Source organism: Neopsephotus bourkii, unplaced genomic scaffold (genome assembly GCF_033783945.1).
Source record: "Neopsephotus bourkii isolate Nb327-2 ecotype Australia unplaced genomic scaffold, CSIRO-AGI_Nbou_v1 NB_1707, whole genome shotgun sequence".
NCBI classification, from domain to species: Eukaryota; Metazoa; Chordata; class Aves; order Psittaciformes; family Psittacidae; genus Neopsephotus; species Neopsephotus bourkii.
In genome coordinates, this window is record NW_026902181.1 from 6,469,299 (window position 1) to 6,591,194 (window position 121,896).

The 121,896-nt window shown below is 40.7% G+C and overlaps 1 protein-coding gene across 15 annotated transcripts; it reads left to right on the plus strand.

The window, feature by feature from the left end:
• The first annotated feature begins 23,771 nt into the window (after positions 1-23,771).
• On the plus strand, positions 23,772-121,696 carry CDC42BPB (CDC42 binding protein kinase beta). Of its 15 annotated transcripts, none has more exons than XM_061376266.1 (39): positions 23,772-23,976; positions 52,360-52,451; positions 66,237-66,320; positions 70,806-70,901; positions 77,401-77,549; positions 81,391-81,484; positions 83,300-83,500; positions 85,094-85,342; positions 86,206-86,285; positions 87,026-87,192; positions 87,292-87,411; positions 89,260-89,393; positions 90,568-90,810; positions 92,437-92,547; positions 93,011-93,255; positions 93,429-93,534; positions 94,113-94,237; positions 95,027-95,132; positions 96,921-97,069; positions 97,745-97,839; positions 97,927-98,006; positions 99,403-99,453; positions 100,551-100,640; positions 101,067-101,156; positions 101,554-101,659; positions 104,064-104,200; positions 104,776-104,915; positions 106,496-106,577; positions 109,808-110,024; positions 110,424-110,486; positions 113,890-114,486; positions 117,115-117,212; positions 117,325-117,409; positions 117,546-117,666; positions 117,756-117,873; positions 118,786-118,824; positions 118,953-119,061; positions 119,155-119,225; positions 121,252-121,696. In XM_061376266.1, exons 1-39 carry the CDS (start codon positions 23,799-23,801, stop codon positions 121,381-121,383), a joined length of 5,250 nt encoding a protein of 1,749 aa, XP_061232250.1. In that variant the 5' UTR covers positions 23,772-23,798; the 3' UTR covers positions 121,384-121,696. The 15 variants fall into 15 exon arrangements, 14 of the variants coding, with proteins under 14 accessions (XP_061232250.1, XP_061232251.1, XP_061232252.1 ...); XM_061376267.1 differs by having other exon boundaries at positions 117,549-117,666; XM_061376268.1 differs by having other exon boundaries at positions 101,082-101,156.
• The last annotated feature ends 200 nt before the right edge of the window (positions 121,697-121,896 follow it).

Sequence of the window (121,896 nt, forward strand, 5' to 3'; positions counted from 1 at the left end):
TTCTTCCTCATTCCCAACCTGCCTGCCAGATCCTCTGCCCCTTCTTGACCCAGTTCACCCTGGCTCTCGCCCCTTTTTCATTAGCCATGGCCCTGTGCCTGCTTGGCAGCCTTTTCACCTCTCTTCCTTCTCTCTCGGCACCTTCTACACCGCTGTCTGCCAGGTCACTGTCAACACTGCCACCTGCCTCTGTTGCCTGACCCCTTCCTTTCATTCCTGTGACCCCAAGTCACCTGAAAGTGTGCTTATCCTCCTTCACTCCTTCCTTTCATTCTTCCCCTTCTTACATTTCCATGTTTCAGTCCCAGCTGTATTCTGTATTCCAGCCACAACTCATTCTAAGATGCAAACAAAGAGTGACAAGCCATGTCACCAAAAGCTGCACCAGAGCTGCCATGAGGCTCAGGATGAACCTGCAGCTGTGAGGATGTGCATTAGTGTCTGCTGCTTTACTGCATGAGCTCAGGTGGGTAACTGAACCTTCCCACATCTGCCTTTCCCTCCTTCATCTGATCTCTGTATTTCAAGCTTAAAGCTGCCAAATGCAGGACAATTTGTCAAGTTCAAAGAGGTCTTATTTTCTGCACAGATCTAAGGCCTGATAATAAGACAAATAATAACAACAGTGTACCCAGCTTGTAAAATAAACCTTTGGCAAATGGATATTTTGTAAGTGAAGGATGCTTGCTAGACTTTAACACATTAAAGATCCATGAGCCTGCATCTGCCTTCAGGACAATTTGTTTCAATTCCACCTCATTTTCCACTTGTGAGATACTCCATGAGATGTAGTGACAGTATGTGAAAAAAGAGCTAGAAAGTGTTTTGGTGTAGAACAGCCTCTGAGCCATCCAATATGCTTGATGCACTTTATTCAGAAACATAAATCACTGAGTACAGAAAATGTATGAAGAATAATACTGTTTGGTGATGTTTCTGCCTTGCCCTTCTCACTAATTAAGTTTCTTTGGGTTCTCTGATGTATTTAGCAAGGAAGAGCATGCCCAGCCATAGCTGGGTCTTCCATGCCCCAGGCTGATGATGGAGCTCCTTAGCCTTATGGTATAAAGGGTATAAGTGACATGGAAAACACAACTTCTTCCTTCTCCACAAGAATCAGTATTTACACATCACTTGCTCAAAGTTTAACAAGGATTGTGTGTTAGGACTTGTGTCTCAAGTCTTTGGAAAACAAAGCAAGGCTATTTCTGAATGGTGTCATTCAAACCTGTCAGTTTCCCCATCAAGATGGATCTTCACTATTAAAAAGCAAGGTAGTTCACAGCTGACAGAGGAAATAATTTTTGCTTTGACTGATTTGGTGTCTTTTCACTCAGGTTGCACATGGGTTGTCCTGGGCTAGAAACACATTTGTGTCTGGCATCCTGCAACCTACTTCCCCACAAATCTTTTATCCAAGGGACAAATGCTGGCCAGTGGCTTGGCCACTCAAACCATTTCAAGCTGGAAATATGCTGCTAAATGAAGCCTCATGTTATCTGTGTCTGCCTCTCCCAACCTCCTTCGTCTTCAGCTGGAATTATTTATTGCCCAGGAGCAGTAGTGAGGGGCTGGGTGCTGGTCTCCCTGTTGGAGAAAGTCCATGGCCGGAGCGCAGGCTCTGCTTTTTGATTCCTTTGCCATCAGATCCATTTTTATTTCAGAGGACCACATACTCTCTTGTGTATAATAGAAAAGAGTGAAGACATAGTACTTATCCCAGGATGAGCCTCTTTAAATCCTGATGTTTGATCAGCAGATAAAGTGGCAGAGAGCAGGAAAAGTAGGGGAGACCACAGGACCATAAGAATCCTGAGGAAGTTTTGTCATCTTTGTGCTGTTTCCATCAGTGCAGGAAGTCTGCAGATTTTGATCTTGCACACTGAAATCAAAGGTGAAGGCAAGCAAATGGACTTTATTCACTTCTCATTTGAGTGGTAAGAGTTTACCCATTCCTCACCAGGTGCCTAGAGCCTCAAGCAGGGATGACTACTATTCACCACTGTAACACTGATCCTGTTTCAAAGGCAGGTTATTGTTATTGTTTTGTGGGGTTTTTTCTATTTTTTTTTCAACTTACTGTTACACAAACTGGCCAAAGTCCTCTTCAGTCTGTGCCTGGGAGAGGCAACAAGCAGGTACTCATGGGAGACACAACACATGCTTCCCTTGCTCCACAGTCACTGGTTACACCCAGACCTCTGCATTGGACCCCCCTTGGTGGTCCTTCTGAACCTGCTGGGTGTGCATTTCCGTCCACCCTTGCTTCACCTTGGTGGGCTCCTAGGTGGGTCATGCAGGATGAGGTGCTGTGCTAACACCTCACCAGGGATGGTCCCCTCCTCCTTCAGGGTCTTCATGCTGAAGGATGGGACAGGGAACTTCAATATGGCCATAAAACAGAGGGCAGCAACAAAGCCAGCCCCTTCGTTACCTGTGGTTAAACTCCTCTCCATTTGTCCTGCTTCACCACAAAACCCCTGCTGGAAAATTTTGGAGGGGTCACTGTGGTTGGCAGGTGGCTTTATAGCAGCTGCTGAGTGGGGAAGCAGAAGCATAACCACAAATAGCAGAAGACCACAGATCAGACATCAATACTGCCTGCACAGGGAGAGCAAAGTGGCCAAGAGAGATACACATAGCGCATGATTTCAAGGTGGAGCCCAGGGTCTAGCTGCAGGATGGCTTCTTAACTAGAGGCAAAATAACATGGCTTTGGTATTATAGCAATGTGATGCAACACAAAAGTTACCTTTCCTTCTTTTTTATACTTATTTTTTATTAATAATTTACAAGGAGAAGGTGAGGAAAGTGAACAATTTCAGCCTACATCTTTGATGGCAAGCTGCAAAGCTGGACTGTTCAATCTATAAATTCAGGGCTCTTTAGAAGAGCCAGTGGCTGCAAGTTGGGTATCCTGGCTGTCCCCACGCCCAGGCTTGTGCTCACATGCTGGCTTGCACGAAACCAGGAGTGGCATTGCAGCTTCATCTGCAGCAATCCTGAGTGCTAGAAACTCTGACTAACTCCCCAGGGACTCATGGGCTGCTGACTTAGGAGAGCATTTGCAGTTAAGTCAGGCTGGAGAAGTCCAGTCACAGGCAGCAATGTGGCATCTTATTGCTCAATTCATTCATCTTACTCGTTAACTGTTACAGAGGAAGAAATATCTTGGAAATACATAACATCTGACAGGCAGAAAGTGGCCAGAAGCCTTGCTAGTGTGATTCCTGCTCCCACTGTGGTTACAACACTGGGCGGTGGGTATGATACCCATCACGGTTAGACGGCACAGTTATGGTTTCCTGCTGCAGTGAGCAGGGTCTGCAGCAGACAAGGGGAATCCTGTGCCACCCTGGCTTGTGCTCAGCAAGGCACTGTAAAGACCACTGAATTTGGATTTAAGAGTGGGTAAAATGGTCCTTTGGAAAGAGGGTTCTGTCTGGAAATGATGGATAAATACTATCACAAGCTTCTGCCTCCTCTCAGGGCTGCTGCTGGGGTGATTTATGAGCCGGTTTATGGACACAGACATGCAGTAGCGATTGCCTGTTCCTCTGCAGTGCAGCACAGGCTGCAGCTGGCAGTAGCTGAAGGGCAGAAAGCACTGCTATGCAGTCTCCTTGGCTGGGTAGACACAGGCCCGCTGCTACTGACCCCAGAGAGTCCCAACCTTGGGTCCTCCCTCAGGATAACACCTGGCCCACCAGTCACAACAGTCATATCCTGGCCTCTCGTGGGCAGTCAGGGCTTGAAAAATCCTAATCACAAGGCAGCTGCAATATTCAAGGGGTCAGAGTTGCAAGGATGCTCTTTCATAAATCAAGTGCATCTACTGGCTGCATCATCCCAATCAGAGTTCCTGAAGAAAAAAGGCTTTTTGTCGGGAAAGAATGTTTGGGGGTTTGCTTTATGGTTCCAAGTCAATACATTTAAATGCTTTGCAAAAGAGCAACAAAAAGGAAAAAAGCTCTGCAAACTGGCCATGAATATTAAAAGCTCCATCCTTCAACAGACTAAGGCCAAGTAATAACCCACTCAGTTCTTGCTTATTCTGAGCTCATTTTTTAAATAAAATATGGAAGGTCATCAGAACACTTGGAGTTCATTAGACAGCCCAGTATCTTTGACTGAACAGGTCGCAACTTGCAGCTTGCCTGAGGAACTGTGTGGCTAATCTGAATGTCCCCATTCTGCTACTGCACAGGGGACTGCAGCCTCCTTAGGCCAAGGGTAGTTTATAAGTCTGCTCAACCGCATTTCATTCTTGTCTTGCCTTGCCATAATAAATGCAATAATCACAATCAGCATTATCACCCTAGCTATTTATTGTTGCTACTTGACTTATAATGGTAATTTGCATTATCGTGTGAGAGCCTCTCTATTCTAGGCAACCACATTGGATTGAGAAGATATATTGGCAGTCAAGCTGCCCATTTTAATTTATTCCCTCATCTTTGCAATGGCAGTGCTGGTCCAGCCAGCACACAGAATGAAGGGCTGCCAGCTGAGGATGCCAGCAATTTGCTCAGCTGTTCATCTCCTCACTTGACTTATCCCAGTAAATGGATTTCCACCGGGAAGCCAAGGAACACGTAGGCTTCTACCCAAGCCTGCTGCAGTTGCAATAATGTAAATGGAGAGACACAGCAAAATCTATATAGAAACTGCGGAGCTGGCTAGGACAGGTAGAGTCCCCATGCAGGGAACAGCTGGAAGAGCAGAGATGTCTTCCCCTGGTTGTGTGCAGTCGCACAGAGGGAGGGGAGAGATGCCCGTGTTCAGGTCAGAGGGATTTGGCCCTGGGGGTGCAAGGGGAGCAGGCTAAGGTAAGGTACCACCAGCTGCCTCTCTTGTCTCATGGGTATGAAAGGGCAGCTCATGACAGAACTGCAAGGAACATCTGTCTGTGACTTTATCACTGGTTTCCATGGAAAACGTTGTGTCACGGGGGAGTATGAATTCAAGGCAGGAACAAGCTGAAGAATCAGAGAAGCTGGGTAACAGAGCTGCTGCTGCTGAGCCAGGACAGCTGGGAGAAGGCAGGGCAGGGACAGTAATGTTATCTTACCAGTGGGCTTTCTTGGTGGTCATCTAGCACTTACAGGCTGCACAGCTGCCGTAGGGTTTCCGGCAGCTTACAGCGGCAATGCCACAGGTTGCTTCTATAAATCATCACGCCTCCAAAGGCCTCTCCACCAAACCGCCCCATAAGACCTCCCTAGGCTCCCACTACTCCCCCTCAGCCAGACGCCGCACCCCGAGTCCACACACACACCCCACACACCCCCGCCCCAGCCCCGGAGCGGCTCGGATCCTGTGTCACTAGAGGGCTCTCGAGTTATTTTATCCACCGAACCTCCGGTATTAATATTCACATCAGGCGCTGCGCTGCTGGGGCGGGTTGGCAATATCCTCTTACGGGAGCAGAGAGATTTTTCCATCTGGTTTTCAGGGAGCAGAGCGACCCCAAAGGCTATTGGAGGGGATGCCACAGGGGCCGGCGGGAGCACCAGAAATGATGCGTGCACGTACACTGTGCAGGCTACTGCTGCGACCACCGTACACGGGACCCCTTCCTGCTGCATCACAAAGCAGTGCGGGAGAAAGAGAGGGGTCCTGGCCCCGCAGGGCTTTCAGTAAAGTGCTAACTGCAGCAAACTCCCAGCCTCCTAGGCTTCAAGTAAAATGAGAGTGCCAACACATCCGAAGCTTGACGCCTGGTGAAGTATGAACTAGCAGTATGGGCTTTTGTTTACTGCCTCTGATGCAGATGAGGAAATATTCTTCTATAGGACCTGGAAAAGATTATTTAGAAAGAGAAGATGTGAGCAATTAACTTCCTGGATTGAGAGGTTGCATTGCAGGCCTCATCTGGAGGGGATTTTTCCTCCTATTTTGATCTGATATTAAGGCTCCTAGTGTCCTGCCTGGCTCTGGTGTTCCCAGTAGAGCAGGGGGTCTAGCCACTGCCCATGCACTGTCCTGAGCCACAGCAGCACTGCTGCCCTTGGTGAAGACACCATGAGCCAGACTCCTTGGCTCAGCACTGCACTTGGTGCTTCCCCAGCTGCAGGATGCCCCGTGCCAGGTCCTCCCCACCATGTCCTGCCCACAGGCACATGCACACACATGCACATCAGCACACAAGGTACCATCAGCATATGCCCCAGGAAAAGCCAGCAGCTGGCACAGAGTACAGCTGTGAGGGATGGGCACTTAGGGTCACAGGTCCTGGGTTCCCCCAGCTGGCTGTGGCAAGCCCTGGCCCAGGGGGTAAGCAAGGTGTGGGAGATTCCCAGATGTCTCTTCCACTGGCACTGGAGGGGAAGCCTACACCCTTCCATGGCATGCCAGAGCTGGTACATTGCAGGTCACAGGAGGGTTGGATCTCACACAGACCCTCGAAGCCTTCGCCAGCAGCAAAGTGCATGTCTCTCTTTGAGTTCATTTCCCTCTCACGGACCACATCTCATTAGCAGTAATGCTTTCTAAGCTGTAACTGGTATTCAAATCAAAGAGAAGTAGAGTATTTTCCCTTATTTATTGCCACTTTATTTGCAGTGGAGTAGTAGCTAGAGGCTCTGATTGGGACCCCCTTGTGGAGGACATAATGAAAAGATGGTCCCTGTCCCAAAGAGCTTCCGGTTTAATTACAGAACAAGTGACAACAGATGGATGCCCCATACAGACAGGGAGGAGCACAAGGTAACAGGGAGACAATTATGATTAGCTTAATAAGCCATGGTCACAGTACAACAGCTGCCTGCCATTGTCAGTAATTGTCGCTCCAATCGCTATGAAAGAATTATTTCAGTTTGATTGTAGAATGTTCTCCATCACCCAGGAGGAGAAAACACAGATATTTTCCTGTGCCTTGCATCTCATTTCTCTATGAAAATGTCCTACCAAGCCTAGGGATGCAGGATGCATTGCTTCTGGCAACAGTGCTTCTGAAGGATCTCCCTGCTCCTGCTCATTTCCCACCTGAGACATTACATTGGTTTCTGCCCCCTCTGCTTCTGTCCCAGCCTGGTCTCACCGTGAAATGGATGGAGAAGCTACAAATAACCAAGCTGGCAGGAGTGCAGGGACAGAGCACCATGCACCCAGCCTCACACAGGAGTGAGCAGGAAGAGGTCTCGCTGCTGGAGCTCTGGTAGTATCCAACCACAACCTGAGCCCATCTTTCTCTTTTCTCTCTGTTTCCCACCACCATGACTCAGCTACACTGTATGTGTTCACTTGCAGCATTTCGCATGTGCTCCAACACTGTGACTGTTGCAGTCTAAGACCAAATTGCTGGCCTTTTCGTGGCTAACGTAATCATCACATTTTCAAGTGCTGCTTAGTTCAAAACTGTTCCCATCTGTAGCTTTCTTGACTAACTTTTTTCAATGCATTTCTATATTTTTTCTACGCATTTTTGTGTCTACTTCCAGACTTTGGCTGCTCCGATTAATGTTTCAGATGTCTTTGAGCATCAGTTGAGACTGGCTCACTGTGTCACACACATATGCATGCACACTTGGAGGAAACTGGATTCCTGCATGCCCATGGACAGGAGAAACACAGAGCACATCTGGCCATCCAAATTGGATTTCTGATCTGACTGAGCCCCAGAGGAGCCTGTTTCACCCCAGCAAACAGAGAGAATCTCAAGAGACTAAGGCTGCAGCTTGGGCTCAAGCCGAGGCTCCACCAGGCACAGCTGCCCTGCACTCCTCCATTTCTACAACCACTGCCTGTTGTCCCTTCCCATGCACAGGCATGAGCCCTTGAAGAGTGAGTTGGCCATGCAGTGACTCGGACCATCCCATATTACTTCTCCACAGGTGCCCATCTTACCTCAGACTGGAAAAAGAGGCTGACTGCCTGCTGAGTTACACCCTGGCTCTCAAGGATCTCCACTGGTGTGGAGCCATGAGCTCATTCGGCTGTATCAGTTGTTGACAGCATCTCCCTGAGGAAAGAGCAGAGCTGTGAGCTCTGCCGTTGCTGGCTGCAGCAGTCACTGTGTTACAGGGACCTTAGCCCACCTTCCTCACTTCCAGGGGCTTGTACTGCATTTGATTTTCTTTGCTGCTCTCCTCAAGCTGAAGTAGAAGTCATGGGGTAGGGAAGGAGGATGCACTTGTTTGCATGCATGAGGATATGGCTTCAAGCTCTCCGGGGCTCAGGTTGTTACCTGCAGCACCAAACCTGCTGTTGCAGCAGCATGTGACAGCCAGCAGTGAGTGCAGTGGCTGGGCTGGCATCTCCTGCTTATGCTTCTCTGGAGAGGGCCCAGAAGGTTCCTTCAGCCATTGCAGTCCCTGGGGAAGCAGGAGAGGCACTGGCGGTTGGGCTAGTCTGGCTCAGCTGGGTGGGCAGTGGGCTGCAGCCCCCTTCTGCTTACCAGCACAGAGTGCCAGCATCCTGGAGAGAAGGGAATTGCTGGCTTACTGGCTATAATGGAGCCTGGCCAGTTTTGAGTGAACTAAATGGCAGTGCTCACACCAAAGCAGAGGATAAGCCCATGTGTGCTGCATGCCTGCCAAGTGCCACGAGTGGCTGCTGAGCAGGCCTGGCTGTGTCCTGTGTGTAAAAGCCATTTCAGGGAACTTCATTTGCTTTGTAGTGTCCTAAAAGAAAGAATTAAGTTGCTGTTGCCTTGCAGCTCAAATCACTCTGTGTCCTTGGATACTCACATCAGGTCAAGTGTGAATTAATTGTACTTGCTGCTTTTCTAGATATATTGCTTTTGTTGCGAGAGTAAACTGCCAGGCTTATTAGCAAGCTGAAGAAAATCTCTGGGTTTTGGTTTGTTTGTTTGTGTCCTGAGCATTAATAAGTCCTTATTTATTCCACTATCATAAAAAAACAAACCCCAAACAATCAAAAATTTTATGGCAGCTGCTGCTGAATCATGCAAAGTGGAAAACTTTCTTCAGTAAAAATTAGCCCATCACATGTTTGTTTGCTGGGTTATCTGGGGTTGCATTTCATTCCTTTCCCTGGCTGGTAACTATTGACATGACAGGTATAAGCAAGACAGAAGATAAAGGGCAAATGTAATCTTAAATAAAACCTTCTGCATTGAGAAACGGTAACTATATTGCAATCAATCTGCTGCTACTGTTTTCCTTCTGCTCAAGTGGATGTAAGTCAGGGTAAAGGAGGATGCCACAGGATGTAGCAATGTGCTTGCCGCAGCCTAGGCTGCCAAATTAGGTATCTTGGGGCCTTAAAGACCATAACAGTTGGAAATGATTTGCCGGCACATATTTTGCACCATATGTCCTAGCAGTTGCAGTACCTTTAAAGTGAGTTTAAGCAATGACATGCTGCCAGGACAAAGGCTGGTGTTCCTCAGCCTTTCAGCAACTCTGCTGACGGGACTGATTACAGAAGCTGCAGAAATCTGTTGGGTTTTCTCTGCGTTGAGAATGCAGAGCTGGTCGAACTTGCCAGCCAGCACAGCAAAAAGGTGTAGGACATAGAAGCAATTAAAGGCGAGTCAGCGTAGAGTTTGCAGAGGTCAAATATACTTGAACTGATCCTGTGAGAGTGAGACCATATTCCCAAAAGAAAAATGCAGTAAAATGGAGAGGCAAGCCCAACATAAACATGTATTAGGAAGAAAATATTTCTGAAGGATGCAATAATCTATTTGCGACAGGTCTTGGTAAATCAGCGCTTCAGTGCCTTATTTACAATGATGAGACAGATGATGTGAAATAATGAGAAGTCTTGCATAACTAATTTGCTGCAATGTTTCAAAGCTGTTAGTGGGATGATAGTGACAGAAAATAGAGAGGTTATTTTGTGCCAAGATTTTTGAAAAGCACTTCATAAAGAAAAAAGTTAAAGATTAATTAACTATTGGCTGTGGTATGATAGTGCAGTAAAGCATCTAGTTAGATAGACAAGTGGCTTAAAAACAGCTTATGAGAGGAGGCTAAGACATGAGCGAACCAGCAAGCATTTGATTTGAAGACTTTAATTATCTCTGATGTCTTGTATTTTTAAATGACTAGGTTGGGATATGAATTATTAGTTACCAAAATTTGCAGGTTAAGGCAACAGTGAGATTTAATAAGCAGGAAGGGAGCTGGGCTGTGTGCAATACAGTTCTGCTCTGAAAGGTGACTGTGAAAATTACATGCTGGAAAATTTTTTTACAGTTATATTTCATGTGACAGTTTCATAACCATCTGCACTGCAAACTGAACTGGAGATTCTTGAACATCAGTGGGAATGTTTGTAGAGTTGGGTGCTCATCAAAGTGAATCAGGGCATCAGTCTCTGACCCGAAGCCAGTAAAGGAGAGATGGGCTTTAATGGTGGTGACTAATGTGAAACAATAAGGCAGGGAGAAGGGCCAAGCTGCAAATAGCACTGTCAGGCAAGACACTGCCAAGTATTTGGGAGTCCTATTCAGTAAAGTTTTGAGCTCATCAGCATTGTATGTAGCTGCATTAAAACTGGGAGAAATAACACCGTTGTTGATGGTATTGAATGCAGAATCTGCACCATATGCCCTGTGCATTTTGCTGTGAATACAGCACAAAACAAAAGCAGCAGTTCCATAAATGCTGTTTTAGGACTGGATTAAATCTCAGGAGCTATGGTAGGTTTCTCCTCTGCTCTTCCATTTAAGGGATCTTTAAGATGCAGTAAACATATGTTTCATATAGGGGAGCCTGCTCAGGAATTCAGATATTCTGGACAGCATGGGTTTGTCTGGGTAGTGTTTGAGGCTGAGTGACAAGGGCTGAAAGATGGAGAAGAAACTCACAGACCGTCCAGAAACAGACACAGGAATATATATTAAAAACACAGCCTCAGCAGCCATGGGGAGAATGCTGGGCTTGTGTGTCCCTGTGTCTGTCCAGCCTGAGCCCAGAGAGCTGTTCATTCGAATCAGGGCACTGGCTGAAAGGCCTCCAGGGCTGTCAGTACCAAAACCATCTCAGGCTGTCTTGAGTCCTGTGTTCAGTAAAGCCTAAGCAGCTCTCTGGCACACAGGGTCTGTCTCTCCCCAGTGTCACAGTGATATTTTACAGGCCTTGAAGAGCAGTTTCTGACATTCTCACTCTCTTGTTTTCCTCCTTTCTCCAAACTCAGCATGCAATTTAGGTCACGGTCAACCCTTCCATTATTGTTTCAAACCTCCAAGCCAATAAAAATAGCTTCTAAAGGCTTTCATCTTATCTCCACCACCCATTTTTTAGTAATTCAGCAAGCACATTCTGTGCCCTGCTGCCTTGTTGGTCCTGAGCTTCCCAAGCATCTCTTCCATCTTTTATTCCAAATTTCTGCTGCAAATAGCTCTGCTGCCTGGAAAACAGCCACTTACTCTTCACCTTTGCTCACTTCTCTGTTAAGGACCTCATTAAAGTGATCCTCTGCCTTTCTGCAATTGAATTCTTTAGACTAAAGCTCCCATTTTTGCTCTTTATAGGACTCACTCCCACTTGCTACCTTCCCTTCACTGCCACTATTGAAAAAAGCTCACATGCATTTCTACTTTGCTCCCTCGTGTCCAGCAAGCCACAAAAGAAATATCTTTTGCTTCATCCTATCAGCTTTGTACCCACTTTCAGCAACATCACATTCCTCTGCAAGAGATGGTGCTGGATTTTGAATGCAAACAATCCATCATGCTGCACATAAATCCTCAGCTGCTTCTGTATCATCTTCCCCATGTTGTGTATGTCTTGTAGATACCAACATCTGTTGTAACTCATCCAACACTCAGTCAAACCCTAAAACTCTTCTTAGCATTTCTGTGACATCCCTATGAAGATTTGGGTTCCTCAATGCCTCCAAGGTGTATCTATGGCTGTTCTTCATCTGCTTCTTTATCATGCAGGTATTTCTGCTATTGGCAGTCTTACAAGTCACAGTCAGAGCTCTTGAGATGCCTGGTGTTATGATTGTTTCTGATTTCCTTAGCAACCTCTCTTTTGGCTACATGTCTGGTGTTCCCCCTCATCAGTAACTAGAGAACCTGATTTCTACCAAATTTGGCAAAAGCACAGAAATAGCAAAGACATTGCCTTCCTGCAAGTTCTGTGCAAATGAGTGTTTTAATAGAGGAGAGAGATGCTGCATTTGTGCCCTCCCACAGAGAAAGGCAAGACTGCCTCCAGCCTCACCTACCAGGTCTGGCAACAAACACAGCCAGGATGGTCACGGCACTCTGTTGATAGCCTGTAAGAGGTAGGTGGGAAACAACAGAGGAATGGGAAATACTGTGATTAGCCATCCTTTGGCATACTGCAGGGCTTGGAGGAGAGAGGTAGGGGAAGCATGGATGGGAAAGGCAGGCATGGGACTGGAGTGCTGGATGCAGAGCAGATCTGAGGATGCTGCTGTGGAAATGATGTAGAGGACAAGTGGAGGAATGACTGTTAGTGCAAAGGGCACAGATCCACCAGGAAAAGGTTCCTTAGTACTGCTGCTGATGAACCTGAGCATGTTAATAATGATTGGCATGATTAAGAGTTCTCCAAATTAACAGATCTCCAGTTCTGCACAGTTATATCTTTAAGTGTGGCACAGTTAGCTGATCTCATTCCTTTGTAACTATTAATAGCCCAAGGACTCTTTTACCATGTGATTGGTTTCTTCCTCTATTTTAGCACTGTAGATCTCTTGCCCATTTCAAACTTGAGAAAACTAGTATGATTGGAATACTTCTTTATGGACTGTTCCTGTTATTTCATCATTCACTTCTGCAGTGACTACTGACAAAGCAGATACCATGCTCTCTTTTTATCCTGAAACAGCAAATTTATTCACCAAGGGCTTCCAAACCAGTGACTGCTAATAACCCAGGCTCATCATAATACATGCTCACACTGCATGTCTAGCTGGCTTGCTTCTGCTACAAAACACTGGGTTTTCTCATTTTCAAAAGACAGTCTTCCAGCTCTCTCAATATTCCCATGGCTGTGATACTCCTCTGGTTGCAATGTTCTATTCTGGGGGTGGCCTGAACTGCATAAGATCAAAACATTCCACATTCAAGTTTCTAGATCTTTTCTATCATAAGTCATTTGCACATATTATAGTTGGTGCTTTCCCAAGGTCTGTTTTGAGTTTCCTACAAACCAGGGCTTTTATAGGAGAGATGTTAAGCATATGCCCAGCCTGCAGTCTGAAGGACCAGGCTTCTTAACCTAGCCACTTTCCTTCGGCATGATGGGGAAAGGAGTCTGCAAGCAAAGTTACTGGAGGCTTGGTTGTATGCTTATGGGAATAAAAAAGCCCTTCTGCATGGTCATACACTAACTAGAAAGAGCCATTAAAATACCATTGGGGTTCTACTTTGTGATGAATGAGGCCCACAGCTCTGCCTCAAGGTAGTGAAAACTAAGCATACCTTCACTGGAGCCTCAGGAATTCTTCTCAAGGGTAAATGCAGTAGATAGGAGGAGGTGCAGGCAGAACAGGACAAACTGTTAACTTGCAAGACACCTGCAGACTGAGGACTACATGCCAAATGCATTGAAATCATTGAATCGTAGCGTCATAGAATGATCTAGATTGGAAAAGACTTTTAAGATCACTGAGTCCAGTTGTAAAGCTAACTGCCAGAATGACAGCCTGTCCCACACAGACAGGATAGCTACTCACAGAAACACCAATAAAGCTTGAGGGGAGAGGGCCAGTCTGATCGGGCTGCATCTTTGCAGGTCAAGGGCTGCATCTTGACAAGCCAGGGGTTGCTACAAGGCACCTTAGATACATGAGTCTGCCTACATGATGTTAGGGTCAAAATCCTGGGGTAGGTGTCCACCCAGGGCTCAGCATGGCTCAAACCTTGGGTTGTAGTCTCATGTTGTTGTGTGTGCCACCAGCCAATGCCATCCTCATGTTTCTCTAGAGGTCCAGCAGGATCCTGCAATAGGAACTGCACATCACCTTGCTCAGTGGTGTCTGCTTCTTACGAAGGCTTTCTCAGTAGTAACACATCAGATAGTTCTGGGGCAAGATAGATGGGTGGACAGGTCTAGTTAAGGATCTGATGAGAGATGGGTGGACAGGTCTAGTTAAGGACCTCAGAGACATCAGTCCTGCTGAACAGTGTCTAAGTATGCTCTCTAACTGTGAGGCTTGGTCCAAGAGTGACATCCTCCTGCACAAAGCCTGTTTCCCCCAGAAAATATGACAGTTACATGAGCCATCAGTGTGTCCTTGTGTCAAAGAAGGACAAAGGTATCCTGGGCTGCATTAGGAAGAATCATGCCAGCAGGCTGAGGGAGGTGATCCTTTCCCTCTATTCAGCACTGGTAAGGCCACAGCTGGAGCACTGCATCCAGTTCCGGCCTCCCCAGTACAAGGCAGACATGGAAATAGTCCAGTGAGTGGCCACTAAGATGATTAAGGGACTAGAGCATCTCTCTTATGAGGAAAAGCTGAGAGACCTGGGACTGTTCAGCCTGGAGAAGGCTCAGAGGGGATCTTATCAATGTATATAAATACCTGAAGGGAGGGTGTAAAGAGAATGGAGCTGGGCTCCTTTCAGTGGTGCCCAATGACAAGAAAAGAGGCAATGGGCACAAATGGAAACCTGGGAGCTTCCATCTGAACACCAATAAACACTTTTTCTCTGTGATGATGACTGAACTCTGGCACAGGGAGAACGCTGCCCAGGAAGATGGAGGAGTCTACATCCCTGGAGGTACTGCCCATGGTCCTGAGCAACTAGGCCTTGCTTGAGCAGGGGGGATAGACCAGATGACCTCCAGAGTTCCCTTCCAACCCCAACCATTCTGTGACCTGTGATTCTGTAATACAAGCAGTGAGGACCATGCCTAGCATGTGGATGCCCAGCACTTTTAAAAAGGTGACCTCAACTCTGATATGACAATGAGTGATTACCTTTGGAAGGTGCTCCTGAGATTCTGCTTCAGCTGAAGCCTGCTGTGCGTACTTTGCATTTACTCTCAGAAACTACGCCCAGGTGGATGGTTCAGAGTACAAATGTATTTAAATTAGGTATGTGGATTTGCATCTTAATCATGTTATCATGATTAAGTAGTACCTTGGTGTTACCTGAGGCAACCATAGGCTACACACCTAAACGAAACCTGAAATAGTCAAATCACTTATGCTTTACATATATTATGTCAGTGTAGATTTTCACATCTGCAGGGCAAATCATAGATTGGCAAGCAGCATTTTAATGATTGAAAGAGACAGCCTTGCCCAGGACAGGCACTGATTAATTGCAGTAATGATGGATGCTTTGAAATAATGTATCCTGTTCCTGGACCATCACAAAATTAAATTTAGGCCTTGTCCTAGACCCAGCACATTTGATATCAAAACCTCAGGGTCAGCGGGGCAACAGTGGATTTCAATGAAGCTGGATTCTATTAGCTGAAGATCAGCCCTGAAGAGTTTAATTACTGACATAGGAGTCTCTTCAATTTGCTGTTGACTCCAGTGAAGCCATAACAATTTACCCCATTCCTGCTTAACGTCAGGAACAGAAGCAGTATCCATTTAGGCTAGGCTAGGCTAGGCTATTTCCATTGGGAGGGAGCTACAAGGATCAACTAGTCCAACTGCCTGATCAGATCTGGGCTGAACAAGTTAAAGCATGTTGTTAAGGGTATTACCCAAATGCCTCTTAAACACTGACAGGCTTGACCATCTCTCTAGGAAACCTGTTCCAGTGTTTGAAGACCCTCTTGGTAAAGACTGATGTCCAGTCTGAACCTCCCCTCATGCAGCTTCCCACAATCCGAAACAATTCCCACATGTCCTGTCCCTGCATAACAAGAAGAGATCAGCACCTCCCTCTTCAATTCCCCTCCTCAGGAAGCTGTGGAGAGCAATGAGGTCACCCCTCAGCCTCCTTTTCTCAAAACTAGACAAGCTCAGAGTCCTTAGCTGCTCCTCCTAGGACATTCCTTCCAGCCCATTTACCTTCTTTGTTGCCCTCCCCTCGTCTTTGTCAAGGACCTTAATATCCTTCTTAAACTGTGGGGTCCAGGAATTCACATAGTATTTGAGGTGATGCTCTCAGAAAGAGCAATCACTTCATGCTCTTCTAGGTTGTCCAGGCTAAGCACTCAGCCTGTGGAGCAGAGTCTTCATTTTTGCACTCAGAAAAGTCACCAAGCTAATGGACTCAGAACTGATAAACACAGCAGCTGCCTCCTTTTACACTAAACATCTGCCTTTATATCTCATGATGGAGAAGCAGGTCTCTGAACCCAAGGTTATTGGGGAATCCCTCCTTACCACTGCTCCCATGGTGCTTGGTGGTTGGAGGACCTCCTTGCCTGGGACTACAGGCTCTTGTCAGCATGTGATAATCACTGCCTGATCTTTTGTTACTGAAAACAGGGCTTTGATAGGACACCTGTGGTGCCATAAAATGTATGTTTGACACTCTCACACACATTAGCAGGCGCATTCTCTACCCCCATGTCAGTGGGAAGTGCACCCACACCCGTAACACTGTTTTTGCTCTCATCTGAGAATTTGAAATCCGAACTGAGGCAGCTCATCACAGATTCAATTTTCATAACTTAAAGTTGCTCTAAAATGCATGGATCATTCAGGCATTATATGGAGAGAACTGTACAGAGCTAAAAAGAAAACAAGAAAAAAGAGTGGGGACTGTAGATAACTTTTTATTGCCTGGAGTGGTTGAAGGCTGGTAATTATAGAGCTAGAGACCTGTGCAGGACCACCAGTTGTCCTTTCCTTCTTCAATGAAGCTGAAGAGTGAAGCTTGCTGCCACTTCTTCTAAGAGGGGCTGAACACCCTCTCAGGAGCACCATCAGACACCATCCAGCCCCCAGTCCTAAATTATCAGGTGCATGTCCAGCTCTTCAGGGTCCTCCCTGGCTTTTTGTCTGTGCTTCCTATTGATTTCAGAAGACAGCATGATCTCCACAAACTTCTGAAAAGTACAGCTGAGTGCCACGACCCACTCCTGCAGTATCTGCTACCTGAGGACAAGTAGCTCATTATCACTAGTCCTGAAGAGAAGGAGGTTGACATGGAGGGTGACAGGGAGCCAGCCCCTATCAGGGAGGTGAGAAGAAGGGATCAAATATTTCCTGTGGGTGCGGGACTGGCAGTGGCTGGGAGAAGGGGATTCAGGGAGGGGCAGCAGTCACACTTGACTGCACTGCCCTAAACCTCAGGTCCCTTCCAAATGGCTGTCAATGTTGTTACAAATCTTGGTAATTGCTGGCATAATGTGTGAGACTGAGGGCTTCTGTGCAGCTCTGCTGAGAAGGGGTAAGGCACAAGACAAAGGCAGCATTTGTGTAAATCCAGACTGAGTGCCTCTCGGTGTGTAATGGTGCAGCCAAGAGCAGCCTGCAGCTCAGGTGAAATCTTTGTTCACAGCAAATGAATAAGAGCAAAATGCCTCTTTGCACATTGTCAGGAAAATCACTTTGGCTTTGGAAGAGATTTTATTGAACAGAAGAGTGAGAATTCTCAGGAGCAGCCTTTCAGGATATTTGATGATGAAGTTATTTTTTCACTGTCCCAGGATGCTGCGAATAAATTGAAGCCATTCTGGTCCCACCTCTGCTCAGAAGTGCTCAGAAATTTGTAATAAAGAACCATCAACTGAGAATGGTTTGCTAGGTCATCATAACTGAAGAAGAAAAAAAGCATTTTTTGCACAGCATCTCCTGATGCTTTTAGGGCAGTGTACAACTGTATTTTTCCTGAATGCTATTTCTGTACTGTCCCTATCTCAAAATTAGATTGGAGTATTTTCTGATTTTAACTTCTCATTACCACAAAATTATTATCTATAGATTGTCCATTGCGGGGAGGGAACTACAGGGAAGGGAATACAATAGAACTTCTTTTTATTTTGATGATACAGCTTCTGAAACTCAAAGAGCACTTTGTCATAGAAGAATGAAGTGTGTATTAGAGTTGCACTACTTAAAATTCAAAAATATTTAATTCAAAGCAGATTAGTTCTCTTCCTTTTAGGTAGACTTAGTTTTGCGTATCTCCATGGGAACACTCCTATTAAAGTCAGTGGCAGATTTTTGAAGGTTCAAGAGAGGAGACTGAAAAGTTTTATTTTTCATCTCCAGTCATTTCTCTCTCGACATAAAAAAAAGTATTAATTTAAAATGCGGTATGAATAACACTGCCACCCTCAGCAACCCAAGAGAACTAATCCTACAGATTAGCTAAGAAAAAGGAACACATTTTCTATCTATTTTTCACACATATTATCTAAAACTTGTTTTATTCTCCACAATGAACAGTACTACTGTCAGCTTGGCTGAACCAGAGTGCCAGAGTATCTGGCAAAAAATAAAAAAGCCCACAAAACAGAATTTAATAATCTTGGTCTAGCATCAATTTAGGCACAAAAAACTGCCTTTAGCAACGTGATGCTTTTCATGCTTTCTGTAAGGATTGATCTGACCGAGTCTGGCAAATGTGAAGTTGCAGTAACACAATACTATTAAATGAGAAAATGGCAGCTGCAGAGAGAGCAAGACACAGTACTGCTACTTGCAAGATGTCATAATTGCTGAACACTATTTGTTTTTTCAGTATCATCTCTGCACCATTGTTCACACCTCCTTTGAAGATGCCTGAAGTAGCCTGAGTCTAAGGGGGAGGGGGGGTTATGTTTTGTTTTGTCACTCTTTCAACACTGCCACGTGCCTAAGCAGACTGCTTCATTGAGCTACTGCTTTTCTTAGGATACTTGAAATCAGGACTGAAATAAAAATAAGCTGTTGTGTTGCCTAAATGTGGTGATGACATTCTGCTCCAGATGTCCACAACAATGGCCTCATCTAAACCCCTAGTTCCCTGCACTTCAGTCATCTTCAGACAAATTCTGGACAAAAAAAAAACAAAAAAAAAAAACACCACAAAAGCCAGAACAAGTGTCATCACAATGATTTTGATGGAAGCAGCTGCCCACTTCAGTTAATGCTACTCTCAAAGCATGAATGGAATGGGAAGCCCGTTAATTTGATGTGCTCCTTCTATTAAACTGTCTGTAATCTGGATACGTACTGATCAATAAGACTGACAGCTTCTTGAAGCAACAATAGGGAGGCAAGTTCCCTACTTTCAGGTGAACTTTAAATAGGCATATATTATTGAGTAAGAAAACTACAGTAGAAAGAAAAAATATTGAGGAAGAAAACCCCAAAAATGTATTTGGGAAACTGCTACATCTAGACTGGAAGAAGTGATTAGCATGGTTTGGAAAACTGCTGCATCTAGACTGGAAGAGGGATTAGCATGGTCTCTTTGCCTATGTTGGCACTCTGCTCCCTAAATACTCCAAAACAAACCAGTCAGAAGTGATAGTATCCCTAAGAGTCTCTACTAATGCACCTAATGATTTTTTGCTTCCTTAGGTTTGGTTTTAGTTTTGGGTGTGGTTCTTTTTTCTCTTTAGGAAAGCATACACCAAGTGCAAAATCTTTTCATATCCCAGTTTGCCTTACCTTCAGTCCAAAATGTTGGGTTATGACATCATTAAAAGCTAGATACAAGAGCAAAACAGCTCTGCTGACAAATGCACTTAATGTCCGAAAGCACTTAGCAGAAGGTAGCTTGCCAGATGGGTTTGCTGCCTTTTTTTCCTTTTAATTATTGTTATGAGAAAGCATTTTAGTAAAAATTGGAAATGACCAGACTCTCAGCCCTTCCCAGCACTTCTCTGTGAGCAACTGCCCTTTCTTTCCTACCACTTCACTCATCATTACATGCAAAGATGAGAGCATTTGTGAAACTCCCTTGCTCAGCTAGTGCTTTAACAGTAAGCTGAGGCAGACAGACCTCCATGGAAGCTGAGGAAGGGTTCTAACATTCATAACCAAAAGAGCAGAGACTTTGTCTTCTTTGAGAAATTTTCTATATACTTCCTGCCATTGTTAACATCACACCAATGGTGACTTAGCTGCTGTTGCTTTTAATATCAAGTACATTAGCTCAATGTTCAGGCTTACATGATGCAATGTCATCAAAGACAGCCCCCACTGATAGACTATTTTTGGCTCCCAATATGGATCACAGCTGTAGATTTAAACTGCTTTTGGCAAGAAGGAATTTTTTAGAATATTGCCAAATACAAACAGAGCTGGAAAGGTGACAGCTTCTTAAAAAATAATTCCAGGAAGGAAAGTCTAGGCTAACAACAAGATATAAACCAGTTGTGCTGCTTTGAGGTATGTTTAACTCTTTCTTGTATTCTACTTTTGGAACTCATTCCTATGAGCTTTCTCTGATTTAAACTTAATTATATTTTGATTTCTGAATCCTTAGAAAACTCCTCCCTTGCTGCACATTAGCCAACTTCTCTGTCAGTTAGAAATTTCATCTCATTTCCTTAATGAGAAGAATATATTTAGGATTTCTAGCTAAATTTTCTAGCTCTTCAAAGTCTCTCCTTTGCTTATTAATATAAAAACAATCAAAACAAAAAGCAAATAAAAGACTGCAGCTTGATGCTTTTTCTCCCTTTTTCTAGAATTATCTGTCTGAAAGTGACAATGCAGATACTTTTTGTTGTTTTGTTTTAGCATGGGGGGGGTGTCTTCATTGTTAATGAGCAATGTTTGCAACTTCTGCCTATATTCTTTATATTTCTTCGTTCTTCTCAATTCCAAAATGATCTGTGGGTGGATTTTCCTGAAGTCATAAAGTGGTGACACAGCTATTTCCTGTTGCCATCAAAATTCTGTAACAGAATTTCTCCCTCTACTAGTTACTAAGTTACTTGGAGTACGGCCAAAGCTAAAAAAAAAAAATAATAAAAAAATAAAAATCTTAACTGAAAAAACTTTTCAGTAGCCATACGGACTTAATGCCTTCAGTTCTATGGGTCTGCAATGATTCCAGAAAATACGTAATTGAGAAACCCTTCACTTATATTTCTTTTCACAAAAAAATAAAAAAGAGAATTTTTAAAATCACATCAGTCCCAGAAAAGGGGGCTGTATTTTTCCACTGAAATATACCACAGGAAAAAGGAACTGGTAAGATGGATCATTTCATTCATTTTAGCCAGATCACACTTATTTTTAGTATATGTAATTGGCACAGAGGAGTAACAGAAGCAGAATACATTCAGCTACATTTCCAAGCTTACATACACCTTTACCATGTATCCTGAATGTCAGTTTTCAGCTCAGCGGGTTTTTGTAACTGAAACCTTGCTGTGGAAACCCAGTATTATTTGCAAAACACAAGGCTTTTAAATCTTTGCAAGAGTTTTTGAAATCTTTCAACTAATTCTGGAATACTTGCAGTATCGCTCATAAATAATCCTGCACGTGCTGGTCTGATATACTAAGCCTTCCGTAGCTGTTAAAGCAGGCTTCAATATCATCTGTCACCCATCTGTCATTTTCCCAGCACAGGAGTCGATTCTTCCCTCTGACTGGTGTAAGCCAGGAATAGCACTTGAAATCCCTGAATTTTACTAATGAAAAACAGACTGAGACTGGAAACATTACAGCGATTGGTAGGCAGAAAACAGCTATTTCTTCCTTCAGCTGCAGTTTCCTTTCTAATCTCTTCCTTGCTAAAGGAGGTGGTGATAATCACCATCTGCAGGAACAGATAAGAAGGGGAAAGATCGGTATTGTAACAGGACCTTGAAAACTCTGCTCTCCCTAGTAAAATCAACTGATCAACTGCCCGAAAATGAGTCTCCAAAGTGGTAGTAAGTAGAAAATGTTAAACCCTCCTTTAAAAAAAACCAACAGCACCAGAAAAAAAACCCACCAAAACCCAACAAAACAAAAAAGGGATTGTTAAAATGTGAAGGATCCTGCAAATGAACGTATCTGTGATAGTAAACAGTTTGAGATCAGGTGATACAACTGTAATCAAGGAGGAACACAGAAAGAGAACAATGAAAACTTTGATATCTGCTGTGAAATATTTTTCTCAGTGGGTGTCTACAAAGATAAGTCATCTAGGAAAAACAAAATAAACTATTTTAGTCCACTGTATCTTTATTTTAAAATTATAGATTCAGGGTATAAAGTATGATTCACAGGATCTTCTATCGACTTGCATTTTTTTGAATTAACACATCCCAACATGCCTGTACCTTCTTGATCCAGGTAGTAGGTCCAAATGCACAACACGGTACTATTACAACTTGAATAACTCTCAGATCTAACAGGTATTTGGTGTCAAAGAGATATCTTATCAGACACACCTGAGGGCAAGGGCTTTCAGAAACTAGTATGTCTGTAATCATCTGCTGGACCTCTGTCACGTTGGGAGCAATACTTTCTGCTACACTAGTCCATCTAGCTCTGTCCAGTTATATGCCTGATCCTTTGAAAAGGGCAGCTCCACGTGTGCTGCACTGGTTGGATTTGGTCTAGCCAATGGCCCTGAAGGCAATGCTTGAAAACATACACTTCTTTCATCAACTGACATGTTATGTCTGACTGTGAAGGACCCCTGGCAACTGCAGCTACAACGGCGCAAACCCCTGTCTAGCTCCAGCTCCGGAGGCAGGGGGTTTCCCAGCCCTGACAGAACCAGCACTCAGCTGTCTCTCTTTCCAGTGTGGTGAGTTTCAGCGCACAGCACTCCAGCTACTTGCCAGGGGAGACAAGTAAGGAAAACGCATCCTTCCCGGTTCAGCTTTGCATCAGGACCTGACTGGCTGCATTCCTAGAGACATGAACTTCCATCTCAAGCTACTCAGCATCTTGCCTTCAGGTGCTGCAGCCTCCAGAGAGAACAGTTCTCAGAGTAAGTGGTAATGAAAAAAAAAAAAAACCAACCAACAAACCACTGCAGAAAGTTTGAGTGCCTTACACTCAGCTCCTTTCCTCCAGGGAGTGTGGACAGCTGCTGCTAACACACAGGGTTCTGTTTGCCCAGGCTAGCTGGTGCTTGGAAATAAAACTCTATCACCAGGTAGGTTCTGAAAGGTACAGATAGCTAGACCTTCCAGGCGCCATCTCCTGATATCGGGCCCTGCCAACCCTGGGCCCGTTGCCAGGGTCTCCCCAGGGGCAAGCTCAGCTGCACACCAGGGAATCGTGGCTGAAGCACTGGAAGGGAAGGCCCGGTTCCAGCCATGGCTAGAGAAGCCTCCCAAGCCCCACATCGGCGCCCTGGACGGGTAGTGCACTGCGAAGGCGTGTGGGGACGCAGGCCTCTGGGGTCACCCCTGTCTTCCGACAAAACCCATGGCCTGGCACAGCCCGCTGCTGCCCTGGGTCGCTCGGAGGGCGATCCCTGCCCTAATACCCGAACCTCTGCTGTGATGGCACAGGGAGACGAAAGTGCGGAAGTGAACAGCGCCACCCCTCTCCCAGCACCCTCCGTAGCGAATCTGCCAAAACGCGGCCATGACCGGACAAACCCAACTCTACCCCACCCCGCTACGGCGCGGCGCTCAGTCCAATCTTGCGCAGCCCTGCCTACGTCGAAGCGAGGAGACGCTGCGTGGTGGGCGTGGCCGAGTGCGGCCGGGGCTGCGCTGTGGGAAGTGCCGGGCCGCGCTCGCTGGGGTTGTCGCTGCCGGGGGAGGAGGAGTGGGAGTTGGAGCAGCTCTTCCCCGCCGCCGGGGAGAGGCCGGAGCGAGGCGGTGGCCGAGTTCGGTCCATGGACCGTCCGTGCCTGAGGCGGAGCTCGTGGAAGGAGCCGCTCGGCCCCGGCGTGGCCGTGAGGGGCGGGAGGCGGCGCGGGGCGCGGGCGGTGCGGCGCGGCTGAGCGCGGCGCACGGGCCTTTAAGCACCGTTTTCCGCCGGCTTCGCGGCCGCCCGGCCGTGCCGTGCCCTGCGCCCGCCGCCGCGGCACCATGTCGGCCAAGGTGCGGCTGAAGCGGCTGGAGCAGCTGGTGCTGGACGGGCCGCAGCGAAACGACAGCGTGCTAAGCGTGGAGACCCTGCTCGACCTCTTGGTCGGCGTCTACGCCGAGTGCAGCCGCGACTCGCCGTTGCGCCGCGACCGATACGTCTCCGACTTCCTCGAGTGGGGTGAGGACGGGGATGGGGGGAGGGGTCCCACTCTCTGGGGGCTGTGTGGGATCCCCGGGCGAGGGGCGGCGGCTGCCCCGGGAGTGCGCTCGTCGCCGCTCCCATCGGCGGCCGAACCGGGCAAGGAGTGGGGACGCCGCCCCTGGATGCGGAGCCTCCCTAGGGAACGGTCCCCCCGCCAGCCGGGGCTTGACCCCGGCAGGTCTCCTCCCTGTCCCGCTCTGCTCCAGGCGAACTGCTTGGCAGCCGCAGCAGGAACAGCACCAGAGTGTCCTTGGCCTGAAACCCTACTCGGCTTAACCCGAAATGTCAGGCTAATCCAGCGCTCCTCGGAGGCTTCCTACCTGCGGCAGGGAGGAGAGGGAGAGCAGCAGGCTCCGGCTTTGAGAGACTGCTCTTGGGCCGGATTGTTGCTGTTAGAGGGGGCATATGTGTGTGTGCATGTCTTGAAGAAACAGTTACCGCTCATCATGCAGTCTTGGGCATGCCCCCGAAGGACAGAGCAATTCTAAGCAGCCTTTATAATAGCTTTGTTTAATGGTTTCCTACTGTTAAGCAGCCTGATAATGAAAAACTTCCAGTAGTCAGGAGCGTGCTGACAGAAGAGAACGCGAATACTTGTAATAATGCTTGGGATAAAAGTTTTCTTTCCAGTGTTGTTTAGTTGAGACTATTGACTACACGTTTGGGGAGAGAGATTTTTCCCTGCTGCATGCCTAAGTGAATTTATGTTAAAATGGCCTTGATGGCTGACGGGTTTATTCGGCTGACTAAGTTATGAATAATCATGTATGACAAAGGTGACTTAACTTCTTCATGGAATGAGAATTGGAGGGGAGGGAGGAGAGATCACTGCTCATAAGTATATTGTCCCATTTATCAGCTGTTCCATGCATGTACAATTAATTAGGCTTTTAAAGAGCCCTCTTACAAAAAAAAAAAAAAAAAAAAAAAACCAAAAACAACAAACAAACCCAAGCCCCCCTCCCCAGAAGACCAGCGACCAAAACAAAGGATTTCCTAAGGGGGAAGGAGTGGCTGATTTGCTTCAGTAAATGCAAATGTATGTCTTTAGCATTACAGACCAGAGCACTAACATGTCCGGACAGCTGGTTCTCCTTAATTTCTGTGGGGACCACCACTCTTTGTCATACACTAACAGACTAAGAGGATTCACTTCCTGGACTCTCCTATTGACGTCAGTAATGCGATTGCCAACTGAATAATTAACCACTTTATCACATCTGCCCTGCAAAGCTGCAGCCTGCAGAACATGATTATTTGTTTTGTGGTGGGAGATCTGTATGTGTTCTGCAAAGTGCAATCTGGTTTTACACTCTTGTTCCCAAGCTGATGGCTTGAATGAGTGAGCACCTACAAACTTAGGACGATACTTCAAGCACTGAAGTTGAGGAAAGGATTTAAGGCAGGCCAAAGAATGATATGCTTTTTTGTATAGCACTGCTGCTGGTTGTGTCTTACTGATTGATCCCTGTGTTGTCACTTTCTGTGTGATGGAGAGACTGATTGTCCAACTGTTTATAAAATCGCTCCTTTTAATTCTGTTTATTGTGTTCCCTGAATGTGAAAAGATTACTGACTTGATGAAAAGTATAGCTTGCAGTAAAAACAGTGTGTAGTTCTTACTGCAGTGTGGGTTTATCCTAGTATAACAAAGTGCCTATTCAATAAATAATTGAAATGTATGTGAGCTACCATCTGGTGCTGCAGAGTAGGGATAAAAGTTTATAATCCAGGCCCTTGATGGTAAAGGGATGGACCTAATCTGAATTGCTATTTATTATTATATTTGTGTTCCATCAATAAGGAATACCTTTTAAAACCAATTATAGTTGGTGTTCTCTGTTCCTCTTTTTCCTTCAAGCTGTTAAAAACAAATAAATGCCAACAACGAGACACCTTTTATCTGTGTCCTAATGCCCTCACAGTATGTTTCCACTGACAAGGAACTTGTTTCTGCCTCCAGCTAATAAGGAAAATATCATGCCAAACACGCTTATTTCCTCATGTCAGGATGTGCAGTCTTAATTACAGCCTGATTCTCTGTTAGAAGATATTCTGGATTGATGTACACAAGTTTTCTGTGCTGTTATGTGTCTGTAGAAGCATGAGAGTGTAGTTAAATATTTGGGATATACTTTGAAGATCAGTGTTTCTTTATCAACTAGAGACGGAAGGAATTTCCTTTTGACAAAATGGAGACTTATCACTGACAATTGAAATAAGCTGCATAGGTATTAAGGTTAAATTAAGATGAGCTACATAACAAGCATTTCTTTAGTATTTTGGATTTAAAACTGGGTGTGAGGTATCGCACATATAAAATTCCCTTAAAATGATTCAGCATGGCTAATGGACTTGCATTCATAATTGCCAAAATAGAGCTCAGGCGTGGCAGTTGAGGCAGAGCTTCTTCCTGGCTGTGGGGTGCGGAGGAGATGCTGAGTTGTGTGGTGTAGCTCTCTGACAGCAGCAGTAATGCTGCTCATATTATGGAGCTGATGACTGTGGGAGAAGGGAAGTGGGGAGTCCAAAAATTAAGCCTCACGTTTATCTTGTGACACACCACCTTCTCCCTATTCAACATCTCTAAAAGCCTCACACCTCACCTGCAGAGTCTGGTGACCACCAAATGCTGGATCTCATTGCTTCTGCCCTATCAATCCCGCTGCTGCTTCCTTGCAGTCCTGCCACAGGCTTATTTCTTCAAAATCATCTTCCTATTTGCTAACCATAGAAGAGTGTAGGGTGTGGCCTTTCGCCTTGGGGCAGCTTGCGGCTTCCATTGCTTTAGAAATGTTGTAAGAATCTACCATTTTAACCTTGGCAGTCATAGCTTTCCCATGGTGAATGGAGCTTTCAAACAGGCTATATTTTTTCCATGTACTGGAATTGTAATACGCATACCTTTATGCCAGCTATCATTGGAGAAGAACTAGCTGAGCTGCAAGTGAGGAGGTCAAAAGACCTTTTCCTCTAATTATTTACGAATCCTGTTGAATAAGTTTTCACCCAATTGGTTATCACTGTATTGTTTATATAATAGCTATTGAAATGATGCCCAGTATTCTTACTGGGAATTGAGATCAAGTCTGTTAGTTAGCGGACCCATGTCTACATGTTCAGAAAGAATTTTCCAAGTCTGTGCTTAGTGCCTTTTAAACTGTTGCTACATCTGCTGCTCCCAGAGTGAGAAACAGTGAGGAGTCCTGTTTATTCTGGTTGTACTTGCTTATTCCTCTCAAAGTCATCAGTGAAACTGGGCTGCTACAACACTTGTGCTTCTGAGGCTGAATTGCTTGACCATCTTTGCTTGTCCTTCCAGTTGTCAGGGGAGCAACCTAGCTGGCATCTGGGGAAATGCTGGAACTGGACAGTCCTGGGTCCTAGAAGGCCTTTGCTACACTCTATGTGGGCCTGAAAGTCTGTGGAGGTACCTCCCTTGTTGAAGCTGATGTAGGCCACTAGTGAAGACAACCTAACATTATCATCAAGCGCAGAGGAGGCTGCGTGGCTTATCCAATGGACTATGGTGCACACCAGGGTTGGGTGTTGTGGGGTGGTATTGTCCATGCACTGCAGAGGGACCTCCTAAGAGACACTTCCTGCAAAAAAAGGTATGCTGTTACTGTTTCCTGTGACAAGGAGAGAAGTATGAAGTGCTGGAGCAGCATGGCTGCAGCTCAGATCCATGCATTGCTTGTCCTTCAGCTTTCAGGTGCAGGATGTTCCTCCCTGTGGAGCTCCTTGTCCTATCACACTGAGGAACCTGAATCTTTCATAATGCTGCACTAGGATGGCTGCTTGCAGGTCACCTTGCTGGCTGGCATCATGTTCATGTTTGTCTGGCATCACCTTGTTTTTCAGAAGTTATCTTAGCTGGCTGTGGCTGGTGCTCACTGCCCTCTGCTTCCAGTCAGCAGGGACTGGTGCAACTGGCTGCTCCATTTTTGAACAGCTACTTGGCGCAGTTTGCAGCCAGTAGGCAAGCATGTTCAGAGAAGAGCCTGACAGGAATGGGCCTTATTTATATTCAGAATGCTGTTGGTGCTGCATAGACTCTCCTTCTTGCTCCAGCCTTTGTTTTCTCTGACCCTGTTTTGTACTTTTGGTATGCTACAGAGGGCAGGATGGCACATGTCCCCACATAGTTCATTCAGTGTTGTCTCACTCCTGGACTACGTACTGGCTAGTGCTCTCTGTGAGAACACCTCAAAACCAGTGTCAGTAGTTTAGATCGATCTGAAATGTGGGGTTTTTTTACCTTTAGGCAGGTGAATGGTATACTTATGTGGACTGTTTTTCCTGATGTGTTATGAGCCATCTGTTTGAATGCAGACTTATCTTCTGCATTCTCAGTTTGTGCAAGGTCTGCTGCCTGGCTGGACTGGTGTTCTACTTTTGGATGGTGGCTGTTTATTTGTTGGCTGGTTTTGTTTAGTTTTTTTTTGGTTGGTTGTTTTTTTGTGGTTTTTGTTTGTTTTGTTTGTTTTATGTTTGGGTGTTTCTTTCTGAGAGGGGGAACTTTAAGGGGGCTGAAGCTGTGGGGAAAAGAAAGAAGATCGCAGGTGGTTAGCACAAGAAGGCTGACTGAGCACCTGCTGCCAAGCCCTCGAAGACAGTCTGGCATAGCAGGCCATAGATGGGAAAAATCATGCATGTAAAGTTCATCAGAAAGGGTTGCTGTTGTGCTGGTGCAGTGATTCACACTGTTGGGTTAGAACTGGGGCTCCAGGTTTGCATCTTGCTCTTGGAGGGAGGGGAGCTCTGTGAACTTTGCAAGTCTGTCCCCAGATGTGCTTTCTCCTTCTAGTTCTGCTTAAAGAGGCACCTTAACCTTTCAAATACAAAAAATATCTAGTGAGGGAATGGAGAACCTTACAGGTGGCCTTTCTGCAGAAGAGTGTGTAGGCTGTTCTTTCAGCCTGAAAGCAGTTGTACTTAGAAGTGTAGATGTGGACCTGAGAAAAGGTCTTCCCAGCCTGCATTAGAGCATCTTTAAAACTAGCTGCAGGGTAGACCTAGTCCTCTGCCACGGGCATTGATGTACTAGAGAAAGTACTAGCTAGGGATGAGGGCGCAATGTGTAGCTGAGTGTGCTGCTATAGGAGGCAGAAGCTATCCTTAAGTATTTTTGAGATGACCTTAGAATTATCAGACTTGGAGGGCTGGTTATGAGATCTTTGGCCTTTTTGGGTTGCACCAGGAAAAAGTGTCACATGATAACATGTTGTATATCTTCACTTGAGGGCTTAAATTCCTCTCATCCTTCCCTTTAGTGCTTCCCCCCTATCACCGCTCTTACAGAAATACACATAGAAAGCCAGGAAGAGATGTCAGGCTCTGCCAGCTTGTATAATGTCCTCCTCTGTGCAGTCAAAAGCTGTACAGTGAGTGATAAGCCTGTTTGGCACATGTGTGAAGTGAGTGTGGTTGGATAATGAAGACAGCTGATGAATTTCAGATTCTGACCTGAATTCTTCCTTTTTCTATCCGCTATCTGCCAAAGCCTATTACAATCCCTTATACTAGAGCTAGCAGCCAGGAGGGTGTGGATGTGGGCCCACTGAGGCAGGGTGTCTTGCTGAGGTTCTGGAAAGGCCAGTGGTGGTGGTGGCGGCGGCCATGGTTTCTTAGTGCACAGTGCAGTGTGGGTGCAGCTGGAGCCTTTTCCTGCTCCCTGAAGGCTTTCCTGTGGTCAGAGATGGGGCACTGTAGCTTGGATTACCTTTGCTTATAAAGTCTTTGATAGTCATCTGGCAGAGTAGTGTGAACATGGCCACTGAATCCCAGTTGCCTGCATTCTCTGTTTTGAGTAAACTGGTTTTTTTCTTCTGAAAAGTATATTAGGATTAATTCTTGTTGAAGTAGCCCAAACTGCTGTGTTAGCTTTGATGGCATTGTAGTTGGGGCATGAGGTTCAAAGCCTGCTGCCGTATGTATGATGGACCCTTTACAGTACATCTCTTCTAATCTGTTATTTTTAGAATGCAGCAATATCTTCTAATGACTTTTTCTGTAAAACTCTATGCTGTGAAACACTAACACTGAATGTCACAGTCATGTTTTGACAGTGGGAAAGTAAAATGGTCTGGAGGATGTGAGATACATTGGCATGGGCTGTTAAAATGACTCATGTCCTGGGTGAAGCTTTTCTTGTGTCCCATAGGAGGAAGTCATTGTCACTTTCCTTATCTGGATAAAGTTGCTGATGAATAGCAGTAGTGAGGGCTTGAGAAATTATATGGTATGTTAAAGGCTGTGACTTATATTTTTGATTTTAATTTTTATTTATGTATAAAAACTCAAAAAGAGGTAAATAAGTCATAAATTTTTATTGTGTAGAAAGAAAACGTGTGCTGCTAGTAGCTTCTCAGTCATGGTACATGATAAGGTGTGGAATGCAGAGATAAGGTTTCATCAGCATCCATAAATCTAGCATTTTTTTTCTGACTTGTTTCACTTAGAAATCAACATAATTTTCATATTGCTTTGTCATATTTTGCAAAAAAACCTCCTTAATTTACATCTTTAAAACTAATATTTTTACAGGGGTTGGCACAGTTACGTGTTAGCAGTGGAAATGACTTGGATGTTGGTTTAGTCAGCAGATTCAGCATAATGAACTTTTTTATCAAATGAAGCTGAACTTTTTTCTTTTTCTGCAAATAATTCATGTGTGAGTGAGTCAGTTTCTTCTACACCTACTAGAAACAAGTTATTTTAACTGTGAGTCAGAACTGAAAAGACTTGTCTCATTAGCTTTTTTTAGCAAGCTACTTTTACTTTATGGTTATATATTAATCTGATGTTTTAGAAATGTTGATCTGCAGCTGAGATTAGTTGGGAATGTTAAACTACGATAGATTCTTCAAATTTGTGAAACTTGTATTTTATCCCTTGCTTGTAATTTGAGGCAGTTTGTGCAAGCTGGTTTTAGATGGGTATTACAAAAAGGAAAAATTATAGTACTTACCTAAACAATCAAAAATTTATCTGAGCCATTAACAGAATATAGATTCATCTTTTTCATTACCTGTGTCTGAAAAGCTGAGTAGGATGGACTACAGGAAAATTTGTTTAGAAAAATAGAAGGGTCTTGTTAAAGCTTTTTATGTTTTTGTCTTTGATAATACTTTAAACAGAGTTGAGGTTCATTTTCTAAGTCTTCCATAAGGTACACTTGAGAATTTCAACATATTCTTGATGTAGTTACCAAAGAGCTTGTATTGTGCTTAGTAATATATCCTACTGAAGCTCTAGCATTTTTTTGTTTTTCTCAAAGGATTTAATTTTTAAAAGCTTTTTCTATTCTAGGTCTGTAATTTTGAGTACATTTCTGTGGTTCAGTGTGATCTGTTCATTTTAGCTGTGTCCTAGTACTAAAGTATTCCACTCTATGTTTTTCATCAGTGTATGCAGATTGCCAGAATGTGGGCTTTCATTTATAAAGATAATTGTTCACTGTAATGAATGTAGCTTTCTCCAATAGGAAACTACACACTGTTTTCTTAAGCCCTGATTTTGCATAGACCTCAGTAATCATGTCTGTAGATATACTTAGGATGCATTCAGATTAAACGTGTGCATCCATCATTGCCAGCTGAGGCCTTAGGCATCCTGAAGAGCCTGAGATCTTAATTTCTGTCATTCATGTCATCAGGGTCTTAACACTCTGAAACCTGTTGTTACTTAACCATTGCCTGAGGCTTGAAACGTGACTCAAGATACCCAACCTGAGACCTCTATAAAGGAGTCTGAGCTTTGGAAAAAGGAGGGGATGTCTTCACCAAATATTGAATCATTGAAAATGTGTGGAATTTATTAATCAGGGGTACAGTAATGAAAGCTGAGGTATAGTTCTTAGTTTGCTTGAAGGTGGTGCCATTGAGGGCAGAATATGTACAGCTGCCTTTCCCAAAAAGGCCAAGAAGAGAAAGGGTCAGAAACAACAAAATTATGTATATATCCCAGATTCTTTTCAACAATTATGATTGTTTTCCAACATAAAAATAAACATGGATAATTCCTTTGTGAAGTCCTACTTGAAACGTGTTTATGCCAGGTTAGTAAGGTGTGCATATTCAGGATTTCAAAGAATTCTATACAAAATTCTGTCTGGGCTTGTAATTAAACCTGTGTTACACTCTTCTGATTTTCATTAAAAATGTAGTGAAAGATGAAGTAATAAGTAAGATGAAATGAGTTTTTAATTCACTTAAAGTAGATATGTGGAAGTCAGTCTTAAAGGAGTGTTGCAGCTATTCTGACCATATTGTACTTTTACTGGGAACTGTGTAATCCACGGGATGTAGATTTACCCCAAATAGAGCAACTACTATTGAAGTATAGGAGGTTTTAATATATTATAATTTCCCTGCAAGGAATGGTCCCTTAGCCTGAGAGCTAAACTGTATGCCTTCCCTGGATAAATGAGACTTAAAGGAAAGCTTTGGGTCCAGTTCTCAAAAGGTACACAAAACCAGATAATTCTCTAAATTGGTTTAAACCTTCTAGTACTGGAGGTCAGAAAATACCCCCTTCTGGTAAAGAATCTGTGCTTTCTAATTGAAGGCATTTAAAACTTTTAGATCTAAAACTCCCTTTTATAACTGTGCTAAGTGGGGTGGGGGAAATCTCTGTCCTCAATTTTTGAGGAAGGATGAGGTTTTTAGTAAGTGTATGGTAATACTTCTGGGCATCTGAAACCTTTTTCCCCACTTTTGAGGAACTCCTCTGTCCCTGGTTCCTCTCCTCTTCCAGAAATCCATGTATACCTTGAGGGGAAACACAAGTCATCTCCATTGCCTTGCACACCTTCAGATTTCTGCTCTTGTTTCAGCTTGACTTCTGTGATGTTCATTTTGCACATCCTTCCTCAAAAGTTGGCTTCTTATGGAAGCTTTTCTGCGTGCTGCTGCCTTTACTGCTTCCCATGTGACTTGGATTATCAATACTGAAAGCCAGAGTGTTCTGAGTGTCTTTTATTTTACTGCAATTAAGGCAGAGGAGAAACAGCAGGAGGGTGACTTCAGGCATGAAGATCCTGTTAAAATTTTGAAATATGTTTCCAAAGGTTTTCTTTTCAAGAAGTACATCTAGTCTTTAAATTTATCTTTTTTTTTTCTGTTAAGATTAATTAGGTTGCCATTCCCTTCACCCCCATTTCTGTATATGATAGCTACCTGGCTATGGTCCTGTCTCTTGTTACTGCTGACTGATGGACACCTAGTGTGCATGTCTGCAGGCTTTGTTGTGCAGGCTTCTGACTGTTCTTGGACTGTAGACCCAAAGAAGTGTGTTTTTTCTACAGCTAGGTATATTTGAGTAAGAAGTTTGTATTGAAGATTTTAAATTAAAGGATTGGGATTTCCTTGTCTAGTCTCGATCATTTACACTGCATCTGAGTGAAATGGGAATATAACATCTCTTCACATTTTCTTTCCTTTTAGTTTAAGTGTTCTTTAGGGCAAGGAGGAGATCTCACTGCATGCTTGCTATCACGGGTTCCTTTTAGGATGCAACCCTCTCATGTTAGTCACCTGAAAAAAGGAAACTAAACTTTAGTGATTCAGAACCTCACTCTATATGACTTGTTACAGGAAGCTGGGAGAAGAAAATTTCTATGTGTACAAATGGCTAAAAGTGATCTAAAGGTCCTAATGGAACAACTGGTAGCTAGTAACCACTAGATCCTGGGTTATAAACAGAGTGAAGACTGGAGTCTGTGATATTTAATCTTTCTGCCTTTTATGGGTAATGTGGTATTTTTCCTAATCTCACAACAATTCAGATTCCAGAGCAGACTTTCTGAGAATTTGCAGATGAGTTAGCCTGTTGTGTCACAGGGAAGAAGCACAAATATTTTCCTTACAGACCCACTTTAGCTAGTTGTAGCAAAATGCCTTAAGTCATGTGGCATGGTATTGTGCAGAGGAGTTGAGTTTGACTATGTTAACTTACTCTATTATGTAACTGAAGAGTTCCATTACCCGTAAGTTCAGCCTTTGGTTTCCTGGACAGTTAATATTTAAGTTGGGAATAACGACAATATACAAACAGCTGTTTTGAAACTGTGGTTCTGCTGGCCGGGTACTCCAGATAATTTAATACAGGACAGCACACAGCAGGGATACTGAACTGAAGGCTGCATCAGGCCCACAGACTGTCTTTATCTTATCCTTAGAAGTATTTACTGGTTATTAAGGCAGCTGAAGTGTGGTTATCACTCTGTGTATGTTATTGCAGGCCAGCAGGATTTACTAGACTGCTGGGTGTAGTGCTGTGGCAACAGGGCTATTATCCTGGTCAGGCTTGACCCAGGCCGGCAAGACCCAGGCAGGTCTACATCCATGGTGTCCTGGTTTCAGCTGGTGTAGAGTTAATTTTTTTCCTAGAAATAGTAAGTCCTTGTGCATCCTGAAGTTGCCACTCTCCTGATTTGAATCGTAAAGACAAAAGACCTGACACTTTGAGAAAGAAGGGGGGATTTTTCATTAAAAAGAAAAAAAGTTATGAACAAGCATTTACTGCTCTTAGGAAAGGACTTTGCAGTAATTATCCTAAACGTTAAAGGCATGCAAGCATTTAAGTGGCTCAAACTAGAGCAGAAGTGCCCTGATTTTAACAGAATCAGAGTTACAGGTAGTCTAATCGTAAACTTCTTGTGGATACTATTGCACATTATAAATGTTTTGTTTAATATTTCAGGTGCTTTTTGAGGGCAGGGATAGCAGAAATTCCATGCTTTACCTTTTGCATACCAGTGTTATATTTCCTCCATTCTATAAAACCTCACGAAGTTCAGCATGACAAGTGTCAGGTTTTGCACTGTGGAGCAGTAAAAGTCAGGGAATGACCAACTAGAAAGTATCCTTACAGAAAAAGATTTGGGGATCCTGGTAAACAGTTAAAGTCAGTACTGCATTACTGCAGAAACAGGCTGCCTCTGTACTGTACTGTAAAAGTAAGACTGTGGCCAGTAGGCTGAGGGAAGTGGTTATCCTGCACTTGTGAGGACATTCTGGAGTATTTTGTCCAGTTCTGCAGTTCCCAGTACAGAAGAAACACTGCAAAACTGAAGTGATTTCAGCAGAGAACCACTGACTTGGTTGGAGGCCTGAAGCATGTGATGTGCAAGAAAAGCCTGGGATGCCTGGGATACCTGGGTCTGGTGAGCCTGGAGAAGGAGAATCTGATCATGATCTTCAACTGCCGGTTGGGTGAATAGGGAGAACACAGAGGCAGACTCTTCTCAAGTGTCGGAGAGGCAATGAACATACATTGTGACAAGGAGGATTCTGACTTTGTGTAAGGGGGGAAAAATATTCCTCCCGAGGGTAGTCAGTCACTGGAAAAGGCACCCAGAGAGGTGATAGTCTCTCCATCTTAGGTGATATACCTCAGCTGAACAACACCTTGAGTAACCTGATTGAACTTTGATGTTATCTCAGCTTGAGCTGGACTCTGAGGGATCTCCAGAGGTCCCTTCCAAACTAAAATTATTTACTGGTTCAGTATTATCTTCCCGCACTCCATTAGTAAATGTATTTAACATCATGGCTCCTTTAATAGGAACCAGTTCTTCTTCATACTTCTCAGAATGAAAAGAAATATGTAAAACACAATCTTGTCACTGTAGATAAAGTAGTTGACACAACTTGTGTAAATTACCTTTTTCGGTTTTTGGGTGGGTTTTTTTTTTTTTTTTTTTGTAACTTAGGTGTCTACCCTGATTGGTCGGCATTTTACCATTATTATGAACATAAGTATTGACAAGCTTTTAACATTAAGGCTTGTAAATGATGGAAAACTAAATTTTGTTCACGTTATTCTGCCATGTATGTAATAAATGCACCTGCTTCCTTGTTCCTGGAGGAGAATTGCCAGAACAGGTTTCAAGAACTTTGAACCTATGTTTTATGTTTAGTGCTTTTTCCCAGGTGTGATTTCTGTATATCTAGTTGTTACCCTTGATAGCAGTTGGGGTATTTTAAAGATTTGTTCTACAGAGCTTTCAGAAGAGCCTGCAATCTCTTCATGACTGTGAGCCTGAATCATCCTTTACAAAAAATACAGGTTTAGCTCTTCTGCTGGATACATCCTTATATCACAAAGGGATCTCATAGAATAGTTAGGGTTGGGAAGGACCTTAAGATCATCTAGATCCAGCCCCCCTGCCATGGGCAGGGACACCTCACACTAAACCATCACACCCAAGGCTTCGTCCAACCTGGTCTTGAACACTGCCAGGGATGGAGCATTCACAACTTTCTTGGGCAACCTATTTTAGTGCCTCACCACCCTAACAGGAAAGAACTTCCTCCTTATATCCAATTTAAACTTCCCCTGTTTAAGTTTTAACCTGTTACCCCTTGTCCTGTCACTATAGTCCCTAATGAAGAGTCCATCCCCAGCATCTGTCTAGGCCCCCTTCAGATACTGGAAGGCTGCTCTGAGGTCTCCATGCAGCCTTCTCTTCTCCAGGCTGAACAGTCCCAACTTTGTCAGCCTGTCTTCATACGGGAGGTGCTCCAGTCCCCTGATCATCCTCGTGACCCTCCTCTGGACTTGTTCCAACAGATCCATGTCCTTTTTATGTTGAGGACACCAGAACTGCACACAATACTCCCAAGTGAGGTCTCACGAGAGCAAAGTAGAGGGGCAGGATCACCTCCTTTGACCTGCTGGTCACACTCCTTTTGATGCAGCCCAGGATATGGTTGGCTTTCTGGGCTGCAAGCGCACACTGCTGGCTCATGTTCATTTTCTCATCAACCAGCACCCCCAAGTCCTTCTCCGCAGGGCTGCTCTGAATCTCTTCTCTGCCCAACCTGTAGCTGTGCCTGGGATTGCTCCAACCCAGGTGTAGGACCTTGCACTTGGCATGGTTAAACTTCATGAGGTTGGCATCAGCCCACCTCACAAGCATGTCAAGGTCCCTCTGGATGGCATTCCTTCCCTCCAGCATATCAACCGAACCACACAGCTTGGTGTCATCAGCAAACTTGCTGAGGGCGCATTCAATCCCACTGTCCATGTCAGCAACGAAGATGTTAAACAAGACCAGTCCCAACACCGATCCCTGAGGGGCACCACTCATTACTGGTCTCCAGCTGGACATTGAGCCATTGACCACAATTCTGTATGTGTGGCCATCCAGCCAGTTCTTTATCCACCGAGTGGTCCACCTATCAAACTGATGTCTCTCCAGTTTAGAGACAAGGATGTCGTGTGGGACAGTGTTGAACGCTTTGCACAAGTCCAGTTAGATGACATCAGCTGCTCTACCCCTGTCCACCAGTTCTGTAGCCCCACCATAGAAGGCCACCAAATTGGTCAGGCAGGATTTCCCCTTAGTGAAGCCATGCTGGCTGTCACCAAGCACCTTGTTGCTTTTCATGTGCCTTAGCATGCCTTCCAGGAGAATCTGCTCCAAGATTTTGCCAGGCACAGAGGTGAGACTGACTGATCTGTCTCATCTGTCTATCTGACATTGTAAGGAGTCTGCCTAAGCAGTTGCTAACAAAAGGGTGAAACAAATCTTCCTCATAGTCGTAAAGATCTAATGTGACATAGTTGCTGTTCTTTTGTTTCATCTGTAAAATAAGAGCTCGTATGACTTGCATGACGTTAGACTTGCAACATGGTTTTAGTGCTGATATTCTCTTGATGGTAGTGCGTTTAACAAACCAAAATACACAACATATTGTTTCAAAATCATATTGATATATGGAAAATAGCATGGGAAGTGCTATTAGTGATGAGGATAAGAATGCACAAATGGGGCAGTACTCAAGAACTGAATCCTTTATTAGTGGTTTGTTGTAGTTATGAATAGGGTTTGTGTATCTGGGGTTTTGAGTGTGTTGTTTGCATACTCCTGGGGCATAACAGGATTTTTTTCAAAATTCTTATGATTTCTAAATGCCTGGAAGTCTGGTAAACATCCTTGTCAAAGAACATGTGCCATCAGCTAAGTTGTGGAGACTTTCATTGATTCTCCTATATAATATAATGGTTCATTACCCATCTGGGGCAAGGACTGTGTATGTGAGCAGTTTATAAAGTATGTTAGTTTTTCAGAAGAAACTTTGTTCAAAATGGTGTATAGTTGTTTTGGATGCTGTGATTGTGAGCCCTCAGCTGTGTTTGTGATTGATGTGTGGGAGTTTTTCACAGCTGCAGTATATTGCTTCCCTCTTGGGAGCTACCTGCACACTGTGCACATACCTTGTGGGGAAAAAACAGGTAGTGAAGTAATGGCAATAACTTCTTTCTTTGAGTCTTGCTGCATAAAACTACAGAGAAATATCATCCCCCTCCTCTCATAATACAAGAAATGGCTCCCTCTCCTTAATTTCCTCTTTCATTTCATTGCTGAGAGGTTTTTTTACTTCTTATTTCCTATTTATATTTAGAAAAGGCGTTTTGCAGTAATGTTGTTAAAACAGCAATGCACACTTGTGCACTCATTGCTGCAGTGATCTTTTGCATTAGTGGCTGTAATATGTCATCATGCACATTGGTAATGGCTCTGTCTTCAAGTGTATACTTGATAGCTGTAGAATGAATAATACAGACACTTTACTGGAAAATGTGCTGTAGTAATTTACCTTCAGAGCTCTGTGGGTAGCTCTGAAATTAGTGACAGCTGGTGAAAGATAATGGATTATCTTTCTGCAAGAGAAGCATGGGCAAGACCTACTTCTTTACTTCAATCTCCTTGCCCTCATCTCTCCCTCCCCCCATCATGTCCCATGTAACACTTAAGAACCTGCACTCTCTGTTTTCTGAGGGGCTTAGATGAAGACTGTTAGTTATCACTTTTGTGTTTAAAAGAAAAAAAATTGGCAAGGAAATAAATTTAGCTGTGCATGACAATTCGTGGAAGAGGAAATCAACACTGTCAACTTGAAATCTTCAAACATTTGTCCAGAAATAGATTGTTGAGGAGCCATAGTATTTGAATTAAAATTTGCAGTATTGGAATAGAAAATAAGCAGGTACATGGATTCAAAAGGGTTGGGGAAAGCAAAAACATCACTTCAAGTCCTAACTATTGATCAATATACTAAAAATGGTGGTCAGGCCAGGTGTCTTTACCTGGTACTTCCAGAAGTGGTAACCTATCCTTTGAGTTTATGTATTAAAATGTCTGTTAAAAAATATTTTGAAGGAGAGAGATGGAAATTATTTACTTGAAGAAAAGTTTTTCTTATGTGATAACTCAAAGACTCCTACTAGATTTTGGGGGTTTTGATGTGTTATATTCATGTAACAAAAATAGGACTCCAGATTGATTTCTTGGTTCTTTGAAAATGCATTTCTTGTAGAGTGGTTCTTCAGAAAAGTGCAACTTCTTAAATTTTCATTTGTAATACAGTTGTAAGCACTCCTGGCTTCTTTATTTCCTTTAAAATATAGCTGAACAGTTCGTCAGGGGCAAACTTTGCCAGCAACTGCACAAACTACTCAGCTCTTGTAAAATTTCTTAAAATAATGTGGCACATTTTTGTTCCTGTGTAAGGATTAATTATTTTTGCTGCTTTAAAGGCCATGAAGCTATCAAGAGATTAAAAAATTTTTGATAATATTCATGTCCTTGCTGGATTCAGAGTGGCAACCTGAAGACGGAATGATGTGTTACTAAACAAGCCGTTATGATCACCTTTTTCATGTAGGTTAGAGAAGAAGATGGTGTAAAGTGGCATAAATATTGAGAATCTTGAGATGAAAAGTAAAGGGCAGAAAATAAACATTGTATCTCTTCCAGACTTATCTTTAAAAAATTCCAAAGAAGTGTATGGAACAGAACCTCAGCTCCACAATACTTGCAGCAAAAATGAAGCTATCATGTCTGATCTACAGTATCAAGGGTGAAAAGTTTGACAGTCTTTAAAAGATTGTGGTTTGAGACTGAATGTTTTTATTTTTTCAAGTGAGTCTGTGCAAGTGGAAAATATTACTTAAGAGCTAAATCAATCACTGAATGGGCAAAGTAACCAAGGTTTACTTAGATGACACAGGAGATAAATTAGTAAAGGAAAATATTGAGTTCTTTGTGGAAAAAGAGGAGGGAATAGGGTATAGCTAAAATTATGTGCAAGAAAGGCAACTGTTTGGCTTTTCTCTGTGTAAATAGTTGCCTCAATGTCTATACTGCAGTTGCATTGCAACAGCTTAAAGTATCTTGAAGATCTGCAGAACTTGCCTTGTCTTTCTGCTTGTGGTCTCCTCAGAGGCTATGTACCATTTCACAAGATTTCTGTAAGGAAGTGAATTCATCATACTCTGGAAATGAAAAGGTGCAAAGGCACATCTACACTGGTAGGTTTTTCCAACTGCATCTGTTTCGGCATGAAGGTGTTCACCCTGCTGTTGCATTGGAGCATCCAAATGTTTGGTTGCTATTTTTGAGTATGAGTAAAGAAAAAGATTGGAAGCCAGCAGAATAGAGCCTGAGGTACAGATGAAGATTTGAGATTGCCAGCCTACTACAAGCTTGTTCTGAATGTCCTGGTACTTGATTTTCTGTTTTCAGATCAACAACGCTTGTCTAGGTGGGCTGGAAATGAGGAAGGAAAAGGAATTCTCTACTTAAATGCATGAAAATAAATCCTAGGGCAAAAGTATTATGGATGTATACTTTATTTAATAAAGATGGCATGTGGATAATCTTACTCATAAATTCAGGCAAGGAAGAATGTAAGAAACTGAGCAGTTGTCTTAAAGCAACAAGCTTAAAAGCAGAATGTTCTGTCAGGTGCTGCATCTGATATAAAAACATGTTGGGATGAACTTCACTTGATGTATCTACCTTTAAAAGCTGAGGAGTGAGACATAAAGGTACAGTAGGTGGTATTTACAACTGTGACTGTAATGATTGAAATACTTTTCCTATGTTAATGGCAGTAATTTTGGTATTGGCTAGGTACAATGAACATATTTTTGTTTCCTACTGGCTTTAAGCGTATGCAAGAAAGAGGAAGAAGCTAGAGCCCGGGGAGCTTGGAATACTGCAAATCATGCTGGGGTGTGCATTATTGGGAGGCATGTGAGGATATAAGCTTCCAGAAGCCTGCAAGACGTTTGGGAATGTCTGGAATTGTGTGTCCTTTAAACAGTGTGTCATGTGGCCTGGCAGTCTGTTGAGAGCTTGTTGTCTAAAATCATGATCCAGAAACTAGATTTAAGGAATTCTGAAAGATATTGCAAAGATGTTAGGAAATGATAGGCTAAAAATACTTAACAAAGGCAAAAGTGTGTTCTTTGATACATAAAAAATTGAGATAAGGGGAAAGAGCTTTTTTGGTGTATTGTACATTAATTAGCAGAAAGCTGAATAAGAAAGGTTGAGAGGAAGAGAAGAACGGAGGACTCCATCCTAACTGTACTAGAGAAAGCTGAATTTATAATGCTTGGAGACCTGGAAACATCTCTAGGAAAAGGCACAGTAGTCTGTTTTTAGATTCTTGTTCCATATGCTTTGCATATGCATGTGATGTTACTCTTCAGTAGTGCTCTAAATCATTGGATTTTAAAAATTCACTCTTAACTGTTCCAGGATTTGACTGCCCTAAGGACAACTGTTCAATTTAAAGAACAGTTTAAAATTGGAACTTGTATAAACTGTCATTTGTCTAATCATAGAATCACAGAATAGTTAGGGTTGGAAAGGGTCTTAAGATCATCAAGTTCCAAACCCCCTGCAGGGACACCTCACACTAAACCATGTCACCCAAGGCTCTGTCCATCCTGGCCTTAATAGTCCAAATTACCATTTATCCAAAATGGTTTTTTTTTCAGTGTTATTTGATGTCTATTTAAACAAAAAAAGCAACAGCCAACCAAGCAAGCAACCAACCAAATCCCTTCTTACAAGCAAGCCTTAGATGGATTTTTATTCTTAATAGCAGGTGTTATGATCTTGGTCAGTTTGAAACTTCATAATGATTAGTTGATGCTGTTTAGCAAAACAATAACTTAAACGGCAATATTCTAAAACAGAATTCTGGAGGTTGTCTTGGTTTATTTCTTAGTAATGACAGTTTTTGGTTGGTTAGTGGTTTTTTTTTTTGAGCCATGAACACTCTAAAAAAACATCTGTTCTGCTAATGATCCATGTACCACACAGTTTGACTCCATTTCTGGAAGTCTACATCTAAAGCCAGGTTTAGGAACCTACTTCCAGTAGATTTATTCTCTCTTCTCCCCCCTGCAAAATCTATACTCTCCTTTTTCAATTTAAACTGTAATATAAGAAAAGTCTGGGGATAGATACAGACAAATTTTGAAATGTGCTTAGTCAGTAAGACATTATGGAGAAGTTGCATAGTGAACTGAGAACGTTGCTTTGCCTGGGTAAAGTTTTTGTCACACTTGGAAGGCTGAGAGATGTATTTCTCTTCCCTTTCTATGCTCTTTACATCTTTTCTGAGCAAGTGTCAGTAAGCATCCTGCCTTCTGGAGATGCGCTTGTCTTCTGAATACCCCTAATCCCAGGGATTTTTCTATTACAGGTGACTGACCATGCTCCTAATGCCCTGCTTGCCCTGTGTTATGTTAATAATGACTTAACACTGGGAATCTGTGAAAATAATGTTGCTATAAAGGTCTCCCTCTTTGTTTCTCTTAGCTAGGGGCATTGGAAGGAGCAGAGCAAGGCAGAATGGCTGTGGATCCAGAGTTCCTGGTGTAGAAAGGGAGCTGAAGATGTCGGAGTATTTATAATAGTAAAAAAAGCCACCCTGAGCTTTCCACTGTAATGTGTAACAAATCTTAGCGCAGGACTTGCTAGTACTCTCTGCAGATTTAAAGACAGTCAGTCGCCATCTTCTTTGTTTGAGTTGAGCTACTCTAAATATTCTCGTGCCTGGTTACAGTAATTGCTTGTTACATTTCTTCATGGCCTTTTCCTGTGGCAAAACTCTGACTTTTCATTCACCTTTTAATTAAATCTGGAGCTCCAGGGAAGTTCTGAAATAGGGGGAGTAATATCTGAGAAAATGTCCTGCTGTCCACTGCCATTTAAAAGGAAGTGGGGTGAAGAGAAAGCTGTGCCACACCTGTACTTAAAGTAGCTGTTGCTATCTGAACTCCTGAAATTGAAAACCAGCTTACGGTGTTTACTGCAATTCTGTAGCACTGTAAGCTGATGTAATGCTCGTCCCCTTAGTCTTATATTTCCTGGTTCATGGTGTTGATCTGGCTGAGAACTGAAGCGTCACAAAAAAATATAATTGTTGTTCACTCTGCTCCCTTACCCAAGTTTCTGTGCAGCTGCCTGGGTGTTAGCACCAAGACAAGCCACCTCTGCAGCAATTGGACTGCTGTGACGGCCATTGCATGGGCACTTCATCTCTCCTTGTCTGTGCTACTTAAGGTGGTGGCCTCTGAAAAAGAGCTGCACTCCATTACCCTTCTTGCTTGCACTGGTGTCAGAGCTTCTCCTGACCCTTCAGAGACGATGATTCAGGTTGTTGAAGTAAAGGATGATAGCGCCATTATTGGTCTTTGTAGGTTGGGTTTCTGCTGGTTTAGAACTGGAGATTCCAGTTGGGCACAAGAGGAAAATTTTTCACCATGAGAAGAATCTGCCACTAAAATAGTTTCCCCACGGAAGTGATGGACTCCCCAACACTGGACACTTGTAAGATTTGGCTGGGACATCTAGTATAGGTCATGCTTTGCTTGGAAAGGTTGGACACTGAGTTCTCTTCCAATCTGGGATTCTGTAATCTGTGATTCTGCATTTGTGTAGGATGCTTTGTCCAGAAGAACATATTAATAGAAGTCTAACTTTTAAAATAAAGGAGGTGGCATCACAGAACCAATGTAAAGTATGAATTGTTATGTTGCATAATGCATATATTAAGGTTTTAGTAACTTGAGAACATCTTGTGTATACCTGGTGAAAACAAAAGGTGTGTGTTTACTACAAGTAATTGATAAAACAGTTACATGGCTTGTCTTGCCAAGTTTTATTTTGATGGTAAAATAAAGCATGCAGTCAGAAAGCTAGAACTTTGCTCCTACATTAATGTAAGTGATGGTTTCATAATTAAGTAAGTGTATGTAAGTTTTTATCAGCACAGTGTGGCTACCAGATTGGGAGTGTTTTATTTCTTAGAAGGGTGGGCAAGAGGTGCTGGCTTGATGACATTTAAATTCATTTATATGTTATTGAAATTTGGGTGAGCTAAATTTTTTTCTTAATCTCTAGTTAGAAATTATCTGAAAAGTGAGTGACAAAGAGCTTTTCTGAGCAGTCATAATTCTCAAACTATTCTACAAAATACATTAACTATGCTTTTTAGATTTAGATTCATCCTGCAGTAAGATTTAGCAATATTTACATTTTTTTAAATGGAATTAAAGAAATTGAATCACTGACATTTTACTGTTTGGAGCTAGTGATTCATGTAGAAGCCTGAAAAAATTTTCCTGTTACTGATGCGCTTCAGTACATAGTCACCATTTGCTGTGGCTTAAAGGGCCTCTCCAACACCTGAAAATTCAAAAACAAGGCCATTTTGCCCTTCTCCAGCCTCGTCCTGCTGCCTGCCTTGAGCTGGGGCTCCAATGTCACTGCTCAGTGTGAGTCGCACTGGGTGGATGGTTCAGCATGAGAGGACAGGATAGACAAATTAGCTTTCTCCTGGAAATGTTCCCTAGTTTGACATGCCAGGTGAGCACTGATGATGATCCAGACAATAGAGTGAAGTGTGGTGGAAAGGAACAAGGAGGAACTGTTTCAGGAGCAAAATGGATTTCCTGGAATAAAGTGATCATGTAGCTCCACTATTCAGTTGTCTCAAATGTCTGGGATGTCACAGTCCCGGGGACAATCTCTAATTCGAAGAGCATTGATGTGCATGTGTCTTTTGTGCCGAATAGGATTCTCTTGAAGAAAGACTGAAGATGAAGTTTAAGAAGACATCAAGTATCAACAGTTACTGAAGAGTGGAAAGGATTCTTTATCTGGAAGAGTAAACTTTTCTTTGCATTTTTTTAACAAGCTTGAAGAGCAAGGGAAGGTCCACTTTTGAAAACCTTATGAAATTCAGGTAGAAGCAAGATCTAGTATTTCAGCCTCTTCAAAAAGACAATGCACAGATCTTACTGGGATTCTGCAGAACAGAAAGGTATTGAAGTTTGTAAGGCTGAAGAGGCTGATAGACCAGCAGGGAATCATGGTTGGTGTGTAGCCCATTGAAAGAGCTGGGAACCTCAGGAAAAGGTAAGAGAGGCATGGCAGCTTTCCCTCTCCCAAAAAGTGTGACAAGTTGGAAAGGGATATGAAAAACTGGACTATAGGCTGCAGTCAGGAACACAGTTTCTCTTGGAGCTTTCTTAATTCTCCTGAGGTTTGGGCTAGAATTTAATCTCAAGATGCTGAGTGTTTTTTGAAATGCCTTGGTTAGTGCTCATAAAGGTGCAGGGTTTCTTGTTCAGAATGTGTCATCGTGCTTTAAAAAGTCTTTCTGTGTCCTGGTAGCTGTGTGCTAAAATGTGTGTAATGAAGCTGCACCAAGCTAGCGTGGATGGTAAGTCACTTCTGTGTTTCCCAATGAAATACTATTTACAGTCACATTTTTGTTCAGACTTGGTACTAACAGCTCCATCTTCCCAGGTCAACTTCAGTATGAAAAACCAAAAACGACAAACCCCACCTGGCTTATTTTTCTGTAGCTACTGTCTTATATACGAGTGCAGCAAAAAGTCATCTGGTGTTTGTTCTTGGATCAGAGAGGCACAGTGGCTTTGACAAGAATTAAATTGGCAACACTTTTTGTCACTTGGACTACTCAGAACCATCTGCCTGTTCCTCCTTACTTGTCTGTACAAATCTTGAGTATTATCTTCAGTGTCCTTTCATTGTAAGCATGAAAAGCAGTGAATGGGCTAGTCAGGCAGATAGCCTGCTATTAAGTGTTTGTGGTAACATTTATCAAGGAGCTGGCAAATGGTAGCATACTGCTGCATACTGAGTCTTCTATGCGGTACTTGCTTTTGGGGCTTGCCACACAAGAAGAACAGGGCAGTGGCAGTGAACAGGGGTGATGCTTCAAGGTAAATGCTTGCTCTTCTGCTGGCCAATTTACTGATACTATTTGGATCAGTAGCAGAACTACTGACCAATATTTTTCTTTAAAACATTTCCTGATGCCATTACCCGTTAGCATGGTGATTTTTTTGTGCAGTTATCACAAACTGGTATACAAATTTTAAATGCCAAGATCAGTTCTGTAACTTATAAAGCTGCTTGTGGAGCAATGTGCAAAAGCTGTGAGTACTAAGTCTTGATTTGTGCCTGAAAGTAAATATGGTTTTATCCTTTTTAACCTTTGAGGATTTTGCATATAATTATCTAATCCAAATCTTGTCCAACCTCATGATTCTGTTGTTTGCCAGCAGGATATCTGATTGAAAGTGGATAGGTACTCTGTCTTACTATTGTCAGAAGGCTTTCATAAAACGAAGTCTGTAATAGTAGCAAATACTATTTGTAGTACTTGTATTTAGTAGTATTTGTAGTATTTGTAATAGTAGCAAATAAGTAGCAAATGTGCTACTTCAGGGAAGTTTGAGGGATTTTTTTTAACATTTGTGTATCAGATTAAGTATTTCAATGAAATTTTAATAATAGTTACCATTTATTCTCTTGAAACACACTGGCAGTCAGCCTCAGGAAGATTCAGTTTTTCTTAGTGTTTGTATTAGTGTATAGAAGTCTTTCTGCTGGCATCTCAGTTCAGATAAATACTGTTAGAATATCTTAAAATTATGAAGTACTGACTAGCCAGGCACTACAAAACTGGATGGTCTTGCTCAAAGGATAGAGGGGACTCTGACAGTGTGTGAAGTAGTGTCCCATATCAAGAGGCTGTTCTGCAAGGACTGGAAGCACTTTGCAAGATGTAACCAGGTTGTGCTTCTCAGGTTTTTAACACAGTGGAGCTTGTGTCATTATAATGATAACCAAAGTCTTGCACCACTGAGTTTGACTAATGGATGTTGATGAATGATGAAGAATCAGATCACTGAGCAAGAGGCAGACAGAGGAAGTGAGGTGTGTGTATGTATAAAACTGGGAGGGAAGGCATGGCAGAAGTCAAAGGCTCAGCAGAAAATGTGACAGAGAACACAGAATGTGTCACCTTTTGTTTGTAAACAGCAGAATTTAGGTGAAGTTGAATTGGGATCTACCTCCTTTACTAGGCTCAGTGGAATAACCCCTTGCCCTTCCTACCATACTACCTTCCCTTTTCTGCTGTAAGCTTCCTTTAATTCTCCTGTGTTGTGGTTTGGGTTGGAAGGGCCCTTCAAGATCAGCTAGTTCCAACACCCCTGCCGTGGGCAGGGACACCTTCCACCAGACCAGGCTGCTTAAAGCCCCTTCCAGCCTGGCCTTTCAACACTTACGCACTGTTCTCTGCTGGGTTGGGTTTGGTTTTTTTTGTTTGTTTTGTTGTTTTGGTGTGTGGGGGGGGCAATTTGTTTTCTTCTTCATAAAATTTGTGTCAACTTGTACAACTTCAGTTAAATTTGGCAAAGGGTTAGGGATATTAATGGTCTTCACTGGAATTGAAAGATGCCAGGCAGGAGGAATGGATTTGGACTGCCAAACAATCTGCTCACGCATACTTTATTTCCTTAGGAAACCAGACTGGAAAAAAGCATTCACAGGGCTGGACAGTAAAAGGAAACAGGCCAGCACAGGAAAAGGGAGGCAATGTTGTATAATTGGCAACATTAAGACTGGAGTCAACAAAGGGTGGAAGAATTAACAAAAATTGACATTTCCAAAATACATGGGAAATTCCACAATTAGGTAGCAGGAGGACTGTACTTCTCTAAAAGTTAAGTGTGGGTTGTAACAGGTATTTATCACCATAGTAAGCAGGTTGGGGCTACCTGGGTGTGGGTATCTCCCAAGATGTATACAAGCACTAACTTGTTAAACCTGCCAGTCTACTGTTTTAGTAGCAATATCACAGGAATGCTGTTTCTTTGAAAAGGGAGCACAAAGGGCAGACAAGTTACTTGATTCTGCAATGTAAGTTCAGAGAGTTGGTTGAGGGAAATGGTAAAACTTGCTGTTCTTTCATGTTCTTCTTCCAAAGAAAACATCTTAAATAAAATATTGGATCTGCCTGGTGGGAGTATGGCTCCACAGACAATTATCTGCGTCATTTTGTTGTTTCCCTGACATTAATATTTTGCAACTCACATAGTTTCCTACCACAAGGTTTTGTAAAGGGGATAAGTAGATAAAGGGAGAGTGGTTGCAGATGCATTTCTGTATGGCCAGGCAGTTTGGACATAGCTTCTGGGTAGGTCTACCTGAATGTTATCCTAATGTTATATAATGACTTAAACCCCAATCACTTATAAGATCACTTCAGAACTGCGAAACTCTTTGGTGCAGGTTCATTGAGTATATGGATAGGTTGTCCAGGGAGGCTGTAGAGTTACCATCCTTGCAAGTTACTGAGATCTGAACGGAGAAAACCCTGAGTAACCTGGTCTGAAACCAATACTGACTGTGATTTGAGCAGGAGATTAGTTACTAGAGACCTCCTGAGTTCCCTTTCAGCCTGAATTGTAACTCTGTGTATTATTTTCTTGCAGTTGTCACATTTATTTAAAACTTGAAGCTGCCAATGATACAAAACATCAGATGTTCTTGAACATTTGGCAACTTTGACTCAGTGGGTTTTGTGACTATGAATTTCTGGAAACTTGCACTGCCTAACAGCACAGGCAGGAGTCCTCAAATTAGAGCCATTGGGTAACTCCACCACTGAAGCAGTAGTTATCATAAACCCAGTGGGGTTTGGGGTTTTTTCCACTGTATTGTAAAGGTGCTAGGTTTTGTGATTCCAGATAGTAAATTACTGACATGTATTGAATGGTTCAATATCTGAACAGAAAGTAGAAATCCAAGGCATACCTCAACACTTCTTATTTTTAACCACAGTCTAGTTTGGGAAAAGTTGTCCTATTATTTTTTGAGGTTGGTCCTGACAATACTATGCTTCCCTGCTGTCAGAAATGAGAAGAAATTTGACATATGCTTCTGGCCTTGACAGAGGCTGGCATGCACCCATTCCCAGGGTAGCAGTGCAGAGTGTCTAGTCTGCTGTCTGAGATAGTCTCTGCTGGCAGTTGATGCAGCTTTTGATCATTCTGAAACAGTCTTCAAATATCTTTTATCAGGTGGCATAATACAAATTGCGTGCAGTGTAGCTGCACTAGCTAACGAACCTATTTACCTGTGACTGCACTTCAAATGATGTTTTCAGATTATTCAAGTAGATGTTTTCCTTTTGTGCAAACAAAATATCCTAGTCCCATTTATCAAAGGAAGAGGAGAATGTGATCAGGATAGAATTTGTTTGCAGGTAGAGCATTATGTCTTTCAAACAAACCATGGGTTTCAATGAAGAAATAAATGCAGGCATTTAATTTCCCAGTATGAATATTAACCAAGACATCGACTGTTCCTGTTTTGTATTATACTCTTGAGAGCATGCATTTCTTGGCTCCTTGAAACTAGTGGTTTTGTTGATTTGGGGTTTTTTTTGGTGGGTGTTGTGGTTGTTTTTTTGGGGGAGGTTTTTTTTTTTGTTTGTTTGTTTGTTTTGTTTACTTTGTTTTGTCTTTTTCTTATGTGTCCTTATGGAGAGCACCCTTTTTCCAAACAAGTGTGAGTACAATAATGTAGAATCAGCCTAAGGAAAAGGCAGTGACGCATGCAGATATATTGCACGTGGAACACCTATTCCAAATTCTCATTACAGCTTCACAGTCATGAATAAACAAAGTCTTGCAATTACCCTCAGCTAATGTTACCCTGACAACAGTATATATAACAAAATTCAATAATCACTGCCAACAACCCCCCCAATACAAGTAATGCTTCTGTTTCCCAGTATGAAATACTTCCATTAAGTATTAAATCAACTCCAAAGAGTAAGTCCTACTTTTAATACTGGGAGCAAAACCAATCAGTAAAGTGTAATTATTCATTCCAGTATATGGAGAGAAGTTGGCTTTGAGTTCCCTCTTCATAAAGTAGTGATTCATAAAAGGAGAAGCTGGAGCTTTTTACCAGCTTTATGGTGTATCACTGTGGGCATATCAATCCCTTGGCATCATTTGAGCAAGCACAGTGAACACAGCTCTCTGATACTTTATGTTGCAAGTTTCTGCTTACTCATTTTTGACAGTTCTGCGTATGTTACTGATCTGGATACTAGAGGGTTGAGGAAAGCAACCTTCTGGCACGGGAGCAGGAAAGCAAATGGGAAATATTTTTTTACTTAACTTACTAAGAGGTAAAAATTGTTCAATCCAGTACTTAAAAGCAGTAGGTCACATCCTGGTGTAAAGAGGGTCCTACTCCAAGATGCCAATAAAGTAAATATTAGTTTAAATGAAGTATTGGTGTGTTGCCTTCTTTGAGCTCTGATCTGCTGCATAACCTCTGTTGTTATGTCTGTGATTACAAGATTCTGTGGATATTGGGTTTTATTCCCAAATTTTACTTCCTTTTAAGGAATCTTGGATGCCTTGACAAAGACTTGAAGGGTTTGTTTCCATTTCAGAGAAAGCCCCAACCAATTCAAAATTTTTCTGTACATTTGAATATTCATGTTTGGTGTTCAGCCTGCCAAGAGAGATATCACTGAATGTGCAGTGTTTCTGAACACCTGCTAAACTCAAAAAGCCAGTATGAGTTAAGTGCACAATTAGCTTGTCAAAATCGTAACTTCCTTTTAGGGAGGGTATACTTTTTTTTCCCCATTTACATCTATTAAACTGTTTAATTTTAACATGTAGTACTTCAGTTGACCAATTGAAATGGGAAAACCAGGACCAACCTGGGACTCTGGCATTTTTTTGAAGGAAAATGGTAGCAGTTGTTCAGTATTTCTGCCCAGCTGAAATGAGTAATTTAGTAGAAAATCCAGTAGTCTTGTTCTCAAGTTTTGTACTTTGGATAGACAAGAAACATGCAGTGAAAGGGGTGTTACTTGTGGGGAAACCTTTTCAATAATACCTCTCCTAAGTAGTACAAAGAAGCGGTGTGCCTACTCTTCAGTACACCAATTTATTCTTTTTATTAGTTGTTATATGAATTTTGAAGTCTGTAATCTCCAGTTCAGACTTCCATATCTACTGTGTGTTTGTAAAATTTGGTTTCTTTTTGTTAATGTCTGAAATACATTGTCAAGGCAATGACCCCTTTTGTAGGAAGTCTGTTTGGCTTATAACTCATTAGCTTAACGATAATGTAAGGTGAGTAAAATGGGAGTCTGGGTTAAATTACAGGTTGTATTTCTATGATGTTTTATTCAGTTGCAAATGGGAAAAGATGTGTTTTTAAAAACTGAATCTTTTTAGTTTAATAATGTTTGTGAAGAAGAGCCATCTTTTTTTTTGTGCTAAATTAGATGCATAAGCAGCCCCTTTATAGGCACCACACTTGCTTTTGTGCAGTTTAGCTTGCACCACTGTTTTTTCTTACTGATTTGGTCTTCATAATTAGAGTAATGAATTGTAATAAATGTTGTGTATAAACAGTAATTCTCATCCTGTGATGTGATAGAAATAAATAAAATATTCTGAAAGGGAACTGGAGAGGACAAGATTGAGATCTATAGGTACAGTGGAATTCATCAACCACGTAGTTTGAGAAATATCCTGAATCCAGTGGGACCATTGAAACAAAGTATGTGTGGATTAGTTAATTGCTGGACATCCATTAGGTTGCAGCCCCTCAGTACTTACTGAGATCTAGTGATTGTTGCTTAACAGAAAAGATAGTTCAAAGTAAAAATCTTAAGTTAGCCACGTATTTTGTAGAAAATTGTTTTGTTGCTATCGAATAGAGACAGTTATCTCTTGAGAATGGGTTGTTAAAGCTTTAGAAGGTACTAGCTGAAATAATCAAAAGTAAAGCTGAATTCTGCTTAAGAGAAGAATTATTCCAGTGTCTGAAGGATAGGACAGATTTTGTCTAGGGTTTACCCATAATAAATCAACTCTCTCTCTTTCATATGGTCCTTCACTGAATCACAAAACCCTAAAGAAAGGGGAAGGGGGGAGAGAAATCCTTTTGAAAGACTACTTTGCTCTCTATTTGATGGCAGCAAGGCAGAACCAAATATAGGATTGAATTAAAAAAAAAAATAATAATAGTGTAGGGTTTTTTTCTTGTCATAGTTCTGCTAGTACTTGAAGAACTGCTGTTGTACTGTGTACGCAATGAATGCTTTTGACCTCTAGTTTATGCATTATTTTGGCTTAAATTATTTCTCTTTAATAATTGGTTTTTTTTCCCTTAAACAGCAAGACCATTTACAAAATTGGTAAAGGAAATGCAGCTCCATCGAGACGACTTTGAAATTATCAAAGTGATTGGAAGAGGTGCATTTGGTGAGGTAAGAGATTCTTACTCACTTGTAGTAATGTAACTGTAATTGTTTGTGCAAATGATTTCTTGCTACAGTTAACCTCTTCTTATACTAAAAACAAAAGATTCACACAGATGTGTCAGAATACTTCTAAATGTGGGATGTACGTAGGTACTAGTGAAAGATCCCCTTGAAGAAGGGTATTAGTGCCCAGATCTGCTATTTGTGTGACTGGATTATTCTTACTTCAGTGTAGCAAAACAAGTATCTCTTCAATGTCTGTATGGCCCGGGTGGTCCCACCTAGCAGCTGCACAGCTGAATTTGGGATCTCTTCTCCCACTTGCCATATGTACTCTTCTGTGCTGCTGTAGGTTAACACAGAACTGGGCTGCTTCTATGGTGGGAATGCAGAGGCTGCTCCACCCATCTGCCTGTCTTTGTAGCAATCTGGTAATGCAGAAAGACGCATTTGGCTGCCTCAAAGGCTGTTCCCTGTCATCTTTGAAGATCAAAGGCTGCTGGATCTGTTTTTGGGCAGCAAGTTGAATCATGCTGGGATGATAGGAACGCCTTGTGTTTTGACAACTCGCCAGTTGCAGGACCCTGGACTGAAGCTTTATTTCTTAATATGCTTGATGTAAGTCTCTTCAGACACAGAAGTCTGATAGGGCTTGCCGCTGGCAAAGGCATTTATGAACGTGTCCTCTCCACTAGGCATAGGATACCTGAGACTTCTGGAGAACCTTAAAGTCAACCCTTTCAGCATTTAAGTGCATGTAACTAAAGCCACAGATGTTAGCAAAAGAGGTTATTAACCAGAGAATTTCTAGAAGTAAAGAACACTCCTTAGATTTCTTTCAGGGAGCTTCTTTTAAGTAGTGCCACACCAAAGTCAAATGTAGTGACAGCCATTAGCTGCTCACTTCAGCCTGTTAGCACTTGGTTACAACTTCTGCTGCCAGTGGCTAAGGCTAGGTAGGCTTACTCGTCTTCCTCTGGTGGTGTCTGCAGAAAGAGCAGGACATGTGCAGTGCAGGGCTTTCCTTCCAAGCATGGTGTGCCCTGGACATTTCAGGGTATTTCACATAGGGTCTGATTATGAAACAAAGGTGTAGACAGAAAAATGTCAGGACTCTGCTCAACCTAGGTTCAGAAAGCAATGACATTTCTGTGTACATAAGCACTTGATAGTGGGTGAAGTAGCTGCATAATTCTAAGCTGTTTCAGAAAATGCTTTTGAGGAAAGCAGACACCTATGACAGAAATTAGTGTTTCAAGAACATTTCTTCATCTGAACCATCATCTAATTATATGATGCATAGTGAGCATAGCTGCTGAAGGAACTTGAGCATTTTAGGTAAAATGTCCAGATAAATACTAACATCTTGACATGTAAGACACAAATTTGCTTTCTTGTGGTTGTTGAACTTGGTGAGTTGCAACTTCCCCCTTCCCCACTCCACATACCCCTCCCCCCACCCCCCCCCAAAAAAAAAAAAGGAAAAAGGAAGTGTTATCTTAGGGTAGGGGAAATACTGCATGAAAATCAGCTAAAAACAAACACTTCAGTGGTGTTTTTTTTAGCTGTTGTGTATTATTTGAATACAGCTTTTAGAGCAAAAAAGTTACTGCAAAGAGTTTGGCAGGAAAAAGCAGAAATGGGAAAAAATAGTTAAGGAATGGCTGAAAGCTACAAATTAAGTCTAGAAAAGGGGTCTGAGCAGGGAGGTTTATGAGTAGGTAAAAGGCGTAGAGAACCAAGGCAGTAGTAGGTAACAGTCTACCTCTTCATTAGGGTTCTGATTCAAAGCAGTAGCACATTTTTTAAGACAGTGCCGCCACTTACTGCAGAATGATTTTGTGTGTATGAGCTCGATTTCCTTTGGAAGAAACTAAACCAGAATCTCCATTCCAGGTGTGCACCAAATGTGCTCCTGGCCCCAAGGAATACTTAAGGATCAGTCACTGGGTTTGGCTCTTCTGACAGCTTCAGAACATCTAGGTTAGGTCCAGGAGACCAGCCTAGGTACAGTCTGAAGCAACAGTCCTGAACACCACACGGTATAGTTGTGAAGGCTCAACACAGGCTACTTTCATCTGATGTTCTGGTCTTGCTGCACCAAATTACTTGCTGTAGTGGCTGTGACCACTGATATCTAAAGAATGATAGACTGGTGTTTTGGCAGTGTGTCTTTTGATGGGATTAGAAGTGGTTTCTGGATTTTTTTCAGAACTAGAATCATAGAATAGTTAGGGTTGGAAAGGACCTTAAGATCATCAAGTTCCAACCCCACTGCCATGGGCAGGGACACCTCACACTAAACCATATCACCCAAGGCCTCATCCAACCTGGCCTTGAACACTGCCAGGGATGGAGCATTCACAGCCTTCTTGGGCAACCCATTCCAGTGCCTCACCACTCTAACAGGAAAGAATTTCCTCCTTATATCCAATCTAAACTTTCCCTGTTTAAGTTTTAACCCATTACCCCTTGTCCTATCACTACAGTCCCTAATGAAGAGTCCCTCCCCAGCATCTGTCTAGGCCCCCTTCAGATACTGGAAGGCTGCTATGAGGTCTCCATGCAGCCTTCTCTTCTCCAGGCTGAACAGCCCCAACTTTCTCAGCCAATCCTCATATGGGAGGTGCTCCAGTCCCCTGATCATTCTTGTGTCCCTCCTCTGGACTTGTTCCAACAGATCCATGTCCTTTTTATGTTGAGGACACCAGAACTGTACAGCTATCAAAAATTGGGAACCCTTTATAGTGACTTTCAGATGCAGTCAGTGTTGGGAATGCCTTCACACACTATAACTTTAGGGAAGGGCCATTTTCCATAGTACTTGCTCTGCTCTTTTTCCAGTAGGTGTTTTCCACTTAAGGAATTGACCAACTGGAAATCTCAGTACAGCAGCAGATGAAGTATTTGTAAGAACTCTAAGAGGTTTCAGTTTATATGTGCTAAGGGGGAAAGATATGACCTTTCTTGGCTTTGGATCAAGAGTCTTAAGGGGTATAATAGATACAAATTCTGGGTGGAAACTCATATTGATAGTGTCTGGAGTGCCTGAATCAACAATGTGTTTCATATTCTTCCATTTGGAAGAGCATGGAGCTTAACTAAAGCAATTCATATATCACATCCACACCAGTGGAAATGAAATTTCACAGAAGTTGAATGAGAAAGTATCTGAATTTCATCCTTCTGTTAGAGCTGTGAGTGCTCGCAAAGTCAGTGGTGTTAGATATCTGTCAATATCATGTTATCCTGTTCATATTTCAATTTAAAAGTGTTAGTTTATAATTGCAGCAGCTTGAAACTTTTTTATCAGTTTAAAAATTATTTATCATTGATTTTTTTAAGTTCATTATCTTTTAATCCCACTTGCCAGAGAGTATTTTATGCTTTTTGCTTATGAATGAATCCTTTGACCCTTTGGTATCCTACATTGCTACAACTGCCAAATATTACAAGCATTTTAAAATAGCAATTATATAAAGGTTGACATTTCATATGAAACTAAAATCTAGTTTCTTGAGGGACTTGGGGCATCTGATTTGTTTAAAGCAACACTTTAGAAAACTGAATGGGGAAGCTGTAAATAATTTTTCCATACAATGTTCATACATACATAGGAACTATGTTAGAAGTTAGTTGACAGGATACTAGTAGTTATAAGGTTATTCATTAGCTCTTGTTAAAAACAAACAAAAAATCAAACAATAGAAAATATGACCGAAACACAAATATCTGCTAGAAAAAAACTTCAAAAATACCTATAGAATATCTGTGAGAATGCATAAATAAATTAATCAGAATTATATTAAACATATTGCTATTAGAATTAAGTAGTTCAAATTAAATGCGGAACAGCTGAACAAGCAAGTCTTCAAAAAGGGTGGAAACTGCATTCCGTTCTCAGTTTAGCTTCTTTGGACTTTTTGGAGGGTGCCAGAGGCTTTCATCTTACCGAAGAACTTTTGCATAAGTTGTATGTTTAATGGCAGACAGCTTAAACAAACTAGTGTTGTGATATTAGTTATTAGTTTGTATCGCTGGTTATTTTTTGCAGCATAACATGCAAGCCAAAGAAACAATGCTGTTTGACCAGAGAGAAAATTGAAAGCACGTGCAAGCTTATACCCATGAACACAACTGCAAAATCAGTGTCTAATTTAAGGCTGATTGATATAATCACCAGCGCATATCTGTACTGGCATGTTAGTGCCTTTTTCTTCCTTTCTCCTTTTCAAACCAGCAGAACTCAACCTGGTTCTTTACACTTTTTTTTCAGCAATAAGGGAAGAAAGCCCTACTGGTAATCCAAAACTACCTGAGTGAAAGTTCTTATAGTGCAGGAGATAGGAGAAAGCAAGAGAAAAAATGTTTCTTAACTTCTCATAATTATGCTAGGACAGAAATAGCCTAGCTCAGATCCTAGAGATTTCTTCTGTAGCCACCTGCCAAAAGATGCAGGTCTCCCTTTTCTTATGAACTAAGCCAGCCACTTTGCATGCAGGATAAACTGAATGTCTGAATATCCTTTACAGCAGTATTTAAAGCTCTGACTTCTGGAGTCACTGCCTTGAGAACATAATTTATTTTTTTCAGAAGTTTCATAGTTATGAAGTTCAAAATTTGAAATATTATTTCAATGCATGACAGAATAGCATGTAACCTGAAATGTTAGCTGTAAGAAGGATAAACTACTCTGTGGCTCTTCACCCTCTACTAGGATGTATTTGCCTGGCTGTCTACCCAGCTGGGTGGAACATTTTAATGAGTGCCCCAATGTTACTTTCAGGTTTTTGGGTTTTGGGTTTTGTTTTTTGGTTTTCTTACAGGTCATATAGGCAGATAGCTCATGTGCAAAGGGGCAATCTCCATGAGGAATAAAGCTACTAACGATTTAAAAGCACCCTGAAATAAAATCAGAACTAAATGGTTTTCTGTAATCTTCATTCTGGTTTCTGTTAATAAAATTAATGTAGAAGTCTCTTTGTAGACAAGAATGAGTATGTTGTATAGGGTGAACTAGTGAAAATGCACATTGTTTAGGAGAAGATTTAAACAATATGAGCACAGACTGGAAAATTTCAGCTTCTAAACCTTTAAAAAAACACGCCAAACCAAAAAAAAAAAAACAAAACCAAACTACCTGTGACTTGAAGTTCACATGTGCCCAGTTACTTCTTCTGTCTCAAAATATTGTGGACCATTATTTGAAATGAAGTAATGTCCTGAGAGCCTGTGCTTAGTGAGACTGTACTTACCTGAGAAACTTACGCCAGCCTAAGAAGTGCCTTCTGTGTGCTAAGTTTTTGCTTCTGCCTGCCAAGGGAACTGGAAGTACTTGTGCTGCAGTATAGTAAGAGAGATAGGAGAAGATCTTGTGTATGAGAACTGTCTGGCTCTAACTACTTGCACTTGCTCCTTTGCAAGCTTCATCTGACCCCTTAGTAATGCAAGTCTTTAAGATCACTCTTTTTTTGTGTAAAGGACCAGTTAGGCATGCTGCTGTAGATTATTTCAGTGAAGAGCAGTTGTTGGAAGAATTGTGTCAGAATGTGCCTAGGTTGAGAACTTGGATTGTATAATGTGGCTGACACCTCCTGGAAATTTGGCAGTATTAGACTGTGAAACAATTGTTTTCCTTCCCTTGTTTGTTAGCAAGGATCTCTTGAATGAGCAATGCTTACTGTGGTTGCAGCAAAAGGGTGGAACTGCTTGTTCTTGCTTAGCACAAAAATAACTGAAACTCTTAATGTGCCCCACCTAAGTATTACTGCTCTGGATGGATTAGAAATACCTTTTGATATAAATGCTGTTATGTACAGAGTTGATGTGTGTAGTATTTAGTAATAGGATGTCACCTCGACTCACGATGCTTAGTTAGAGTCTCACTTGGAATCAGAAGACTTAAAAATGTGTTTCCAGAAGAAAATAAATAATGGTTGAGAGAGCAAGACTGATCTTCTTGTTTCTCATACATGAAGTGGTTCCTAATGAGAGAGATTATCCAGGACATAAAGAGGACGCCAAGGTATTCAGTGACATTTTTTTGCCTTGGTCTTCACCAGCGAGAGCTCCAGTCACACCAACCAAGTCACAGAAGGCAAAGGCAGGGACTGGGAGAATGAAGAACCACCTGCTGTAGAAGATGAGGTTCAAGACCATCTAAGGAACCTGAAAGTGCACAAGTCCGTGGGACCTGATGAGAGGCACCCATGGGTCCTGACGGAGCTGGTGGATGAAGTGGCTACACCACTGTCCATCATAATTAAGAAGTGGTGGCAGTCCGGTGAAGTTCCCACTGACTGGAAAAGGGGAAACATAATCACCATTTTTAAAAGGTTAAAAAGGAAGATCCGGAGAACTGCAGGCTGGTCAGTCTCACCTCGGTGCCTGGCAAGATCATGGAGCAGTTCCTCTTGGAACCTATGCTAAGGCATGTGAAAAATGAGGAGGTGATTTGTGACAGTCAGCATGGCTTCACTAAGGGCAAATTGTGCCTGACAAATTTGGTGGCCTTTTACGGTGGGGCTGTGGCAGTGGTGGATAGGGGAAGAGTAACTGATGTCATCAGTCTGAACTTTTGCAAAGCATTTGACACTGTTCCACATGACATCCTTGTCAATAAACTGGAGATACATGGATTTGAGGGATGGACCACTGGCCGGCAAAAGAATTGGCTGGATGGTCACACTCAAAGAGTTGCGGTCAGACGACACCAGAGATGAGTATAATGTTATTCAGGGTTCAGTAATGGGTCCAGTGCTATTTAAGATCTTTGTTGGTGACATGGACATGGGATTGAGTGCACCCTTAGCAAGTCTGCTGATGACACCAAGCTGTGTGGTACAGTTGACATGCTGGAGGGAAAGGATGCCATCCAGAAGGACCTTGACATGCTTGAGAGGTGGGCCAGTGCTAACCTTGTGAAGTTTAACAGATCAAGTGCAAGGGCCTGCACCATCTGGTGTACTGCGTTCAGCTCTGAGGTCCCCAGCATAAGAATGTGGACCTGTTGAAGCAAGTCCAGAGGAGGCCATAAAAATGATCAGAGAGCTGAAGCACCTCTCCTATGAAGACAGGCTGAGAGAGTTGGAGTTGTTCATCCTGGGGAACAGAAAGCTCTGGAAAGTCCTTCTAGCAGCCTTCCAGTACATAATGGGGACTTTGAACTGGAATATGGTAGTTTTAGATTAGATGTTAAGAAGCTTTTTCCTCTGAGGGTGGTGAAGCACTTCCAGAGAAGCTGGATGCCACATCCCTGGAAGTGTTTAGGGCCAGGTTGGACAGGGCTTTGAGCAGCCTGGTCTAGAGGAAGGTGTCCCTGCCCATGGCAGGAGGGTTGGAACTAAGTGATCTTAAAGAGCCCTTCTAACCCAAACCATTCTATGATTCTATAATATACTGGCTAAGGGTGCAGTGAGGCTTGAAAGTGAATATGCAAAATCCAAGCTTCCTGTGGACAGGTGTCCTTAGCAGTAAGACACAGAGCTGTTTGTGTGTTTTCCAACTGGTAATCACAGCTGTAGAGTACTGAGTTTAATGTTTTTATGTTGTTCCAGAAATTAACCTGGGCCATAGTGAACCTACAGACTGCAATTAAGGCTCTCTCTATTCAGAAGCTTTGATGATTGGTATTAAGTACCCAGCAGGGACTGTGACTTCCTACATTGTAGATTAACAGAATTCATTGCACACAACATACGACACTCCTCATCCAGCTATTCAAAGAGTCAAAGTATTCAGAATATGAAGCAGAAGAAATATTTTATTAGCTTTGCTTTTCTATGGTATGCTCTTCCCCTACCCCCCCAAAAAAAAAAAAAACCAAAAAAAAACCAAACAAACAAGAAGCAGCAACTGTTTTCTGCTGTGGAAATGGATGAAGAAAGAAGCTGCTTTGTTTTAAAAAATGCTTCAAAAGAGCTGGTTGCTATCTTGGTTCTCCCCAGCTCCCTGTCTGTTTGTATGGCAGCACCAAGTTACTATGGTGACAAGCAGGTTGCAAGGAGCCGGGGAGGCATGGTTCATTGTAGTGCTGCTGTGAGGCCAGTCATTTGTCTCTGCAGCCCCCCCGACTGCTGAGGAAGAGCTTAGGTGTTATTCAGGGCCTTTATTCTTCTTTTACAGAACCTTTCTTGGCTGGCATTTGTGATTGCTTATTTGCAAATCATGAAGATCCATGCTGTGTGCTCATAAAATAGCTTTTGCTTAGGAAATGTGTACCATGGTGTATGAACCCTAGCAAAAGATGCTCTAGTTGCTTATTTTAAGTGTAGAACAGACACAGGAAAACTGAGAGCACTGTCCAGACCAGTTTTTCCTCAAAGATGCAGTATTAAATCTGTTAACTAATGAGAAGCATAACAAAGACTTTTTGTATCCAAGACTATTAGGAGCAGTTCTTGCAAGTTTTTTTCAGTAGCTAGTATGCAAGGTATCAATAGCATGACACAGAAATAGTAAAAGTGGCATAAACAAGGCTTAACTGAGGGAAATGACTGTTATATTCAATTATGAATCTGGTAATAAGACATTACGGATAAATTGTTTACAACTGAAATGACATTTTTGTCTCTTCTCCCAGTTGAAAGGCTTGTCTAATGCTTCTGCTCAAATGTCTAAAGCCATTCCAAGTTCCTGCCAAAGGTTAATTCATGGTAATTTTACACTATTTTATCCATGTAATTTTATTGTCCATTAGGCTAAGCAGATCTTATAACCAATGCTCTTCCTTCCAATTTTGTTTGTAGGTAACAATCATATCCACTTTTTTCTTTCAAACAAGTAAAGCTTTCCCTTTTCCTATGGTAGTATGAAAGGCTCTTCAGTTCCTTGATCATCTCAATAGTCTGCCTTCACACCTGCTCCGAATAGAGTATTTCTCTGAGGTGTGGCTCTGTGTGCAGTTTCCAGTGGGTCTGTATTTCTACAAAGCCCTAATGTTTGCCCATCCCTAGTGGTGTGTATGTGCCTATGAATTCTAGAGTCACGTTTGTCTTTTTAAAAACCATGCGAGCATGGTTCCCAAGTCTTTTTATTAACTATCTTACTTGGTTTCTGTATATCCAAGCTTGCATTTAGATTATTTTTGCACTTTCACATGCCATACTGATAACTGCCTAGTAATACTGATTATGTCACTCAAAGGGCAGAGCACAGTGGTGGGAAATTCTGTCATAGTTGTAGAGGCTGATTTGGTGCCTGAGTCTCACCATGTAGGTTTCGTCAGGGCATGAGGAAACGTGGAACATAGATTAGGATGGCTTTGCACACTGCAGCCCTAAATGTCAGTATCATGTGGCTTTTGAAGATCAAAATGCAACTAAATACTTCTATAAACCAATTCAAGAAGTAAAATGCTAGCTTTTGCCAAAGTCCAAAAATTGTATTTTAGCTCTTTTTTTTTTTTTTTTATTGCAGTACAAGTGAAACAGCTTTGAGGCAAAAAGTACAGGGAAAAAATGGATGGCAGGAATAATACAAATCTGATAGGGTGTTGTGGCTTGTTGTGGTTGTAGTTACCACAGCTGGCTCTCACTTATGCTTTAGCCCCAGTTATCATACATTTTTTGACATAAATATGTTTAAAGTTGATTGAGATGCAGGCATGAGCATTCATCAGGCTTTCTGAGGTTTGTGAGAAAACTACACTTGATCTTTATTGCAGTGTCCCTGTTGTAGTGAATCTTGAGCATGACAAGTCACAGTGACAGCAATCAAATCAGCTGGTAACAGCTTAAACCCATTAAGGGCTTGCCTAGAAAGGGCAGGCAGGCAGGGGGATGTAGTGGTGAGGAAACTCCTGCATCTGGCATTTTTCCTTGTCAGTGTTTTAAGACTTCGTAAAACAGAAGCACCTACATCTCTCTCTACCACACTGCTCTGTTATTGTTTAGTATTCGGATCTCTTGATTCTCCATACCAACAAAGCATAATGAGATACAAGTTGGGTAAGTTTAAATTCATAATTTGACACAGGTATCAGAGATAGTTATTCTGAGTCAGAGGTGTGTGGATTAGTTATCCTACATCCCATCACTTTGGCCAGGTAGAGAGGTGTAGGAAGAGAATCCAAGGACAGACCAGAGCTGAACCCTTCCTGGCTTCCAGCAGCGGAGGGTTCAGGGGCTCACTAACCACAGTGGTCAGTAATCACTGAGACTTCTGCTGTGTGTGTTACTCAGGTAATTAAGCACTTATTTACACACTGTCTGAATACTCCGCTGTCCACAGCAGCCTGTGGCTAAGTACCAGAACTGTTGTGTGGCAGTAATACTTCCTTAATTAAAATTTTATTTGGTGCTTTTTGATTTCTGTGTTTTGAGAAACAGCAAATAATTGTTCTGTTTTCATCTTCAAGACATTTATGGTTTTGTGTGCCTGTCATAGTTGTTACCTTGTCCAGGCCTGGAATATTTTAGGCTATTAAACCTTTTTCAGAAGCTATTTTATACCTCTGCTTGTGCTTTTTTTTTTTTTTTTTTTAATATATTTTTTCTTTTCATTATCCTTAACATACTTTTTTTTCCTGTTAAATTCTATTACAGTGTAGGTTATAAGAGGCATGGAAATAAAGAATGAACTAATCAAAATTAAATCCTTTTGCAGCCTGTGCATAATGTACGCACTTGTTTGGCCAGTTGGCTTTTAAACTTTGAAGATAGAAGCAATGCTTTTGTTCTTAAAGTAGTTATTTGCAGCAGTGTACAAACCTGTATTGTTTAGAATGCCTCTGGACACCGAGTATTTTTTTCTTATGTTAGTAGATGTGGTGGATTGGTATGTAGTATAGGACCAGTCATATTTACAACCTGACGTCTTGTATGGTTAGCACAACTTCAATATAAGAGATTTCTTTTTGATCTCGCAAAGCGGTCATGGTGGTTATTATAGTTGAATTTGAGCTATGCCAGAGAAGGTGGAATTAATACAGAAGTAAGAAAAAACAATACCGCAGCATGTTGGACGCAGCCAAAGCATTATGTGGCAATTGTAAACTTAGAAATACTGCCACCTGATGAACAAAGTAAAAGAAAGATAGCTTGAGGACACACTGAGGTGTTTTATGGAACTACGGCCATAGGATTTCTTGCAATATTACAACAGTATTCTTGCTTATATTACTACTGAATTTATCAAGGCATAAATTAGTTTGTGCTTTCACATGTTAGTTCAGACATCACTGAGATTTGGGTTTTGTGAGGCAACTTCTGCACCTTTCAGGTTTCTTTTCAGAGATAAAATTATTGGGCAATTCCTATTTTGCTGCATGGCTGTATGAATTTTTCTGTGGACACAAAAAGCTGTCCTGCTGTCACCCTTACAACTAAAGCAACAGTATGTTCACTGGTGCCATATAACCACTTAATGTGAAAATATGAGTCAACTTGCCTTTATTAATTCTTTTTCTACAGAAGGCAATTATCTTCCTCCTGAAGTTTTAAATTAAGCTTTTCTAAGCAGTTCCTTTCAGTTGAAAATAAATAGCAGTCGTATAGATAGCAACTGGGGAATTGCTAAATAGGTCCTACAGACTTGGCTTCCTTTTTAGTTTTTAATTTTTCCAGACCTGTTCTTATTTTCTGCTATTCTAAAGTTTGCTCAGCTCCTCAGCTGTGCATGTCCTCGATGCCAGGCTCACATCGTTCCCCAAGCAGTGGAGCATGCTTCAAACTTCATCCATCCTGCAGTGCTTTCAGGCAGTGATGGCCTTAGATAAAGTGCAGTAGATGAGTATCTGGGTTCTCACTTGTACACTATATTTGTATTTAAACAGTAGAGCTGTTCTAGTGTTGTGTTGTAATGGAACTTGAATAATGCTACTTCAGGGCTCACAGAGCTATACTTGCAAATTGCTTCTGCCCCAGAGCTTTTGTTTGCCTGCAGCAGGTAATTGCACTCAGTTCTGGACTGTCCCTTCTGTGGAGATGGGGATATTTTCTGAGTTGTCATGTTCTGTATCGAACAGCGTTTATAGTGGGTCATGTCAGCATCTTGCGGTTCCACAAAGCTCTTAAGGTACAGTTTGACTTACAGTGTGCTTTCAGCTGTATCAGGGTAATAATTCAATTAAGTGTACGGAGAGAGGTTGTTGCAATGGCTTTTAGCTGCAAGGCCATGGTAAGGCTAGGAGCAAGGCTGTGTGTTTTGGACCATTACTAAAGGTCAGTGTTAAACAGTTTCAAGGGCCAAAGAACCTCATGTGTTTGGTTGAGACCTCATCTCACTTACCCTGCCCCAACAGCATGAACAGTGTCTTGCAGGAGGGGTCTGTAGGCCAGGAGACACCGGAATGTAATGTATTGGTGGATATTCTACATCACTTAGAGAAGCTTCTTTTTAGTGCTGTGTCTTTCCCAGCTGCATTTAAGGCTAGGTTCACGTCTTTTCTGTGACGGGTACCTGCTTGTTCTTTTCTTAAGGCAGGTTTTCGTTACATGACTGTGTGCAGGTGTATGCTAGTTATCACTCGTCTCTTTATGTGACCTGCTGAGTGGAGCTTCATGCACTAAGTGGTGGAGGCTTAGGTATCCATCTGCTGAGAAGTGTCTGTCTAAATATGAATGTCCCATTCTTGTGTTACTGGAGGAGCAGTTTCCCCCTTACCTGGAATTTCTTTACTGGGAAGGTGCAGAGAGACCTTATATTTACCTTTTTCCTCCGGAAGACTTCTGACTTTGTATACTGTTGCTCTGCTTGATTCTACACTATTCCAGCCTTGGTTTATAGTCAACATCTTGGAGCTGCTGTAGCTCCTGAATCCCTTATAGATAAAGAGATTTTAAGCAACAGAAGGGGCAAGCTGATGTCATTCTGTTAGTTTTCCTGCTGCTATTCAGAGATCTGTTGGAAGCAATGCAAGCTGATTGGTCTTCTGCTTCTGAAATAGAGACTGTCTGAAAAGCAGCAGAAATACTCAAGCAGTCCATGTATAGTCCTGTGAAAATGTTGTTCTCTTAGTCATGATGCCTGCTTTTCTTTCGCCAGCTGGAAAAATTTTGTGGAAATGATGGCTTTACTACAAGAAGAATTAGTTTTGGTCTTGGAAAATTCAAATCCTGGTCAAAATAAAACCTTTACATTCCTAAGACTTGAAGTTTTTTTATTATTCTATTTTTTTCTTCTACTGTACAGCTCTGTGCACAGCTGCTGTTATAACAGACCTGTCTAAGCAAGTCTAATACACAGGGTGCATAGTAATGTGCTTCAAGCAAAATGATGAATAAGTAAATTGGATACTGTTTTTACTTCTTTTTAAGTAACTGCATACAATACATAAAAAAGCATATTCATTTACAAATATGTTTCAAGTTTCTGAAACCTGAAATGTGACAACAAATTAGTCAAACGTAGTGTATTTCTCCTGACAGCAGCCTCTCTTGTTTTCTTAGGCTGCCCTTTTAAATGTTGCCTCATTGGCTGAAGGCATGGCATACAAGCATCGCTTGTTCTTGGCAAACAATGCAGCTTTACTGCGCATCTTCATATGAAAAGCTTCATGCTCCTTCTCTATCATCACCCTGTACTTGATCATGAAGCACTTGACCACCCATAGTGTGCTGTGCATCAAGCACATGCTGATAATGTAGGAGGAATATAGAAGCAGCAAAGGCTCAAGCTACAGTTTGTGTGTGTTGACTGCTGATGACTCCTTGGTAACTTATTAATTTGTGAGCATCAAGCTGTTTGAAAACTGCATTTCTCTGACTGTGCTTTTGTGTGAATATTAAGCTGTTTAAATATTGCATTTCTCCAACCATGCTTTTGTTAAATAAAGATACCTTATTTTTTCAGGTTGCAGTTGTTAAAATGAAGTGTACAGAGCGTATTTATGCAATGAAAATTCTGAATAAGTGGGAGATGCTTAAAAGGGCAGAGGTAAGTAGTATGGTTCTTTAATGCAGAGAATTTTTTAAATGGCATTAGGAAAATTACATTGAAGCTCTTGAAGGTTAGGAAGAATTATTTTGTGAACATAGGAGCTGGATTTTTTTTTTCTTTTTTTTTTTTTCCTTAAGCTGTTTTAATGCAATCAAGTCTGACAGTCCCTTCAAGGCATCTGTTGTTCTCAGCACTACTGCGTATTCATTTACCAGACAGTCTGCCCTAGTTCTTAACCTGAATTTATTGGCCAGATTTTTGTTGTTTTATAATAAAGGCAAGTTAAAGGCTACATGAAAGCCGAAATTGGTGCTCCTGTGACATTTACAGCTGTATACAAAAACATCAGGAAAGGTCTTTTTTCTCCTGCATTCAGAAAGCATACATTAAGGAGCTTTGCATCCTACAGTTTGTAACAGGATTTATATAACTGGTGAAACTATAAGTAAATATTTTGGAATTACAGCTTCAGACTCTAAAACAAAATGTGTTAAGAAGGTAAATCTGTTTAAGGAGGGTATTTTTAATAAAAGGGGTTGTACAGTGTCACAACAAATTATGTAAATGTGAACAGGTACTTAACAGATTAGGAAAGGACCTACTAAGAATATGCCATGGGAAGTGGTATATTCCTAGGATACCTACTCTTGCATGAGGAAAACCTTATGGCAAGTCTAATGTTACAGTCACAGAATCACAGAATCCCAAGGGTTGGAAGGGACCTCAAAAGATCATCTAGTCCAACCCCCCTGCAAGAGCAGGGTAACCTAGAGTACATCACACAGGAACTTGTCCAGGCTGGCCTTGAATATCTCCAAAATAGGAGACTCCACAACCCCCCTGGGCAACCTGTTCCAGTGCTCCATCACTCTCACAGTAAAAATGCTTTTCCTGATGTTCACATGGAACCTCCTATGCTCCAGTTTACACCCATTGCCCCTTGTCCTATCACTGGACATCACTGAAAAAACCCTAGCTCCATCATCCTAACACTCACCCTTTGCATATTTGTAAACATTGATGAGGTCACCCCTCAGTCTCCTCCAAGCTAAAGAGACCCAGCTCCCTCAGCCTCTCCTTATAAGGGAGATGTTCCACTCCTTTAATCATCTTTGTGGCTCTGTGCTGGACTCTTTCAAGCAATTAATGTAAATGAGCAATAGATGAGGAGAAAATGCATGTAGTGCATCAATACTTGCAGCAGTTCTGTTAAGGGCAAAGGCTAGCTGTTTGCTGAGGTCTGCGCATGGTGACCCTTCCCTGTTCCATTCTTCTATCCCCTTCTGACACCACCTCCCCTCCCCCCCCCACCCCAGCCTACCCTTCCTAGTCCTTCCCTTCCTTTTAGTGAGTCATTGCCAGCTAGCTCTTTTCCTGTGAATAAATCTCCTCCCTCTTGTTAAGCCCCTCTTCACCATAGCCTTTGCCTAATTCAGTCACACTTTGTCCATCAGACCATGCTCTGCTTTATGGTGGCAGCCACTGCCATTCGGCATTTCTTTGAGCTGTCAGGAGAGTTCACACTCTTGGCTGTGCTGCATCAGCAGTTCTGCATTAAGCCTTCCCCTGTATGGGAGAAATTCAGTGCCCTTTCTACAGAGATTTCAGTTGGGTTAATTAATTGGTCAGTATAGAATTGTTTTAAACCCAAATGCTTGTAGGACTTCTCAAACTCTAATGAAATACAGCTATTGCTGGCTTGTTTCAGTCCTTTTAAAGTGATTTAATTAAATGGCCTATCTGAATACCTGAAACTTTTACGTGCAGAAATGTTCTGAGAAGACCGCTGCCTACACATTGTCTTCAAAGTGTACAGCTGACTCCTCTTACCCTGTCAGGCAGGCACAACAGGTAGAAGAGGGTAATCCACCAAGAAAAATGTGAAGTGAGCAACAGTTTTCCCAAGTAACAGTCCAGTTAAGTTCTCTTTCAGTTGATTTTTCCCCAGCTGCAAAGGATAATAAACTGTCTTCTCTGCTGTGCCCCATTGTCCTTTCCTGTTCAGTTAGCTGGCTTGATTTAGCTTTTCTGGATAAGCAAAGCTTTATAACCTGCATATCAAGTTCATAAAACATCTGGACATTAAAATTTCCCAAATGTGGTAAAACTTGTTAGTTTTTAAAATGAAGCCTGCAAGAATAGAGTAGCCTCTTGAGCAGGCAGTTCCACTGAAAAGCAGACTTTGTTTTCATATCCACTGTATAAGTGGTCTAAGAAGCATGTTGTTGTACTAGTTTGTTTTGTATGACTCATTGAATGTAGCAAAAAGTTACTTAAATACTGCTTATTTGTGTACTAGCTGCAAGAAAAACCCCATATGGTCAGAAACCACTAAAATACAGTAAAGATTAGTGAGTGTCAACTGACATCCGTAAATGGGTTGCAAAGTAGGTAGGCATGCCATTTATGTTGATAAGGTGGACCATTTGTATTCCTTGTTCTGACAGCAGAATACATAGTCATTAGTGTATTACTGTTGACAGTTGCAAATAAGTCCTGGCTGACTGATGAGGTAACCTGTCATACTTTTTCAAGGCACGTCTCATGGCCTTTTAAGCTTAGAGTAAGGGGAGAAGGAGAGTTTTATACTTTGAATTCATGATGTGAGGTGTTCAACCGCATTACTGGTTTTGAAGTGTTAATAACATTCCCTCGCTATTTGAGGTGGCATAGTGAACTGGATCAAGGAGCTGATGTCTTCAAAAATAAACAAACTAGTTTTCTGTGTTGGCAGCCTCTTTGCATCGTGGTGCCAGAACTGAGAAGTGCTGTGCTCTGGTGCTGTGGCCAGAGGATAAGATTACTTAGAGCTGCTGTTGCTGCCAAACTTTTGTAGAGTGATACTTTGGCCTTGCATTCATAAACCGTTAAACCACTCTCAGTTAACATTTAATTGCAGTTTACATCTGTCTGCACCAATAATTGCTAACTTTACAACATAGCCACAGTATGGTCATTTTCAGTAGAAATGTAAACTGACTTATGCTTCCTTAGGGGGAAAACTGTTTGAGATACCTTTACAAGATGCAATCAGCTTAGGCTTCCCAGGCACATTCCTTCTGTAGTACATTTTCAAAGACATCCGGACAAGTAACAATTGACAAACAAACAAACAAACAAAAAATTACTATCTAGAACTCAAAACGCTTGAGTCTGCAGCTGCTGAATATCTTCATAATGGCTGTCTGAATTGAGAGTAGTGGAAGAGTCCCACCGTCCTGCATCTTGATGATTCTGATCCAACAAAAGTGTTGGTGAGGCCGCATCTGGAATATTGTGTCCAGTTCTGGGCCCCTCAGTTCAAGAAGGACAGGGAATTGCTTGAAAGAGTCCAGCGCAGAGCCACAAAGATGATTAAGGGAGTGGAGCACCTCCCTTATGAGGAGAGGCTGAGGGAGCTGGGTCTCTTCAGCTTGGAGAAGAGGAGACTGAGGGGTGACCTCATCAGTGTTTACAAATATGTAACGGGTGGGTGTCAGGATGATGGAGATAGGCTTTTTTCAGTGATATCCAGTGATAGGACAAGGGGCAATGGGTGTAAACTGGAGCATAGAAGGTTCCACGTTAACATCAGGAGGAACTTCTTTACTGTGAGAGTGACAGAGCACTGGAACAGGTTGCCCAGGGGGGTTGTGGAGTCTCCCACATTGGAGATATTCAAGGCCAGCCTGGACAAGTTCCTGTGTGATGTACTCTAGGTTACCCTGCTCTTGCAGGGGGGTTGGACTAGATGATCTCTTGAGGTCCCTTCCAACCCTTGGGATTCTGTGATTCTGTTAATATATTTTTATAAAGGAGGACTTGCTTGAAGTTATGAAAGTTGGTTTTATGTAAAGATGTTAAGAAAACCTGTTACACAGAGCTTCCTTCTCTGAAGTTTTGCAGTGTACTATTTGAGGTAGAGGGAAGATTATTGAAAATTAAATGCACTATACTCGACAAAGGTAAGCTAATCATAGAATCTGCTTATTTCCTATAGTGTGTTGCCAGTGTCTGGAACTGTAATGTAAGAATTCATCTCTTTCTGCAAAGGTCTTTTTTAGAAGAACCAGTCTTAACCTTTGTAGAGTCATTATCTTTCTGATACAGATTGCAGTGACAAGTTACATTTTTCTGGCTCTTAAAAATACAGTGTAGAACAAAGATTCAGCGTTGACTTGAATTGGTTTGTGAGCTTTTTTGATGGTTTGCAGGGGTTGCGTGTTGGTTGTGGGGGTTTCTTTTGGCTTAGGGAGGGGGAGAAGGGAGGTGTTGTGTTGTCTTAGGGGTTTTTTATAAGGTTGCAGTCAGGATTAGAGTGACTGAATGCTTGACTGCCGGTCTCCAGAGATTCCCTGGCTTGTCACTTGTGCATACTAAATTCCAATGAATAGAGACCTCTGTTCAGTAATTTTAAATAATCCCATGAAACATCCATATATATTCATCCTGTGAAAACTACTTGTATGTTGACAATGGCTTCTCCCCGCTCTCTTCCTTTAGACAGCTTGCTTCCGAGAGGAGAGAAATGTCTTGGTGAATGGAGATTGTCAGTGGATTACTACGTTGCACTATGCCTTTCAAGATGAGAACTATTTGGTATGTTTGATACATCCATCGATGAAAGCTTTAGGTTATGAAAGAACTTTATTTTTGGTACATTTAAAGATATTATTGCAGTAAATCAGTCTGCCTCATGCCTCACAGCAGTGTTTCAACATTCTTGTTTTCTCCTTGAAGCAAGACTTCAAAGGGACTGACTGTAACTCCAGGAAAGTGAGAAATTCACATAGTACTATAGTATATAGAGGTTAAGTTAAGCACCTTTAACTAATCTACCCTTGTATAAAATATATCAGGCTTAAGTTTAGTGTTTTGGGTAATATTGCATTTAAATAATTAGAGAGGTGTTAACTCTAAAAGTAAGAAATATTTTTATTTTTATTCAAAACTATCAGAATGTCTTTTGAAGGAAGACTTTCTCAAAAAATGACAAAAGTATTTTACATTTTGATTTTAAAAATTGTTATACTGGTATTTTGAAAGTCTCAGAAGAAAAAGTAGCCTATTTCTTAAAGTATTTAAATACACTTTTAAATGAGCAGATTGGTCATCTCAGTACCTACAACTACAACAACTCCCATTACATTTTTTAATGATGGCTTACTAGAACTGTAACAAGTTATGTTTATCATAGTCACAGAAGTCCTGGTCAGGAGCAAAGTCAGTAAAGCCCCAATGTACTGCAGTATACTGAACCATACAGGTTCCATGTGGCTATGTGAGGTGGGGTTTGCAAGCCATCTATTTCTGTAACAGCTGGCCTACTTGAAATGTGAAAGTTTTCACCTTCTCAACACTTTTTAGATAGGACACAGTAGCAAGTCATGATTATAAATAAGAAAATACTATGATAAAAGGCTGCTAATGAGTTCAGGAACTAAGCATAGAAAAGAGAAAATACTCAAAACATTTTCACAGATGCTGAAACAAAACAAATTATTTTGACTGTCATGTTTAAAGTATTTTCAGAATAACAAGCACATCTAAGCAAATAAGTAGTCAGGTCTTAGACCCTCATTTACAGGATATTTCCATTGAATACTTTGTGATAGATAGAGGTTTTTAACTTCCCAAAGGCTAGTTATCTCTCGCACTGCCTCATGAAGATAGGTCATGATTTCAAATTCCTTCAAAACCAAGCAGCCTTCAGACTTACATAAGAATAACCTAAATTAAATATAACATATTTCCAAATAGCTTATAAGAATGGAGCTACCTGAGAAAAAAATTAGCTGTACAAGATAGCAAGCAGTAATGGTGACAGAATAAAGAGGAATCTAGTGTTGCCAATACCATCCTGTACAAATCTGTTCCAAGCAAGCTACAGCAGTATGATGAATTTCTTTTCCTGAAGCTCCCAAAGACATTTAGATGTTGAAGATTCACTTGATGGCCGAATTCAGACATCTAGCATCTAATTTAAGACCCAGTATCTAAGAAAGCAACAACTCTGTGTGACATCCAAAGTCAACAGATTCCCAGCTTGCCTGAGGTCTGCTTCTGCATGCTGCCTTATAATTTGGTCTGTTACTCAGCATCCATCTCATGTAATTGTCTAGTGCTCACAGATGAAGTATTTCTGCATCTCAATCACTCTGTTGTAAATGATGAATGAAAAAAGGTGAAACACATCAGGAAGTGACTTCTGTCCAAAAACCTGGACAGAAGGTTATCTTCCACACCAGTGGTTCACTTGTCCAGGGCCTAAAGGATTTCTTTTAGTTCTCTGCTCAGCTTGAAGAAGTTCATAGCCATGTTTTTCCACATCTCAGTAGAGTGCTGTTATGTTACAGAACCCGGACTGATTGCATTTACTTTTTATCTGTGCTGTTAATCTTGGTCCTAGTAGAATGGAATGCAAAGCTGAGAACAAAACAACAGGCATAAAAGCTTGATTCTCCAACCTGGAGTGGACAACAGTACTCTGAAAGAGAAAGCACTAGGTTCTGGAATCTACTCCCAGTGATGTTTGTGCATAATAGTGAGTGATTATAGAATCATAGAATAGTTAGGGTTGGGAAGGACCTTAAGATCATCTAGTTCCAGCCCCCCTTCCATGGGCAGGGACACCTCACGCTAAACCATGCCACCCAAGGCTTCGTCCAACCTGGCCGTGAACACCGCCAGGGATGGAGCATTCACAACCACCCTGGGCAACCCATTCCAGTGCCTCACCACCCTAACAGGAAAGTATTTCCTCCTTATATCCAATCTAAACTTTCCCTGTTTAAGTTTTAACCCATTACCCCTTGTCCTGTCACTACAGTCCCTAATGAAGAGTCCATCCCCAGCATCTGTATAGGCCCCCCTTCAGATACTGGAAGGCTGCTCTGAGGTCTCCACACAGCCTTCTCTTCTCCAGGCTGAACAGTCCCAACTTTCTCAGCCTGTCTTCATACGGGAGGTGCTCCAGTCCCCTGATCATCGTCGTGGCCCTCCTCTGGACTTGTTCCAACAGTTCCATGTCCTTTTTATGTTGAGGACACCAGAACTGTACACAATACACCAAGTGAGTCTCACAAGAGCAGAGTAGAGGGACAGGATCACCTCTTTTGACCTGCTGGTCACGCTGCTTTTGATGCAGCCCAGGATACGGTTGGCTTTCTGGGCTGCAAGCGCACACTGAAGCTGGCTCATGATCATTTTCTCATCAACCAGCACCCCCAAGTCCTTCTCCACAGGGCTGCTCTGAATCTCTTCTTTGCCCAACCTGTAGCTGTGCTTGGGATTGCTCAGACCCAGGTGTAGGACATTGCACTTGGCATGGTTAAACTTCACGAGGTTAGCATCAGCCCACCTCACAAGCGTGTCGAGGTCCCTCTGGATGGCATTCCTTCCCTCCAGCTTATCAACCGAACCACACAGCTTGGTGTCATTTGCAAACTTGCTGAGGGCGCACTCAATCCCACTGTCCATGTCACCGACAAAGATGTTAAACAAGACCGGTCCCAACATCGATCCCCGAGGGACACCACTTGTTACTGGTCTCCAGCTGGACATTGAGCCATTGACCACAACTCTTTGTGTGTGGCCATCCAGCCAGTTCTTTATCCACCGAGTGGTCCACCTATCAAACTGTTGTCTCTCCAATTTAGAGACAAGGATGTCATGTGGGACAGTGTCGAATGCTTTGCACAAGTCCGGTTAGATGACATCAGCTGCTCAACCCCTGTCCATCAGTTCTGTAGCCCCATCATAGAAAACCACCAAATTGGTCAGGCAGGATTTCCCCTTAGTGAAGCCATGCTGGCTGTCACCAAGCACCTTGTTGATTTTCATGTGCCTTAGCATGCCTTCCAGGAGAATCTGCTCCAAGATTTTGCCAGGCACAGAGGTGAGACTCACTGGTCTGTAATTCCCTCGGTCATCCATTTTCCCCTTCTTGAAAATGGGAGTCATATTTCCCTTTTTCCAGACATCAGGAGCTTCACCTGACTGCCATGATTTTTCAAATATGATGGCCAGTGGCTTAGCAACTGCATTTGCCAGCTCCTTCAGGACCCGTGGATGGTCCCTGCCCATGGCAGGGGGGTTGGGACTTGATGATCTTAAGGTCCTTTCCAATCCTAACTATTCTATGATTTCATCAGGTCCAATGGACATGTGCACACTCAGGTTCTTAAGATGGGTCTCGAACCAGATCCACTCCTACAGTGGGCCTAAGGTCTTTCTTCTCACAGTCCCCGCGTCTGCCTCCCAAGACTTGGGTCGTCACTTTGCCAGTGAAGACCGAGGAAAAGAAATCATTAAGAACCTCAGCCTTCTCCAAATCCAGGGTAGCCAGTTCTCCTGATAGCTTCCAGAGGGGGCCTAAGTTGTCCCTAGTCTGTCTTTTATTCACTATGTACCTATAGAATCCCTTCCTGTTATCCTTAACATCCCTAGCCGAGTTTAATTCTAACTGAGCCTTAACTTTCCTAACCTGGTCCCTAGCTTCCTGGACAACATTCCTGTTTTCTTCCCAGGCCACCTGTCCTTGCTTCCACCTTTTATACGCCCCTTTTTTCCTTTGAATTTTCCTCAGCAGCTCCTTATCCATCCAAGGAGGTCTCCTGGCCCTCCTGCTGCACTTCCTTCTAGTTGGGGTGCAACACTCCTGAGCTTGTACCAGGTGATCCTTGAATATCAACCAACAGTCTTGGGGGCCCCCCTGCCCTCTAGGGCTATATCCCATGGAACCTTACTAAGCAGGTTCCTGAAGAGGCCAAAGTTTGCTTGCTTGAAGTCCAGGGCAGTGAGCTTGCTGCACGCTCTTCTCACTGTCCTGAGGATCTCGAACTCGACCATCTCGTGATTGCTGCAACCAAGGCTGCCCTGGAGCGTCACATTTCCAACAAGCCCTTCCCTGTTGGTGAGCACAAGATCAAGCATGGCACCTCTCCTTGTTGGTTCCTCTATTACTTGCAGAAGGAAGTTGTCTTCCACACAATCGAGGAACCCCCTGGATTGCTTGTGCCGGGCCGTCGTGTCGCTCCAACAGATATCAGGGTGGTTGAAGATTCTTAAATACAAAACCACGTAAGCTGACCCTGAAGCAGAGAGAGAACCTTGGTGTCTTCCCACACCTAGGGTTGCCATCATTCTCTGGCTGCATGATAAAAGGTTCAGAATGAGAAACATAAAGAGAAGGATAAGTTGTTAAGGTAGAAAAGTAGTAGCTGTCCTTGGGGAGTCTGAAAGTGATGGGGATTTATGCCCTCTAATATTAGTAGAGCACATGGTGATGCAGAACTTATATTTCAGCAAGAAACAGTTCTACAAAATGTATATGTTCTGAAGTTCATTTTCTGGTTCTTCTGTAGTTTTAAAATCTTTGAAGAGGCACGTACAGCATGTGGTAGTGTTTTCTATACAGACAGTTCTTAAATGACATGACATGGAAATGCTAGCATGGCTTTTTTCTGATTCTTGGAGAGCTTTCATAGAGACAGTTTTGAGTCAAGACAGGTTAAGTAAGCCTCTGGTGATTTTGCTGAAGCAGATAGTGTGTATGTGAAACACAGTCCATGAATACGACAAATGTGTATGGGACGTCTCTTCCAAATTCACATCTGTTAGTTTTCCGGTGACTTACCAGAAAAATTTTTTTCCCATTCTCATTCACAAAGAAGGGCATATGTGTGTTTGTCTGCTGTGAGCCTGTGACAGGCTTCTGAGTAGTCATGAGAGTATTTTGGTGTCTTTTCTTTCTTTGATTTCCAACTACTCTCACCCTGTTTGATGTAGTCACTTCCCTGAAAGAAATGCAATTCCTGTAGATTTTAGTGTCAGAATAGTCTTTATTTTAAACCTATGTGAAAGGAGAATTGCCTCCTGGCAAGACTGTTGTGAATTGGAAGATGAATAAAATTTGTCTTTCTTACAGAATAGGTCTCACCATCTCCCTCTGATCCAAGCACCTCATTTCATGGGTCAGCTGAGTTCTTGCTGAGTTCTTAACACTGTGGGAGCTGAGGGAAGTTCATTACCTTGCCTCTGACAGGAGGATATTTCAGTTCCCACAGAAAGCTCTGTAAACTCTCTTAGCTTTGAATTTGAGAGAAAATACTTTAATACAATATCCCTTTTAAAAGATTGCTAGTTCCTGTCTGTAGCCTTTTGTTTTCAAACATAGTTGCATGTGTACAGTCTTTCAACATGTTTAAAATTCCTTGATGGGTTGTGCAGTACGAAGTGATCAATTTTACATAAGTGATGAAAAATCAGATTATGCTATACTTTGAATAAGATGGAGAAAAATAGAAAAACCTGTGCCTTTTGGAGTTGCTCTTTTAAGCCAAAAGATAGCAAGGAAATTATTCGTATTGTGCTTGGTGCTCCTTTTTGGGTTCCTATTTTCTTTAATTTGCTTCACTTGTGGAAGATCAATGTATGGCAGGGACAGTGGATGGTAGGGTGCTTTACTAGAGTAGAAGAATAAGATAACTGTTTTGGAAAGCTTCATTCCAGAATAAGCAACATTATTTCTAAAACCATAGATCAAATCATCTTGGGAAATACGGAACAAAGTGGATCGACTGGTACTACTAGGTAATCATTATAATTGAAGTGATTTAGGTGGATATTGCTAGGAAGTAACTAAAATGTAATCCTTGTTTTAAGGTGTGAAAAACCAATAGCAAGTCTAAGTCCTTTTATTTCAAGTCACTCTATCTGTGTCTTTCCATAGACAGGGTAATGGATGATTGGCCTAGGAGGCTGATTATTTTTTTCAATTAAATATATGCAGAAGAACATTGATGTTTGATTTTTAAATTTCCCACTGTAGTGCCTCTGGCTTGACAGTGTTTCTGACTTGTCACAGGAGCTCCTAATGTATAGTGTTATCAAGTTCCTGCCAGCTATGTTATGCATCCGTGATGCAGAATGTGCTAAGATGGGTATTTGAAGATGGTGATGTGATAAGTTTTGAAAGAGTTAGTGGAAGAGTTTTGAAGTTTGGTTTTTTTCAGGGGTTAACTCATGAACTTTTTTTTTTTTTGTTTCCTTACCAGCTGTCTCTCAGTACTTGACTGCTTTATTTCCTCCTTTTCAGTATCTAGTGATGGACTACTATGTTGGTGGTGACTTACTGACACTTCTCAGTAAGTTTGAAGACAAGCTTCCTGAGGATATGGCTCGGTTCTACATTGGTGAAATGGTGCTTGCTATACATTCCATACATGAGCTGCATTATGTGCACAGGTAAAATACCATCTCACTGGGCAAAAATACATGTATAGTTATATGAAGTTGATCGTAATGATACTGCTTCATATACAGGTGAGCACAGTAGCCACAGGCAAATTACTGTGAGTACTTGCTATATGCTATATAATAGCCGTATAAGCTATTACATTTTAAATACCAAGTTTTGATGGATTGATATTAGAAGCAGTGACATTTATCTGACTAACCTTTTACTAAAGCTTCTATTTTTAATCAGGCTTCTTGACTTCTTCTCAATTCACTTCATGAATATTTATCTGCCTTTGTCCAAGCCAACCTAGAAGTTAGAAGCAGTTTAAATTCTCTGGAAATGTTTAGACATTCTGCAAAGTTATACACAGTAAGCCCATGATGATATCAGTGCATCTGTTTACCTGAGGTCATCTTTCAAAAGTTTTGTAATGAGAAGACATGTGCAGGTCTAATTGTTTTTTCAACACAGGATGCGTATTCCGGATCAGTGCTAACTTAGGTTGTGTTTTGTAGTATTTAAGAATATATAATGTTCCTTGTTGTCTGTCAGAGGAAATGGGTCAGCAAGGTAGAGTACACTTTTTATGCTGCTGCTTTGGCTTCCTCTAAGAGCAACTGTTTTAGAGGGGCTGCGAGTACTGCATGTGAGGCACTTGATAAATATTTTGTTCCATTATGGCAAAAGTCTTGATCAGGTGAGAATTTCAATCTTTTGTTTGCTTTTCAGATTTAACACCTGTGTATAACATGTCAGTTAGGAAGCAAAATTATACTAATTCTGGAAAGCCTTGTAGTTGTCTTGTTATATACTGACTTTATAGCTTGATTTCAGTAATCTCAGAGGTTTTTTTAATTAACTGAAATCTGCTTATGGCCATACAAGTAGGTTCATGATAAGTCACTGGAAGTCCTGGCTGAGAAGTGGACTTCATATATAACATTGTATCTGGTTTGGCAGGTAAAACTTGGCCAGGTCCCTTTACCTCTTTATGCCTTTTATCTTAGTCTGTGAACTTAGGACAGTTGTACTGTCTCTCTTAAGAAATTTGTGGTGTAAAACATCAGGTAAGTGAGGTGATTCTTATTTGCAATTAAATCATTAAAAAGACAGGGAATTCTCAAACTATAATGCTTTGAACTATTCTGCTTGGACTTTGATCACTGTTTCAAAAATTAAAAAGATAAAAGATGCATAAACTCTGCAATACCCTTGTGAATATTAAATGTTGTGGACTCAGAAGTTTACCAGAGACGTCATTGCACCCATTTCCGAGGAAGGTGGCCTGACAAAATGACCAGCCTACATCTTTGCATAGGGCTGAATGAATGTCTGTTGGGAAAATAGGAATGAATGGCTCCAAGGCCAAAACATACACTTTGAATAGGAGATGTATGAATGCCCAAGAAATTACTGCTTGGCAACTGGAATGGATTAGGAGGAAGCATGATTGCTCTGGAGAGGATTTCAAGGACCATTTAAAGGCTTATATGACCTGTTAAGCCATAGATAGGAAACAGAGACCAGGCATTAAGCTTTTCTGAACAGCAACAGTGTTCCATTAGGCAAGCGAGATCTGCATGCAAAGTGGAAATGCAGAGTTGTATTGGATGAGATTGGCTCATGCTTTGAATGGCACTGTGAGAAGTGTCCTTTAAAAAAAAAAAATAAACAAATCTGTGTATAGTTGTATATAAGCTCCAGTAGTCCTCTGCAGTTACTGAGCTTGACTTGTGCTTAGGGGACTGTAAGGGAATGTCGACAATATGTGGAACTGAAATGTATGGAATAAGTCTAACAATAGAAAATTACCAATGAGTTTAGTGGGAGTGTATAGTGAGATGGTCTAATTTTCTGGGTTAGTACATATTTTTCTGTATTATACAAATAAGTGTGCATTTAATTTGACAGGCATAGATTAGCATTTACTATTTTGTCTTAATACCGTTAATGAGAAGCAGTATTAGTGAAGTTTCAGTAATTAATCTCAAAGCATTAGCCCTTGATTAAACAGTGTTAAGTCAAGCTTGTATTGGAAAAAAATATCAGATTGGCAGGATTTTTGCACATACAAGGACCCTTGTTAAAGCTATCATGGTTTTTCTCTGGAGTCTCCTCAAGTGTGAAGCTGTGGAATTTAGCACCTTAAAAATCAGACATTATGTGCTTCCACATATATGTAGAAAGGGAGATTAGATTTTTTTTTTTTTCCCTACTTCCTAGTAGTTCTAGTCTCTTCCTCAAAAATTAAGTTGAAGCTATTGCAAATTTTTTTAAGTTTTTTCGGCGCATGTAGTGGTACTTGGAATTTCCCATTTGAAAGGAAATACAGGATTTTATGGTGCAACAAGACTGGTGGGTTTAAGGTAAAGCACATATGGTTTTATTATTAATAGATAATATTATTTGAATAAATATATCTAAAAAAACCCCACAAAGCAACACATTTATAGGCTTGATTATCTTCCTTGGCTAGCTCAGATAAATAATATTTGAAAATGGCATGCTAATATGCTAGCATACTAGAAGTGGATCCTGGATGTACTGGCTAAAGAAAGGAAAGGAGACTGGCATATGCTATTTTGGAAGACATGGACATTCTCATTTTTAGTCTGAAGAATTGGTGCATAGCTGAGTTGACTTTGGTTTCTGCACTTGCTCTTTTCCTTTCTCGCCCTCTTCTCCCCATATTGGCTAGGTGCTCTTAAAATCATATCATAAAATCATTGGGATATTTTGAGACAATTAAAAAATGTGTGTATCAGGACTGTCTTACGAAGGTGTCTGCATGATTGATCTTTTACTGATACTTTAGTTTGTGTGAATTTGAGAACAAAGTGGTGAAATAAAATGTGATTAATTGGTGGACTAAATTCAATTAACATGCTCTTCAGTAAATCCTTTTTGACTTCCTTCCTGGTATCAAAAAGAATATCAAGTAATGAGCTAGAGTAAAATGGGCATCTCTGTTTCATGGCATTTAGTAGCCTTAGCATGCTGTATAATGTTTTATATATATATATATATATGTAAAAATAGGAAAGACACTGCTTGATATTGGAGACTTTCTAATATTAGGGTATCCCCTTGAAATGGCATTTCCCTGATCCCAGAGCTGAGGGAATTCACTGGCTTGTAGAGTAACTGCTGCAGGTACATAGGATGCAAAGGTTTTCAGGTATCCATAGAAGCAAATGTGCTGTGCAACAGTGTACAGAAAGTCTGGAATAGCAGATGAAAAATACTGGCCAAATGGAAATGCTGGACAAAATGTAGAGAGTCGTTAAAAAAATCTTCCTAGGTAAGAAGTCAGAAGTTAGTTACCAGCTTTGGTGAAAATAGGAAAAAAAAAAAAAAAAAGACAAGATTAAAAGATTACCCATTCTCTTTCATCTTTCTTGCTTTTAAACAATGTATTGTGATGCCTGATCTAGCTGAAGTTGTCCCTGATCATTGCAGAGGAGTTGGACTAGGAGACCTTTCAAGATCACTTCCAGCCCAAACTATTCTATGATTTTATGAGTATAATCATAAAATTATGTTGATGAAGTAAGCTGCATATCCATTTCTGTCAATATGTCTCACTGTAATTGTTCTGCTTGGTTATTTGACCATACATCGATAAACTTTGAGCTTGAAAATCTGATGTAATGCAAGGGTTTAATATTTTGGGCAAAGTTCTAAGTTGGGCAGGAGGAGAGGGTTTTAAGTAGTCTAATAAAAAGAGTTTGCATCAGTGGGCATCCAGCATAAAAATCCTTGTTATTCTGATTCAAGATTAATCTTTACAAGCAGAACTAATACTTCATATTTAAATCTTTTTTTCACTCCTTGCTATTATAACAGGGACATAAAGCCTGATAATGTTCTTTTGGATGTGAACGGCCACATACGGCTGGCAGACTTTGGGTCCTGTCTGAAAATGAGTGAAGATGGCACAGTATGTATGAAGCAAAATTTAATGGGAATTTTTAAGTGAGTTACTTAAAGCTATTATTCATTGTCAGTGTGCATCGGGAAGGTGGTAGGTTGTAAGCTTATTGGCATGCTAAAAATTGAGGGAAGAGTATAACTCACTTATAAGTCATTTTTGACATCTTCATCTCCTTGCTACTTTTTAACCTTATCTCTTGTTAATATTTTTCTCTCACCTTTTTTCCTACTGGCCATTTGAGTTCTCATGAGATTTTTATGAACTGTCCAAAGACTCTTTGTTAAAAAATGATAGACATTTGATACTATTTGTGTTGGAATCACGGGTGTCCAGGAACCTAGAAGCCATGCTAGACTTGAAGTGCAAGTCATTCAAAATGAGAACACAAGTAAGCACAACCAGAACTAAATCTGGCTACAGCCATAAAAGACAATAAAAATATTTTATAAATATATTAGCAACAAAAGGAGGGCTAAGGAAAATGTCTCTTCTATATTGGATGTAGAGGGAACATAGTGAAAAAGGATGAGGAAAAGGCTGAGGTACTTACTGCCTTCTTTGCCTCAGTCTTCCATAATAAGACCAGCTGTTCCCCATGTACCAAGCCCCCTGAGCAAGAAGACATCTCAGGGACAGGATGCAGCATGAAGCCCCCATGCAGCCTCTTCTCCCAAGTAAGAAATGGTAGGACAGGAAGAAATGGCCTCAAGTTGCACCATGGGAGACTGGATACGATGAAAAACGTCTTCACTGAAAGGGTTGTCAAGCACTGCAACAGGCTGTGCAGGAAGTGGTGGAGATATTTAGAAGACATGTAGATGTAGTGCTCAGTGACATGGTTTAGTGGTGAGGTTGTCAGTGCTGAGTTAATGGTTGGACTCAATGTGATCTTAAAGGTCCTTTCCAACTTAAATGATTCTGATTCTGACAATTACTAAGCACTTTTATAAGCTTTTTAGAAATGGAACAGCACTGTTATGGTAATCTGCCATTTTGTGCACTATACCGGATACACCCCTACAAGCTAAATCACTTGTGATGGTTTTTTGTTTGTTTTGCCTAATTTAGGGTGCTTCCAGAGGTGCCAGTCCTGCCAAAGTATGGCATGTAACAGCATTCATGCATTTTGGCACAAACTTGGCTCTTGTTGACATTCTATGGTCATAAAATGCCTGCCAAAGTTTTACCATGTTAAAATGCAAAATAAATTGGAAGAAGCTGTTAAAACTCTGCATGAAACCTGAGAACATATTCCTAAAAATTAGAGGTGCTCTGCTACTGCCCTGATGGTCAGGGCTTCCTTACTACTTGGGCACAGGGCAATTCCCCGCCTCACCCCTGTGTTGCATCCAGTTGCATATTATGCAGTAAGCGTTTAATGAATTTCTGATATAATAAAAATAGGGGACTACTTGCCTGAGGACCTTGTTTTGTGATCTTCGAATGAAACTGTAAAGTTCAGGCACAGGACCTGAACTCCCTACTTACTCAGTTTTAATTTCAACTTCAGGCAGCCAATTGCAATTTTAAAGTATTAAACAGACACAAAGGCAAACTATGTACTGCTTTTGTCTGTCTGCTTTTTTAATGGCTGTGATTATTTTGAGCTTCTGCTGTAGATTTTTATGTAGAAGTAGAGTGGAACTTATTCTTTGCAGTTTTGTTACTTTCTTAATATTTTATTTTGTTGCTGTGAATTTATAAATCTCCTCCATTTCCAGACTCATGTCGTGGTGTCTCTGTTTATCAAAAGTATTATTGTTTTAAGTTGCTCAGAGAACCTTGAAACTTACGAGAACTGTGTTTACCTTTTTTGTTAAGGTACAGTCATCAGTAGCAGTGGGTACGCCTGACTACATCTCCCCTGAGATACTGCAAGCAATGGAAGATGGAATGGGAAAATATGGGCCTGAATGTGACTGGTGGTCACTGGGAGTCTGCATGTATGAAATGCTGTATGGTGAAACACCCTTTTATGCAGAGTCATTAGTGGAAACCTATGGGAAGATTATGAATCATGAAGTAAGAGCTATACGAAGTGTTTACGGAGAAACTTATCACTTAAAGATATTGAAGTGACAGTTCTTTGCTTTTTCATGTTCATTTTAGAGCCATCTCGTGTAGTTTTGTTGGTTCAGGTTTTAGGAACATTTGCTTCTCTGAGCTGCGGAAACTGAATCCTTTCTCAAACTGATTTTTTTTTTTTCTGTAAATGCTGATGTTCATGTCAAAAAAATTAAGCAGACATCACAAAATTAAACCCAGCTCTTGTTTTAGGCCCATTGAAAGTTTCCTCTGGACTGCAGTAGAAATGAAGTAATGCATTATTTACACAGCTGTGCACATGTTCTGTAGCACTGGTAACAGTACAAAAAATGGAACAGGCAAGTCAACCAGTGTATACATGAGCTGCATGAAGAAGATGAGGTTGGGGCAAGTTGCCCAGAGTGGAAGCTGTAGAAAAACATGAACTACATGAACATGAGGTCGGGGATTTATCCAGGGTCAAAGTCGTAGAGAAGTGTTGGAACTTTTGGGTGCATTTTGAATATTAATAAGTGTAAACCAGTGCATGATGCACTTTCAAGTGCTTTATTAGGAGGATGTGTTTGTATGCATAGTCATCCTAGGTACCCAGAAGCAGTTACACAGGGTATTGTTGCATTTTCTTCTCCCCAGGATGAGTGCAGTTTGCTGGTGTTCACAATGCTGTGCTCTCACAGTGAAGCAGCTATGAATAAGACATTAAATTTTTGCCAGAGTTGAAACCCTTGCTGTGATGAATATTAATCTCTCTCTTTTATTTCTTCAGTTAGCTAACTGGTTGCAAATGTAGCTATATATATGTTATGTATATACACACAGATATGTATTTACACACACCATACATATATATATATATATATACATGCTATTGTCCTTTACTGAAAAAAAAAACAAAACACAAAGCTAATCTTGACTATACGGTGGTAGTAGTGGTAAGCTAAAATACAGAAAAAGGCTTCCTGATTTTTATGTGGAATATTTTCAGATGTTAGTGGTAAGTACAGTTTCTAGATCTTCTGTTTGTTTATGGTAATAGTAGATGATACTTTGCAAAAAAAAAAAAAAAAGGTATTTAACCTATAAATTAAAAAAATACGTCTTTAAGTATAGCAGTGTTTTGTAAAGAATTGACTACCATCATGGATTTGTAAAAGTTTAAATCAATAAAATTTCAAGGAGTATGTCTTCAGGGGATCAGTGAGGGTCTGCCTTTACCGTATGATCTTTAATGTATTGTAGTGTGTCAAAATTCCTGTATGTCTTTAAAAAAAGGAGAGTTTGCTTTTTCCAGTAGAGTTACTGTAATTGCAGTTAGTTTCAAACAGATATGTATTAAGGAAATTGAGAAATGATTACTTGTCCTCAAAATCCATTTTAAGACAAAATTCTGTCACTGAATGTATTGCATTGTACCCTGCCACTGATTGCTGGAGCTAGAACAACGTCTGACTATTTGTTTTCAATGCTGTTGGTGTAATTTAGCACATTCCTTTTGAAACTACCATTGAAGGTTCTGGAATGTATTCCTTCTCTAAAAATGTTTCTGTTTTGTGGTTGTTTTTTTTCCAGGAACGATTTCAGTTTCCATCGCATGTTACAGATGTATCTGAAGAAGCAAAAGATCTAATTCAGCGACTTATCTGCAGTAGGGAGCGTCGACTGGGACAGAATGGAATAGAGGATTTTAAGTCTCATGCATTCTTTGAAGGACTTAATTGGGATAACATCAGAAACCTAGAAGCACCTTACATTCCAGATGTTAGCAGTCCTTCTGACACCTCAAACTTTGATGTAGATGATGATGTATTAAGAAATCCAGTGAGTCTTTCTCTTAAATATTACTGATGAGAATATGCAAACTATGGTCCTTTCCAGCCCAAACCATTCTATGATTCTAAATGGTAGCACTTGCCAAAATTGACTGCTGTTACATAGTCCAAGCTAAATATATTTAGGTGGGAAGAAGAAACAAACCCGTAGTTGTACTTTTAGTTTAAACCTTTCCAAGGAGCTAGTTTTTTGATTTATTAAAAAAAAAAAAAGGTAAAAAATCTGTCTTCAGAAATATGCATGTATTCTCCATGCAGCTTGCGATCACAGCTGTCCAGGTGAGAGAAAGCTCACATGGCTCCTTCTCCACTCCTTTAAGAACCAGGAGGTTGGTTTTCAGACTGGGTGCATAGGTGTTGCCCTCCTCCATTTCTGTTGAGAAGTAGTTTACAAATTCGAGTCAACAGGAGCAGAGGGCTTTGTGGCAATTTGTTTATCAGTTTGTATTCCAAGAAATGAAGATCTTTTGGCTTGTCTCTTGATTATGTGTCTAAAAGTAGCCAGCATACTAAAACTAATAGCATGCATATTGGTGCCAGATTTAATTAGGAACTTGAAATTTTGGCTTTTCTTTTACTGGTTGCATTGTACTTTGAACTGCTACCTTTTCAAGTACCTGTTCAAGAGGCTCCTAAATTCACATCATTGTATTAAGTGACCTAATCTGAAATAAAGTTTGGCTGGAGACAGTGGTAGTCTCTACAATGAAGAGTAGCTGCCAATTGTTATTTGGTATACACTAGGAAAAGTCTTTCTGTTGCCTGTCTCTCTTTAACTGTTGAATCTAACTCAAATGTCTTTAGCTCTAATTGATTCTCTTCTGAGTTTTCATACACGTTATTTTCATGCAGGAAGTGGTGCCACCAAGTTCTCATACAGGCTTTTCTGGATTGCATTTACCATTTGTTGGGTTTACATACACAACTGATAGGTAAGCAAGGGATTTATTGTTCATTAAACTTGTTTCCTGAATGCAGCTAGTGCCAGAAAATTCTCCTAAACGTAGAAAGGTTGATGTCCATAGGTATACCTGTGGATAAACTTTCATCTGTTCCTTTTTTTCCAAGTGTCTGAACGTATTTTAGTCATGCTTGCCAAGAATAGTTACTTTTGTATTTAATATTTTATCTATTTGAAATGAATGAAAGTTAAGGAACTAGATGTGTCACTTCAATTGGTGAATTCAATAAAAGTGACCAATTCATATGGTCACTTCAATAAACTTTATATTTCTTCACTGAGAAGCTGAAAGTAAGTCTTGTCAATGTTGCATGTGTGCCAGGAACAGTTTGTGATTAGCTCTGAAATCCTGCTGGTAGTCTAAGATAATGTAGATGGTTCTGAGCACAGAAAAAGTTGCTCATTTTTGATAACCTTTGGCATGGGAGAGTTAACGTTTTCAATAATTTAGGCAAAATTATGCCTTGTAAAGGGAACATACATCTGTGTCATTAAAGTCCTGGATGCAGGTATCTTAATTCTACAGCAGCATACACGGTAGCTAGGAAGTAACAACTTTACCTACTTTGGCAGTTGTCTCAACAGCAGTAATTACTGCACTAATTGTTCTTGTAAATTTAAGGTGGATATTTGTTGGAATCTCATCATGTCACTGCTATAGTCTGCCGTGGGTATTTATTAAAATGTTCTAATTTATGTACTTGCTTTCAGTTCTTTATCTGATAGAGGCACTTTAAAGAGTGCAATGCAGCCTGACACTGTAACCAAAGATATGGATGTCCAGCGTGACTTAAAGAGCACTTCACAAATAGAAGGCTATGAAAAGAAAATACGGAAATTAGAGCAAGAAAAGCAGGATTTGAACAGAAAACTGCAAGGTTGGTGGTTTCTATCTGTTAGTATTCTTAATTCTGCTTGTTAGGAGGAATGGGAATGTATTTTATTGAAAGCCTTGTCCTTCTTTTTCTGTTTTTAAGAATCTACACAGACAGTGCAGAACCTCCAAGGTCCAGTGTGTGTCACAGTAAATACAAGCCGTGATAAGGAGATTAAAAAATTAAATGAAGAAATTGAACGGTTGAAAAACAAATTAACAGGTAAGCCTCTGGCAAAGTAATTATGGTAATGCAATTTATTTTGCTATTCCTAGTAACATTTTGCACTGGTTTTCTGCAATAAGTAGAACTAATGTTCTTGAGGTGCTAAAAAGCAAAGGGATTTTTACAGTCTCGTTCAATACTAAGAGGCATTTCAGTTTTTCCATATGAGCACTTTTTTTTCCAGTTGCTTGACCTGATAGCATTGTACTATCATGGAGAGTCTAGATTATGATGAATTGTGTGGATGGGTTCAGTTAAATATTTTCTGTGATCCTTGTTTCCCTAAAAATCTCAGGAGATCCTGTTCTCCTTACTTCTCCTTTTTCTGGGGGAGTATTGTTTCAGAGGGATTTTACCTGGAGACAGGTGTAAGAGACAGTGGGGAGAAAAGACTAGTTGCTCTTTAGTAACATAAGAGGATAGGTGTGGAGATGTATAATAATAGTTCACATTTAAATATTTCTGAGCTTCCCTTCACTTTGTGTTTGTCTGGTTATGCATTAATTAGGAAGCATTGAGCATTTCAGAAAAACAAATACTGGCATCTGTCCTGAGAGAAGGCTGACTCATCCATATCACTGAAAATCTGTTGTTTGACAATGCTGTTAGTTTATCCATGCAAACCTCCTGTTAGCATCTAATTGTTAATTGGAAATTGGTGATAAACAAAATGGTAGTTTTGAATCCTAATAGCTTGGCTGAGAGGTTTATAGGGGCCTGTAGGATAGCATGAGTTCAGATGCTGAGTTTGTTACGCTGGGTTGTTTTTTTCCTCCCCCCAGTTTGGCAATACGCCCACTTTGTTAGGTACATGCATTATAAAAGTCAGCTCTCTTACACAGGTTATCCTTCCAAAAAGGCTATTCTAGTATATGCTGGAATTAGTTTTGAGTCAAAATAGGTTAAGGGGCTACTTCTGCAAATGGTTCAAGTTTATCTAGCTTTTCATTCATTGTGTCCTTTTAAATATAGAAAGTAGAAGTAAGGTCTGTTTTAAAAAGTGGTATTGGTTCATGTAGGGTGGAAGGAGGTTTGTGCTGAAGTGAGAAAAGGAATAATACTTTAATCGTTACAGCAGTGCTTGGGATCCCTGAATTGGGATTCAGGTACAATTTCCTGTTCTGCCACAGACATCAGTGGAACTTGAGAGAGACGGTTATTCCCTATGCAATTTCTTATTTACTTGTTTTAAAAGAGAGTAATTAAAACCAGATGGAGACAGAGATTGGCAGTTTTTCTTGCCAACTTTAAGACTGAGCAGAAATAATAAATATGGTTCATTTGTTGCACTGAATGGTGATAATTTCAAATCAAATTTGTTACGTTGTCTTTGAGAGTGAATTCTGAGGGATATGGTCAGTTGGGTCTCCAGCCTTGCTCATGCAGGATGGTATTTCCTTCCCAGACTGTTAATTCTTATTTACTCTATGAAACAGTCTTTTCCTGCCTTGTTGGATGCACTAATGACTGACTGCATCCTTGCTTGTTATATAATGAGAACTATTTACGAGACAAATTACTAGAACTGGTATTAGAGCAAATTAGTTTTATTTCAGTGTTTTCAAGGGCTAGAAGGTGCATTCCTCAAAACCAAAATAAAGCCCTGTGCTAAGGCTTTTTCACTTAGAGATCACAGCCTTTAGGAAGATTTCTTTAATAGGCTGAGAATATTAAAATTATTTGGAGGTGTCAATGCCCCAGGATTACCTTAAATACTCTAGAATGGTGGAGAAAGGAAACAAGTTGATTTTCCAAGCAAAGTGATGCAAGTGTGCTTGAGTAATGTTGCTTCCTTCATTGGTATAAATCTGGGACTAGTTACCTTTAATATGCACTAATCTACAGATATAAGTAAACTGGAAGGACAGCTTGCAGATGCAATGGCTTTTCGACAAGAACATGAAGACTCAATGCACAGGTTGAAAGGACTAGAAAAGCAGTGCAGAGTGTTGCGGCAAGAAAAGGAGGAGCTTCATAAGGTATTGATCCAAAGATAGATACATTTAAAAATAGTCTTGCAAACTATGTATAGAGCCAGTTCTGTTGTGATTGCAATTTTAGTGTTTGAAATACTGCTTTTTAAAGCTATACAGAGAATTCGATGAACCTGTTAATTTCATTAGCAGTGCAGTAGTTTTCCAAAGTAGCACACTTTCATTTTTGGAAGTTGATAGGCATCTTGCTTATCTCAACAATGTTCTGCTAGATAGAACAAGCACCTAAAGAATGGGTTTAGTTTAAATGTAAATTATTCTTAACTGTTCCAGTAGAAGTCTGAGGGCAATCAAGAGAGACTTCAGGAATTTGGGACAAGTTCTAGCCTGGTGTCGCTGGCAGAATTGTTTTGTTTTGGGTTGGTTTACATGACACCGGTCCTGCTGGTGACAGATGGGGTACACTTGTCTCAAAGTGGGGAAAGGATCTTTACACAGGAGTTAGAAGGGCTCAGTGAAAGAGCTTTAAACTAGATTTGAAGGGGGAATGGGGAAGCAGATTTTAAACTTTTAAGTATTGGAACTTCATGGTTTGTTTGTACTAAGGAACCTTTCTCAGTTTTCTGAAGAATTTCACAAGATTTGCAGCAGCATCTCAGTGCTGGTACAGTGTATTTGATGGGTGCATTCCATGTGCTGTCTGCAAAAACATTCCTTTAAAAATGGTTGCTGTTGTACAGGTACATTATTTAGAAGTGAGGTGGTATTCTTGAAGCTGCCACACTAGATGCAGAGTAACTGCTGTCTTGGGATGTCAGTGCAGCTACTTAGCCAAAAAACAAACAAAAGTGTAAATTAAGAATTAGATATAATATTTAGAATTGATGTGAGGTGGTTGAGCTTCCAAGTGATGCTTATGTATGTCCAGTTCCTTTTTCCTTGGAAAGAATATATGGGATTCAAATCACAAAAGATCTCAAGCGGAGACCCATAAGCGTCATTGAGTCCAACTCCCTGCTCCTCACAGGTTTGACTAACACTGCATCAAACACCAGCACACTTCCTGCCATCCTCAGGGGCTTTGGGCTGCAGCTGCCATTTTGTACTGGGTCAGGCCAAAGGGATCCCGTTTGTACTGGGATGGGGCTGAGTCTGTACTAGGAAGAGGCAAGGGGATCTGGTTTGTGACCCTATATTATATTTTTTTTATTTAAACCAGCAACTTGTAGAAGCCTCAGAGAGATTAAAGACACAATCCAAAGAACTGAGAGATGCCCACCAGCAAAGAAAGCTAGCTGTGCAGGAGTTCTCTGAGCTCAGCGAGAGGATGGGAGACCTGCGGTCTCAAAAGCAGAAGCTGTCCCGGCAACTTCGCGACAAAGAAGAAGAGGTGGAAATGAGCATGCAGAAAATTGATGCTATGAGACAGGACATCCGTAAATCAGAGAAGATCAGAAAAGAGGTAGCTTAATAAAACGGCTAACAATAACATGTTTCAGCTGCTGCTTATCCAGTATCTCTTATGTAATTGTACTGAAAAATTTGGACTGTTAACAATAATTTACTTTGTCCATCTGTAAGAAATTGCCCCAATTGCTCTTCCATTTAACTTCACTACATTTCACAAAGGAGATCTTGACTTTTTTTATAAATGTTTTACTGATGTATTGGGAAATGAACCAAGGCTGATTTTTATTTTGGAGGAAACCATTCTTGCTATATGCCCAGCTTCTTAGTTCCTTGTGTTTTGATTCCTGAAGACTCATAGTCAGCTTGTAATTGTCTTCATGTGCTATAACATTGGAGTATTTTAACTTTTTTTCTAACTGAATTTTTCTGTTCAGCTGGAGGGAGGAGTGTTGATACAGACTAAATATGTGGTTTTCCTTCCTCTGTAATTAGTCATTGTAGAGAAAGTCTGTAGTATCTTTAAGCAAGTTAATTTCCAATTAATATTAGAGCAATTTATAGTTTTACATAAGATGAAGTGAATAACCAGAAGAGGGCAGAAAAAACAGCTGTTGTGATTAACCTGGAGTATTTTAATCCCTGAAAAATCATGAAATTTTATGTATTTTTTGAGTGAAGTGTAGAAGAGAAATTTGTTGCTTTATAAGCATTGCTTGACAATGTCTGGCAAATTGAAGGGCAGTGCATGAAAATGTAGTTAAGATACGAAGTTTTCTCAGACTTATTTTTGAATAAGAAGTGGTAGTTAAGTGGGAAGGTTGAAGGGCTATGGCATCGTGTTTGATTCGTAGGGCTGTGGAGCCTTGTCTCTACAGCAGAGTGCAGCGGGGGCATTCAAATGTTGCTACTTATTCAGTTAAATATTTGCATGCAGGGCTTTATATTCTCTTTGTCATTATAAATTCCTCTGTTCTCCCTTTCCTAATGACTGCATCAATCTTCTATTCAGAACATAGCCTGTAAGTTCATTATTTTGGCCCACAATTCTAAATACAAACCTTTTGAAAACAACTTTGCTAGTTTATTTTGAATGCAGAAAAACAAATCTTACTCTTCCTGTCAAGTTTTAAAACTGTGCCACTATTACTTGAATTGCAGCAGTTGCCTTATTTGCCACTAAATCTAAATTGTCTTTCTGATAAGCTTCCTGAAGTTGATAAATGGATGACCAAGTTTATTTTGTTCCTTAATTGCAAGGTAAAAGTGTTTAGTGTTCATGTTTGAAGTATTTTGCAATCATTTGGGTCAAAGGTTGACTTAGTAGGTAGTGAGGCAGGGAGCTGACCTGTAAATGTGGGAGACTTACTTCTTTCACAACTGCAATGACTTCCTGGTGCCATTTCCTTCTTTTAGCATTAATAGAAGCCGTGCAGTTATCCCTGCACATATTGTAGCTTGTATCAGTACAAATAGTCATATAGTAATAGCTCTACTGCATAAGACAGATGCCTGGATAACTGAAGGGAAAACAATTATGACATTCTGAGATTATTGTTATAGTGGTGTAACATAATATAGAAATAAGGAAAACTTGCTGCTCTTCCATATGGAGGAAAGGAAATGAGTGATACAGATACCACTATCTTGTACTGAAATGACTTAAAATTACTCATTACAGCTGGAAGCCCAACTTGAAGAAGTTGTAGCAGAAGCATCAAAAGAACGCAAGCTTCGTGAGCACAGTGAGGTCTTCTCCAAACAATTGGAAAATGAACTGGAAGCACTAAAGGTTCGTGTTTTTTGACAAATGTTTGCTCATGGCATAAAGAGCTGCAATAGCTTTGCTTACTCAACTGTTGATATCTGTGGGAGCATTAAAACTACAGCATTACTAGAAACCTGACCTAATAAATCCTGTTAGGATTTCTTTTCTTTTCTTGCTTGAAAGACTCAATTATCTCATTGTACATTAACGGCTTGAAAATGTCCAGTGTATTTAGACTCTGAAAAGATATTAAACCAGTGTAGTCCAAATCTGTTATCTCTGCGACCCTTTTGAATCCCTTATTAGGGTCATGGAAGCACACCAGTCACTTAGGTGGCTTAATGCTTGGATACAGCCACTTTTTAAATTAATCAGTGCCAAATAAAAATATTCCCAAGTGCCACCAATTGGGCAGTTCTAATTTTAAATAATATTCCCAAAATATAGAGCTTATAATCTCTTCCTGATGATTTATCATCCTCTGCAGCTGAAGCAGGGAGGTCGGGCAGCAGGTGCCACACTAGAGCATCAGCAGGAGCTTTCCAAAATTAAGTCTGAGCTGGAAAAGAAAATCCTATTTTATGAAGAGGAGTTGGTCCGACGAGAAGCATCACATGTCTTGGAAGTCAAAAATGTGAAAAAGGAAGTACATGATTCAGAGAGTCATCAGCTTGCACTGCAGAAAGAGATCATGATACTAAAGGATAAATTAGAGAAAACAAAGCGAGAGAGGTAAGCTTTTGAGCATGTTTCATTCATTATGGATTTCATTTTTTGTGTATTGCATTGCATAGATATCTGTGTGGGCTGGTATTTCACCTTAACTCTGTTTATTCATGTTTGAAAATCCCAGTATACAGGGTCAGCAGTGTTACAGTATAAGTGTTTCTATTTCTTGTTCTTAGGCACAGTGAAATGGAGGAAGCAGTAGGAACAATGAAAGACAAGTATGAGCGTGAAAGATCTATGCTCTTGGAAGATAACAAAAAGCTAACAACAGAAAATGAGAGGGTAATTATTTTAAGGAATATTTTTAAGCAAAATATAATTCTTAACTTTCTTACTTTCTGATGTTGAAGTAATCTTCTCATTGATCAGAACGTGATCTGTGAGTGTTCAGGCAGTATCTGGATAAAACAAGTTGTTTTTTGCCATATAAACGTCAGAGATACAGCTAAATAGTAACTTTAGCATCTCAGTTGTGAGATTGATTTCCGCAGCTCGGGGAGCATCACCTTCTGCTTTCTTCATGAAGGCAGCACGAAGAGGAAAGCATTTATGAAAGACTGCCTGCCTTCCTGATGGCTTACAGTTAAACCTCATTCTTCTCAATGACCGCTACACTTGCTTTCTCTTTTCCTCTTTTTTGTGTTAACTGGCAATATTTTCTTCTGTGCTAAGGAGCTAGACTCCAGTTCCACAAAAAAAGAGCCCCTTCTAGCTCTTTGGTCTGTGTGCTCTGTGTTAGAAGTTCCAGATAGCCCAGGATGGTCTCGTTTGGTCAGATTGTATAGGTGTGTAGACATATGCATGTGTAAAAAGTCTGAAACTGATATAAGTCACAAAGTAAATTTTTTTTTTTATTTCAGCTCTGCTCCTTTGTGGACAAATTAACAGCACAGAACAGGCAGCTGGAAGATGAGCTCCAAGACCTAGCAGCAAAGAAGGAGTCTGTTGCTCACTGGGAAGCTCAGATTGCAGAGATTATTCAATGGTATGTGCTGTTCAGAGATCAGATGCCCTTTTTCAACCTCTGAAATATTGATTGGCTTTCTTTATTTTTTTCAAATATATAGGTAGGCCCTTTCTCTGTGTCTGGGACCAACAAAAGCATGGTACTTTTGAGTGTTGATTAACCATCTCTCTTCTGCTTTCTGTCTAGTATTGCTGAGTAGTAATGCATATGAAATTGTCAGATGCTACTAAGAACATAGGAAGGGGTTTCGGAATCAACTTGCTTTGTCTCTGTGTTCATTAAATCACCCACACTGGAATATTTTGATAAACTCAGGAAGATGATTATGATTTAAAAGGTCCATATTAACATATAGGCCATCACTAGCTGCACTAGGCAAGCACCTCCACTTCATTTACAGGTCAGTTCTTCCCTCCGTTATTTGCTGTTTTAGCAAGCTGTATGCAAATATTTTCAGCATGTAAAACAAGAAGGACTTGAAAGTAGCCCTTATAAAAATTGAACAAGCAATATGCAGATCATATTCTAAACAATAACAGTGAATCCACAGAACTCTTGCTGATGGTGGAAGGCAAACTTCAGTTTCCCTAGCAACTGCCACAATCAAGAAAATCAGATAAAAGAAAAATCTGAAACAGACCATTTAAGATATATTCAGCTTCTTGTTGCTGGGAGAGTTTTGTCTGCTCAGTCCATTTCTGTTAATGTCCCTAAATCCAGTGCAGACACTGATTATTTCATGTTGCAATATTTGGTGCTATGAGCCATGAAACTTTTAAGTAACAGTTGTTTGCAATTGTACAACAGGGTAAGTGATGAGAAGGATGCTCGTGGCTATCTCCAAGCATTGGCTTCCAAGATGACAGAAGAATTAGAATCATTGAGAAGTTCCAGTCTGGGGTCACGAACACTGGTAAGAAACCAGCAAGCATTCAGGCTATCCTGGGGACATCTAAGAAGCTGTATTTTTACCTTCAGCTATCTGTTCATAATCAGAATTATTTTATAATAAATCCTCTGCTCTGCTTTCTAGTTTTTGCCTATTGCTTGTGAAATCCAACTAGGTAATATGATCAGAATTTGATAATTAGAAGTTGAGGGAATCCCATCCCTGGCAGTGTTCAAGGCCAGGTTGGACAGGGCTTTGAGCAGCCTGGTCTAGTTGGAAGGTGACCCTGCCTGTGACGGTGGTTTTGGAACTAGGTTATCTTTAAGGTCTATTCCAACCCTAACCATTCTGTGAATTACAGGGTGAGATGTTTCATACTAATATCTGCCATCGCAAACTGTGTTAAACAGTACAGACGTGAGAAGAAGCAATAATTTAAATCATTAAAGAGGAATACAGGAATGTATGAAGATGCAAGGGAATGATGTTAATTGCGCTGTGAGATAACAAAGTTTTTCTTTTGTGAGCATGTATTAGCTGGCAGATATCGTTACAAACCTGTGACACACTGAGGACATGTAGCTTTATTTACATGCAGAACAATGAGACCTTGCGCCATAACTTTCTCACACAGTAGTAACATGAATTCCCAACAAAATCTGCAAAATAGAAGGGCTCTCACAAAAGAGTATGGTTTCAAAGACAAAACCGCTGTTTTGCCTTAGTAGGTACAAAATGTCCTGCATAAGGAAGGCAGAGCCATTTGCAGCTAGGCATGGAAGTTCATGTCCCTAGCAATGCCAGTCAGCGCAGTCTGCTGTGCAAAAAGCCCATTTGTTGCTGGTTTGTAGAAATAAAAAATTACTCACCCCTTCCAAACCTATAAATAGGAGAGAATAAGAAAAAGTTATGACTTCCTATGAGCTAACATTTGCCTACATCATCAAGAGACTATTATAATATTGAGAAATTTAATAGGAAAAAAGATCGGATCAAATGCAGTTGGCATTTTCTTCTTAGCTACAGCCAGAAAAGAACAATATAAAACAATATGCACTGATTAATAACACTTTCTGTTCTTTATATTACAACTGGTTTTGTAACTTCAGCAGAACCTGATCTAAGACAATTATCTCTCAACATAAAAAATGCCTCTCATTTTCATGACTGTTGTCTGCAAGTTCATGTGTGACTAGAGAGGCAATATAAGAAAGGTAGTCCATACTGCAAAAATGCCTGGTAAAGCTCAGAACATTAGCTTTTGGGGTAGGAAGGCAGAATTGTGTGTTGTATGCAAAAGTATAGCATACGCTACTTAGCAAGCCTAGGAATTGTTTAGGTGAGTGTTCTGTGTGTCTTGGGTATCTCAAGACCTGGATCGTTTAATATTTTTCATGGTTTTGCCATTTCTAGTACGTTTTAGATTGATGTGTTTTACATTAAATATTGACATTGATCTCCTGTTTGGAAGCCTGGTATGTCACTGCAAGTTTTATACTCTTTTCAAGATTGGACAATGAAAACTAAGTATTTTCAATGGGTTCTTTCAGTTTGACTTCCATGCTTGGTCATCCAGCATTCTGGTTTCAAGCATATTGTGTTAGTGGTTTAACCAATACAAAAATTGCTCATTACTTCATTTTTGTGTAACAAAGTCTGTGTGTTGACCAGTTTCCATGCAGCAGGTATACTGTCCATAACTAACTTAAAGGGCATTATTTGAAGCAGTGTAAAAACTAATTTATGTCTTAGAATAAGAACAGAAATATCTTTAGACAGTTGACATTAATGTTCAGTAACTTACTGCAACAGGATCCACTTTGGAAAGTGCGACGCAGTCAGAAGTTGGATATGTCAGCCAGGCTGGAATTACAGTCAGCCCTTGATGCAGAAATTCGTGCCAAACAACTAGTTCAGGAAGAGCTACGAAAAGTTAAAGATGCAAATATGTCTTTTGAAAGGTAATAAGGTTTTTGATTCTCTTTGGGCTTGAAAAACAGTTCCGTTTTTCTGTTTGATTTAGAACTGTTTTTTTCAACCAGTTCTAAACTACTGATTAGGACAGTAACAGCTTTCTTAGAATGGCCCATTGTTCTTGGGATATTGGACTTTGCCAAAAAGATCCAATCCTACAGACATGTTTCTTACATAATCAAATGAGAATTCTCAAGATTTCTTCAAGTAAACGTTTCACTGCTGTGAATAGCTTGGTAATGAGATACAGATCTCATTCTCCCTCTGGCACCTGAGGGGAAAAAGCGTAAAAGCAAACTCAATACCTTTTCTTAGACTAAGCTGAGAATAGGCATATTCTTGGGAATTAAAAGCCAAACTACTCTTGGAATAATTTTGTTTGGCAGGTATCTGCAATGATAGCAAGAGTCTAAAGTACAGTTTTCACTCTCTAGTGGAGTAGTGAGGTGCCTGTTCAGGGGGGGAATAAAATTTATCAGCCTTAAAAATGGGAATATTAAAAAAAAAAAAAATCACCTCTCCTCGTTTCCAAAATGGGATGTAGGACCAGGAATTAAATGAAACCTCTGAGATGTAGGGCCAGAAATTATCAACTCTGTGCACTGCTATTTCTGCCTTTGAGATATTTCACATTGAGTTTTGATCGTATTGTGTTGCTTTAGTAAATTAAAGGAATCAGAAGCAAAAAATAGGGAACTGTTGGAAGAGATGGAAGGTTTGAAGAAAAAAATGGAAGAAAAATACAGAACAGATTCAGGTAATTAAAGCTAATGTTATTTAACAGAGTTCCACCACCACCTGTGATTTTGCCTTTTAGCTAAGCCTGTTCTGCTTTGGGTTTCAGGTCTCAAACTTCCAGACTTTCAAGATTCCATTTTTGAATATTTCAACACTTCTCCTCTTGCACGTGATCTGACATTCAGAGTGAGTTATTACATTAAATATCTATAAAAATATGATACCTGAATTATTTTTGTTATGTAAAATAACACTTGGGCACTATATGGCACGTTTGGATCTGGCATATCAGCCAAATTAATGTCATGCAGAATTGAATGCTCAGCAGATGTCGGATAGCTTGGCATTTTGTAGAGAATCTGGTTTCTTTGGGAAATATTCCCAGAAGTTCATATTCATTATTTCTCATTCTAGCTTTTTTGTTTAGGTTAATCTCAAATGTTTGGCTAAATAATTTATATTCAGGTATTTTGGAAAGGCCTCACACCCTGTTACAAGTAAGGGATTAAACACTTTGCAGTTGGAAGATGCCGGTTAATACAAAGAAAAGTATTCATACCTTTCAAAGAGTGTTTAAACAGATATGTAAAATTCTTGGCTCCAGATCTTAATGCAGTGGTTAGAGTAGAAGGAACAGGGAAGAGAATCAGAGCACCCAGAGATGTTGGTGTAAGTTTATCATGACACACCCTCTGATCCTAAGAAAACTAATAATACAAATCACAGGTCCAAATGGGCGTTTCACTTTAAAGGATTTGTGCATTGCCTGAGGAAGCAGCTGTTAAATGCAACATTGAAGTCACATTTCCTTGCTTCGTGAGCTCTTGATCCCTGAAGATTTTCCAGGAGGTTTTTTTTTCTTTAATTTTTTTTTTCACCTTCCCAAAATGTATAGACAGCTTAGGATAAAACCAAGAGCTTTTATGTTTATGGATCTGAGTTAAACGGAGTCAGGTTAAAACCTCATTGGTCTGGTTAGATTTTATATCTGAAATGTGTACTTTTTTCATATTGTCACTGTTGCTGAAAAGAAAACTATGTCCATACTGTGGTATTTGCATACACTTCATGTATGTGCTTTTTCTCAGTCACAAAATGTCCACGCTGGCTTCATTGCTTAAGCAGCGAGGTGTACTGTATGGATGAGATGGAGAGAAGAGAGAGAAACATGATACATGCTGCTATCCGAATAATAATTATTACTGTCCTTGTTACTTTAAAACATTACTTTAAAAAGTGACAGTTATACTTAAAACTGTGACATGTTGAATATCAAGCCCATAACTAATCAACAGTCCATTCTACAGATCCTGAAATAAATTACAGTTGCCATGGAAATGTAGGTGACATTTTCTGACAAATTACATTGAAATTGCTGATACTATACTTGATGACTTCTGTTAACAATATTTTTTCATGTGTACTTGTAGTCAGTGTCATCTCCTCTGGGTTAATTTAGTTTGGATAAATATCATTTGGCCATACAAAACATTTTGTTTAGCTAGCCTACTAATATCCTGTCTGAAGTTTTATTGTGGGTGATAAGTGATCATTTTTATCCCTCATACCCGTTACAACAAAGGATTCTGTTTCTTCTTCGTCTACATCTTCTCTGCTAGCCTTTTGGGAAGAAGTAAGTTTTTGCTAGTAGTTTTGTCTCCTTATTTTGTTGTGACCTGTCGTAGTAAAAACGGCCTTCTAAAACTAGATATTTTGCTTCCTTGACTTCTCTATAAGTTAATCCACTAAACCTCTTACTTTTTTATGTTTTTACTATCTATGTGGCTAAAGCTGAATCACACTTAGTGTTTTCAAATAGTTCATATTACATAATGGTAGAATTTGATCTTAATTGGCCTAGCTCTACCAGTCAATTCGTAACTCAAAAAATAACAAATATCTGAACATATTTAGTGAGCTAGCTGAAGTTGAGCTGTCTTCTTGTCTAAACTGGCTGGGAAACGAGTGATTCATTAGTTGTTGCCTTTAGTGCTAATTACATCATTGATGTGATGTCTAATCAGATGTTTGTTAATCATGATTTTCATGATGTCCTTAGAGTACAGTGATACAGTGTCCTACTTCCACACCCAGCTGCTTTAGCTCTGGAATTGTAGCATACTTCCCCCTTGTGCTGGCAAATAGTAGTTGCTAATTTAAGTGTGAAATTAATAAAAGGCTTGTAATGGATGCTATTCATCAATTTTAGTGAAATATAAGTCAATGTGATTAAGAAGATGTGATTCTTCTTAATAACAGAGGCCAACCTTTTTTAAACAATTATTTAAAGATGGTGTAGCACTACTTTAAGAATTTTTCTTGTGGCAGAATTACTGGCTGCTGTGTGCTATAAAAATCCTATTGTAGTAAGCTACCGTGAGAAATAAGCTATTCCATGGCTGATTGCCAAGCTTCTCAGACATCATTCCATACCTGCATGTAAGAGATTAGACACAGCCTTGCTGGGAGAAAGTGGCTGTTGCAGCGTTTATGCTGCCTACTATGAGGTTTTGCATTTCAGTACTTCCAGTTTTACAGCTTTTCCATCGGGTGGCAGGGTTCATTTTGAGGGAAGATTTTATTTGCTTTTTTTCCAGAGTGGAAAGTTGTTAGAGGTATGTGTACTGCACATAGAAATCCGCGTTGGTTTTTGTTTCCATCTTGTTGATGTGAGAACACTTCATCAGATCTGTGGTATCTAATCTAACATGCTTACTGTCACTTTTGCAGACCAGTTCTATTAGTGAGCAGGAAACCCAGGGTCCCAAGTCAGAAGTTTCACCGTCTACTTCGGTTGTAACTGCAGAGCAACAGCAAGAAGTAAGAGCGTTTTTTTTACTCTGAAGAGTAATTCACTAGGAAGGCTCTGTCTTGTTCATGATAAGTACATGCTGCAGCATTCATTATGAAGAAGAAGGATTGAATGTTGCTTATTTACAATGTGTCAGTGTTAATTGCAACTGCTTTGAGGACGTCTGCAAATGAAACCTTTTTGCTGGCTCTGTGTATGTTGGTGTAACTCATTTACGTATGTTTTCTGTATTGCTGCTTGTGTTTTTGTGTGCAGGCTTTCCTGTGAGTGCTTTAAAACACAATCTGTTTCTCTTAAATCAGAATGGCAATGCTAATGATGATTAAATTGTTAATAATTTGAAGGAAAAAAAAACGGAAAAAATCAGAACACAATAAGCTTTGCCACCCCAATCTTGAAACAAATTCTTGAAGCCTCATTTTGCTCAATTACAGTTTTTTGTGATTCAGGAACCAATTCGGCTTCAGAGGATGCCTGCTGCTCCTTCCCCCACCATTCAATCCATTTCTCTAGCTGTACCAAAGGTAGGGGGACTGTGCTAACCTTATTATAAAGAACAAAGGAAAAAATGCCATTTATAAATTAGCCCTCTGTGTTTGTTCTTGTCCTGTTTGGGTTTGTCATGTGTTTGTTTGTTAGGTCTGTGTTTTTAATCAAACATTTCCACATGCAGGTTGGTGGGTTTTAATTTGTCAGAAGAGATGATAAGAAATGGTTGTAGGTTGGGTTTTAAGTGTCTTACGCAGTTGGAAAAAAATTTGTCTTGCAGCATCTTTTACAAGCTGCACTTACTTGAAAGAAGGCAGGGTTTCATAATGTACACTCTGATACACTGGAGGGTGGTGAAGGGAGTTGCTTCTATTACATAAGTACAGAAAGTGAAAATTTTATTGTTTTTTTTATCCTGAATGTATCTTTCAGCCTAAAGCTCACCAGCTCAATATCAAGTCATTCACAAGCCCCACTCAGTGTAGTCACTGCACTTCTCTTATGGTGGGATTAGTTCGACAAGGTTATGCCTGTGACGGTGAGTCAGTTAAAGTTTTTGTTTTCAGCAAGTCCCTGAAAAATTGTCCCAAAAGTCCGAAGTATTTTAACACAACCATTTCCATGGAGTGGGAATGAGAGGGGTAGCTGCCACTGAATGGTTCTCCTTTCTCCTATATCATCATCAGATTTCTAAAATCAAAGAATTTTTATAAGCCCTCATGGTTCCCTTTCATATTGCTAATTAATTCTGCTACCATTAGTGTTGTTACATTGTGAATTGGGGGTAGGAAGTGGGGAAGCAGAACTGCTTTATTCTTCCATAGTGGATAAGACTACAGCGATGCTCTGGTAGCAGAAATCTGAGTCTGTCTGGTTTGTGCTATCCTGATTCTAAACCCTGTATGTTGGGAGGACCATTTCCTGGGGCTTTTGACCTGTAGCCTGTCTCACTGTCCATTGGTTTTATTTACAATGCTTTCTGTGATGCATGTGTCACTATTGAATTCCACGTTTGAGTATATGGAGGAATTTTAATTGAAAATACTTATCTATATCTTGATTAGACACATGAACACACAAATCTATTGAAGGCAGTACAGTATAAATAACCTTATGTATGTCTGTGCCCAGCTTAGTTCTTGCTAGTGAAACCCTCTCCGATGACACCTTCAGTATCGTGTTCAGATTGTTTCATCTGCCCTTCAGGGTTTTTTTTTTTTTTCCTGGAAGATCTTCTGGTGTCAGCTCTTCCCCAGGAGCACCTATGCTCTGCCAGCACTTGCCCTGGGGCTTCCTTTTGTCTCCCGTTGATGACAGTTCTAAACTCTTGTTTTGCATCTCTTCCTGCAAGTATGAAATGGCATTTTTCCCTTAGTGTAGCTGTCAGCTTTGGGTTTGGGTCTTCTCATATTTTGATGAAACTCTGCATGGTAAGTTTTCCAGTTTGCCTCTTCTGCTCCATGTAGTGATAGCTACAGGAAAAAAAAAAACAAACCAACACAATCATTTTGACCTAAGAATATAGATTACTCCAGTAGAACAAAATTTTGCAATGTTCCACTCCCAAACACTCGCTTTTCCCAATTCCTTCTCTTTTTAATGCTGGAGACTATAGTAAAATACAGCTGCTCTTCTAGAGGCCTGTGAAGCTGGCTGTATCCTGTGGATTTTCCCTATTAGGTAACCTGTGTGCTTTGATATTCACAGTCACAAATAATTATGATGCTTCCTGAAAGAGCTGAATTTATTATCTGGTCTTGGAGAGCACATACAGCACTTTTCCATGCATGACTTTTTGGTAGCCCCTGTCCTTCTGGGAGCAGACTGCAGCTCAAAGAACAAGCTGGGCAGGCTGCTCTGGACTGCCCTCTCCTGACTGTTCCCTCAGACATCATGAGGAGGGGGTTTGTAGGCCAGTCTGTGGCTCTATTAGAAATACAGGCTGTTCCCAGGTTTACTGGAATCCTTTGACCCTTTGTAACTATGGGACTGCATGTGGATAGAGTATCTGCCAAATGCCCAATTCTGAGAATACGGCTAGAAGAATGCAGACAATAGAGCACAGTGCTGTGCCACTCGCACTGCCTTCCCAAGCCTACTGGTAGAAACAGGATAGCTGGGACAAACCAGCAAAGTCTCTGTGGAAAGATCTGGCCCATAAACTGTGGGTCGAATGCCCTGATCTCATGTGTTAATTCATTCTGGAGTTCTTGTAGTCTGTCTCGTGTGAAGTGGTGCATATGCTGAGTTTTTGCTGTGTAGTGCTTCTGTGTGAAGCGCCTTATAGACAGGAGACTTAGAAACCCCTGTCTCTTGCTGACAAAGTACAGTGTGGTGTAAATGGTAAGAAAGGATGCAACAATTAGTATAGTTAAACTCTATGTCCCTTTCACCACACAGCATTTCAGTCTTTGTCGCCCGGTTTTTACTTTATTACACTTTCAAGTCTGTTGCCTGTGTTTAATAGTTTAACCCTTTTATTTTTATTTTTTTTTGTCAGTTTGGGTTTACTTCTTCTTTGCATTATTCTTGCATACTTGGATCAAATTAAACAGCTACTGTATTTATTACCTATCACTGCCCTGTCATTTTTATTCCTCCTTTAATACTTTTTCAATTCAGTGACTGGGTTAGTTGCTGCTTAACACCAGTGAGGCTGACCAACTCCTTTTCCTTCTGGAAAATGCTTTCGTAAGTTGCCTTGAAATCTGGATTCAGTTCCTGCCCTTCGTAGAAGTAATAGGCTTAAAAGAGACAATAAAAGCACTTTGGAGAGTCTCAGCCTCGGTGTGTTCAGTTGTTTAGCATAGTGGGCTATTGCGATACTTGACTGCCAGTTTCAGTGTGATTAATTGATTTGCTGAGCATAAGGTTAACCTATGTTAATCTTCTGTTATGACTCATACACGAGTTTCACTGTGCATTTTCTCTTTTGTACTTAGTGTGTTCATTTGCATGCCATGTTTCCTGCAAGGATAGTGCACCTCAGGTCTGCCCCATACCCCTTGAGCAAGCCAAAAGGCCTCTTGGAGTAGATGTGCAAAGAGGAATAGGAACCGCCTATAAAGGTTATGTAAAGGTAACAGTCTTTTGTTCTTGGACAAGAGAAGAATACTAAACTCCACTTAGAGCTATGCAGCTTGGAACCTCTAAGTATGTTGAAACAGATCTCCTAAGTTGTGCTAAAGCCTTAGGGCTTTATGTGCCGTCAATTTAACTTATTTAACCTTCATTGCTTTAGATGTGGGAGAAATGGTTGGTTTTACTGGAAGAGCTAAAGGTTAGTAGATTAGTAGCTAGTGTTCATAAGCGGGGGGGGCAGGGGGGAAGCATGTTTTGAGGAAGAATTGCTGTCATTGTTGATGTAAGCATAATATAAAAGGTAAACTGTCATAACATTTTGGCATTTGTGGAATATACAAGCCCCATTGTTTGTCCTAGTGCTACCTAATATATTTATTAAACTGTAGCAGGGAATGGTTGAACTTAAGGAAAAAGATTGTTTGATTACTTGACATTTTTAACTCTGTTTTGAAGGGCAAGTAGAACATCTTTCAATTCCATTGATCTAAGTATAAGCTTTACCAAATGCCTTGCTTTCTGTGTCTACTACATGTGCTTACATTTAATAAGCAATCAGTTATTTATATGCAGGTCCCAAAGCCTACAGGAGTTAAGAAAGGGTGGCAGAGAGCTTATGCAGTTGTCTGTGACTGTAAGCTGTTCTTATATGATGTGCCTGAAGGAAAATCCACCCAGCCTGGAGTTGTTGCAAGTCAAGTCTTGGATCTCAGGTTTGTATTATTATGACAGAGTATAAACCCTCTGTATTTTTTTACTATCAGGAATATTTATTTATAGTACATGAGAAATGTTAAGATCATGAGAGCTCTGTCCAACAAGACTTGTGTGTTCTGTATATAGACTGCAGCTATATACAGTTTAGTTAGGCTAAATTAGTTGTCTCAGTAGCAAGTCACTGAAGTGTCTTTATAGTCACTTATACTACAATCATTAATATTTACAATGTTATTAGCATGGTTCTTCCTAGAATTCCATAGGCACACATAGAAAAAAAAAAAATAGACTTTGTTAGATTGCTTTTCCCTGCCACGCACTCTGACCTCAACCTCAAATCACAGATCATCCCCTACCCAGTAATTTCAGGAACATTATTAAAACAGAAGTAGTCTTAAGAAAAACACCAACTAATTGGCAGGACAAGTAGTTTTTGACCCTGCCTTCTGACAGGAGTTACTTTTTCATGGTGAACCACTTGAACCACTGAGTACTGTCTGCAAAAAGATCTGAGACTTACATCGATCAGAGTAACCAAAAAGTTTGTTTCCATTTATGGAAATATCAATAAAGTGTAATACCTTTTAATGTTACAGCACCTTCTGTCTCTGTCGAAGTTGCTTGCCGCAAGCACCTTGATCTGTATTTTTTCCAGGCAGTAGACTGTGGGCTTGCACCAGTGCTGCTGTTCTGTTCTCACATTTATTCTCTGAGAGCTGTCAGCGTCAGCTCTCTCTGACATGCTGACAGCAGGAGCAGAAGTGTGGAAGTGTTGCAAATAGCAGCATTCACATTAGTACATTGCTTGAAGCAACTTAGCCAGATACTGTATCAGCTGTCCAATGCTTTATCTGCTTATTGTAGCTGCCTCTTTGAATCTGTCTTCTGAGGATTCTTGGATGTTTTAATAGATGTTAACTATCGCAGCTATGAATTCTAGCATGAGCAGGTTTCAGGCATTAGTGTCATCTTTACACTAAAATTGGCAATTATGGTGATCAGCTTGGTCACATTCAGTTTAAAAAGGCTTGTGTAGTCAAGCCCTCTAGGGTGGAGCACTCTGAAATGCAAAAGTTGTTCCAGTGTCTGTTTATTTTACTGTAATAGAGAATAAAATCTAGCTGTTTTGAAAGCCCTTACTTGAATCCCACAAACTATAATTATGTTGCCAAGAGCTTTTTATGTGATTTTTTCTTTTTTTTCCAAAGGCCCTTCTCTTGCTACACATTGAGGTATGAATTATTCATTTCTAATGTGTCTGCTGGGCTGGAAGAGCAATATTCTTGCTGCTAATTGTAGATTAGATGTGGCTGGTAAACCAAAACTACATAAAGCCACCCCACTTAACTTCAGGTGGACTGAGTTACACGTACTAAATGCTGTAGAAACATAACTAAAGCTTGTGAGTTGTTTAGGTCAAGGATTGTTAGAGCATAACAAGCAGTGATGGCAGTTGTGACCTCTGTGCGCTGCTAGGAGATTGCAGCCTATTGAAGCAGTTGCAATATCAATTAGATTTTGTTGAATGATGTTAGTGTGGGCATGTATGTGATTCTCTTGCTCTCTTTCTTACTAGAGATGAAGATTTTTGTGTGAGCTCTGTCCTAGCATCGGATGTAATACATGCAACTCGTAAAGACATCCCTTGCATATTCAGGGTAAGGCTATCAATTTACCTTTAAAGAAAATACAAGCTAATTATGAGTGTTTTGCTTTGACAGCAAAGTACATTACCCATATTTAATGTTTAAGTTACGAAGAAGTATAAGAATTTACAAGGGCTTCTGAAATGTGTAGAGGAGCAGTGTGATACTCCTCTTATAACTGAATTGTAAAGAACAAAGTTCTCTTTCTTTTGTTACTTCCTTATATACAATGCTTGGCTTTTTTTATTTTCTTGATTATAATAGTGTAGTCTCCTCTTCCATTGGTATTACCAGATCCTGGTTTTTCTTTCTTGGCTTTGGAGGACTCTTGCTTCAGGAACTGATGCTGTAACACAGTAGGCTGAAGCTGGGTTGTGCTCACTGATTCTAGTTTTGTCATGTGTTGTCTTGTACATTAAAAAAAAAAAAAAATTCCATTTCCTTAATTCCATACTGAAGTATAATAGAAAAAAAAATTAAAATTAGAAAATGATTAGCTTGGTATAATATCCTCTTGAGTGTATCTTCTCTCTGAACGCTGTGTTTTGTTTTTAATAACATGAACATCTTTCTTAGGTTTTATGTGGATTATATTTAATTTGAAATTTTAAAATACAGAGAAGAGTAGATCAGTAACCATTATCTACAATCTCTTGCATTTAAATACACAAACTCACTGTTTTCATAGTCTCTGATCCTCAGTCATACAGAATCAAGTCAGTGGAACATGGAGGCCAAAGAGCTGACAGTCACATGCAGTCCAAATCATTTGGTCCTTTAGGGTTTTGCATAGGAGATGTCTTGGCTACTTGAAAGCTTCTGTGGCTTTGTTTTTCTCCTTTTATGTAGAAATATTTTCTGCAGTGAATTTCTATCCTTTAGTTTGCTACTATTACTTTTGTTTTTCTCTTACTTTTTTCTAAATGGGTTTTGTTTGATGGAGTTTTTTTATTCCCATCTGCCTGCTTTCTTCGCAAATTAGCAAACACAGAATACTATGGGAAGCAATTTCTGAGGAGAGAAAATGAGCTATACAGAATGGTGGTTGATTTGTTTAAGAACAAGGCATTCATACATTGTAACCTGCCTGACTTGCTGCTCTAATTTCTGCCTGCAGTTTGTAACTGAAAATGTATCAAAGAAAAAAGTCAAATATAACCCCATGTAAGAATACTTCTGTGGATAAACACGACAAAATGTCTCCAGTTTGATCAGGTCGTCCCCTACTTAAGAGATCTGATATGAATTACCTGGAAGTCTGGTTTGTGATTGTATCCGTTTAGATACCCTTTTGAAGGGGCCAGAGAAAGCTGCCAAAGTCCACCTCTCTTCTCAGTTTTATGTTCTCCTTCAAAAAAGGAATTTCTAAAACTGTAAACCAGTAATGCCTGATATAAGAGAGTTTATTTTCTGCCTTTCATTTAATGCTAGTTTTCCATCTTGCTAACATAATGACATAGAGTGACTTCTACACGACAGCTAAAACTGTTAAGTCATCTGTGTAAAAATCTGATCCTTCTTTCATATGTATAATTTCATGTAACAATTATGATATTGGTGGCCCACCAAAGACAGATTTTCATTTCTTTTTGATCTTCCATCACCAGAAAGCAATACCAGAATGCTGCCAAACACTAAAATATTGCCACCTCTAACCCCCCATGAAATCAAGAAGAGGGAGAACTTGTCTCAGACTTGTATCTCTCCTTGGTAACCAGATTTTAAAGCTGGATGTTAGGCCATTGAACACTGTAGTTTAAGTGCTGCCATTGATACATGGCTGCCAAGAGTAGTGGAGTCCTTACACAGTTTAACAGTTAGAGCTAACGAGCCTTGAGTTTCATAGCAAACACTGGATTTTTGTGTGATGAATAATGCTATTTCTATTATGACCAACTTCTCTGATTATTTTTTTTCCACATGTGCCTGCATTAAGATGCCTCCTTCAAAAGACCAAGGAGTCTAGCAATACATCAAAAGCAAAACCATAGCTGAAGTCAGATTTGGTTTGGTTTGGTTTTCAGATTTATAAATAGTATCCATTACACCCCCGTCTTTAAAATATTAATGCTTTGTTACAGCTTAGATGTGAACAAAGCTTGGTGCAGGGTAATAACAACTACAAGCAATTGGAAACTACTCAGTTCTTTTCCTACTGCTTTTCACTTTCATTTTACTTCTGAAGTTCTGTCTTTGACATCATATTGTCCCAAATTTACTTTCAGATATATTTTATCTTTAAGATGAGTGTTGTTTAATTCACTCTTCTGGGAAGAGTATGTTGCGTAACTGTATCACCCTCCTTTATGGTGTTTTCCTTATCAAGGCATATAGCTGAAGGTGTGTTATTCCACGTTACAACCTTCAGTTCTGCACTTCTGTAGCTTTTGCTGCCTTTTTCTATTTATTCTAAAATCTGTTTTGAGGACTGATACTGGCTAATGGCCTGTTTGTCTGTGACTGAAAGCACAGTTCCCATGATCTCACAAACACTCCAGTCTCTTCATACAGGATACAAAACTTATGTTAGGAACTACTAAGTGCATACTTTGGACAACAGAAAGGTTTTGGATAGTTTTTCTATTTCGACTATGTTCTGCTTTGAGATCCTTAGGATAGTTTACCTGAAAATTAGGTGAAGTCACAGTGATTTCCTTTTAACATGGGGAAGTGGGAGAATGCAGTATTTCAGTCTCAAAACATTGCTTTTCTTTAAAGCTTTTAATGCACATAAAATGTGCTCTTCCTCCTGGACAAATACTTTGAGAATCAAGTAGCAAAATCAAAATGTAGAACTGATCCTAGCAATGCCATTGTGTTTAAATGCATCTGACTGAGAAAGCATGTGAGTCATTTAAAGGAAGTTATCAAAAAATGCTGGGGGAAGGAATCAGGGCAAATTAGGGCATGCTACTGCAATTTCAGTTCAGAGCAGGAAGGAGCCTTTTACTACAATGTACTGATTATTGTAGGAAAGAACTGTAGCGTACGTTGCCCATGTTTTAGGATTCAGAATGATTAAGCAAGACTGAGTATTTTTAAACACAGCCACTGTAGCTAGTGTGGGGTTCTTTGAAGCACTGTGGTCGTATTAGCTGTGTGCTGCATTGCATATCCCTCAGGTATGTCATCACGTTGTAATGAAAAAAAGTACATTTTACTTTCACACTTCTGTGATGTATATAATACTGACAAAAAAGGCTCTTATTACTCTTACTAATTTAACTCTCTCTTGTTAAAAGGTGACAGCTTCTCTCTTAGGTTTGCCTTCAAAGTCTTGTTCTCTACTCATCCTGACGGAAAACGAGAATGAGAAGAGAAAGTGGGTTGGAATCCTAGAAGGGTTGCAGTCTATCCTGCACAAAAACAGACTGAAAAACCAGGTTGTGCATATTCCACAAGAAGCTTATGACAGTACACTGCCTCTTATTAAAGCAAGCTTAGCTGCTGCTATTGTAGGTATGTTTGCTTTCACTTTCATAAATGCATGAGGGTTATTGAAGCTTTTAGATGGGTTTCTGTAGTGAGAGCACTGACACCTTGAAATAAATTCCTCAGCTGAATTCCTTTGTAGGAATTTAATAATGGAGGGAAATGCTAGTCTTGCATTGATACTCAGATTTCTTCATCCATTCAGAGTAAATAACATTACTCAGTTGTTTAACAGGTTATAGAAGTATGATATATAGCATGCATTTGACAGATTGCATGAAGTTAAGCAAAATTGATTTGCTGTTGAAAATCTGTTTGTCCAGAAATTTTTACAGCTGTTCAAAGCAGTCTGTTCTAAAGAGAAGATTAAGTGGAGTTGAATTAATAGCCTTTTTTTGTTGTTGTTATTTTCCCTTCTTGGTTTAGATCAAGATAGAATAGCAATTGGATCAGAAGAAGGGCTGTATGTGATAGAGGTGACCCGCGATGGTAAGTTAGGCCATAATGCATGCAGTAGTTGCATAGAGAATAATGAGCTCCATCACTTCTAATGCTGCTATAATATAGGTTATACAACAGCCCTTCATGTATGTTAAGTACTCAGTTAATTGATGAGAAGGAAAAGTGAATGTGAGATACAAGCACTAATTTCATCATTATCATTACATTTGGTTGACTGGCTGAAATTAAAGGGATGAGTTACTGAGCATATTCTGACACATTCTCACCTTAACTGTGTTCCCACAGCAGGTAACAAAATGCTTCAGCACACAGAGCACGCACAGCCCACACAGCAGCAGTTGATGTACAGTGAATTATCAGGCACTTACTAAATAGAACGTGAATTGAGCAAGAAAAACTTGACATCAAAGCAGACTTACTCCAACCTGTACCATCGACACTGGCACGAATTAGAAGCTAGACAGCCAGTGCAAGCAACACAAGAGTTTGTAGACTTCCCATTAAAACTACTACATATTGTTGTCTGTTTCTTCCAGAAATTTGACAACCACTTGCATTCTGTTTCCTGATGACGGCCAAAGCAAATGCCTTGCTTGCCCACTTTCCACTATCTCTTAATCTCCCTGACCCCATGCTTCCTTCTGAACCTGCTTTTTTCTTTCTGCTCTTAATGAATTCTGCCCTCTGCTTTGGGAAGAATGGAATCCATTTAGCGTGGTCTTCCAGAGGACTTAGCATGTCCATTCCAGAAATTCACAGAGTGTGCCCCAGATACTAAAACAAAGCATATGCTGCATAGTCACTGGGCAGCACAGGTTTATCCCTCTATTGTATTGTTAGGCATCACAGCTAGGGAGTAAGGGAAGCATTTTTCACTTTACCCTGATACACTGAGCACAAATGCAAATAACAGTGGGACACATGCCTTGGTATGATGGGGAAAGCTTGGAGGCCAGGTTTGCTATCACATGAGTACAGGGATATCTGTGGTAAATCCATACAAAATACAGTTTTGAGCATGGAAAAGCAAAGACCAAGTCTGTTTAATTTTGCTGTCTGTTTCCAATGTAAGATATTTTTATTTTGAACAAAAAAAATGAATAAACTAATTGAATTAAACTGAATTTGTAGAAGTTAAGTAACATATTTCTAAGAAGCAGTGCAGATTTAAAATACATTCATCTACTACTGTTTATGCTTTTCCAAATTACCATAGGAAATATTTGTTGGGTTGGGTTTTTTTTCTCTGAATCTAAAAGCACCAAACATACCTTGTAAAAATTCTTATAACTCCTGAGGCACTCTAAATTTAGACAACACTCTAGATCCATGGTTTTTTGTGGTATAAGAGGTAACAACCTTGGCTTTCTGATAGTATTGTTTCTAACAAAATACCCAGTGCTCTCTTCACCTATATTTATAACCTTTAAACTTGGGTTTTTCTGTTGTCTTCAACTATGTGGGAGTTGAGGATGTTGAGGTCAGTAAGACAGATTTGTGAAATTAAGAAGTGCCATTTCCACATTTGGAAGAATCACTGAGACAATCCTGAAATATCCCTTTGATTGTTTTTAGTCATTGTCATTCCAGTTTCAAGAAAGTTGGCATCGATGGAAGAACTTGAATTTCCTTTTTCAATGCAGTTAAGTTTGTTGCAATTTGAAAGTTGGATTGCAGTCATGCTAAAAGTTGCATTTAATGTAAAATAAAATAGTGAATAGAGGTTTTTAAAGACTTCCTTGACTTTCAGAAACAAATGAAGTCAGGGGTGTGATTTTTCGGGCCAGAAAGCAAAATGTTACTGCTGCTTGTTGCTTGGAATAAGGCATTGCCCAGTTCCAGGAGAATCTGCATTGCACAGGGAGACAGCAGGTATTTGAAATTCTTTTTAGTAGTAATAAATGCCATTCCTTTGAGCAAGCTTGCAGTGGTTACCATTCTGTAAGTATTTAGATATAAAAATAACTTTTGATGCAAGTAATTCCAGAGATTCCAATACAGCTTCATGTGTAAAAGAAAATTGTGCACTGAACTTAAAAGGTCATTTCATAAAAGAATGATTATCTGCATCACCATGTCATATGGAAATGTGAAAAGGATTTACCAATTCTGGTTTTAAATTATAAAATGTTTTGCAGGGGTTTTCTGTGCCAAGTTCCTGTATATTAATAGATTTTTTTATAAATTGTAATCCCTTATTTTATGGCAGTTGTAATTTTCAGTGTTAATTAGCTGCTGGCTGCTCGTCTCAAAGGTCTTTGGTCAGAACATCACTTACTTCTTGACAAGTAAACTAAACTGTAAGCTGAAGTTGGAGCTAGGGAAAAAAACCTTTCCCTGTGGCAAAGTTCTAAGCTAGTTATTTCATAGAACATTTCTTGAGACATATCATCTATTTGTGCAAGGGGGAGAGACACCACAAAAGCACTCGGATTTGTAATCTGAACAGCCAAGGTTGTTCCAAAGTTTACAGAATTTGGTAACTTGGCACGGTTATTCAACTATTGCTGAAAAAAATACCTAGTTTACTTTTAAAATTATTATTCACAAATATTTTTAATACATTCAACTAACAGAAAACTGAAAGTTCCATTTTAATATAACTGGCTTATGCTGTATGTTTCCTAGTTTGGAATTGGCTCATTTCTTCTGTTTGTTCCCCATGAAATACTCACTACTTTCCTGAAAGTGCCTGTATACCCACAGTCCCCAAAGCAGAACATATTGTACCTAACCCTCTTAGTTGCCTCTAACCCTGTTTTAAAGAAGGTAAAACTCCCCAGCTTCCATGGTAGCCTAACTAGTCCTTACTGTGAGAAGGCTTTTCCTGGCACCTGTCCTAAACCTCTCTCACTGAAGCTTAAATTTGTTCCTCCTTATTCTTTCCCCATCACACAGCATTTTTTGCTTTTCCATATGGGTGTTTGACACCTGCTTACTATTTTGCTTTTGTGTTTGGCTAAGACATTTTCCAGCAGTACAGCATTTTTTATACTCAATTATCATCATTAAATACTTTGTATTTCTTCTCTTTGTGTTCTGCTAATTTGGTCTTCCTCTGTAATCTACTGAAGATGCAGATATTTTCCTGAAGGTGGGACCCATTTCAGTAGATACAGCATCTTGCAGTGTATAGATAGTACAGATGTTATGTAAAAAATTTTCTGTTTATCCCAGATGTTAAGCAGTCTTTTCCTGCAAAGTGTTGCTGAGACTTTGTCTCAACAGAATGAGTTGCAGGAATGCTTTGTTTCATTGTTTGTTCTGAGAATTAATAACAAAGGATTGAATATGTATAATAAGTACTCTTTCTTATCTGGTACGTGTCACTGTTTAGATTCATTTTCAGACATCAGTATATAACACTGCAGTGTTTCCAGGCCTGGTGGTTTTCTTGTTTAACTTACAGCACCTCTTGTTTCCTTTGCAGTGATAGTCCGAGCTGCTGACTGCAAGAAGGTGTACCAGATAGAGCTTGCACCAAAAGAGAAAATTGTCATCCTCATCTGCGGTCGGAACCATCATGTTCACCTTTACCCTTGGGCGTCTCTGGATGGGTCAGAAGGAAACTTTGACATTAAACTTGCAGAAACTAAAGGCTGCCAATTGATTACAACTGGAATGCTAAAGAAAAGTTCCTCAACGTGTTTGTTTGTGGCTGTCAAGCGACAGGTTTTTTGCTATGAAATTCACAGAACTAAACCTTTCCACAAAAAATTTGGTGAAATTCAGGCTCCAGGAACTATACAGTGGATGACAGTGTTCAAGGACAAGCTCTGTGTTGGCTACCAGTCTGGGTTCTCTCTGTTGACCATCCAGGGAGATGGACAATCTATAAACCTGGTAAATCCTAATGACCCCTCACTTACCTTCCTCTCACAGCAGTCTTTTGATGCCCTTTGTGCTGTGGAGCTCAGTAATGAGGAATACCTGCTTTGCTTCAGCCATATGGGAGTATACGTCGATTCGCAAGGTCGAAGGTCACGCATGCAGGAACTAATGTGGCCTGCAACTCCTGTTGCCTGTAGTATGTATATGTTTTTCTGTTGTCATATCCCTGTTGCTGCTTTACTTGTCTAAAAATAATCAGCATTGTATTCTATTTTGCTTGGGTTTGTCTTTCAACATTAACAGTTTAAGTTCTGATGAGTTAACAGGATACATAGTTCTTCATGATGGTAGTTTTGGAATTGGCCGTCTCCTGGGCTGAGATCCTGAATGCTGCGAGAAGCTCTGTCTTGGTACAGGACACAGAAGAACAAATAATGGGATAAAAAACTGCAGAGAATAGTTCTGGATGCAGGACAGTGCAACGCTACTGGTCTGTGAAATTCTGTAAAGATTGTTGCTCCCCTAGAAAGTGTAACTGTCTAGTTGTCTGTAGGATGTCTTCTGTGTCCTGTACTCAAAGTGCAATAGAAAATTGAAGAAGTGTAACCGAAACTCAGTTTCATAAAGATAACAAAATGGGAGGTAAAAATACGACTTTTGGCAGAACTTATAGCGGGGTTTTTGTTATCCTTTTGGTTCTATTTTTAGGGGAAGAGTTTCCAAAAATAATATAGGCAGGTGGAGGGTAATTTTTCAACCCCTGTGCTTGTTTCAGGAGCATTGTTTCATCAGCTAGTTAGGATAGAAGCACGTGAGCATTTTTAAGTGTTCAGTAGTTAAAGGCAGTTAATGATAAACCTGGGATTTCTGTTTGGATCTCAAACAGCAATTAAAATGTTTTGAATGATGGAAGGCAAGAAATAGCTTTTTGTTTAAATACTACAGTAAGCAGTTAGGTGCACATTGATCAGGCCAGGCCATAGCCCTAATGGAAGTTTGTTTAATTTTAATTGTCTTGAACTGAAATTGTTTGCTTGCTTTATTCTGACCTAGTTCTGTACAGAAGTCTGAAACAAGGGCCCAAGGAAACAATGTAGCTGCAAATTTACTTCAAAACACCATTAGCCAAAGCTAATGTTTCCTTTCCCTTTGTCCGCTTTAGTTCTTTTGCATTTCAGCAAACTAGGCTTGCTAGACAATGGTTTTGTCTGTTATTACTAGAAGCTGTTTTTACTGTAAACTGTTTCACAGCATTCTTGTATGTGCAGTCCTGAGTGGCATTGGCCTAAGGCTGGTTTTGTAGAAAGAGCAATTTTTTCTGCTGCCAAAGGAAACTGTATTGCTTTCCTTTTCATTAGCCTCGTCCTCCCTCTTTATTCCTAGTGTCAGTGACTAATGATGGTGGCTGTTTTTAACTGTTCCATCAGGAGATCATCAGAGTGCAAATGGTTCTGCCCCATTATAGTTTCTGCTGTGGTAAAGGACCATGTTGTAGGAGAGGTTTTAGTGTACAATGGAGAAAATGTTTCTAAGGCATTCAGTCTGTTCATGCTAGGAGAAGCTGAGGTCTGTGCTAACACAGTCAGCTCTTATCTTGTGTGGCCTGTCTAGGTTGCAGCTAAACCAGCTTAATGTGCTGGTTCTGTGAAGAGTCAGTGTAGGTGTTGTGGGGCTGCTTGGCTTGAGTACAGCACAGTGCAAAGATGTGGAGCCAGCAGGTCTCAATGCTGTAGCGTGGGCAACCCCAGCACAGACACATATGTGTCTCTCTGCGAACCAGTGAGGTCTGATCAAGCTCATCATCTCTGATTGGTAAGTGCTGCCTTGGCTACAAGCTGGCCAGGCAGGAGCAGTTGGTGTTTGTGTCTGATGCTCAGTAGTGTCCTTTGATTTGGACTTCCAAGCCAGCCATGACCCTGTATAGTAAATACTTGACTAGAAATCACTTCTGGGATATATATTTAGGATAGCTGTCTGAGGCTTTCTGTGAATGAATTTCAAAAATAGCACCACAACCTTACTTCAGTTCTTCTAAGAAGATTCTGTGGTGTGTTTGATTTCCTACTGGGTTATTTTCCTTTTGTTTATTGAAGCAGCTCTTTTCTCTATTAAATCTCATAAATTTCTAGTAACTGCTCTTTACATAAGGACACAGCCTTTACATGAGTGAGGCATATTGGTATGAAGCTCTGAGGATCTCTGCTTTTCATTTGACCTAAAATAAACTTGTCTGCTGATGCCTTTTATGCTTAAAAAAAAAAAAGAGAAAATGGGTTGTGGGCTTTAAGCATTGTGACATTTTTCTGTTAACTTGATGAAAGCAGCCCATACGTGAATATCTAAAGCTAGATAATTGTTAGCAAAAGAGGAAGGAAATTGAGAACAGATCCACATCATGACTTCATGACCCACCTCACAGATGGTGGACCTCTCTTTTCCCCTGCAGCAGATGTATAGTTAGTTTGCTGCTTCCGAAATGAAGTAATCTGCATCTATAGAGAAGCTAGCTGCTCGCTTCCTGCCAAGTAGCAAATTTGTATGCGTCTGAAAACTTCAGATGCCATTTTGCAATTTCATGAAATCATAATTTGAAGTTTAAAAATACTGAAAGGGTCAAACTCAAATCTTTCCATGATGCTGGAGTTGTCGTTAGCGAAACTTACCACAAAAATATCTGTTTGAAAGCAGGGCTGGGAGAAAGTGGTTTAAAATGTGTATTTCATGAAGTGGAAAACATGTAGCTATTGAAATTTGCCCAAGTGTATGTCAGTTCTGGACTACTGAAACCACATCAGGGTTTTATGCTTCTTTTTAATCTATGCAGGTTGCAATTCTTCGTATGTAACAGTGTACAGCGAGTATGGTGTTGACGTATTTGATGTTAACACTATGGAATGGGTGCAGACTATTGGCCTGCGAAGGGTAAGTAGTTTTCTTTAGATATAGAACTTAATTGGGCTAATTCCGCATTGAGATATTTCTTCACAGTGTATGCTAGGCTTGAGTTAATTCTCTGCCTCCTTCCTCAAAACAGATCAGACCATTAAACATGGATGGCACACTGAACCTCCTTAACTGTGAGCCACCAAGGCTAATATATTTCAAGAACGCGTTTGCAGGTGAGTACTGAGCAAGGGGAGAAATGGGAAAATGATATGAACCTAACAGGACAATTTTAAGCAATGTTGCCTTTGCATGAGATGTGTCTGGGTCAACATATACCTATGTATATGAGATTGCATTATGATATTACAGCAGGAGCTGTCCTCAGTGTACCAGAAACATCTGACAACAGCAAGAAGCAAATGCTTCGAACTAGGAGCAAAAGAAGATTTGTATTTAAGGTTCCTGAGGAAGAGCGATTACAGCAAAGGCGGTAAGAATTTAATCGTGGTATGTAACTTCAGATATGATGATGTGCAGAGACTGGGAATGCTGATAGTAAAAATCACTCTGTTCTTCTAGGGAAATGCTTAGAGACCCTGAGCTAAGGTCAAAGATGATTTCTAACCCAACGAATTTCAACCACGTGGCTCATATGGGACCAGGAGATGGAATGCAGGTTCTCATGGACCTCCCGCTGGTAAAATACATTTTAAAGAGAGAGAGATATATGTGCATTTGTTCTTGCTCAGAAAAACTGTGAAGATGAGCTGTATGGGGTTCAAGTATTGTCTTTGTACAGAATTCTTCATTTAGTCATTTTGAGAAAGATAAACCTTCCTAATGTGCAATGCAAGGAAATAGTGTTAGCTGACTTATGAACAAGACACTGAAAGAAACAGGTATCACTGCCAGGACCTTGTTGGTAATTTTGTAAATAACCAGCCTCTCCTCCTTCCTTTTTCTTGTTTGTCTTCTTAAAATAATAGAATGAACTTATTTCCCCCTCATCCTCACAGCATTCTGCTCTGCTGTCACCTCCAACAGGCTTTGAGCATGTCTATCACATGAGCTCTGTCTCTGCTGAAACCTTTCTCAAGAGTGACCATTCCTCACTGCAAGGCTCCCCTCTGCTTTCTTCCTCTTCCTGTCCCTCCTCTGCTTCCCTATCCAAGGGCAGGAGTAGCTACGAACTGTTAGGAACTGGAGTGGTGTGCTTGTGGCACTTTGCCAAATCTAGAGCAAAAACAAGGAAGGGGGAAACTAATACTGTGAAGGTAACTAACATGCATGTAAGTTGCAGTGCTTTATAGCATTTTTATTTTGTATTTAACAAATACAGCATTTTATAAGCTATTTTAGTGTTAAATCCAAGAGAGGAAGGTAAAAAGGTACACTTTTATGTTCCGTACCTTCCATTTTATAGCTGCTAGTCGAGCTTTCTCTTGTCTTTCTCAGGTAGCCCAGATGAGTGTAATGCATTTGTCCTTTCAGCAGGAGGAGGAAGGAAAGCAGAGCTGTTGGTACAGTCCCTGCCCCTTCATAGAGAGTTTGCTGGCTGACAGGTTCCAGTGGCTGCTGTGGGGCTTAGTTCTTTCTCTGTCTTTCTCAGGGTTTGTGTCTGTTACTGAAAATATGTGGATGTGGTCAAGTAAGTTCAGTTTTTCTACCAACACTGGTTGTAATAGCTTCAAAAGCACAGTACAGTTTTCATGAGTAACAGCTCCTAATTGGATCACTTTTGCTGCTAACTAACAAGGTGTTTCATTTCAACTGCAGAGTGTTCTACCTGCTGCGCAGGATGAAAAACCATGTCCATCTACGGCTAACCTCTCACGGCAACAGCAGCAGCAGAGAAACAAAACCTATATTTCATGGCCCTCATCAAGTAAGGCTGAAAGCAAGCTTGTCAGTTTTGAGTTGTAAGTTACAGGTTCAACAAGAGGTGTAAACCTGTCTTTTTTTCCTTCTTTCTCTGCAGGTGGCAGTGATGTGGGAGGAGCTGTGCCTTCCCGAAGTATGTCTGATCCTGACCAGGAGTTTGACAAAGAGGTAAAGTAGCTTTTATTAAATGGAGACTGACGATACCCTGTTGCCGTAGATTTTTTTTCTTCCAACAAATTAAATTTCTGAGGAAATACTTCATAAAAACTGTGTTCTTTATGGAGATGTTTTCCTTCCACAAATATTTTCTCCAGCCTGGAAGTTAGAGACGCCAGCCCAGAAGTAAAGCTGTGAAAAGATCTTTTTATAGTGATATTTTAAGAAGTATTATGTCTTGGATTAAGCTTTGTAGACAAGGGAAATGTGACTAATTGATGAAGTGTCCTCAAAGCTCCTAAAAATGTTCTCTGGGTTATTAGCATAGAATAGCAAAGTAATACGACTAGTTAAGTCATTTTCTGTGCTGCCTTAAGGAAGACTTTTTCTCTTGTAACTTGAGTAGGAACCATATTTTAAAATAAGTAAGACTGCTTTTAGCAAGAGTGAAAGTATGTGCCAGTAGCCACTAATCAGAAATGTCCTGGCTGTACGAAACTGGTGTTGCTGAATCAAGAGAGAAGATGTCATTTTTATTTCCTTGATTTATCGTGGGTGTAGATTCTTCTAAGCTTTACTCAAGCACTGCCTGTGCAAGGGAAGTGTTAGGCAAATAATAATCTGAGAGGCAAACCCCTAGATCAGGATCTTTGCATCTTTAGTGCTTTCTGGTGCCCAGCCGCAGGCCCGTGTAATGTTCTGGTTTTTGAAGGGTGTTTTCCTGAAGGCAGATGTTTGCAGGGTGCTGTAGCACACCCCAAGTCAAAGCACTTGTCCAGAGTTCTGATCACAGCTATGCTCCAACTTCCTTTGTTGCCTTGAATAAGCCATTGAAAGTGTGCTAGAATAAGAATTTCTAAATACAAGTATTCTTTAAAGTGTCTTGATCTTCCAGATGATGCACTGTGTCAGTTGACTTAGGTTTTCTGCGGCATCCTTCCTGAATTCCAAGTTCCATGCTTTAATGATAGTTGCTGTTTGTAAGCACAAGTAGTGGTGAATTCTAAGGTTTTTACAATGTTTTCTTTTTCAGTAGATGCTACAATTTCTTATGACTCCTTAACAGTAGTTTGAAACTTGAAAAGGGAGGCTCTAATAACACCCTTTGGCTTTATTTAGGCTTTTGGCTTTATCGCAGCATGAACTGGAACGTGTTAGGATAATCTTGTTATGGATGATCTTACTATTGTTTGAGTCATGTGAAACCCTGTGAACAGCATTCTTGCAGGATATTACCTTTCAATCTATTTGCTAAATATGCATTCCGTTTCTTGAAAATAACTTGCTGTGGTAGTAGCGGGTTTTCCTGTGCAGTATTTCACTAGCTGTGAATGTGTGCAGTGCTCAGAGTTGTAACTCACCAAAATAGTGGGAAACATGCCAGCCATCCTGTTGAAGTGAGACCAGTCTATGAAGGCAAATATTCAGCAACCAACCTAACGCTGGGGAAGTAACTGTGGATAGACTGTCTTTATTAGATATTGACGCAGGGTGTCTCCAGTAAGTATATTCTGTTTCCAGACCACCAGGCTGATACTTGGCAAGCTTCACTCTTTTGTCAGGCACTTCACATGCTTTTGCTGTTTTGTAAAGAGTTCGTATGCTTGCTTCCTTCCTTCTCACCAAACTGAAGATGATTTGAATGTAATTATTTACATGTTTATATGGACAGATAAATCTCCTAGGCTATAAAAACTGCTTAAAAAACACAGGCTGGTAAATCCAGAGCAACGGTGGACAAAGAGACTCTTTCAGACAGGAAAGCTTTGCAGTGGCTAGAGGATCCTGAGGTGCAGCAATTTCCACTTGCTTTGCCATAATTCCTGTTATGTCAGGAGGTCACCTTCAGGACTGCACTAGAGCCTGTTGATGATAATGGAAGTATTTGCATGAATGTTTAGCACTGAAGTAAATTTGATACACACGGCTTCATAAGTGTTGCTCACACTAATTTTTGAGTGCCTTTGAAAGCTTTGAAGTGTGAAGAATTGATTTTAAGTAAGCATTTATTTTTTTTTTCCATGTTTCTCATTAACAGCCTGATTCAGACTCCACCAAACACTCTACTCCCTCCAACAGCTCAAATCCAAGTGGTCCCCCCAGCCCCAACTCTCCTCATAGGAATCAGCTTACGCTAGATGGACTGGACCAGTCAACCTGTGATGCATAACGCTACCGCTGTCACTACTCTGGCTTTGATCATCCACTACTCTGTGGAGTATTCAAGAGCAGGGCAAAGCTTTCTCAGATGCTAGTGCCAAGACTGACACTGAATCTCTAGTGTTGTACAAGAATATATATCCAGATTGTAGATACAAACCATTGAAATGAAGAAAATTCTTTACTAAATAGTGATCAAGCTTTTTATGCAGAATTGTTCACTGCTCAGTTACGGTTGATTCCTTTCTGCACAGCTGTGACACAGTTTTATTGCATAGGAGCATTTAAGGCCACCAGTAAATAGTCTTATTCTTATGCTGAAAGAGGAATAGAGAGAGATACTGATAATGTTGCTACAATATCAGGAATATTATTTTTCTATAGAATGATGTAATGTCTCGTTAGCAGGAAATCCTTTTAGACACAATTTGGACCTCTAAATAGGAAATGCAGGTCTGGTTACATCCTCAGATGAATACTGTCTTCCCTTTTTCCCATAACTATTTGTTTCCTAAATCTTAAG

Excerpts from the sequence above, each read along its gene's own strand:
- CDC42BPB (XM_061376266.1), top strand. The coding sequence starts at position 23,799 with ATGTCGGCCAAGGTGCGGCTGAAGCGGCTGGAGCAGCTGGTGCTGGAC. Across the intron at positions 81,485-83,299 it reads AAATGAGTGAAGATGGCACA|GTACAGTCATCAGTAGCAGT; the intron begins GTATGTATGAAG and ends TTTTTTGTTAAG. Across the intron at positions 90,811-92,436 it reads CAGAGAAGATCAGAAAAGAG|CTGGAAGCCCAACTTGAAGA; the intron begins GTAGCTTAATAA and ends TACTCATTACAG.